General features: G+C 44.9%; 4 protein-coding genes across 6 annotated transcripts; 3 read left to right on the top strand and 1 right to left on the bottom strand.

The window, feature by feature from the left end:
* Positions 1–15416: 15416 nt before the first annotated feature.
* On the bottom strand, positions 15417–25086 carry LOC311134141 (myogenesis-regulating glycosidase-like). Of its 3 annotated transcripts, XM_084167736.1 has the most exons (4): positions 25009–25081; positions 24779–24927; positions 23046–23558; positions 15417–22670 (listed from the first exon to the last, which is right to left on the bottom strand). In XM_084167736.1, the coding sequence occupies exons 3-4, from the start codon at positions 23309–23311 to the stop codon at positions 20882–20884; spliced, it is 2055 nt and encodes a 684-aa protein (XP_084023862.1). In that variant the 5' UTR covers positions 23312–23558; positions 24779–24927; positions 25009–25081; the 3' UTR covers positions 15417–20881. The 3 variants fall into 3 exon arrangements, with proteins under 3 accessions (XP_084023862.1, XP_084023861.1, XP_084023863.1); XM_084167735.1 differs by lacking the exon at positions 24779–24927 and having other exon boundaries at positions 25009–25086; XM_084167737.1 differs by lacking the exon at positions 24779–24927 and having other exon boundaries at positions 23046–23554; positions 25009–25076.
* A 25454-nt stretch (positions 25087–50540) lies between these two features.
* LOC311134044 (cysteinyl leukotriene receptor 2-like) lies at positions 50541–52044 on the top strand (the record flags this gene model as incomplete). Its single annotated transcript, XM_084167649.1, has 3 exons — positions 50541–50583; positions 50704–51094; positions 51225–52044. 3 exons carry the CDS (start codon positions 50541–50543, stop codon positions 52042–52044), a joined length of 1254 nt encoding a protein of 417 aa, XP_084023775.1.
* Positions 52045–83277: 31233 nt separating this feature from the next.
* LOC311134043 (citron rho-interacting kinase) lies at positions 83278–97918 on the top strand (the record flags this gene model as incomplete). Its single annotated transcript, XM_084167648.1, is given in 10 exon segments — positions 83278–83307; positions 83383–83433; positions 83437–83524; positions 83661–83878; positions 85942–85959; positions 85963–86091; positions 86093–86133; positions 86407–86500; positions 97327–97330; positions 97725–97918. Coding segments are annotated over 10 exon segments (867 nt in total).
* A 2807-nt stretch (positions 97919–100725) lies between these two features.
* On the top strand, positions 100726–140756 carry LOC311133099 (citron Rho-interacting kinase-like; the record flags this gene model as incomplete). Its single annotated transcript, XM_084166531.1, has 38 exons — positions 100726–100869; positions 101145–101264; positions 106624–106794; positions 107229–107282; positions 107539–107592; positions 108016–108156; positions 108288–108413; positions 108938–109033; positions 109301–109417; positions 110630–110739; positions 110915–111089; positions 111515–111712; positions 111940–111993; positions 112129–112326; positions 112614–112807; positions 113134–113269; positions 117958–118062; positions 118285–118425; positions 118736–118843; positions 119207–119405; positions 120090–120239; positions 120370–120393; positions 125683–125820; positions 131198–131378; positions 131616–131707; positions 131883–131987; positions 132247–132416; positions 132795–132839; positions 133398–133478; positions 133738–133873; positions 134142–134281; positions 134530–134731; positions 134895–135023; positions 135227–135307; positions 135442–135520; positions 135616–135786; positions 139851–140241; positions 140617–140756. 38 exons carry the CDS (start codon positions 100726–100728, stop codon positions 140638–140640), a joined length of 4980 nt encoding a protein of 1659 aa, XP_084022657.1. The 3' UTR covers positions 140641–140756.
* Positions 140757–144179: the final 3423 nt, after the last annotated feature.

The raw sequence follows: 144179 nt of genomic DNA, 5'->3' as shown, positions 1-144179 counted from the left end.
ATGCCCGTCTGAAGTTTGCCAATGAACATCTGAATGATTCAGAGGAGAACTGGGTGAAAGTGTTGTGGTCAGATGAGACCAAAATGGAGCTCTTTGGCATCAACTCAACTCACCATGTTTGGAGGAGGAGGAATGCTGCCTATGACCCCAAGAACACCATCCCCACCGTCAAACATGGAGGTGGAAACATTATGCTTTGGGGGTGTTTTTCTGCTAAGGGGACAGGACAACTTCACCGCATCAAAGGGACGATGGACGGGTCCATGTACCGTCAAATCTTGGGTGAGAACCTCCTTCCCTCAGCCAGGGCATTGAAAATGGGTCGTGGATGGGTATTCCAGCATGACAATGACCCAAAACACACGGCCAAGGCAACAAAGGAGTGGCTCAAGAAGAAGCACATTAAGGTCCTGGAGTGGCCTAGCCAGTCTCCAGACCTTAATCCCATAGAAAGTCTGTGGAGGGAGCTGAAGGTTCGAGTTGCCAAACGTCAGCCTCGAAACCTTAATGACTTGGAGAAGATCTGCAAAGAGGAGTGGGACAAAATCCCTCCTGAGATGTGTGCAAACCTGGTGGCCAACTACAAGAAATGTCTGACCTCTGTGATTGCCAACAAGGGTTTTGCCACCAAGTACTAAGTCATGTTTTGCAGAGGGGTCAAATACTAATTTCCCTAATTAAAATGCAAATCAATTTATAACATTTTTGACATGCGTTTTTCTGGATTTTTTTTGTTGTTATTCTGTCTCTCACTGTTCAAATAAACCTACCATTAAAATTATAGACTGATAATTTCTTTGTCAGTGGGCAAACGTACAAAATCAGCAAGGGATCAAATACTTTTTTCCCTCACTGTATATACAGTATGTGTAGATATTGGGGGCATCCTGTGATGTGCTTTGTATGTTATTGCTGTAGGAGCGAGTTAGCTAACATGCTCTAATTGTAATGGTCGCATTAGCTCCCTGCTAATTCATAGTTATTTCCATGCTAACAGACGAATCACGAATCTACAGCCATCAACATATTGTAGTCCTGCAAATCTAATGTGCTTCCCTGTGTCTATCATCAGGTACTTACATTTATTGTATTTTGTAAATTTTTTGTCATTGTTATGATGTTTGGTTACAAAATGCCCATTCTGATATTAACATGCAAGCGACGAATCATGAATCTACAGCCATCAACATACTGTTGTCCTGCATATCTAATGTGCTTCCTTGTGTCTATGTTTACCCCGAGTGGCACAATGGTCTAAGGCACCGCATCGCAGTGCTAGCTGTGCCACTAGAGATCCTGGTTCGAATCCAGGCTCTGTCGTAGCCGACCGGGACACCCATAGGGCGGCGCACAATTGGTCCGGGGTAGGGGAGGGAATGGCCGGCAGGGATGTAGCTCAGTTGGTAGAGCATGGCGTTTGCAACGCCAGGGTTGTGGTTTTGATTCCCACAGGGGGCCAGTATGAATAAATAAATAATGTATGCACTCACTAATTGTAAGTCGCTCTGGATAAGAGTGTCTGCTAAATGACTTAAATCTATCATCACAGTAAACACCAATCAACTGGGATCGATGGCTGGACATTCCTTTCTTTAAAAACACAACGCTAGAGAGTTACCAAGTACGATTACATCTGATACATATGGAGTGAGAAAACTTGGCTTTTAAACTATAAACATCTTCCTATTTACCAAACATTTCTGACCACAACATGCAATCAAGTAACTCTTCCTGACACACCCACCCCCTACTTTAGTCAAACCAGGAAATTACTATGGGTTTGGTTATGGTGTGACCGGGGCAGACCCCAAAGCTTATACAGATCTCAAGGAACCATGGAACCTTGTAGTTTACATGTCAAAGAACATAAGACGTTCCATAGAACAAGTGAGCGAACAAACAATTGAAAGTGAGAATGTGCCCTTAATTGGGAAGGACGGGCTCATAGTAATGGCTGGAACTGAATAAATGTAACAGTATCAAACACATCAAACACATGGTTTCCAGGTGTTTGATACTATTCCATTAATTCCTTTCCAGCCTTTATTCAGACCTGATTTTCCCTTTATGAAAAATGTATCAACCCCTACAAAAATGTCCATTAATTATAATCCACATAATAATTCAAATTTCCTGTTGCTGCAGGATTATTTTCCTACATCTGTGCTGCATAACACGGTGTGTGAAAGCCTGAACAAATATGTAAAATTGTCCTTGTGTATCTGCTTCTGCAAAGTACAGTAGCTCCAAAGCCCTTGTTAACCCTTTGGTTTTCTTCTGCCAAACCAGTTATGCAGCATAACATACTTTTACTCAAAGAAAAACATATTTGCCAAAGTGGATTGTATCCTAGTAAAAACCTATGCTGAACATTGCCATCATAATTTGCATTGGTTAATGTATGTATGATACATTTATATGAAGCATGGTTATGAGCAGATGTTTGATGGTTTCACAGGTCTAAAAAACAACGATTGGGCTGCCCATAGAATGCTGTAGTATTGATGGATGGTGGGCAGGTGGGGGCCTGGGAGCCACCCTCAAACGGGCTCTGTTTATTTATTCAGTCTGTCGTCTGCCCACATCGCCCAGCACCAGGCGGCATCCGTTAAATTTAGCGAGATCTAGAGAGACAAAGTATGCTAATGAGGCTCCTGACTGAGTCTGTTTGGGAGAAACAGAGAAACTGAGAAACTTAACACCATCCTCATGTGAACGTTCAGGTTTTTTCGCCCAGCTATTATCACCCTATGAATCCTCCTAGGTTCTCGCTCTGCACTAAAGTGAAGTATGAATACCAGGATAAATTAGATAAATAAATAGGAAGACCCGTGTAGCTCAGTTGGTAGAGCATGGTGCTTGCAATGCCAGGGTTGTGGGTTCGATTCCCACGGGGGGCCAGTATGAAAAATGTATGCACTCACTAACTGTAAGTCGCTCTGGATAAGAGTGTCTGCTAAATAACTAAAATGTCAAATATAGGGGTTGGGTTGTTACTTTACAATTACTGATCTTATGCTATCGCTCATCTTTGAGGCCCTACTGTACTACTTTTGCTTTGGTAACCCCAGTCTAGATCTGGTAGGGGTATGTATAGGTGTGGGACTATCTGGTAGGGGTATTTCTAGGAGTGGGACTATCTGGTAGGGGTATTTCTAGGTGTGGGAGGGACTACTCGGTATTCAGAGCTATAACCCTGGCCAGCCCTGTCTCCCCCATCGATCCCCAGGGTGAGAGAAGCATTGTCTCTGCATACATTAATCACAAATCAGAGTCTAGACCTCTTAAATGTACTCAGGGCGGCTTTAAAGGTGGATGGGTCACCATGGGAATGACAGTATCTGTGTAACCTCAAATGTATAATTCCTCAATACCACTGATTTAGTATTTTCATGGGACAAACTGACCACATCTCTGACCAATAGCCTTATAGTTGGTCGGGTCTCTCTACTATTAGGAATTGTGCTTTAACACCGTGGGGGATAAGATCAAAATATAATTGGTATCACTTCGTCTTGCCGACATTTGATTTTACATTTGACTTCTAAGCTATATTTTTAGCCTATTTCTTTATAGTATTGTATGTGTTGTATTAAATGTTTTCCAAATAAAATGCTGTAGTGCTCACAGAGAGGGAGTTGGAGTGGGAGACATTTGTATTTTGCCTGGAGGCTCCTGGCTGCCCACCGCTGTCCTTTTGAATGGGCTCCTAAAATCGCTAAGTCCATCGCTGACTGTGCCTCTGTTTCCAACTCGCCACTTTCCCCTGTTCCAATGGCTGTGTGAGAGCATCTCATCTGCAGATCAGTCAGCACAGGAAAGAACACAGCAGCATGCTAGTGTGATCTGGTTGCTTATTGGGCAAATAACATTATCCCTTCCTGTCTAGCAGCTATGTAGGCCTAGCTCAGCCATCCTAGGTTGATATCTCAAAAGTACAGTACCATCTGCAATGCATTTGCCATGGCCGCAGTTTAGGGTGCCATAACATCAACATTTGGGCTCAACTAGTGCTGATAGCAAATTCTCCAACTCATTTAAAAGGCATAATAAGGTATGCATAGATAGGGGTCCAGGGATTTTTCTCTCTGGTAATTATCCTCAGCTTCGCTCACTGGGAAACTCGTTAGGTTAGTTGTATCAGGCTCAGAACTGAAACTCTGGCTCACTTTGTCTCCGTTTCGGCTCAAATTAATTAGACTGAGCCAACACCAGAGCTCATGTGGAGGTGTATTCTGACAGTTGCTTTTTTTTCGGAGTATCATTATTTCCAGCTGTTGTCGTCACTTTAGTAATGCTCAGCACATCCCAGGGATTGAGGAATTGATCCACTCAGACCTTTCAAATAAACTCTGGATTAAATGTGCTTGTCTCCTCTTCCTGGTTGGTTTGTTGTTGTGAGGGAGGGAGGGTGGGGAGGGAGGGGGGATTCTGGGAATTTAATATGGATAAAGTAAATTTTGAGTGTTGAGTTCTCTCTCTATTTAGCTTGTTTGTCTTCCTAACCTATAGCCCTCAACACACCCATCAAGCACCTTCTAGAATCTAGTTACACACAAACATGGTCCTTTTTAGTTTTTATTGTCAGATAGTCATATTTAGTATTTAATATTGAGAATACCAAACTCTTTTAAGCCTAATATAACAAAGATATTTTAAATAATGCCTTAGGGGGAAAAATAGATTTATAACATTGCGGGTAATACCATTGCATCAAGAAATATAGATTTATCATGATGTTTTAAGAATAAACAATATACAATATTTCCCATTGTCCATCATTAAAGAAATACTAATGGAATGAACAATGTCATTGTTATGCGGTTTTCATCCGACATTGAGGGAGAGTATTTTATTGAACTCCTGGAAGTGATATGGAGCGAATGCCCGGTTCTAAGGTATGGGATTGGGGGGGTTTCTTTCTGAGATGGGGCAGGTCGGGGGAAAGGAGCGTCTTGGTGATATAAAACATTGATCAGCATTGATTTTGTGTGTCTGTGCGTGCTCCAGCCTCTCTGTCTCTCCTCCTCCCCCCTCCTCCCCCTCCTTCCATCTCACCCCCTCCTCCCCCTTCCACCTCTCCCCCTCTCCCCCTCCCCCTCTTCCTCCTCCTCCCCCCTCCAGTCCCTCACCATTCTGTTTACTCCTCTGTGTCTTTGTGGGTGGTGTTTTATTGGAGTGGAGGACGGTAAAAATCCATATGATAAATAAATATAAAAAATTAATGTAATAGTCTCAGTGTGAGGAAAAATTGGCTAGTATTAGAATAAAAAAGGTGATTGAAAGTAGGCCCTGAAGTCAACTGTAAATTATGCTTCCCCAGGATTGGTTGAAAAAGACACAACGAGGGTATACTTGGCTATAAATAGTCCTGTTTTCAGGGAACATTTGGCTGTTTACATTCAGAATCACTGCATGATTGTATTCTACTGTGAGTTTATGTCTGTCAAAAACTATTGGTGAACATGGTGAGCTGGAAGAGCTGGCAAGCAAACAAACTTTTCTCCAGGCACTACACTGAACAAAAATATAATCGCAACATGTAAAGTGTTGGTCCTGAAATAAAAGTTCGCAGAAATGTTCCATACACACAACAAGCTTATTTCTGTCAAATTTTGTGCACACATTTGTTTACATCCCTGTTAGTGAGCATTTCTCCTTTTCTCCTGGCAGTACACGGCCCCGTGTAGCTCAGTTGGTAGAGCATGGTGCTTTCAACGCCAGGGTTGTGGGTTCGATTCCCAAGGGGGGCCAGTATGAAATTTGTTTATAAAAAATAATAAAAATGTATGCACTCACTAACTGTAAGTCGATCTGGATAAGAGCGTCTGCTAAATGACTAAAATGTAAATCCAACCGGCCACCATGTGTATGATGTTGTGTGGGTGAGCGGTTTGCTGATGTCAATGTTGTGAACAAAGTGCCCCATGGGGTTATGGTATGGGCAGGCATAAGCTACGAACACAATTGCGTTTTATGGATGGCAATTTGAATGCACAGAGATACCGTGAAGAGATCCTGAGACCCATTGTCGTGCCATTCATCCGCCGCCATCACCTCATGTTTCAGCATGATAATGCACGGCTCCATGTTGCAAGGATCTGTCCACAATTCCTGGAAGTTGAAAATGTCCCAGTTTTTCCATGGTCTGCATACTCACCAGACATGTCACCCATTGAGCATGTTTGGGATGCAATTGATCGACTTGTATGACAGCGTGTTCGAGTTCCAGCCAATATCCAGAAACTGCCATTGAAGAGGAGTGGGACAACATTCCACAGGCCACAATCAACAGCCTGATCAACTCTATGCGAAGGAGATGTGTCGCGCTGCATGAGGCAAATGGTGGTCACACCAGATACTGACTGGTTTTTCTAATCCACGCCCTTACCTTTTTTTTAAGGTATCTGTAACCAACAAATGCATATCTGCATTCCCAGTCATGTGAAATCTATAGATTAGGGCCTAATTAATTTATTTCAATTGACTGATTTCCATATACAGTGGAGGAAAAAAGTATTTAGTCAGCCACCAATTGTGCAAGTTCTCCCACTTAAAAAGATGAGAGAGGCCTGTAATTTTCATCATAGGTACACGTCAACTATGACAGACAAATTGAGAGAAAAAAAATCCAGAAAATCACATTGTAGGATTTTTTATGAATTTATTTGCTAATTATGGTGGAAAATAAGTATTTGGTCACCTACAAACAAGCAAGATTTATGGCTCTCACAGACCTGTAAATTCTTCTTTAAGAGGCTCCTCTGTCCTCCACTCGTTACCTGTATTAATGGCACCTGTTTGAACTTGTTATCAGTATAAAAGACACCTGTCCACAACCTCAAACAGTCACACTCCAAACTCCACTATGGCCAAGACCAAAGAGCTGTCAAAGGACACCAGAAACAAAATTGTAGACCTGCACCAGGCTGGGAAGACTGAATCTGCAATAGGTAAGCAGCTTGGTTTGAAGAAATCAACTGTGGGAGCAATTATTAGGAAATGGAAGACATACAAGACCACTGATAATCTCCCTCGATCTGGGGCTCCACGCAAGATCTCACCCCGTGGGGTCAAAATGATCACAAGAACAGTGAGCAAAAATCCCAGAACCACACGGGGGGACCTAGTGAATGACCTGCAGAGAGCTGGGACCAAAGTAACAAAGCCTACCATCAGTAACACACTACGCCGCCAGGGACTCAAATCCTGCAGTGCCAGACGTGTCCCCCTGCTTAAGCCAGTACATGTCCAGGCCCGTCTGAAGTTTGCTAGAGTGCATTTGGATGATCCAGAAGAGGATTGGGAGAATGTCATATAGTCAGATGAAACCAAAATAGAACTTTTTGGTAAAAACTCAACTCGTCGTGTTTGGAGGACAAAGAATGCTGAGTTGCATCCAAAGAACACCATACCTACTGTGAAACATGGGGGTGGAAACATCATGCTTTGGGGCTGTTTTTCTGCAAAGGGACCAGGACGACTGATCCGTGTAAAGGAAAGAATGAATGGGGCCATGTATCGTGAGATTTTGAGTGAAAACCTCCTTCCATCAGCAAGGGCATTGAAGATGAAACGTGGCTGGGTCTTTCAGCATGACAATGATCCCAAACACACCGCCCGGGCAACGAAGGAGTGGCTTCGTAAGAAGCATTTCAAGGTCCTGGAGTGGCCTAGCCAGTCTCCAGATCTCAACCCCATAGAAAATCTTTGGAGGGAGTTGAAAGTCTGTGTTGCCCAGCGACAGCCCCAAAACATCACTGCTCTAGAGGAGATCTGCATGGAGGAATGGGCCAAAATACCAGCAACAGTGTGTGAAAACCTTGTAAAGACTTACAGAAAACGTTTGACCTGTGTCATTGCCAACAAAGGGTATATAACAAAGTATTGAGAAACTTTTGTTATTGACCAAATACTTATTTTCCACCATAATTTGCAAATAAATTCATAAAAAATCCTACAATGTGATTTTCTGGATTTTTTTTTCTCATTTTGTCTGTCATAGTTGACGTGTACCTATGATGAAAATTACAGGCCTCTCTCATCTTTTTAAGTGGGAGAACTTGCACAATTGGTGGCTGACTAAATCCTTTTTTCCCCCACTGTATGAACTGTAACTCAGTAAAATCTTTGAACTTGTTGCATGTTGCATTAATATTTTTGTTCAGTATACTAAAATAATTCTCCCATTAAGAAATGCTGACTTCAGTTGCTAAGTCGTCGTGTGTTGTACATGCTGGACGAAAAGGCTCATTCTCTCTCTCTCTCTCTCTCTCTCTCTTCCTCTCTCTCTCTCTCTCTCTCTCTCTCTATCTCTCTCTGTCTATCTCCACACACCATTAGCGTCTCTGAATAGCTAAGCCCCGTTCTACTTCAGATATCTCAGATAGAAGAGTCAGTTGGTGATTCGATGGGACTGTGAGCTGCCTTGCTGAGTATGTCACCCCTCCAGTGAGCAAACAGCACACGGCAGACCTGAGATCAGTGTGTGTCCCCAACAGGGGTGTGTGGATCTGAGTGTTTGCACAGGAAACGTCCCAAATGGCACTTTATTCCTTTTAATGGATAGGGGAGAGGGATATGTGATATAAAAAATGTATGCACTCACTAACTGTAAGTCGCTCTGGATAAGAGCCTCTGCTAAATGACTAAAATGTAATATAAAATGTAAGTAGTGCACTAATAAGGGAATAGGGTGGCATTTGGGACACAACTCCATCCACTGAGCAGAGCACAGCAGGTCTCAGGTCTGTGGGAAACTGTGGCTGAGTGTCTTTGCTGTGCCACGGCGGCAAGTGGCAGCTCTCCAGATGGCTGCTGGGGAGCGTGGAGGCCACAAGGCTGAAAATCCCATCAAGTCCCAGTTCCAGGCCCGTGCGTCGGAAAGATGAAGCGCACCAGCGCGCCATTGGACAGACACAGCAAAACCCTGACACGTCCTCTTCATGTCCCTCTTTCTTTCTTTCTAAATAATTTTCCCTCCTTCTTTTTCTTCCTTCCAGGAGAAAACTGCAAGCCCAACAAGCCAGAATACGTCACAGTGTTGGCCCAGGGTCTGTGCCCTCGCTTGTTAAATAAAGGAGTTGACTGGCTGATTGATAGACCCTCACCAGTCCCTGCCCCTCACACGTTTCCCAGTTCGCCTTAAATAAGAATCCTTTGTTGGGCAGCCTGGCTTGGGCGTTTGTTAAATGTAGAGTTTGATGGATGGCACCAATTTTACTCCAAACTCAGATGAGCCCCCTAAGCTCCTCCACAGGTAAACCCCCTGTGCGCGAGAGGACAGGAGTATTCCAAAACGGTGTCAATCACACCAAAGCCCACACCGCCGCAACACAATGTTTCAATTATTCCTTCTTGGAATCCAACATCCCCTCCTGCTCCTTGGTCCCCTAGTCAGAGGAGAGAGCCTCCAACCCTCTTATCACCGAAGCGCCCTCTTTATATTCCAAATACTTTTTTTGATTCACAGTTTTCTCCACTTCAATCACCCTGTCTAGTCTACAACACGATCCTCCCTTCCTTACCCCATTGTGCCACACGTCACACCAACCTCGGAGTGGACAGATGCTGCTGTCGTCCAAATAGGCCGTCTTCCACACCACGGCGCACGGCTGTATCTGAAAGGCATGGTTTGAGATCCGTAGAGGCCGGCCCGGCCGGGGCTTTGTCAGTCTGCTGCCGTGGTTAGGAGACAGACAGGCAGGCAGGTGGATAGAAGAGATAAACAGATGCGAGCCCACGGTCACCAGTGTGTCAGGTTCATTTGTTACCTGGAAGGACAGACATATTCCCCTCAGACGGGGCCACAGCAGCACCAGATGGGAGGTCAGTCCTGTGGCAGAAAAATAGACTTGGTTTAAGGATAAGGATTTTATTGGCTGTGGGCTTTTATTTCCCTTGTGGAGCGTCTGAAGCAGCCAATACACCTAAGCACTCACAAGACTTATCCAAGAACTGTTGCTCTTTTGAACTCTTCTCTCTGCCACTCCTCCTTTATGTCAGTTTTTCCACTGTCTTCTGTTTTCTTTTATGAAATTAGCAATATGTGATACTAACTCTCTTTTCACATGTAGTAAACAGTGATTATTTAACACAACATAGCAGTCATTTGATAGGCTACGATACATATTTCACTGACAGGACACAAGTCTTCCTTTAAGTCTTGAGCAATATTCTTCACTCTCAAGTGTCCTTTTCCTCTTAATTATTATAATTTTTTGTCATTTAGCAGACGCTCTTATCCAGAGCGACTTACAGTACTGAGTGCATACATTTTCTTTGTACTGGTCCCCTGTGGGATTCAAACACACAACCCTGGCGTTGCAAGTGCCATGCTCTGCCAACTGAGTCACAAGGGACCATGTAACTTATAGGGATGATGCATAAGGATCAACAGAAAAACTGACTATGAATACACACTGAATACGGACTACAAAAGCAACCAGATCAGAAACCCCTCTATGAAACCAGCTGGTTGCATCCCTCATGCATATCTAGTACCATGAACATCCACATTACTGGACAGAACTGGTTTGAACATCACAGGGAGCGTTCCATCATACTGAATGGCCCACTGAACCAAACGGCTCCACCATCAATGTAATTCATTAGGTGCATTTTAATATCACGCTATAGCCATCGCTATTGATTAGCAAAACTAGATTAGATCAATGAGTCTTGCATAAACCTCATATATACAGACCTGGGTTTAAATACTATTTAAAAACTTTTATATACAGTCGTGGTGAAAAGTTTTGAGAATGACACAAGTATTTGTCTTCACAAAGTTTGCTGCTTCAGTGTTTTTAGATATTTTTGTCAGATGTTACTATGGTATGCTGAAGTATAATTACAAGCATTCCATAAGTGTCAAAGGCTTTTATTGACAATTACATTAAGTTTATGCAAAGAGTCAATATTGCACTGTTGACCCTTCTTTTTCAAGACATTTACATTTACATTTTAGTCATTTAGCAGACGCGCTTATCCAGAGTGACTTACAAATTGGTGCATTCACCTTATGATAGCCAGTGGGACAACCACTTTACAATATATATATATACATATATATTTTTTGTGGGGGTGGGGTAGGGGGGGGTAGAAGGATTACTTTTATCCTATCCCAGGTATTCCTTAAAGAGGTGGGGTTTCAAGTGTCTCCGGAAAGTGGTGAGTGACTCCACTGTCCTGGCGTCGTGAGGGAGCTTGTTCCACCATTGACAGAGCAGCGAACAGTTTTGACTGGGCTGAGCGGGAACTGTGCTTCCGCAGAGGTAGGGGGGTCAGCAGGCCAGAGGTGGATGAACGCAATGCCCTCGTTTGGGTGTAGGGACTGATCAGAGCCTGAAGATATGGAGGTGCCGTTCCCCTCACAGCTCCGTAGGCAAGCACCATGGTCTTGTAGCAGATGCTAGCTTCAACTGGAAGCCAGTGGAGTGTGCGGAGGAGCGGGATGACGTGAGAGAACTTGGGAAGGTTGAACACCAGACGGGCTGCAGCATTCTGGATGAGTTGTAGGGGTTTAATGGCACAGGCAGGGAGTCCAGCCAACAGCGAGTTGCAGTAATCCAGATGTGAGATGACAAGTGCCTGGATTAGGACCTGTGCCGCTTCCTGTGTAAGGCAGGGTCGTACTCTGCGAATGTTGTAGAGCATGAACCTACAGGATCGGGTCACCACTTTGATGATAGCGGAGAACGACAGGGTGTTGTCCAGGGTCACGCCAAGGTTCTTTGCACTCTGGGAGGAGGACACAACGGAGTTGTCAACCGTGATGGCGAGATCATGGAGCGGGCAGTCCTTCCCCGGGAGGAAGAGCAGCTCTGTCTTGCCTAGGTTCAGCTTGAGGTGGTGATCTGTCATCCACACTGATATGTCTGCCAGACATGCAGAGATGCGATTCGCCACCTGGCAATGATTTCAAGACCTCTGCAATCTGCCCTGGCATGCTGTCAATTAACTTCTGGGCCACATCCTGACTGATGGCAGCCCATTCTTGCATAATCAATACTTGGAGTTTGTCAGAATTTGTGGGTTTTTGTTTGTCCACCCGCCTCTTGAGGATTGACCACAAGTTCTCAATGGGATTAAGGTCTGGGGAGTTTCCTGGCCATGGACCCAAAATGTCGATGTTTTGTTCCCCGAGCCACTTAGTTATCACTTTGGCCTTATGGCAAGGTGCTCCATCATGCTGGAAAAGGCATTGTTCGTCACCAAACTGTTCTTGGATGGTTGGGAGAAGTTGCTCTCGGAGGATGTGTTGGTACCATTCTTTATTCATGGCTGTGTTCTTAGGCAAAATTGTGAGTGAGCCCACTCCCTTGGCTGAGAAGCAACCCCACACATGAATGGTCTCAGGATGCTTTACTGTTGGCATGACACAGGACTGATGGTAGCGCTCACCTTGTCTTCTCCGGACAAGCTTTTGTCCGGATGCCCCAAACAATCGGAAAGGGGATTCATCAGAGAAAATGACTTTACCCCAGTCCTCAGCAGTCCAATCCCTGTACCTTTTGCAGAATATCAGTCTGTCCCTGATGTTTTTCCTGGAGAAAAGTGGCTTCCTCGCTGCCCTTCTTGAGACCAGGCCATCCTCCAAAAGTCTTCGCCTCACTGTGCGTGCAGATGCACTCACACCTGCCTGCTGCCATTCCTGAGCAAGCTCTGCACTGGTGGTGCCCCGATCCCACAGCTGAATCAACTTTAGGAGATGGTCCTGGCGCTTGCTGGACTTTCTTGGGTGCCCTGAAGCCTTCTTCACAACAATTGAACCTCTCTCCTTGAAGTTCTTGATTATCCGATAAATGGTTGATTTAGGTGCAATCTTACTAGCAGCAATATCCTTGCCTGTGAAGCCCTTTTTGTGCAAAGCAATGATGACGACACGTGTTTCCTTGCAGGTAACCATGGTTAACAGAGGAAGAACAATGATTTCAAGCACCACCCTCCTTTTAAAGCTTCCAGTCTGTTACTCTAACTCAATCAGCATGACAGAGTGATCTCCAGCCTTGTCCTTGTCAACACTCTCACCTGTGTTAACGAGAGAATCACTGACATGATGTCAGCTGGTCCTTTTGTGGCAGGGCTGAAATGCAGTGGAAATGTTTTTGGGGGGATTAAGTTCATTTTCATGGCAAAGAGGGACTTTGCAATTAATTGCAATTCATCTGATCACTCTTCATAACATGGAAGTATATGCAATATATGCAAATCATAAAAACTGAGGCAGCAGACTTTGTGAAAATTAATATTTGTGTAATTCTCAAAACTTTTGACCACGACTGTACTTTGAGCGTTTGCTTTAGCCTGCCTGGAGTGCCAGGTTGGACTGGGTTCACAATTTTCAGACTTTTCTATTGGTTCCATTGAAACAGGCAAGCTCAATCAAGCACAGCTAAAGTATTTGAAATATTTAAAATAGTATTTGAACACAGTTCTGGTTCTGCCTAGCCTCACTAACCCAACGACTCAGCCCAGCCGACATCACTACTTTAGGCTCTCTGCAATCACTCAAGGCACTAAATGCAGTGTGTTTTTCTGCTCTTGATTGAGATTAACTAAAGAATTAGCTATTCAGAAAATAAATATGGGAGTGTATGCCTCGTTACCCCTGGCTCTTTAGTCCGGGTTTAGAAAGCATGGCCCACTTGACTTTGATTTAAGCAAGTTTAGGGGTGCTCGCAGAAAAGTCATCAATCCCACACATTTGCATGTGTATCAACCTGAATTTTGTTGCTCTGTATGATGTCTCACGTGGTGAATTACATGCTGTTCCTTTCACATGAGTGCAAAAGCCACGGAGCCAAGATGACTACTGTTCAACCCACCCAAACTATTTCACATTGTGTTGTTATGGCTATGGGCCTCTTGGAGTGGGCCGGTCCGATAAAAGGCTTTTAACATGAAACCACGAGCAAACACAGCCTATGGGCAAGGGCCAATGTTATTCACAGTAGGACAGACAGACCCGAAAGGGGAGTTTGGTGGGGTGGTGCTTGAGTTGAGACACACTGGCCCACGATCAGAACAACTGGCACCTCTCCTCCGCAGATGGGCACACAGGTGGGGGAGGGAGGGTATGGGCCCTTGCCAGGTTTGTGTCCTCCGTGTTGCTCATTGTGTCTATGGATGTGTGTGTGTTCCAAGTGTTTTCTGTTGCCTTGTTGCTGGTCACATCTGAACTGTGGTCCACTCACTGTCTTCCTTTCTGAAGCTGTAATATGAATCTACACTGCACTCCAGTGGACAACACAGGTAGTGCCACATACTTAATGATTAATAAATAAATGCTGTGGGGTCTTTATCTTCTGTTTTGCCATGTTTGGTTTAGAAGACTACATTCTAACTAAGTTTTGAGTGAATGTTTAATATTTGTTTAAAATGCAGCAAATACAACAGTTGTTACACCTTGTGTTGCTACTTGTGGGAGAATTGGCTATATCCATCATTTATAATGTATTTATAGTGGTGTGTATCATGGTCCAGTTACTTTTTTATCCTGCTGGAGCATGGAGGCACAGGGTTATTATAAATCATAGAACAGATACCTGTATCAACACTTTTCAATCTGTAAGAAGTCTTTTCACCTATGATTGCCTTCATATTAAATATGGATATTCACCCATCCTTGTTACATAGGCCTCGAGGCCCTCTTTTAGATCAACATTTGGTCTTCCCCCGTCAACCTTCATCCAAAAGTAAAATTGCTTGTCTATCTTTTGTGCTATTAAAAAAATTAACAAAACAATCATTGCATAAAAGCAAACTTACAATAGTATTGATTTCCTGAAACATACAGACAGCAAATCGATGTCTGTGTCTCCTCAGCGCAGGCCATGACAAACGAAGTGGAGTCGCTCCATGGCACGTTCAGCGGTGTGGACTGTGGTGAATTCACCATCAAACCAGACCATTGCTGTCATAAATGGTCAGTATGTTTGTAAGTCTAAAGAGCAAATGTACAATCACCTCGCTTTCCCCAATTTGGGAAATAAAAGAATAGTTATCAATTAAATATAATTTGACATTTACCAGACGCTTTTGTATATCAAGTCATCCTGTTTATCTAAGATGTTCTCTTATTGTGGTTACCCTACCCATCCATCTTCACCATCCCCTCACTCCGTGGCCCTCCCCTCTAGTCCCAAACTACGAGATTATGTATTGATCCGAGGCAGCCTCCATGTAACCTGTAGAATTGTTTCATTGCTTTTCCATTATCAGCCCATGATGAGCTGGGTCACTGAAAGCTACAAAGGTGTCTCCCTAAGGGGATCTTATTCAACGGTGAACTGTGGACAAATCTGCTTCTTCTAATGGCCAATTCTTCTAAGGTTGCAGAAGGTTGGAGGTTTGATCATTCTGTTGGCGAATGGACACGTATTACTGTACCATTCAAATACAAAGGCAGATAATTGACAATCATTCATTTTAATATTATTTGCCACAAGGTAAACATAAGAGTAAAACAATTAACACAGTAAAAAAATTCCAGCAAATTAAAGATGATCATTGTACATTTTAGTCATATTAATTAACACAATCCAGGCTATGCATTGAAGACAAAAGGCAACATGACTTCCATCGTATTGTTCCTAGAAATACAGGGTTAATTGGAGTTGCTACTAATCACAAAAACTGAGTTAGTGTGACATGTCAACGTCACAATGAAAGGCAACTGTGGCAATACTGTACCACAGTCATCCTGTGAGGAGAACATCCCCTTGGCAACTACACTGAACAAAAATATAAACACAACTTGTAAAGTGTTGGTCCCATGTTTCATCAGCTGAAATAAAATATCCCAGAAATGTTCCATATGTACAAAAAGCTTATTTCTCTCAAATGTGTTTACACCCATGTTAGTGAGCTGAGGACTATTTCTGTCTGTAATAAAGCATTTTTTGGGGGAAAAACTCAGTCTGATTGGCTGGGCCTGGCTCCCCAGTGGGTGGGCCTGGCTGCCAATTGAGTGGGCCGATGCCCTAAGGCCCACCCATGGCTGCACCCCTGCCCAGTCATGTGAATTCCATAGATTGGGGCCTAATTAATGAATTTAAATTGACTAATTTCCTTATATGAACTGTGACTCAGTAAAATCTTTGAAATTGTTGCATGTTGCATTTATATTTTTGTTCAGTATATATTAAAACCTTCTCAATATGATAACATAAAAGCATTAGCATACTTTTGATTTATTTTTTAATTAAAGAATACAACCATGTCTGTAAGCATTTTCAACAAAGCTGCTGGTGGTCCTTGAAATGCAGCATTAGGATATATACACTGCTCAAAAAAATAAAGGGAACACTTAAACAACACAATGTAACTCCAAGTCAATCACACTTCTGTGAAATCAAACTGTCCACTTAGGAAGCAACACTGATTGACAATAAATTTCACATGCGGTTGTGCAAATGGAATAGACAACAGGTGGAAATTATAGGCAATTAGCAAGACACCCCCAATAAGGACTGTTTTTGCAGGTGGTGACCACAGACCACTTCTCAGTTCCTATGCTTCCTGGCTGATGTTTTGGTCACTTTTGAATGCTGGCGGTGCTTTCACTCTAGTGGTAGCATGAGACGGAGTCTACAACCCACACAAGTGGCTCAGGTAATGCAGCTCATCCAGGATGGCACATCAATGCGAGCTGTGGCAAGAAGGTTTGCTGTGTCTGTCAGCGTAGTGTCCAGAGCATGGAGGCGCTACCAGGAGACAGGCCAGTACATCAGGAGACGTGGAGGAGGCCGTAGGAGGGCAACAACCCAGCAGCAGGACTGCTACCTCCGCCTTTGTGCAAGGAGGAGCAGGAGGAGCACTGCCAGAGCCCTGCAAAATGACCTCCAGCAGGCCACAAATGTGCATGTGTCTGCTCAAACGGTCAGAAACAGACTCCATGAGGGTGGTATGAGGGCCCGACGTCCACAGGTGGGGGTTGTGCTTACAGCCCAACACCGTGCAGGACGTTTGGCATTTGCCAGAGAACACCAAGATTGGCAAATTCGCCACTGGCGCCCTGTGCTCTTCACAGATGAAAGCAGGTTCACACTGAGCACGTGACAGACGTGACAGAGTCTGGAGACGCCGTGGAGAACGTTCTGCTGCCTGCAACATCCTCCAGCATGACCGGTTTGGCGGTGGGACAGTCATGGTGTGGGGTGGCATTTCTTTGGGGGGCCGCACAGCCCTCCATGTGCTCGCCAGAGGTAGCCTGACTGCCATTAGGTACCGAGATGAGATCCTCAGACCCCTTGTGAGACCATATGCTGGTGCGGTTGGCCCTGGGTTCCTCCTAATGCAAGACAATGCTAGACCTCATGTGGCTGGAGTGTGTCTGCAGTTCCTGCAAGAGGAAGGCATTGATGCTATGGACTGGCCCGCCCGTTCCCCAGACCTGAATCCAATTGAGCACATCTGGGACATCATGTCTCGCTCCATCCACCAACGCCACGTTGCACCACAGACTGTCCAGGAGTTGGCGGATGCTTTAGTCCAGGTCTGGGAGGAGATTCCTCAGGAGACCATCCGCCACCTCATCAGGAGCATGCCCAGGCGTTGTAGGGAGGTCATACAGGCATGTGGAGGCCACACACACTACTGAGCCTCATTTTGACTTGTTTTAAGGACATTACATCAAAGTTGGATCAGCCTGTAGTGTGGTTTTCCACTTTAACTTTGAGGGTGACTCCAAATCCAGACCTCCATGGGTTGATAAATTTGATTTCCATTGATAATATTTGTGTGATTTTGTTGTCAGCACATTCAACTATGTAAAGAAAAAAGTATTTCATAAGATTATTTCATTCATTCAGATCTAGGATGTGTTATTTTAGTGTTCCCTTTATTTTTTTGAGCAGTGTATAACTTTAAAACAGTTCAGCAAGATACTGAATGACAAAATGTAAAAAAAAAAAACTACAAGATATTACCGAAGGTCCAAAGATGTCCTTACTTATGTAATTGAAACAAACTCACTGAAACTGAAACTCATGTTTCTGTAGCTTTACTGATTTGCATTATCTTTTGCCAAATTGGCAACAAGGGATGCAAAATAGTAGCCTAGGTACCCGTCTGTTTCTGCTTAGCTAACTTAATTGGCAGCATAGCACAGTTCAGTAGGCCTACCTCCACCAGCAATATGTAACCACATAACCACGTTTAATTACACAGTAGCTTTTTGTAGTTGTGTGTAGAAAGAAACCACTTCAAAGTGTTGTATATGCATGATTCTGGCTAAGAAAAAACCCAATGAAATTGATTGACATCATTTACTGAGAATATAAAAAAGGCATCTCCAAGGCTATCCTCCTACAGGAAAAGGAATTGAGTGTCACACAAATCTGTAAGAAGCAAAAAAAACAAAAACAAAATTCAAAAGTAGAGAAGTTTTCCCAATCCATCCTTTGTGGCCATGAGTCATACATTCATTGCTATATCAGTGTGTACCTATCTCTGACTAACCATACATTGATACTTTACTCCTTTTACTCTTTTGAAACGCACATTGTTATAAAACTAGCTTTATCATAGTCCTCACTGTTCACACCATCTCATGGAGAAGAACAATGTGATGCAAGCAAATAGAACTGCAAATCAGACTGCTTGACTATGGTGGTGGGAGACCCTCACAATAACTCTCCCACATACAACAATGTAATCTGTCACTCTAATACACATCTACCTGTTCCAGGTCACATAATGCTGAACGTGCATAGATAAGCCTTCGCCCTCTGGCATATTGTGGTTTTGGCCTGAATGCTGTTCACTAGAAAAAAATATCATAAAGGTACTTAATATGAAAATGAACCAAAGCAGTGGTTTCATCTGCAATGACAGTCCCTGCAAACTATGTTGCTATTTCACATGTTTTTGGCTCGCATACAACATCTCCTGTCATGGGTAAAGAGACTGTAATCTGAAATGTAAAGGGAAGTCTTTCAGCATCTTGAAGTTTTTGTTTTGTATGTACCAAAAGTGGAAAACACAGGCTAGTTCCAACAAGTCTTTCAGGAGACCATATATCTACTCTTGTAAGGTAATAGTGCTAGAAATAAATATATGATGACGGTCTAGACTAAAAGTTGATTTTAGAACTGCTAAAAATAAGCAGGGATGTTATGGAGAAGCTTCTGCCAGTAAAAGCACAATGACCCTAGGTGACCTAAGAGTTGACATTACCGCGACATGGTGAATCACATGTACACAGGTTCAATCTTTAAAGTCTCCAAGGACTGGCTAACAAAACAACAGTAAAAACATTTAGCAATATAACAATTACAAACAATAGTGACATTCAAATATCTGTCAGAAGTATAATTCATGCCGTCATAAGCCATGCTGAACATTTTTGCTTGTATTAGGATACAAAAACCTATAGTATTTGTTAAATGGCATTTAGGACAGTCTGGATGGATATTTGGCATATACTGTTACACACAGTGGTTCCAGTTCACAGTTCAGTTCACTCCGACCTCATAGCATCTTACATGTTGGATTATTTAATTATTGCCTGCTTAAACATAAATTGAATAGCACCTGTTTCAAGTCCTCTCAATGAAGCCTGAAATGTCAAGACTGTATTTAGCCAAAGGTCGAGGGTATAATATTACAAGAATGACACCAAAGTAAATGGATAGTTTGTCACTTAAGACTACAAGACTGAGAATAGTAATTAAGCTTCAAGCACTCAAAAATACATGTCTAATCACCTACTTCCATGTCAAGAAGTGTGTCCCAGTATGTCTGAGCGGCTTGTATGAGTGGAGGCTTGGAGATGCTAAACGTGTTTATGTTAATTAACGGTCAATTACCGTGAGACCAGCAGGCTTTTGCATGACAATAACCGGCTGACAAAATGTCATGACCGCCACAGTCCTAGTCCCAGATCTCACCCTATTCCCTATATAGTGCACTACTTTTGACCACTACATAGGGAATATTGATTGATAAAATGTGTTAGACCATTTTTTTTTAAATATATACATAAGGGCGCTGCAGCCGGTGGCGCCTCCACATACAATTTAAGAAAATCATCCAGGATAACACAATAAAGCTTAAAAGCTTATTTTCATTGTGGTCCTTTTGAGAGTGCCATTTGGGAAGCAGACAAGGTGAACACAACAGGGGAAATATGACATCCAACTTCCTCAGAAAACTCTTCAGGTGAAGAATCTCATGTGCAGCTTCTTTTGGTTTCAGAGTGGCGAGAACCTTAACAGAACAACCACTGATTGAACAATTACACACTATTGTTAAATGCATTGACACAGTAATAACAAAAACATCAGCAAAACAAAATTAGAAAAAAATCATTAACATACGTAAGTATACAAGGTATTTTCACGTCACAATATACATCTTCCCTTCTTAGTGTGTTGACTCATAAATAAGACATGAAAGCATTCAAATATCAGCCTTTAAAAATGTCAGCCGATGACTATTCTGTTAATAGTTGAGACTGTTATGTCATGCTGAATAAATTTTTGGGTTATATGTCTCTCATGATACATAATTTATCTACTTTCCAGAGGAGGCTGGTGGGAGGAACTATAGGAGGACAGGCTCAATGTAATGGCTGGAATGGCATAAATGGAACGGTAAACACATCAAAGACATGTTTGACTCCATTCCATTAATTCCATTCCAGCCATTACAATGAACCCATCCTCCTATAGCTCTTCCCACTAGCTTCTCTGCTACATTCCTGGTTTATTGCAAAGGCACATGTTTGAGCATGCAGGAAAGGTTTTTCTCCTTGATCATTCTTCAATAATAGTGATTCTAAATTTACAAGAACACAAATATGGTGTGACGCCTGACTTCAGAAAAAATACTATAAACAAATTCACGCAGCCCCTAACCTGTCCAGCCTTCTTCACTAAACCCAGACAAAATAAGCAATTTCATCAAGATCTACTGGGTAGTCTGTAAGGTGCAGAGGCTCCTTAATATCAAACCGTTCTCCCTTGTAGCTCCGCCAGTGTCCAGCCGGGAGATAGATGTCCCTCTCCTGCTTTCCAGGCTCCAGTACTGGCGCCACCATGAGGTCATCCCCTATCAGGAACTGGGAGTCAATCTTATAAGCGGTCTCGTCGCCAGTGGCGATCCACCACAGAGGCCGTATGATGGGGTCTCCCGTGTCCAGCACCTCCCCAGCCAGTTCCAGAACCCGTGGGGCCACTATGCTCTCATGGATAGCAGTGTACTTCCGGGCGATCTCCACCACCTCGTTATCGTACTCCCAGGGGGGGATGGAGAACTGCATGGAGGGCATAAAAGCAGACAGCTCCAGCCAGCGGATGTAGAGCTCACGGTCTGGTAAAGTGCGTTCGCCATCAGTGCGGTTCAGATATGCGTTGCCACCGATCATGTCCGGTAGGATGAACTGGTAGCCGAGAATGCTGATGGTAAGCACGGTGGGAATAAGGGACTTGAGGCCTAGCTCGTAGCCCCAAACAGAGTCCCGGTCAATGGGCCTGAAGAAGCAGGAGATGTTCTGGGACTGGTAGCCTGAACGCAGCTCGGCCCGCTCATTGTAAGGAATAGCCATCTCGGTGTAGCGACGGGTAAACGTGCTAGGGTCGCGAAGGGGTGTCTTTGTGCTGAATTGCCAGGGCAGGTAGTTTGTCTCGCCTGCGTCCAGCTTGAAGGAGGACACCCCGTACTTGGATCGTAAGGACCGCAGGTGTGAGGCGAACCAATCACGGGCCTCTGGGTTGGTAAAGTCTAGAATGCCCCCGATGCCGTTCCACCAGCTTACCAATGCCGGAAGACGACCTGTAGGTTCTCGGACAAAAAGCCCTCTTTCCACACAGGTGTGAAAATTCTCAGAGTCATAGTTGACAAAAGGGTGTGTCCAGAGAGAGACCAGAAAACCGTCTGCTTTGAGCTTCTGGAACATGGCCGTAGCGTTGGGAAACTTGGCCAAGTCGAAATCAAATTCCCCATAGCGGTTTGTGTAGCGATCGTCCAGCTCCAGGTGGCTACAGTTGAAGCCATGCTTGCGGATGTTGGCTGCAAACTTCAAAAGTTTATCTTGGTCTATGTCAGTCTTGTGTAGTGCCCACGTGGACCAGATCGGATGGCGGAACATGGCTTTGGAAGGCACCTTGTTGGGCTTGTTGAAGTATCTGCGCACCATGTACTTATGAATGGATGTGACGTCCAAGCCCACACAGACTCTGTAGCTGAGTTCAGCACAAGGTGCCTCACCAGGATTTGGCTTGTAGGGGGTGTCATGGTACCTTGCCTGGAAGTACATGGTCTTCTCTGTGTCGTTCCAGCCCAGATGAAAGGGCACAGAGTCGTTGATCTTAATGGCCGTGGCATTGGATGAGAGCCAGTAACGTTCCAAGATGCCCCCAAAGCCGTTTCGATTGGAGTAGATATCACTGGTGACAAAGGGTTTGGGTGCCTGCTGCCCGGAGATGGCGATAGGCCAATGCTGTATGGCAGTCTCGGCTCCACCATACCAGTGCGAGACGTTGTAGGTCATGGCGTGCTCCACGGGCAGGCTGGGAACCAATTCTTCCCAACGCACACGGTAGCATTGGACTGTATTGTCGAATACTGTCTGGATGAAAAACTTGAGTTTCCGATCACTGGTGCGCCCACAGCTCAGTATCTCCCCCTCCTTAGAACATGAGTCTAAGTCCAGGGTGCCAGACCTGTCATTCAACATTTAGAGAAGAATGATCAGTTACATCACATTTCTTTGCATTCAAGTCTCAGGCTATATTCATGTTAGAGCAGTTGACTTATGATTACATTTGGCACTTTAAAATGTAATTACTTGATTAAGCTTATAATTGTTTTTCAGATCAAATCATGACTAGTTTGATTCTTTTTAAAGGGGTACTGTACCAGATTAGGGGGCAAGCCTGCTTTCTATTCCCCAGTAGATGAATGTTTCTGAATTGGATACGGGTATATACTAGAATAAATTCTCAATCACAGCTAACACACTTTCCACAATGAGTAATAGTAACTGTTGGTTAATGAATACTGATTTATGCTGTCCTATTCTGAAGCAAATTACAAACCTGAAAGACATCCTGAAGACAATAGCCCCTGCCTGGTTGCGAATGATGTAGCCATCCTTGTTGAGGTCCAGAAGTTCTGTCTTGAGCAGTTCAGCCTTGCGCAGAGAACCAATGTAATAGCACCATGCGGTTACCGCAGCAATCACCAGCACCAAGCCTAAGACACTTGCTACAACTAAGGGCCGAGCGTCCCTTTTCAGTTTCTGTTTGATGGGTGTAGCGTTGGTAACTGTGCCCCCTGCACCTCCTGGTACCACTTGGTACATTGTGGTTATTGTTCAACAGTCCCCCAGTGAAATGGGTTGTAAGGAATCCCTTAAATTGGTGAAAGTGTCTTTAAAGTAAAGCAGGAGTCCCCTGATTGATACACCACAGTCACAACACACAGTTCTTCCTTCTATATGCAGAGACTTGTATGAGGCATGGCCTTGCAGACTGCTGAGGAAATTTGTCTTGGTTATTTCTTCAGTAGACGTTGCTCTCTTCCCCCACTCTTTTCATCTGTTTACCTGCCTGAATGAAAAGAAAGATAACCGGCTTTTAGATCAAACGTCTCAAGTCAAAGTTCACCCTAGCAGTTCTTCAGATCTAAAATCACAGAGGGGGAGGGAGGGAGAGAGTTTACTTGCTGCTGACCCCCTCTATAAATAAACCACTCACCCATTGTTTGAAATAAAAAAGAAAACGTAAAGAAGAGAATATATTCACTATCTCTACAATCACTATAGGAGTTTGCCCTGCAGCAATACCAAAATGTTTGTTTGGTTCAAACACAGACCTAATTTGTATGTAAGCAGGTAGATTTTGGAGTCGATGCAGGGCGAATTCAGGCCTACTCTGGGTCTTTTGTTCTAAAACCCCACCAAAGCCAATGAGAGGCACACATACAAAACATCCTGTCCCACTAAGTCAATATAATGGTAATCATGGAACCTTTGCCCACATTAGTGCAACTTAAGGGAAATGTGTAACCAAAGCAACAACTCCACTCAGCCATGGGGTAGGTGGGAATCATTATCAAACCAGGGGCTAAGAGCTTGGCAATGTGCCGACTCATATGTAAACACACAGAAGCTTCAAACAGACAAAACCTCAAGGGTCTTCCCAGGTAGGCCAAAACTAAGCAGACAGGGTGTTTCTGGGTAATTACATGGCTGATGTTAGAGAGGGAATGGTGGAGGGAGGGGGGAGGGAGGGAGGGGGGGAGGGAGGGAGGGGGGAGGGAGGGAGGGAGGGGGGAGGGAGGGAGGGAGGGGGGAGGGAGGGGGGGAGGGAGGGGGGAGGGGGGAGGGGGGGGGGTCGATAATTGTAGTTAATTAGCAATCGAATGGTCTAATTCTGTGTTCAACCAGCCTTGCTATAGATTTTAACCTCAACGGGAACACCAACCAATCTTGAAGGGTAAGCAATGGATTTAACATTAACAGGATGTGGCTGCCAGTCACAACATAGCATACAATTACATGTGCTAGCCAAGGTGATAACAAAAAAATGCATGAAGTAATGTTTTTTGGTCAATGGTCTGTGAAGGTTAGGCCTACTAGTTGTCATTTCAGCTGATTTGCTATCAGCTAGGCTTGTGCAAATGTCTGTGTGAAATAAACAAAGTGCTGACACGAAGCGCGAATGTTTCACAAGATATAACAGCAAGGAATTGTGTGTGTTTATTTTAGTAACCCAATACTAAATATAAAATGTCCATTTATTAATTGAGTGAAGAAAATGTATCTTACCATACAAACCTCAACCCAACTAGTCAACTTTGTAGTACCCATGATATATTTCTTTATCGCTCCAGCCAGGCATAAACCGTTACGCAACTTGAAGAGTTTGACACAGTACGCAGGGCAGTCATCGACAGTGCTAAGTAGCTATCTTACAACTAAAACAAACAAAAAATATCTGTATAATATCATTAATATAATGGGTGTTTGATAGGAAAATGCACTGCAATAATACTCACCGTTCTGGGTAGCGAAATATCCTCTTCCCAGCACACACAACTTGGCTGGCATAGTTCCCCATGCTCGGGAGGGGTATGGTTGTATCGCGTCTCTGGTCGAATTGCGTGCGCTCACAAAAACAAGGCTCCTCCCGAGCATGGGAAATGTAGTTTCAGTGGTGACATTTATGAACGACGTCTAAACGTGTACTAAACTGATTTAACCATTCATTCAAACGTCGGGTAATGGGCGAATTGTAACAGCGTTTGTGAAACACTGACATCAAAATGCTATCGAAGATATTGAATTCGCAGTGACTTGTATTCATGAATGCCAAGGGAAGCCAGGATCCCCTCCCCCCACATTAAAAAAAAAATCATTTAGGTTTTCGTCTCTCAATAGCTAAATTTCCATCCAATTGGCGACAGATTTTCATGCAAATATTCTAAAATCGGCATAAAAACAATATGGGCAAAAAACAAACCAAAATTCATTTGACTTCTTCTGTTAAAATCACAAAGTCCAATCAGATCCCTACACAAGCTCAGGAGCCTGGGAGGGTGGTACTTCTTCTGTCGCCAGTACCCCTTGCAGGTCTTCCACTGAGAATTATTTCAGGCGCAAGAACTTTTCTGCCGGTTCAATAGTTTGACAAACATTCACTAATATTTGGGCGTATCCACTACCATATCATCAACACTAGCGCCACAATTCTTTCGATTGCCCATAGGAGATTCTATAACCTGCCCTTACTTTTGCCACCTTGACCTCATTCACCCTTACAGGGCACTCCAAGAACTCTGGATCATGATCCTCACCACAGTTGCAACACTGACCTTCTTCACTCTGAGCTTCAATATACTCCTTCTTGTCTGCAAACATTTGCAACATGGCCAAATCCTTTACAGTTATTGCGTTGTAGTGGCTTGTGGACAAATGCTCTTACTGCATACTTTACATAACCTAACTTCACATGAGTGGGGATGTGCTCTTTATCAAAAAAACAAAAGAACCAATAGACTTGCTTCCTTTTCACCATGCGGTTCAGATGACGGGCACCAACCACATCTTGGATTCTCTTGAAGAATTCAATATCTACTTCCATTGACAACCGGCTATGACTCTTTTAACAGGTGCTCTACTCCGCAGTTCAAAGTATAATACTTCGGAATTTGACATTCTTGTGATTCCCAATGCCTTCTTCTTCTGCTCTTCAGTGACACAATTAACCAGCAGAAGCCCACTCCTGGTCACTCTGATTGATTCCACTTTTCCCAACACATGCTTCACCTTCTTCGATACCTCAAACGGGTTTCCCAGATATACATCCTTATTCAAAAAACGCAGCCCAACAAGAAACACATCCTTATCCAACCTACACTCATCATCCATTCCAATGTTTGACATGTGTTTCCATCAAATTGACTTGTTGGGGATAAAAGGCTATGCGTGATGACGTAAGACACATAAAAATATATTTTGCGGTTAAATTCCCATGTACCGAATAAAACATTCTAGTTAAATGGGTTTCCATCACATTAAACTCTACTGATGGTTTTCTCACAAAATGTGTTGTTGCGTTATATAGCGAGTGTGCCTACTCTGGTATTGGCACATGGTTCTAGCCAACAGCTCGCAGATACAGTGCGGGTATAGCCTATGTGATGAGATTATTATGGACAAAAGAGCGAGATTATTTCTGTCAAACGGCAGCCAAGAATCGGTGATCACGTCACCAGAATAAGACCCTCAATATTTATTGGAAAGGAGCATCAAGCTCCTCACGTTGCACTTTCACCACCCTGTGAAGTTCATCATAACTTTCATCTGAAGCCTAATAAAATGTATGCTTTCCCGATGAGTCATAGTGGGAGGACCACACAACATGTCATCGTGTGACTCCCAAATTTACTTCAATGTGATGGTTATTATATAAATATTTACCCATAAAAGTGTTTCCACTGATATTTCTCGCATAATAAATTGTACTGACACGAAAAGATCCCACCTTGTCTTGCGTATTTAGTTTTGTCAACATTTGGAAAGTTTCCCGACAAATGTTTTGTTTCCATCAGACCTGTCATTACATTTTTTTACTCTCATAAAAAGTTTGGATGGAAACCTGATTTGTGTTTAATAATTTTCCTTCAATTTGGTAAGAGGAGAAAGCATCCGAGCGAAACAGCGCCCCTCTGTCTCTGTATGTGTAGCCCATCTATCTAATGCTGTCTGGTCAAAAAGAGAATGATATTATTTCCGGTGGTAGCATTGAATGCAAGGGAAGCCAGTGAGCATTTGGCGTCCCTTGATAAAAAATAATAAAATAATAAGCAATCAGTTTGAGCTAAACTGAGTGAGCTCAACTGGCACACCCCAAAAAAGTGTAAAGGGAAGCCAGTTTGGATTTGTCTTCACACCAATCACATCACATCAAAGCCAAACATCAGTAACCAGGTTCCCATCCAACCTTTTTATGCAAGTGTCATGACAGGCCTGATGGAAATATACAATACCAGTCAAAAGTTTGGACACACCTACTCATTCAAGGGTTTTCTTTATTTTTACTATTTTCTACATGGTATACAGAAGATAGCCCTATTTGGTAAAAGACCAAATCATTATTATGACGAACAGCTCAAATAAGCAAACAGAAATGACAGTCCATCATTACTGTAAGACATGAAGGTTAGTCAATTCGGAACATTTCAAGAACATTGAACGTTTCTTCAAGTGCAGTCGCAAAAACCATCAAGCGCTATGATGAAACTGGCTCTCATGAGAACCGCCACAGGAATGGAAGACCCAGAGTAACCTCTGCTGCAGAGGATAAGTTCATTAGAGTTACCAGCCTCAAAAATTGCAGCCCAAATAAATGCTTTACGGAGTTCAAGTAACAGACACATCTCAACATCAACTGTTCAGAGGAGACTGTGTGAATCAGGCCTTCATGGTCGAATTAATGCAAAGAAACCACTACTAAAGGACACCAATAAGAAGAAGAGACCTGCTTGGGCCAAGAAACACGAGCAATAGCCATTAGACCGGTGGAAATTTGTCCTATGGTCTGGAGTCCAAATTTGAGAGTTTTGGTTCCAACCGCCGTTTCTTTGTGAGACGTGGTGTGGGTGAACGGATGATCTCCGCATGTGTAGTTCCAACCGTAAAGCATGGAGGAGGAGGTGTTATGGTGTGGGGGTGCTTTGCTGGTGACACTGTCTGTGATTTATTTAGAATTCAAGGCACACTTAACCAGCATGGCTACCACAGCATTCTGCAGCGATAAGCCATCCCATCTGGTTTAGGCGTGTGGGACTATCATTTCTTTTTCAACAGGACAATGACCCAACACACCTCCAGGCTGTGTAAGGGCTATTTTACCAAGAAGGAGAGTGATGGAGTGCTGCATCAGATGATCTGGCCTCCACAATCCCCCGACCTCAACCCAATTGAGATGGTTTGGGATGAGTCGGATGGCAGAGTGAAGGAAAAGCAGCCAACATGTGCTCAGCATATGTGGGAACTCCTTCAAGACTGTTGGAAAAGCATTCAAGGTGAAGCTGGTTGAGAGAATGCCAAGAGTGTGCAAAGCTGTCATCAAGGCAAAAGGTGGCTATTTGAAGAATCTCAAATATAAAATATATTTTGATTTGTTTAACACTTATTTGGTTACTACATGATTCCATATGTGTTATTTCATAGTTTTAATGTCTTCACTATTATTCTACAATGTAGAAAATAGTAAAAATAAAGAAAACCCTTGAATGAGTAGGTGTGTCCAAACTTTTGACTGGTACTCTATATACAGTGGGGAAAAAAAGTATTTAGTCAGCCACCAATTGTGCAAGTTCTCCCACTTAAAAAGATGAGAGAGGCCTGTAATTTTCATCATAGGTACACGTCAACTATGACAGACAAATTGAGAGAAAAAAAATCCAGAAAATCACATTGTAGGATTTTTTTATGAATTTATTTGCTAATTATGGTGGAAAATAAGTATTTGGTCACCTACAAACAAGCAAGATTTCTGGCTCTCACAGACCTGTAACTTCTTCTTTAAGAGGCTCCTCTGTCCTCCACTCGTTACCTGTATTAATGGCACCTGTTTGAACTTGTTATCAGTATAAAAGACACCTGTCCACAACCTCAAACAGTCACACTCCAAACTCCACTATGGCCAAGACCAAAGAGCTGTCAAAGGACACCAGAAACAACATTGTAGACCTGCACCAGGCTGGGAAGACTGAATCTGCAATAGGTAAGCAGCTTGGTTTGAAGAAATCAACTGTGGGAGCAATTATTAGGAAATGGAAGACATACAAGACCACTGATAATCTCCCTCGATCTGGGGCGCCACGCAAGATCTCACCCCGTGGGGTCAAAATGATCACAAGAACGGTGAGCAAAAATCCCAGAACCACACGGGGGGACCTAGTGAATGACCTGCAGAGAGCTGGGACCAAAGTAAGTGTTGTCCGCGTTCATCACCCATACTACCGGCACCACAATGCAGGAGGCCGGCAGTATGGGAGTGTTGTCGCTGGGCCTCTCCTCTGTGTCATACAGCCGGGACAGCGCGTCTGCCTTCACATTCTTCGTACCCAGGATGAATAATAGAGTGAAATCAAACCGGGTGAAGAATAGGGCCCACCTGGCCTGGCGAGGATTCAGCCTCCTCGCTGCCCGGATGTACTCCAGGTTACGATGGTCTGTCCAGACGAGGAAAGTGTGTTTTGCCCCCTCGAGCCAATGCCTCCACACGGTCAAAGCTCAGACAACAGCCAATAGCTCCCGATCACCAACGGCGTAGTTCTGCTACGCCGGGCTGAGTTTCTTCGAGAAGAACGCACAGGGGCGGAGCTTGGGTGGCGTACCCGAGCGTTGAGACAGGACAGCTCCTATCCCAACCTCGGACGTATCCACCTCCACTACGAACGGTAGTGATGAATCAGGATGGGCCAGTACTGGGGCTGAGGTGAACAGACCCGGATAAACCTCCGATAGTAGTTGGTAAAGCCAAGGAAGCGCTGCACCTCCTTAACCGTGGTTGGAGTCAGCCAATTACACACGGTTGAAATGCGATCTCCCTCCATCTCCACACCTGAGGTGGAAATGCGGTATTCAAGGAAGGAGACGGACTGCTGGAAAAAACATACACTTCTCTGCCTTGGCATAAAGGTCATTTTCCAACAGTCGGGCCAGCACCTTGCAAACCAGGGACACATGCTCGGCGCGTGTAGCGGAATACACCAGGATGTCATCGATGTAGACCACTACACCACGACCAAGCATGTCCCGAAACACCTCGTTCACAAAGGACTGGAAAACTGAGGGAGCTGTCTTCCACTCATCTCCCTCTCGGATACGCACCAGGTTGTACGCACTCCTGAGATCTAATTTGGTGAAGAAGCACGCCCCATGCATTGATTCAATCACTGAAGGAATGAGGGGGAGAGGATAAAACAATCTTATCGTCTCCCTGTTCAGTGGTCGATAATCAATGCACGGGCGCAGAACTCAGTCCTTCTACTTCACAAAGAAGAAACTCGAGGAGGTGGGTGAAGTGGAGCAGGAACTCAGTGACATTTGTTTCCATAGCCACCGTTTCAGCCTGTGACAGGGGGTATATATGACCTGCGAGGTACAGCGTCTACCCGGAGGTTTATCGCGCAATCCCCCACCCGATGAGGTGGTAATTTAGTCGCCTGCGTTTTAGAGAACGCTTGCACCAGATCGAGGTATTCAGGGGGAATGCGCACGGTGGAGGTACTGTCTGGATTTTCCACCGTGGGTTGCACCAACGGAAACACCTAGACGCCTACCCTGACACTCTCGCGACCACCCCGTGAGAACCCTCTGCGGCCATGAGAAGGTGGGGTTGTGGAGTGATAGCCAAGGGATACCTAATACCACAGGGAAAGCAGGAGACTCAATAATGGAAAAAGTAACCTGCTCACAATGAGTCTCCTGGGTAATCATGGTGACTGGTGCAGTAACTTCCTTAACCAACCCGGACCCTAATGGTCGACTATCAAGTGCTCTGATGGGGCGTGGTATAGATAGGGGACTCAATGGAATGCCTATACGGTGTGCCCTGTCCATAAAGTTCTCAGCTGCGCCTGAAGCGACTAGCGCCTTACACTGGGGAACTACCATGTGCTCAGGAAAGGAGATGTGTATTTTACAGTGCGCAGCAGAGGGCTCTGAACGAGTGTGGGTGTTCGATACCTGGGGTGATGCGAGAGTGCCCTGCCTGCCGCCTCCCGGCCCAAAATAACGTTGACTACGACGTGTGGTGTATTGTCCCTTCGTGCCACCAGAGTGGCACTGTCGCTGTCCTCCTCCGCTCTCTCGGCCGGCAGCTCCATCCAGCTCCATCGGCTCAGGATCCGAGTCGTCCGGGGTGGAAACGGGAAGACCCCTACCAGGACGTCCTCTGGCTGCCAGCAGGTTGTCTAAACGAATGGCCATGTCCACCAGTTTGTTGAAGGACACCATGGTGTCTCGGCAGGGTAGCTCCCGTCGGACGTCCTCCCGCAGATGGCACCGGAAATGGTCGATCAGGGCCCGCTCGTTCCACCCGGACCCCGCTGCCAGCGTCCAAAACTCCAATGCGAAGTCCTGCGCAGTCCTCGTCCCCTGCCTCAGGTGGACCAGCCGCTCGCCCGCCTCTCGACCCTCGGGCGGGTGATCGAAGACCGCCCGGAAGAGGCGAGCGAACTCCCCATAGTTCTCCAACGCGGCTCCTCCTTCATTCCACATCACGTTGGCCCACTCCAGGGCTTTCCCCGAGAGGCAGGAGACGAGGGCGGACACCTTCTCCCGCTCCGATGGAACCGGTTGGATGCTTGAGAAGTAGAGCTCCAGTTGGAGACGGAATCCTTGGCACAGCTCCGCTGTCCCGTCGAACTCCCGTGGTCGGGATATCTGGATCCCTCCGGGTGCTGGGGTGTAGGTGGCAGGATCCGGTTGACCAGCTGGTCTCGAAGGATCGGGCTCTCTCCTCTCCAGGCGTTGGACGACCTGAAGAAGCCGACCCATCGCTTCACCCAAGCTGGCTAGCATAGTTGAATGCTCCTGGACCCGTTCCACGACTCCAGGCATGACTCTCCCGCTGACTCCATAGCGGGTGGGTGATTCTGTGATGAGGTGGTGATGAAGGAGTCAGGCGCAGGAGGGTAAATCACAGAATTACAGGCTTTAATCCGCAAAATACAGGTTTACGCAGAAATGCGTCAAACACACTCCAGGGCACAAAACAGGCGCACTGGAAAATACAAGGCACACAGGAAAAATACTCCCATCGATACACAATACACGAGCTCCACCGAGTGCCTGAATCTACTAGCGCTGGGAAAGGACAGCACCTATCCCAGCCTCCGACGCGTCCACCTCAACCGTGAAAGCCAAGGAGGGATCCGGATGAGCCAGCACTGGAGCCGAGGTAAACAGGTTCTTCAGATGATTGAACGCCCTGTCTGCCTCAGCTGACCACCACAGACGCACCGGTCCCCCCTTCAGCAATGAGGTAATGGGAGCCACTACCTGACCAAAGCCCCGGATAAACCTCCGGTAGTAATTGGCAAATCCCAAAAATTGCTGCACCTCCTTCACCGTGGTTGGAGTCGGCCAATTACGCACGGCCGAAATGCGGTCACTCTCCATCTTCACCCCAGACATGTGGTACCCTAGGAAGGAGATGGACTCCTGAAAGAACAGGCATTTCTCCGCCTTGGCATACAGGTCATGCTTCAACAGTCATCCAAGTACTTTACGCACCAGGGACACATGCTCGGCCTGTGTAGCGGAGTATATGAGAATGTCATCAATATACACCACTACACCCTGTCCGTGCAGATCCCTGAAAATCTCATCGACAAAGGCTTGGAAGACTGATGGAGCATTCATCAACCCGTATGGCATGACGAGGTACTCATAGTGTCCTGAGGTGGTGCTGAAAGCCATCTTCCACTCATCTCCCTCCCGAATACGCACCAGATTGTACGCGCTCCTGAGATCCAATTTCGTGAAGAAGCGCGCCCCGTGCAGTGATTCCGTCATACATGCTATCAGAGGTAAGGGATAGCTGTACTTGACAGTGATCTGATTAAGCCCACGGTAATTAATGCATGGGCGTAACCCACCATCCTTCTTCATGAAAAAGAAACTTGAGGAAACATGTGAAGTGGAGGGCCGAATGTATCCCTGTCTCAGAGATTCGGAGACATATGTTTCCATAGCCGTCTTCTCCGCCTGTGACAGAGGATACACGTGACTCCAGGGAAGTGCAGCGCCTACCTGGAGATTTATCGCACAATCCCCCAGACGATGGGGTGGTAATATAGTCGCCCTCTTTTTACTGAAGGCGAGAGCCAAATCGGCATACTCGGAAGGAATGTGCACTGTGGAGACCTGGTTTCGACTCTCCACCGTAGTAGCCCCTAACGAAACCCCTACACACCTCCCTGAGCACTGACTGGACCATCCCTTGAGAGCCCTCTGTTGCCAGGATATAGTGGGATCATGAGTGGTTAACCAGGGAAGTCCCAACACCACAGGATACGCAGGAGAATCAATCAGATAGAGACTAATCCTCTCCTCATGATCCCCCTGCGTCCTCATTAAGAGTGGTGCGGGAACCTCCCTGATTAGACCTGACCCTAGCGGGCGACTATTTAATGCGTGGACAGGGAAGGGCACATCAACACGAACAGTAGGAATCCCTAAACTATGAGAATATTGACGATCAATAAAATTCCCAGCTGCGCCTGAATCTACTAGCGCCTTATGCTGGGAATGAGGAGAAAACTCCGGAAACACAACCTCTATACACAACTGACCAACAGGGAGCTCTGGGTGAGTGCTCTGCTTACTGCCTCTACTCCCTGGGGGCCCTCCCCAGCACCGACCCGCAGTGTGTCCTCTGCGGCCACAGTTGGGGCAGGGGACGGCCCCTCTCCTGGTCTCCCTAAGCGCAGCATCTCCGAGCTCCATGGTGGTTGGAATGAATGGGCCCTGATCAGAACGTCTGCGAGTCTCCAACAGGTTATCCAGCCTGATGGACATCTCCACCAGTTGGTCCAGGTTGAGATTGGTATCCCTGCAGGCCAGTTCCCGCCGAACGTCCTCCCTTAGGCTGCACCGATAGTGGTCGATCAGGGCCCTCTCATTCCATCCGGCACTGGCTGCCAAAGTCCTGAGCTCCAGCGCAAAATCCTGGGCGCTCCTCCTCTCCTGTCTTAGGTGGAACAGACGCTCGCCCGCCGCTCTCCCCTACGGTGGATGATCGAATACCGCCCGGAAGCGGCGGGTGAAATCCTCGTAGCGGACCAATGTAGCGTCAATTCCTCCCCACTCGGCGTTGGCCCACTCGAGCGCCTTCCCGACAGACAGGAGATGAGGGCGGACACGCTCTCGTATCCCGAGGGCGCCGGGTGAATGGTTGCCAGGTAAAGCTCTACCTGGAGAAGGAAACCCTGACACCCGGCTGGTGTACCGTCATATGCCCTCGGGAGCGAGAGCCGAATCCCACTGGGCCCAGGTGGCGAAGGGGTGTACTGTGGTATGGGTGGTAGAGTGGTTGGAGGAGGTGTAGAAAGGCCACCTCTCTCCCAACGGTCCATAGTCTTCATCACCCTCTCCATGGCGGTGCCGAGAGCCTGGATGATACTCTCCCGTCATTGAAGTCGTTCCTCCATCAATTCGGACTGACTGGCTGTACCTGCTGACTCCATAAATGGTGCGTGGTTCTGTCACGAGTGTCAGTGTAATGCGGTGGATCGAAGTCAGGCGCAGGACACAGAACTCTAAGAAACGTACTTTACTGAAATAAGTAAAGAATACAACACAGAATACCTCCACACAGGGAGGAACTAACCCGCTCACCAACGACACACGAAACGAAAAACAACCATGCACAAAACACATTGGGAGCCACTGGGTTAAATAGGGAAGGAGTGATCACAATAATGGGCAACAGGTGTGTAACAATAGACAACAGGTGCAACATAGAAATACAGAACATAGATCGGCAGCAGCTAGTATTCCGGTGACGACGAACGCCGAAGCCTGCCCGAGCAAGGAGGAGGGGCAGCCTTCGCAGAATCCGTGACATATACAGGTTGTAATAATTCCCATAGCCTTTAATGGTGACCCGTATGAAAAATAATCAGGAAAACAAATAAGAATATTTTATGGCAGAAGAGATTATTTGAATAATACAAAATTTAAAAAATAAGTAATCTAATTAGTATCTGGTAAGATTTTTTATATTTGAACTTATATGTCAGTAGTGTATTTGTACAGTATATGTGTTAACTTATATGCCTTATATGACAAACAATGAATGACATGATTGTGGTGAATTTCCTACATACTGTACACTGAAGAAAAATATAATGCAACATGCAACAATTTCAAATATTTTACTGAGTTACAGTTCATATAAGGAAATCAGTCAATTTAAATAAATTCATTAGGCCCTAATCTATGGATTTCACATGACTGGGAAATACAGATATACAACCCTAAATCCGTTAACATGGGCACCCTCATAGATATCGTCCTGACTAATTTACCCTCTAAATACACCTCTGCTGTCTTCAACCAGGATCTCAGCGATCACTGCCTCATTGCCTGCATCCGTAATGGGTCCGCGGTCAAACGACCACCCCTCATCACTGTCAAACGCTCCCTAAAACACTTCAGCGAGCAGTCCTTTCTAATTGACCTGGCCCGGGTATCCTGGATGGATATTGACCTCATTCCGTCAGTAGAGGATGCCTGGTTGTTCTTTAAAAGTGCTTTCCTCTCCATCTTAAATAAGCATGCCCCATTCAAAAAATTCAGAACTAAGAACAGATATAGCCCCTGGTTCACCCCAGACTTGACTGCCATTGACCAGCACAAAAACATCCTGTGGCGTACGGCATTGGCATCGAACAGCCCCCGCGATATGCAACTTTTCAGGGAAGTCAGGAACCAATATACACAATCAGTTAGGGAAGCAAAGGCTAACTTTTTCAAACAGAAATGTGCGTCCTGTAGCACTAACTCCAAAAAGTTTTGGAACACTGTAAAGTCCATGGAGAATAAGAGCACCTCCTCCCAGCTGCCCACTGCACTGAGGCTAGGAAACACTGTCACTACCGATAAATCTACGATAATCGAAAATTTCAACAAGCATTTTGCTACGGCTGGCCATGCTTTCCACCTGGCTACCCCTAGCCACCAGCTCTGCACCCTCCGCTGCAACTTGCCCATGCCACACCCCTCCCCCCCCCACCCCCCACCCCAGCTTCTCCTTTACCCAAATTCAGATAGCTGATGTTCTGAAAGAGCTGCAAAATCTGGACCCCTACAAATCAGCTGGGCTAGACAATCTGGACCCTTTCTTTCTAAAATTAGCCGCGGAAATTGTCGCAACCCCTATCACCAGCCTGTTCAACCTCTCTTTCGTATCATCTGAGATCCCCAGAGATTGGAAAGCTGCCGCGGTCATCCCCCTCTTCAAAGGGGGTGACACTCTAGATCCAAACTGTTACAGACCTATATCCATCCTGCCCTGCCTTTCGAAAGTATTTGAAAGCCAAGTTAACAAACAGATCCCCGACCATTTAGAATCCCACTGTACCTTCTCCGCTATGCAATCTGGTTTCCGAGCTGGTCATGGGTGTACCTCTGCCACGCTCAAGGTCCTAAACGATATAATAACCGCGATCGATAAAAGACAGTACTGTGCAGCCGTCTTTATTGACCTGGCCAAGGCTTTTGACTCTGTCAATCACCGCATTCTTATTGGCAGACTAAATAGCCTTGGTTTCTCCAATGACTGCCTCGCCTGGTTCACCAACTACTTCTCAGATAGAGTTCAATGTGTCAAATCGGAGGGCCTGTTGTCTGGACCTCTGGCAGTCTCTATGGGGGTGCCACAGGGTTCAATTATCGGGCCGACTCTATTCTCTGTGTATATCAATGATGTCGCTCTTGCTGCTGGTGACTCTCACATCCACCTCTACGCAGACAACACCATTTTGTATACATCTGGCCCTTCATTGGACACTGTGTTAACAAACCTCCAAACGAGCTTCAATGCCATACAACACTCCTTCCGTGGCCTCCAACTGCTCCTAAACGCTAGTAAAACCAAATGCATGTTCTTCAATCGAACGCTGCTTGCACCCGCCTGCCCGACTAGAATCACTACTCTCGGCGGGTCTGACTTAGAATATGTGGACAACTACAAATACCTAGGTGTCTGGTTAGACTGTAAACTCTCCTTCCAGACTCACATTAAGCATCTCCAATCCAAAGTTAAATCTAGAATCGGCTTCCTATTTCGCAACAAAGCCTCCTTCACTCATGCTGCTAAACATGCCCTCGTAAAACTGACTATCCTACCGATCCTTGACTTCAGCGATGTCATTTACAAAATAGCTTCCAACTCTCTACTCAGCAAATTGGAAGTAGTCTATCACAGTGCCATCCGTTTTGTCACCAAAGCCCCATATACTACCCACCATTGTGACCTGTACGCTCTCGTTGGCTGGCCCTCACTACATATTCGTCGCCAAACCCACTGGCTCCAGGTCATCTATAAATCCCTTCTAGGTAAATCCCCGCCTTATCTTAGCTCATTGGTCACCATAGCAACACCCACCCGTAGTATGCGTTTCAACAGGTATATATCACTGGTCATCCCCAAAGCCAACACCTCTCTGAAGCTGGAGACACTTATCTCCCTCACTATCTTTAAGCATCAGTTGTCAGAGCAGCTTACCGATCACTGCACCTGTACACAGCCCATCTGTAATTAGCCCACCCAACTACCTCATCCCCATATTGTTATTTACATTGTTATTTATTTTGCTCATTTGCACCCCAGTATCTCTATTTGCACATCATCTTCTGCACATCTATCACTCCAGTGTTAATACTAAATTATAATTGTAATTATTTTGCACTATGGCCTATTTATTGCCTTACCTCCATAACTTACTACATTTGCACACACTGTACATAGATTTTCTATTGTGTTATTGACTGTACGTTTTGTTTATTCCATATGTAACTATGTGTTGTTGTTGTTTTTTCCGCACTGCTTTGCTTTATCTTGGCCAGGTCACAGTTGTAAATGAGAACTTGTCACTGACTACTACCAATGTGCTATCTTGAGAGTGATTGTTGAGGGATCCCCACTTAATAATGAAATAGATTCACTTCTGCTATCGAAGTCATTCCTCCTCCTCCCCTCCCCCTCCTTCTTGCCCTCCTCCTCCTCCCCCTCATCCTCCCCTTCTTTTCCCCTCCTCCTCCTCTCCTCCCCCTCCTCCTCCTTCTCCTCGTCTCTTCATCCTCTTCCTTTCCTCCTTTCCTCCTCCTCCCCTCCTTCTGCTTTCCCCATTCCTCACCTGCTCCTCCTCCTCCTGTATCAAGAATGCTCCACCACCCCATGGACATCCAGCCAACTTGACACAACTGTGGGTAGCATTGGAGTCAACATGGGCCAGCATCCCTGTGGAACACTTTCAACACCTTGTAGAGTCTATGCCCCGATGAATTGAGGCTGTTCTGAGGGTGAAATGGGGTGCAATTCAATATTAGGAAGGTGGTCTGAATGTTTTGTACACACGGTGTGTGAGACCTTAGAAGGTTTAGCTTTGTCTCTTGTATGTTTTTTATACAATGCATGCAACATTTCCGTTTTGTCTAAATGTTACCCAGCCATATAAGTCAGATATTACAAGAACCTTCTATAAATCTTGTATATGTATTTGCTGTCATATGTATGTAAATTCCAGGTAGAACATACAGGAATCTTGTAAAATCCTTCTATATCTTTTCCATATGGGGTAATTTTCAATTACTTCAACATAATCGACTGCAATGTAGTTTTCTGTATAATTAATCAAGTCAATTAAATGGAAACCACAGAGCAGGTCTGATGGAACTCAACTCCAGCCCAAGTCAGTATTCTCTTGGTATGAGCTCACTACTACAATACTCTCTGTTTGCCACTTGGTGGTGGAACAGCACAGCAGAATCAGACTGCCTGTTGAAACATTCTGCCTTTATTTCCATTTCAATAACTTGAATTTCAGGATATTTTACTTTACTGTATACATGAGTCACGAATAATGCAATAAATGAATCAGCTGTCAAGATAAACACACATGGCAGAAGATGTCAGATAAATCTGTTTATTGAACATGTGGTTAAACACATTTCAGCGTAGGCACTCAGACACAAACTCTGGATGAATTATGTAGTATCCAGCCTGGTAAGGTTTCACCACGTTGAAACAGCTGTATCCACCACTGTAACATGAAAACTATACATCTGACATAATATGTGTCACGATCGTCGAACAGAGAGGACCAAGGCGCAGCGTTGCGGGTGAACATATTTATATTTAATGACTAGATCACACGATCAAAACAAAGAACGAAACGTGAAGTCCTTTGATACACAAACCAAAAGGAACAAGAAACCACAAAACACAAAGTGCAAGACAAACAGTTAAATATGGCTCCCAATCAGAGACACCCAGCTGACACTCGTTGCCTCTGATTGGGAGTCACTCAGCCCAACATAGAAAATTAAACATAGACTTACACACCCTGGCTCAACATAACATAGTCCCCAGAGCCAGGGCGTGACAGTACCCCCCCCCCAAAGGCGCGGACTCCGGCCGCGCCAAACAACCACAACAGGGGAGGGACCGGGTGGGCACTCCGCCTCGGCGGCGGATCCGGCTCCGGACATGACCCAGGCACGGGTTGTGCTGGACTGACGACGCACACCCCTGGCTTGATGCGTGGAGGAGGAACGGGCCGGACCGGGCTGACGAAGCGCACCCCTGACTTGGTGCGGGGAGCAGGAATGAGCCGGACCGGGCTGACGACGCGCACCACTGACCCGGTGCGGGGAGCTTGGACGGGCCGGACCGGGCTGGCGACGCGCACCACAGACTTGGTGCGGAGAGCAGGAACGGGCCGGACAGGGCTGACGACGCACACCACTGGCTTGGTGCGGGAAGCTTGGATGGGCCGGACTGGGCTGGCGACGCACACCACAGACTTGGTGCGGAGAGCAGGAACGGGCCGTGCCGGACTGACGACGCACACCACTGGCTTGGTGCGGGAAGCTTGGATGGGCCGGACTGGGCTGGCGACGCGCACCACAGACTTGGTGCGGAGAGCAGGAACGGGCCGGGCTGGGCTGTCGACGCACACCGTAGGCTTTGTGCGTGGAGCAGGGACAGGCCGGGCTGGGCTGTCGACGCACACCACTGACTTGGTGGGAATGGCAGGAACAGGCCGGGCTGGGCTGACGACGCGCACCACTGACTTGGTGGGAATGGCAGGAACAGGCCGGGCCGGGCTGACGACGCGCACCACTGACTTGGTGGGAATGGCAGGAACAGGCCGGGCTGGGCTGACGACGCGCACCACTGACTTGGTGGGAATGGCAGGAACAGGCCGGACCGTACTGGGGACACACACCACTGGCCCCACGCAGGGATCAGGAACGGGCCGGACCGGACTGGTAACACACCCCAGTACCTCTCGCCGTGCCTCCACACTTTCCCTCTCCTCTGTGCCCAGTGGCCCCCCTAACCTGGCGGCCTTCTCTGCCAACGCTTTGCACCGCTCTAACCCGTACACCTGCTGGCCCGACGTCGTGAGCCCCCCCCTAAACATTTCCTGGGGGTCTCTCCTCCCTCTTGCCAGACTCGCAATCATCTCCTCCCACGTCCATCCTCTCTCCTCGTCACGCTGCTTGATCCAGTCTAGGTTGCCACGGAGATCTGCCAGCGATGGCTCCTGAACACGCTGCTTGGTCTGGTTAAGGTGGTTTCTTCTGTCACGATCGTCGAACAGAGAGGACCAAGGCGCAGCGTTGCGGGTGAACATATTTATATTTAATGACTAGATCACACGATCAAAACAAAGAACGAAACGTGAAGTCCTTTGATACACAAACCAAAAGGAACAAGAAACCACAAAACACAAAGTGCAAGACAAACAGTTAAATATGGCTCCCAATCAGAGACACCCAGCTGACACTCGTTGCCTCTGATTGGGAGTCACTCAGCCCAACATAGAAAATTAAACATAGACTTACACACCCTGGCTCAACATAACATAGTCCCCAGAGCCAGGGCGTGACAATATGTGTGAACTGCAGCTGCAATGGCATGCAACTATTCACCATCTACCCCACCTGTAAACTTGGCTGCAGTATAACATGCCTCATTTGACACTGTATAAATGAAACTTTGGATAGTTCAATATCTTGAGATACAGTCTGTAGTGGGCTATCCAATATAGTGTTACTGAGAACCTGTACTGAGATGTACTGATAAGTAAGAGCATGTACTGTACCATGAATTCAGTGTAGTGTTTGAGTGGGACCTCCAATACTGCTGGGCCTGTGCGAGGAAAGGAAAACCTTGTCAGATGTACAACTAAATGCATTCAACTGAAATGTGTCTTCCGCATTTAACCCAACCCCTCTGAATCAGAGGTGCCTAACTCCCGGAGGCTGCCATTTTGAAGTCCCTTCAGATGTTCAGGGCCTGAGTTTTCTCATGTCAGACAGTTGGAATTTCCCAACAAACTAATGCGTATAAATTGGATATGCCCTATCGAATTAATGCTGAATGTACTGTATGGTGTACAAATTGATATTTTGTATCTGTCAAAAACTGATTGAGGCAATGTTTTTTCTATAGGTCTCATATGTTGACAAAGGCCATTCGTAATTTTTACACGTGTTCAAAGGTCAGACTCACACCTGAGTCCCTGTGATGAGTGTGGATGGAGGTCACCATGGTAACGCTGGATATCCGTCAGAGGGCCATCTGTCATTTGTGGTTTGTGTAGTCAGCCTGCAGAGGGCAGCACGTGTATTGTTATGGATGAGCTGAGGTGAGGCATGCGAGGTGGCTCTGTATCCACAGCACTTAGAGAGCCTGCACGTTTGCTATCTGGAGGAAGAAGAGCCACATAAGACACTGCACAACAAAATGCCCTATGTAGGCCTACATTAAATACAGACACACATTTTAAATACTTTATTTGAATCCACAAATCACATTACAGTTCAAGAAGGATTCAAATATTTCAAAGGTCATGTGGCCACTTATGGGTAAACAAAAGCACTTCCTTCAATGTCATACTGGTTTGGACCAGACAACATCAGATAGATGGCCTACACGTAGAGAGACAGAGGGGCGCTGTTTCGCTCGCTTGGATGCTTTCTTCTGTGAGATACATTCAGCCTCTTGCGAATTGAAGGAAAATTATGAAACACAGAGAGACAAAAGATAACTAATTGTACGTTTTTTAAAATTATTATTTGTTGTCAATTTTTTGGGGAAGCCTGGCTTCCCTTGGCATCCATGAATACACGCCACTGAGTTTTGCATACTAAGTCTTGCATAGTTCGTTTGGTTTCGGTATGTTGCATTGAAAGTGGCTAATATTGCATTGATTAGAACACAATTCCCACAGTAAAGGGAAACGTTGATAGTGTTAACTAACGGGGAAAACTCTAGAAGTTCAATGTCGTGCGCAGATATTTCTTCTGCGCCACAGTCCCGAGAGAGCTGCGTGTGCGCGCAGTTTAGAGGGAACATTGCTGCCCACACACCCACAGAGAGACAGACAGACACAGAACAAGGGGGAGATGATGAGAAGATGAAAAGTCTATGTTGAACTGGTAGAATGGAGCACAGACAGTTGTACCGGGGTTATGCTGAAAAGACAATTGCCGGACAGGAGAGAAGAGTGGGCATCCGTTGTTTACAGCAGCAGCTGACCCCTGGAACACTGACCTGGAGGCCCTGTGGCTCATCTGTAGTTTCCTGAGCAACAGAATGTCCTGTTTGGGCAGATGAGGAAAGAGAGGAAATAAGAAATCTGTCCCTCAACTCTGGGCACTGAAGATGGATGATTGGTTTGGTAGGCTCAGGTGAAGCATTGTGGATAATTATGGGAATACTAGTGTAAGAAGAAGATTTTGTAACACTTTACTTAAAGCCTGCAGGTATAATGCATTATAATGTAGTTATAATGCATTGTAAGATTTGTCAAAAGCATGTATGCCCTCCTTTTTTCTGTCATAATGATACTGGCTAAATAACAGCCATTTTGAGTCAGTTGAATGTCCTAGATTAGAGAGACATAACATATTATAATAAGACATTCTCAATGCTCATACATGCTTATAAAAAGTAAAAAAGCATTACACCTGCAGGATTTAAGACAATTTCTACAGATGCTTTTTGTGTATGTTCTGAGTGTCTCTACTGTCCTGGGCCAAAAACACATCCAGTACTACATCCGGTATCTATGTGTTACTGTAAACACACACTCATTAAGCATTATGTTGTGGGTCAGAAAGGTAAAGCTTGTGGTTCTGTTTACACGCCATCTCAGGAGCGGAGAGAGGGAATAATAGATGACATGCAGCTTTCTCCCTGGCCTGTAGAGATGTACATAAACAATGGCCCTCCAATTAGCATGAGATGACTTAGGCCTCATTCTGGGTTATGTAGAGATGGAGTCAAAGTATGGGGGACAAAGGAGGCAAGAGGAAAAAGTAGCAAACACACAGGCAGATTTGTTGTCATCCGCAACACCTCATCCAATCAATTAGTCCCGTTTTTTGAAAAGACTGATACAATTCAGACTAGAGATTGGAATCAAGCATGTGCAGTGCCATTCTCAGGGTGTTAACCAGGCAGATGTGAGTAGAATGTAGATAGTTGCTATTCAATCTGGGTATCACAGAGTATTTTAAGGGAGCCTACGTAAGGACTTCATAACACAACTCTCATAATCTGTGCATAATGCATTCATAAGCAGTACATCGACATTTCATAAAATACAGTGAAATATACCGGTTTATCAACTTTTAACACTTATGTCAACAACTGCAAGTTTATATTTTTATATTAGCATCCACTCTAACTGTACTACACTAATCCTAACCAGTCTATGTGGTTTGTCCATGGCTGTTACCGGTATATTACTGTACATCCTGGTTATTACCGGTCTGGGGTGGGGGTTGTTTCTACGGTGGGCTGAGGACGGCTTGGTAGAGCTGATTTCCCTCGTCCAGGCGAGCTAAACTCCTCTGTGTACGTGCTGAGGTTGAGCTGGGGATCTCCCCAAGAACCCCAGTTTCTACACAGTACCTCTCCTACACAGATCTGTGTCTCACTCTCCACCTCTCCTATCCCACCTTAACCTATACAGTGGCTTGCGAAAGTATTCACCCCCCTTGGCATTTTTCCTATTTTGTTGCCTTACAACCTGGAATTAAAATGGATTTTTGGGGGGTTTGTATCATTTGATTTACACAACATGCCTACCACTTTGAAGATGCTAAATATTTTTTCTTGTGAAACTAACAAGAAATAAGACAAGAAAACTGACAAATAACTATTCACCCCCCCTCCCAAAGTCAATACTTTGTAGAGCCACCTTTTGCAGCAATTACAGCTGCAAGTCTCTTGGGGTATGTCTCTATCAGCTTGGCACATCTAGCCACTGGGATTTTTGCCCATTCTTCAAGGCAAAACTGCTCCAGCTCCTTCAAGTTGGATGGGTTCCGCTGGTGTACAGCCATCTTTAAGTCATACCACAGATTCTCAATTGGATTGAGGTCTGGGCTTTGACTAGGCCATTCCAAGACATTTAAATGTTTCCCCTTAAACCACTCGAGTGTTGCTTTAGCAGTATGCTTAGGGTCATTGTCCTGCTGGAAGGTGAACCTCCGTCCCAGTCTCAAATCTCTGGAAGTTTCCCTCAAGAATTTCCCTGTATTTAGCGCCATCCATCATTCCTTCAATTCTGACCAGTTTCCCAGTCCCTGCCGATGAAAACCATCCCCACAGCATGTTGCTGCCACCACCATGCTTCACTGTGGGGATGGTGTTCTCGGGGTAATGAGAGGTGTTGGGTTTGCGCCAGACATAGCGTTTTCCTTGATGGCCAAAAAGCTCAATTTTAATCTCATCTCACCAGAGTACCTTCTTCCATATGTCTGGGGAGTCTCCCACATGCCTTTTGGTGAACACCAAACATGTTTGCTTATTTTTTTCTTTAAGCAATGGCTTTTTTCTGGCCACTCTTCCGTAAAGCCCAGCTCTGTGGAGTGTACGGCTTAAAGTGGTCCTATGGACAGATACTCCAATCTCCGCTGTGGAGCTTTGCAGCTCCTTCAGGGTTATCTTTGGTCTCTTTGCTGCCTCTCTGATTAATGCCTTCTTTGCCTTGTCCGTGAGTTTTGGTTGGCGGCCCTCTCTTGGCAGGTTTGTTGTGGTGTCATATTCTTTCAATTTTTTAATAATGGATTTAATGGTGCTCTGTGGGATGTTCAAAGTTTCTGATATTTTTTTATAACCCAACCCTGATCTGTACTTCTCCACAACTTTGTCCCTGACCTGTTTGGAGAGCTCCTTGGTCTTCATGGTGCCACTTGCTTGATGGTGCCCCTTGCTTAGTGGTGTTGCAGACTCTGGGGCCTTTCAGAACAGGTGTATATATACTGAGATCATGTGACAGATCATGTGACACTTAGATTGCACACAGGTGGACTTTATTTAACTAATTATGTGACTTCTGAAGGTAATTGGTTGCACCAGATCTTATTTAGGAGCTTCATAGCAAAGGGGGTGAATACATATGCACGCACCACTTTTCCGTTATTTATTTGTTAGAATTTTTTGAAACAAGTAATTTTTTTCATTTCACTTCACCAATTTGGACTATTTTGTGTATGTCCATTACATGAAATCCAAATAAAAATCCATTTAAATTACAGGTTGTAATGCAACAAAATAGGAAAAACGCCAAGGGGGATGAATACTTTTGCAAGGCACTGTAAGAGCCTAAGTCCTGTCTAAGCCGGGGGAGGGTGGGGGGTACTACTAAGCTATATGAAATTGTTTTAAGAAGGTCATACCAAGGATCATTTTGCTATTTGATTTTGAATTTTAAAACCACTTGAAGTATCAAAAAATATATCCCAAAAAATATTTGATGAAAAAATGTATTTGGCCTTAATGCTATTAGCCCATACAAACGCATTGAATAACAGATTCACTACATGGAACAACAGATAGTCCCCCCCACAAAAATCTAAAATAAGTTTGTTCTGAAGCATCTATCCTATATCTGAGAGATATAAGAAAGATCTGGAAACTTTATTTTAATTGTATTTTTTACATGTATTTAACCCCTTATTATTGTCACTAACAGTCTCCATAAGTCTTGTGAGGTCTGTGGGTGTCCTAGAGAAAAACAACCGACATGTACACTACTGTTCAAAAGTTTGGTGTCACTTAGAAATGTCCTTGTTTTCGAAAGAAAAGCAATTTTTTTGTCCATTAAAATAACATCAAATTGATCAGAAATACGGGGTAGACATTGTTAATGTTGTAAATGGCTACTGTAGCTGGAAACGGCTGATTTTTTATGGAATATCTACATAGGCGTACAGAGGCCCATTATCAGCAACCATCAGTCCTGTGTTCCAATGGCGCGTTGTGTTTGCTAATCCAAGTTTATCATTTTAAAAGGCTAATTGATCATTAGAAAACCCTTGATTAAATAGTACCTGCAAAACACCAGCCATATCTCAGACTGGCCAATAAAAAGCAAAGATTAAGATGTGCAGTCTGAGATATGGCTTTTTCTTTGCAACTATGCCTAGAAGGTCAGCATCCCGGAGTCACCTCTTCACTGTTGATGTTGAGACTGGTGTGTTGCAGGTACTATTTTATGAAGCTGCCAGTTGAGGACCTGTGAGGCGTCTGTTTCTCAAACTAGACACTCTAATGTATTTGTCCTCTTGCTCAGTTGTGCACCGGGGCCTCCCATTTACAACATTAACAATGTCTACACTGAATTTCTGATCAATTTGATGTTATTTTAATGGACAACAAAATTGCTTTTCTTTCGAAAACAAGGACATTTCAAAGTGACCCCAAACTTTTTAACGGTACTGTACGTGTTCTAGTGAGATTCACATTTTTCCATAGAGGGGTCATAGTTTGTAGACCAAACCGTTCGAACACTACAGACGATTTTGTGGGAAGACAGATTTCCGGGATGTCTCATGGTCTGACAAACACCGCTCTAGCTCTGTCACCTTTCACTGCAAATGCGGAAGTGTTACATAGATGGATGCGGTGGATTGAGACGCATCCAATGCAAGAAAAAAACAGATATCTCTAGCTTAAACTGACAGATTTTTATGGGGTTGTTTTTTTATGTTAGTTGGATTTCTGCGGGGGTGTGGACATCGACCTTAGGGGTATTAATCCTCCCTCTCGCTCTGTCACTCCTCCCTCCACCCCTCCCTCTCTTTCATTATTTCTTACAGTTACCCCTCTCTATCTCTCTCTCTCTCTAGCCCTCGTTTCATAGCCGTGGGAAGTAGTTAGGGGATAGGGGGCTGCAACCCTCAGCACCCCTACTTCCCACAGCTATGCCTCGTTTCATTTATCTTCAAGATATACTGTTGTAGTCTGCATTTATCATACTATCCTTTCAACTGTACTCAACGCTGAGATAATTTGCCACAGGACAATAGTGGGAAAGGTGCTATAGGCTAAGGTGAGGTGGTGGGGTTTGACATATTCTCTAGCAGATATATTTCGGTCATGTGTTGAATCCTTTAGCTCGACTCCAAGCACATGGTAGAGTTGGTGCCTCAAGGTCCCTAATATGTGGCAGTTGTGAGCGCCCTGGCCAGGAGGAACCAGAGCAGCTCTCCCTCGCTCTCTCTCTCTGCAATCTGAGCAGCCGTCCTTCAACAGGCTCTAATCTCTCACAGCTCACTGGCCTTGTCTGTCACCCAATGGCCCCTGTTTAGATCTCAACCCAGGTTTTCTTGTCATTGTGCTTCACATTCATCTATTATTCAGCCAGCGGCTGCAGGGTCTCTTTGTGTCCCCACTGTCCCACCACCCCCCCTGACAAGGTCTGGCCAGGCCAGCTTCCCCAGAGTGACAGGAGCGGGGCAGCCAATTAAAATCCAGTCAAAGCAGACACAATGATGCACAATGGTTCCGGAACCCTGCTGGAAGATGATCATGGTAAATCTGTTGGACCTTTATGATCTTATTTCAGCTCACTGTACCCTTTAAGGATCCACTCCAGTTCATATCTCAAGTGTAATGACCCCAAGATTCTGAAGCGATATACTGTAGTAGGCTACATATAGAGAGATGCACCCGCGTTCATTCATCCTCACTTGTATGGACCATTTGTCCTCGCGTGCACAGTCCCACTCACAAACTCCCGATCTCTTGCACTCTAGCACCCATCTCCCACTGGAGCCTACAAGTTTGGGGTCATAACCTCTGATATCTTGATCAACATCTCACCTAAGCCTATTACCCCTTATTGGTTGCCGGCTGCTCAATAACAACAACACAGGTCAAATAGTAAGCCCTTAGCCCAAGGTTTCACCTTCAATAAATACCAAAACACATCATTCCTTTCTAAAGAACGATGGCACATTTCCCACCAACCGGCCTGAGGCAGGAATGACAGTCAATACCAGTGAACTCTCTCTCTCGCTCTATCACTCTCTTCCTAACTGTGTACATTTGCATCTGACGTTTGCATATGACAAAAAAAGATCAGACAGTTTCTAATATGTTATCTTCATACTTGCTTATGTGGTGATGTAGATAAAGCCAGAAGAAAGGACGTACATGCCAGGCAGTGTCTGAGAAAGGCCTGAAAAATGGCCAAAGACTCCAGCCACCCGAGACAGACTGTTCTCCATGCTCCCGTCCAGCAGGTAGTACCAGTGCATCAAGGCTCAGACCAACAGACTCATAAACAGCTTCTATCCCCTGGCCATAAGACTATTAAACGGCTAACCACTACTGCTCCCCCTTACACTTACGCTGCTGCTAAAATTATTATTGATTAGATTTATTACTACCACTATGCTGCTGTTCATTGATTATTGTTTGCCATTATCATAGGTATTTATCTATTTATCCTGCTACTGGTCACTATTATTCCTGTTTACATGTATATATTACCATTAGTATATTACTATAAGTAGTTATATATTCCTGCTACCAGTCACTTTTCATCCCTGGTTACATTTACTGTATATCCGCCTATCACGCCTACACTGACACTCTTGCACACACACCCACCCACCACTTATGCTGCTGCCATACTATTATAATTATAATTATTTATCCTGCTACCAGTCACTTTCTCCTAATCCCTGCCTACATGTACATAGATACCTCAAATACTCCAGTATCCCTGCACATTGTAAATTGACCCTGTACAGTATATAGCTTCCTCTCTTATTTCTTGTGTTTATTTTGTGTCTTTTATTTTATTTTTGTTATTCGTTTTTATATTGAATACTGCACTGTTGGGTAAGGCTTGCAAGTTAAGCATTTCAATGTACTTGTGCATGTGACAAATAAATCTTGAAAATTGAAATAGAGAGAGGCGGGTCGTTGAGTTGGCATTCTGCCCAGTAGTCATACCATTTGTGTTCCATGGAACTCCACCACAAACTCCCCCCCCCCACACTTATAAACTGTATAAAGAGTGCACAAACTATTCAGACTCCAACAAACCGACTAACACGACACCTGACGTATCTAGCGAGAGGAGAGAAGAGGAAAGGAGAGGAGAAAAGAGAAGAGGAGAGGAGAGGGAGTTTTAATGAAGACACAGTTTAAACTATCGGGGTTGTCTTGACTGGACAGACTCAGAAGACTCCAGATGTGTATAGTTAGACGGAAGGGACTTCTAACAATAATCTACCAGTACTGTAGTATCTGATAACAAGACACGACAGGCAGACACTATTTGATGTTCCACGGACAATGTACAACAGAATGCAGGAGCACGCTCTGACAGAATGACAAGTGAGTGACTGCAGCTCCTTCACACACACATCTGTTGAAACAGTTAGTTCCATACAAGATGAGCACACTACATCCTGTGGTATAAAGGTCCAGACCTCTTGGCAGAGGTCATTGTACTCACATATAGGTTGTAGTATTTGTTTACAGCAGAATGCTGTTTGACTGTTGTACTGTATATATAGTGCGTTGTTGTTGTTGTTGTTAACATAGCCTTTGCCTCAGGCTGGCAGGTATAACTGATCATTTGCCTGTGGTTTGTAACATTTGCATCAGCGAACAGACCTACACAAACAGAACAACATAACTCGTGTTCACCTGAGGACACACTTCCTCATTCCAAAGTAACTGCCTAGTGCTATTTTGTCTATGGTGGCCCTGTTCATAAACAACCACACACCCTTAAACCCTAGGGCCTAGGCAGGTCTAAGCAACATGGTAATAGCGCCACCTTTCCCTAATAGTTAAATAACATTTACATTTACATTTACATTTACGTCATTTAGCAGACGCTCTTATCCAGAGCGACTTACATAATAGAAATGATTCTGCTGATGATGATAATGATGATGATGATGATGATTATGATTATGATTGAAAGGATGGTCAATGGTCATGATGCCAACGATGTCGAATATTGTGATAATGGTGATAGCGATGATGATAATGGGTGAGATAGTGGTGATGAAGATGGTAATAATAACGATGATGATGGTAATGATGATGAAGATGATTATGGTAATGATAGTGATAATTACGCCGATGATGATGCGTCTGTGTCTCTCTCCAGCTCCGTGGCTTGAAACGTCCCACTGGCTCGAATACACCCTTCCACCAGTGATCATTCACCATGGTAACCATACAACGACAGCATTGAATAGCAACCAGTCATGTAGTGGTGATGACGAGTTATTTAAGTACCGAGCCTATACTGTCACCTACCTACTGGTGTTCCCTATGGCGTTGCTTAGCAACAGTGGAGCGCTGTTCGTGTTCCTGCGACTGACGCCCAAATGGTCCGCGTCCTCCGTCCTCATGACCAACCTCGCCCTATCAGATGCATGCTTCTCCCTCACCCTGCCGCTGCGATTGGCCTACTACTTCAGGGGCGCTCGCTGGGACCTCCCTGATTGGCTGTGCCGACTGTGTGTGTTTTGCTTCTATCTCAACCTCTACACCAGGTACAGTATACACACGCACACACACACACAACCTAATTATCTGAAGGTGTTAGTGCTATCATGATGTGAGTTGACACAGGTTGCCCAGAAAGACACCTAACTAATAAACTTTAACTATTCTTTCCTACAGCGTTCTCTTCCTTACTGGACTGAGCGTGCTCCGTTGGCTGGCCGTGCTGAAGCCTCTCCGTCATCGAGCCTTTGCCACGCCCCTTCGTGCCTCATTGGCCTGCTTGGGCGTTTGGCTGTTTGTGGGCGGAGCTTCAGTCCCATTCCTGTTTTCGGGGACCTGGGTGAGGGCGGGACTAACACGCTGCTTCGAGCCCCGTAACCCTGCCTCCTGGAAGATGATCTTCATTCTCAACTACGTGGGCATGACATTCGGCTTCCTGATCCCATTCGTCACCATCCTCGGTTGCTACGGCAGCATCATCCACCGACTGACAGCTACGGCCTCGTCATTAGTAGGGTTGACTGGTAGCCTGAACAGGAACAAGAGGCAGAACCCGGGGAGACGTCGTCGCCGGCGCCGGTCTCTGCGTCTGGTCGCCATGGTGATCTGCACATTCCTGCTATGCTTCCTCCCATATCACGTGGCTCGCTCGCTGCACCTGCATGCGGTGGTGGACAGGTGGGGCTGTGTTGCTACGGTGACGCTGCAGCGGGTGTTGGTGGTGACGCTGTGTCTGGCGGCGGCCAACAGTGTAGTGAACCCTTTGTTGTACTACTGCTCCGGGGAGTCCTTCAGAACGGTCATACGCAATGCCTCATCACGACGACAGTCCTTCTCCTCCTCCTTCACTCAGGGCAGCCTGCTGCTATCTCGCAGGAAGAGGACTATTCCCACAATGCCTACAACACCAACAATGCCAGACACACCCTTCGCTCCACCCCAAACCCTTTCTGGGTCCCTACCAGACACACACAGCCCTGTGGAAGACAGTCTATAAAGGGTTCCAAACCTATTTGCCCTGTACCCCACCTCTACTTACAGACACTGAGACCTGAACCCCTAGCTACACTCTCCAGAATCAGAGACACTTTGCTGCACGTGCAAAATGGAGGCCTGAACCAGAACCACACACCCCCACACCGAAGACTGAACCCTCACATCCTCCAGGGCCATAAGACACTAACCCTTAGGTTTTTGAGGCACTGTGTGGGTGTGCTCTCTGTTGTTTCCATTCCCTCCACACCTCCCAAGAGGAGGAGGTGTGTACCACGTCATGGATTTACAATGTGTGTATATAAGCTAGTCTGTGTTTTCTTTGCTGCATTTCTTTTTGTTTGTATAGTTCACTCTTCCTTTCCTGCCATCTCCTCCCCACCCCCCTCCTTCTCCTCACCTAGCCTTGTCGAGAACCAGGCTTCCTGGGGGAGTCCATGGCACAAAATCAGCTAAAAAAGGGTTGGAACCTGGTGTAAATCAATGACGCCTCGCAACATTTACATTTTCGTCATTTAGCAGACGCTCTTATCCAGAGCGACTTACAAATTGGTGCATCCACCTTATGGTAGCCAGTGGGACAACCACTTTACAATATATATATATTTTTTTTTTTTTGGGGGGTGGGGTAAGGGGGGGTAGAAGGATTACTTTATCCTATCCCAGGTATTCCTTAAAGAGGTGGGGTTTCAAGTGTCTCCGGAAGGTGGTGAGTGACTCCGCTGTCCTGGCGTCGTGAGGGAGCTTGTTCCACCATTGGGGTGCCAGAGCAGCTAACAGTTTTGACTGGGCTGAGCGGGAACTGTGCTTCCGCAGAGGTAGGGGGGCCAGCAGGCCAGAGGTGGATGAACGAAATGCCCTCGTTTGGGTGTAGGGACTGATCAGAGCCTGAAGGTACGGAGGTGCCGTTCCCCTCACAGCTCCGTAGGCTAGCACCATGGTCTTGTAGCAGATGCGAGCTTCAACTGGAAGCCAGTGGAGTGTACAGAGGAGCGGGGTGACGTGAGAGAACTTGGGAAGGTTGAACACCAGACGGGCTGCGGCGTTCTGGATGAGTTGTAGGGGTTTAATGGCACAGGCAGGGAGCCCAGCCAACAGTGAGTTGCAGTAATCCAGACGGGAGATGACAAGTGCCTGGATTAGGACCTGTGCCGCTTCATGTGTAAGGCAGGGTCGTACTCTGTGAATGTTGTAGAGCATGAACCTACAGGATCGGGTCACCGCCTTGATGTTAGCGGAGAACGACAGGGTGTTGTCCAGGGTCACGCCAAGGCTCTTCGCACTCTGGGAGGAGGACACAACGGAGTTGTCAACCGTGATGGCGAGATCATGGAACGGGCAGTCCTTCCCCGGGAGGAAGAGCAGCTCCGTCTGCAGGTTCAGCTTGAGGTGGTGATCCGTCATCCATACTGATATGTCTGCCAGACATGCAGAGATGCGATTCGCCACCTGGTTATCAGAAGGGGGAAAGGAGAAGATGAGTTGTGTGTCGTCTGCGTAGCAATGATAGGAGAGGCCATGTGAGGATATGACAGAGCCAAGTGACTTGGTGTATAGCGAGAATAGGAGAGGGCCTAGAACTGAGCCCTGGGGGACACCAGTGGTGAGAGCACGTGGTGCGGAGACAGCTTCTCGCCACGCCACTTGGTAGGAGCGACCGGTCAGGTAGGACGCAATCCAAGAGTGAGCCGCGCCGGAGATGCCCAGCTCGGAGAGGGTGGAGAGGAGGATCTGATGGTTCACAGTATCAAAGGCAGCAGACAGGTCTAGAAGGACAAGAGCAGAGGAGAGAGAGTTAGCTTTAGCAGTGCGGAGAGCCTCCGTGACACAGAGAAGAGCAGTCTCAGTTGAATGACCAGTCTTGAAACCTGACTGGTTTGGATCAAGAAGGTCATTCTGAGAGAGATAGCAAGAGAGTTGGCTAAAGACGGCACACTCAATAGTTTTGGAGAGAAAAGAAAGAAGGGATACTGGTCTGTAGTTGTTGACATCAGAGGGATCGAGTGTTGGTTTTTTGAGAAGGGGTGCAACTCTCGCTCTCTTGAAGACGGAAGGGACATAGCCAGCGGTCAAGGATGAGTTGATGAGCGAGGTGAGGTAAGGGAGAAGGTCACCGGAGATGGTCTGGAGAAGAGAGGAGGGGATAGGGTCAAGCGGGCAGGTTGTTGGGCGGCCGGCCGTCACAAGTCGCAAGATTTTATCTGGAGAGAGAGGGGAGAAAGAAGTCAAAGCATAGGGTAGGGCAGTGTGAGCAGGACCAGCAGTGTCATTTGACTTAACAAACGAGGATCGGATGTCGTCAACCTTCTTTTCAAAATGGTTGACGAAGTCATCCACAGAGAGGGAGGATGGGGGGGAGGGGGAGGAGGATTCAGCAGGGAGGAGAAGGTGGCAAAGAGCTTCCTAGGGTTAGAGGCAGATGCTTGGAATTTAGAGTGGTAGAAAGTGGCCTTAGCAGCAGGAACAGATGAAGAAAATGTAGAGAGGAGGGAGTGAAAAGATGCCAGGTCCGCAGGGAGTCTAGTTTTCCTCCATTTCCGCTCGGCTGCCTGTTCTGTGAGCTCGCAATGAGTCATCAAGCCACGGAGCTGGAGGGGAGGACCGAGCCGGCCGGGAGGATAGGGAACATAGAGAGTCAAAGGATGCAGAAAGGGAGGAGAAGAGGGTTGAGGAGGCAGAATCAGGAGATTGGAGGGAGAAGGATTGAGCAGAGGGAAGAGATGATAGGATGGAAGAGGAGAGAGTAGCGGGAGAGAGAGAGCGAAGGTTGCGACGGCGCATCACCATCTGAGTAGGGGCAGAGTGAGTAGTGTTGGAGGAGAGCGAGAGAGAAAAGGATACAAAGTAGTGGTCGGAGACATGGAGGGGAGTTGCAGTGAGATTAGTAGAAGAACAGCATCTAGTAAAGATGAGGTCAAGCGTATTGCCTGCCTTGTGAGTAGGGGGGGATGGTGAGAGGGTGAGGTCAAAAGAGGAGAGGAGTGGAAAGTAGGAGGCAGAGAGAAATGAGTCAAAGGTAGACGTAGGGAGGTTGAAGTCACCCAGAACTGTGAGGGGAGAGCCATCCTCAGGAAAGGAACTTATCAAGGCGTCAAGCTCATTGATGAACTCTCCAAGGGAACCTGGAGGGCGATAGATGACAAGGATATTAAGATTAAATGGGCTAGTGACTGTGACAGCATGGAATTCAAATGAGGAGATAGACAGATGGGTCAGGGGAAAAATAGTGAATGTCCATTTGGGAGAGATGAGGATTCCTGTGCCACTACCCCGCTGACCAGATGCTCTCGGGGTATGCGAGAACCCATGGTCAGACGAGGAGAGAGCAGTAGGAGTAGCAGTGTTTTCAGTGGTAATCCATGTTTCCGTCAGCGCCAAGAAGTCGAGGGACTGGAGGGTAGCATAGGCTGAGATGAACTCTGCCTTGTTGGCAGCAGAACCGCAGTTCCAGAGGCTGCCTGAGACCTGGAACTCCACGTGGGTGGTGCGTGCAGGGACCACCAGGTTAGAGAGGCAGCAGCCACGCGGTGTGAGGCGTTTGTATAGCCTGTGCGGAGAGGAGAGAACAGGGATGGGCAGAGGCATAGTTGACAGGCTGCAGAAAATGGCTACAATAATGCAAAGGAGATCGGAATGAAATGAACTAAACATCTGGGAAAGGAGAGAGCGGGGCCTCCCTCACCACAACACCCAAATATAACTCTCCCAACTTCCACCTCAGAAACTATAATTGTTGTAAACTACAGCGGTTCAATGTTTCTAGGAATAGACTAACTTAGTTTATTCAGCTAGCTAACTAGGTACAGTATTCTTCTGTGAAAACCATCCAGGGCACCTAGTCATAAGACGCCACAGCCAGCTAGCATGCTGGACTCCAACAACACGGTTTAGCACCAATACTCGGCCAAAACAAACCACCAGTGTGTCAACACGCCAAGCAGATCATTCGTGTCCGTGTCTAACGTTGTGGGTTAGTCCCGACAGCTTGAGCGAGTCCGTCGTCAACTTATTCAGCCAGTTAGTTAGCTAGAATAGTTAGCATACTAGCTAGCCATTGCTTTCAGACAAAGAAGAAACCCCTCCTCCCACGGCACGAACACACAGAGAGAGCCAAGCTAACGTTAACTAGTCACCCATGTCCCGAATTCCCTTGAACGACTCTGGCTACCAGTATGTAAAAACAAAACACAAATGTAGGTTATAACTTACCCCTAGCAGCTACTGTTAGCTAGCCAAGTGCAAAGCTAGCCACTGAATTGACTCAGCCAGTTCGCGTCTGTTCGCTAGGTCGTTCAAGCTATTGTTTACTAGTAGCTATCCATGTAGCAACAAGCTAGCTAAATTTCAAGCACAGTAGCCACTTACTACCTAACGTTAACGCTTCAGACAATGAGGTTAGAAAAACAGCTGAATGGTAGGCATTATTGTATGTAATTATTGTAGGCAGCTAGCTGGCGTAATTACAGGTACTCTCAGGCGTGAAACAACTATCCACAGTTGCTAATAGTTACCAGTAGCTACCCGCTAGCTAGTCCAGATAGTGGGTTAGCTAGCTTCGTGCTTCACCGGGCTCAGCCGAATACAATACTAACCTACAATAATTACATACAACAACCCACGATAACTACCTACAATACCTAACTACAATCTAAATACATTGTTTAAGCTTTACTCGACAAAGCCCAAACTATGTATATAAGTCCCGACAGCTTGAGCGAGTCCGTCGTCAACTTATTCAGCCAGTTAGTTAGCTAGAATAGTTAGCATACTAGCTAGCCATTGCTTTCAGACAAAGAAGAAACCCCTCCTTCACGGCACGAACACACAGAGAGAGCAAAACTAACGTTAACTAGTCACCCATGTCCCGAATTCCTTGAACGACTCTAGCTACCAATATGTAAAAATAAAACACAAATGTAGGTTATGACTTACCCCTAGCAGCTACTGTTAGCTAGCCAAGTGCAAAGCTAGCCACTGAATTGACTCAGCCAGTTCGCGTCAGTTCGCGTCTGTCACGCCAAGGCTCTTTGCACTCTGGGAGGAGGACACAACGGAGTTGTCAACCGTGATGGCGAGATCATGGAACGGGCAGTCCTTCCCCGGGAGGAAGAGCAGCTCCGTCTTGCCGAGGTTCAGCTTGAGGTGATGATCCGTCATCCACACTGATATGTCTGCCAGACATGCAGAGATGCGATTCGCCACCTGGTTATCAGAAGGGGGAAAGGACCAGTCAATGCCTTGCTTGGGCGGAGGTGCTCACTAGATTAGTGTCATAGGAGCAACAGTGGGTGAGGATGGCCGTGAAATTGCGGATTAAAACCCCATCAAAATATGTTGATGTATGCCATGTTTGTGGTGAACCGTACGACTGTATCAGGAACAAACATAACCTTTTGCAAGGTAAATCGTCTTTATTGCAACCAGACTACATACTGGATTTAGAAGAGATAACGGGACCTGTCATGCTGTTTTGTGAAGGAAAGAGCAAATTCTAGGTAGAGCGTCTGATGAACCCCTGTTTCAGGGTCTCCGCCACATACTTCTCCATGGCCTCAGTCTCCGCCATGGAAAGGGGGTAAATTCGACTCTTCGGGGGGTGTTGTCCCTCCAGCAGGTCAATCGCGCAGTCCCAGGGCCTGTGAGGAGGGAGACACGTAGCCTTTAATGAAGAGAAGACATTGGAGAGAGCTGCGTACTCACGTAGAATGTTGGGCTGGAGGGCGGACTCCGGACTCTCCACTGATGTGGAACAACAAACCACCGGCAGGCAGGTCTTCCGGCATGAGGTAGACCAGGCTGTGATCCTCTTGGTGCTCCAATTGATGGTGGGGTTGTGCAGTCTGAGTCAGGGCAATCCCAAGACGATCCGGTGAAGGGGTGACGTGACGATGTGGAATGACAGCTCTTCGTGGTGCTCCGGTATTATGGGAATGGTGATGATGATGGGGAGAGTGACGTGCATAATGGTGCCTGATCCAAGGGGTTTATTGTCCAGTGAGGTGACGTGTAGCGGAGATGGCAGTGGCACGGTGGGCAACCTCTTTCGGAGACCAGCTCCCTATCTATAAGGTTCTCCGCTGATCCGGAATCTATCGTAGCAGTAGAAATGGAAGAGAAGGAATAACCAGAAACTGTTATTTGAACTAAAAAGAATGGTTTTGTGATAGGAGCTGACGTAACACTCATGGAGCGGCGACGGGAGTCATACCGCCTAGATAGGGAGCCGCCAGGAGATCTGTGGTCCGTGGTGGTGTAGGGGGTGCTGCCCACCTCCATGGGTGATGACTCGGAAGCAGGGCGGCTTCCATAGCACAGATGGGGTGAGCATCGAGGCTCCAGGGGGTGTTGGGAATGTCGTCTCTCTCTCAACATGTCGTCAAGATGGATGGACGTGGTGATGAGGGTATCAAGGTCCATCTCGTCGTCCCGACGTGCAAGTTCCATCTTGATGTCCTCCCGTAAGCCTCTCCTGAAGGCCGTGCGCAGAACACGCTCATTCCAGCCAGAAGACACCGCCACCGTGCGAAAGCTTAGAGCGTACTTGGACGCGGGCCCCTCTCTCTGTTGTAGATGGAGGAGACGCTCACCCCGTCCTTTCCCTCCGTGGGATGATCAAACACCGCCCTGAACCAAGCGAGGAAGGTGGGGTAGGGTAGTGCCACTGCCTCCTCTCCTTCCCAGATTGCCGTGGCCCAATCCAGCGCCTTTCCTTTAAGTAGTGAAATCACCAGCACTATCCTGGCTTGGTCAGATGGATATGCCCCAGGCTGACGCACCAGATAAAGGGAAACCTGTAGCAGGAAGCAGCTACATTAAGTAGTTTTTCCCTCATAGCGCTCCGGTAGGGTGAGGGTTCCCGCAGAAGTGGGTGATAGCACGGGAACAGGTGGATTGGGGGTACTCGCCGCTCCCTGGGGTGGAACCGGAGCGCTGGGCAGATTATGCAGAGTTTGGAGCACTTACTGCATGGCGGCGTTCAACTGGGCAAGCTGCTGCTGGTGCTGGTCGAGGCACTGGGAAACTCCTGCTGCATCCATTTTCGTTTGGTGTGTGATTCTGTGACGAGTACTGAGTATACGAAGAGGCAGGACGCAGACGCAGGAATTAACAAGTTCAAGGTTTACTTAACAATGACAAGGAGAAATATCAAAGATAGAGTAAACGACACGAAGCGAAACAATCACACACAACATATTACAGAACAGTCCAGGGCTAAATAGGGGTGCTGATGAGATGATGAGGTGCAGGTGTGCTGGAGGTGATTAGGGTGCGTTGGGTTTCCATTCCGGTGTTGCCGAGGTGGTGCACTCAGACCGGTGGCTCAGTAGACCGGCGAATCAAAGCGCCGGAGGGGAGCAGCGACGTGACATTTAATAATATCTTCAGTTGATCATAGTGACAATTGTAGCCTAGATAATTTATACATAGTTCGTTTTTTCCTTGACATTGAAGTAACTGATAACTGTATTTGATGCAAGAGATGCGAACACCATGTGCGCCTCACAAAAGACCTCATCCAACATCAAGAGGCCCTAGTCCAGTTTGACATTGCACAGAAAGTCAGCAGGACCATTGGAGAGCAGGCAGACCTCATGCAGCGATTTGATGAAGACTGTGAGCTGAAGCCAGAGTCTGGAAAGCACTCAAACTCAAATACATCTGAGGACATAAACCATATAGTAAGTGGGCTTCTTGATTAGAAGGTGTTTACTTTGACACCTGGCAGGTTTAACCAAAGCTTCCATAACATCCAAATAAACCTGTTGCACAAATTGGACATGAGGAACTAGTGTTGTGGATCAGCAACCACAAACTGAAATTACACCGTGAGAAGAACAAACTGTCTGCTCGTTTGGCACGCAGACAGACACACAAACGTTGACAGTTGATTTCAGCTGTAGTGCTGAGACCCTAGAATGGAAATTGTTATCTTAAATGCCACAGCTACGGAAGTAATGTAAGAAAGAGGAAAGAATAAGTTGTACTGAAACCAATGACAATGTAGACTCACAAAACATGTGTATTTACTTTTATAACATTCAGTGGCGTGTATTCATGGATGCCAAGGGAAGCCAGGCTTCCCCCAAAAAATGTACCAAGAAAAAAATAAATTAAATTATTAATTTTTTGTCTCTCCGTGTTTCATAATTTTCCTTCAATTCACAAGAAGCTGTATGTATCTCACCTGAGAAATCATCCGAGCAAGCAAAACAGCGCCCCTCTGTCTTTGTATGTTTAGGCCATCTATCTGATGCTGTCTGGTCAAAAAGAGTATGACATTGTTGCCGCCCATTGCATTTAATGCAAGGGAAGCCAACGAACATTTGGCCTCCTTTGATTTAAAAAAAGTATAAAATAATAGCCAATCAGCGTTGAGCTAAACTGAGTGAGCTCAACTGTGAATGGTCCTGGCGCACCAAAAGAACGTGTCAAGGGAAGCCAGTTTGGATTTGGCTTCACTCCAATCACATCACATCGAGAGCAAACGTAATTGACAGAAAAAAAACTTGAATTGTTGCATCTCGTTGTGTTGTCGTCCTCCGGTGGCTAGCTAGCTAAAATTGGTCCTTTCCTAAATTAGCCACGGATGGAGACAGGGATTTTGACTTTTTTAATTCTCCGTACAGGCCAATGATTATAACACGATTCTGATCCAACCATAAATTCATACATTGTGCCCCTGGCATGAGAGGATGGAAGTTCAATATGTAGCTAGATGTAGTAGGCTAATGTTAACTAGCTGGCATGGCGCATTGTTGCCCATGAAAGGAAGTTAGGCTAGCAAGCAAGCATTTTAGCTAGATAGCCTAGGACAACAAAAAATTTAAGCGTGTACTGTATGACGTTTTATCCCGAGACAGAAGAGTCATTTTCCTGTGCGTTTTTGCTGCCAACTTTACTTTATTTTCCTTTTTTCCATCGCAACTTTTTTCCCTCATTCAACTTTTTCACTCCGGACGCTTTATCTGGACATGGTTCGTCAACATCTTCAACAGCCGAAGCTAAGTAGTAACATTAACATGATGTCTTCTAATTGCAGTCGCTGTACTCATAATATACAGGAGAACGGGCTACAAGCCCAGCTTCAGACGCAATCGTTAGGCAAGGGTAATTTCAGTGTAGGAAAGGAAGAAACAGCGTCTGTGCCACCAGTAAGTACAGATAGTAACGTTAGTATAAATCCCCCCGCACAGTCCCCGCAGCCGGACAACTTTCTCATGGCTTCTGGAGGGAAATACCGTTGGAATGCTCAACCGGTGTCGCTCATTCAGCCGACAGAAACTTTCAACCGGTTTTCCCCATTATGTAGCGAGTCGGAGTCTGAGTCTGAGTCTTCTCTTGTCTCTACTCCTCCCGTTACGGGGTCTGAGACGCCGAAGGCTCCCACCATTAGCTCGGACAAATTGAAAACCCTAGTCATTGGCGACTCCATTACCCGCAGTATTAGACTTAAAACGAATCACCCAGCGATCATACACTGTTTACCAGGGGGCAGGGCTACCGACGTTAAGGCTAATCTAAAGATGGTGCTGGCTAAAGCTAAAACTGGCGAGTGTAGAGAGTATAGAGATATTGTTATCCACGTCGGCACCAACGATGTTAGGATGAAACAGTCAGAGGTCACCAAGTGCAACATAGCTTCAGCGTGTAAATCAGCTAGAAAGATGTGTCGGCATCGAGTAATTGTCTCTGGCCCCCTCCCAGTTAGGGGGAGTGACGAGCTCTACAGCAGAGTCTCAGCACTCAATCGCTGGTTGAAAACTGTTTTCTGCCCCTCCCAAAAGATAGAATTTGTAGATAATTGGCCCTCTTTCTGGGACTCACCCACAAACAGGACCAAGCCTGACCTGCTAAGGAGTGACGGACTCCATCCTAGCTGGAGGGGTGCTCTCATCTTATCTACCAACATAGATAGGGCTCTAACTCCTCTAGCCCAACAGTGAAATAGGGTGCAGGCCAGGCAGCAGGCTGTTAGCCAACCTGCCAGCTTAGTGGAGTCTGCCAATAGCACAGTCAGTGTAGTCAGCTCAGCCATACCCATTGAGACTGTGTCTGTGCCTCGACCTAGGTTGGGCAAAACTAAACATGACGGTGTTCGCCCTAGCAATCTTATTAGGATAAAGACCTCCTCCATTCCTGCCATTATTGAAAGAGATCGTGATACCTCACATCTCAAAATAGGGTTACTTAATGTTAGATCCCTCACTTCAAAGGCAGTCATAGACAATGAACTAATCACTGATCATAATCTTGATGTGATTGGCCTGACTGAAACATGGCTTAAGCCTGATGAATTTGCTGTGTTAAATGAGGCCTCACCTCCTGGTTACACTAGTGACCATATTCCCCGTGCATCCCGCAAAGGCGGAGGTGTTGCTAACATTTACGATAGCAAATTTCAATTTACAAAAAAAAAAATGGCGTTTTCGTCTTTTGAGCTTCTAGTCATGAAATCTTTCTCCTATAGAGGGCTTTCTCCTATAGATCTCCATTTTTATGGAACAGTCTGCCTACCCATGTGAGAGACGCAGACTCAGTCTCAACCTTTAAGTCTTTACTGAAGACTTATCTCTTCAGTAGGTCATATGATTGAGTGTAGTCTGGCCCAGGAGTGTGAAGGTGAACGGAAAGGCTGGAGCAACGAACAGCCCTTGCTGTCTCTGCCAGGCCGGTTCCCCTCTCCACTGGGGTTCTCTGCCTCTAACCCTGTTGCAGGGGCTGAGTCACTGGCTTGCTGGTGCTCTTTCATGCCGTCCCTGGGAGGGGTGCGTCACTTGAGTGGGTTGAGTTACTGACGTGATCTTCCTGTCTGGGTTGGCGCCCCCCCCTTGGTTTGTGCTGTGGTGGAGACCTCTGTGGGCTATACTCGGCCTTGTCTCAGGATTGTAAGTTGGTGGTTGGGGATATCCCTCTAGTGGTGCGGGGGCTGTGCTTTGGCGGAGTGGGTGGGGTTATATCCTTCCTGTTTGGCCCTGTCCGGGGGTTTCTTCGGATGGGGCCACAGTGTCTCCGGACCGCTCCTGTCTCAGCCTCCAGTATTTATGCTGCAGTAGTTTATGTGTCGGGGGGCTGGGGTTAGTTGGTTATACCTGGAGTACTTCTCCTGTCTTATCCAGTGTCCTGTGTGAATTTAAGTATGCTCTCTCTAATTCTCTCGTTCTCTCTTTCTCTCTGAGAACCTGAGCCCTAGGACCATACGTCAGGACTACCGGGCATGATGACACCTTGCTGTCCCCAGTCCGCCTGGCCTTGCTGCTATTCCAGTTTCAACTGTTCTGCCTGCGGCTACGAAACCCCTACCTGTCCCAGACCTGCTGTTTTCAACTCTTAATGATCGGCTATGAAAAGCCAACTGAGAGACCTGAGCCCTAGGACCATACGTCGGGACTACCGGCCGTGGTGACTCCTTGCTGTCCCCAGTCCGCCTGGCCTTGCTGCTATTCCAGTTTAAACTGTTCTGCCTGCGGTTATGGAACCCCTACCTGTCCCAGACCTGCTGTTTTCAAACTCTTAATGATCGGCTATGAAAAGCCAACTGAGATTTATTCCTGATTATTATTTGACCATGCTTGTCACTTATGAACATTTTTGAACATCTTGGCATGGTTCTGTTATAATCTCCACCCGGCACAGCCAGAAGAGGACTGGCCACCCCTCATAGCCTGGTTCCTCTCTAGGTTTCTTCCTAGGTTTTCGCCTTTCTAGGGAGTTTTTCCTAGCCACCGTGCTTCTACACCTGCATTACTAGCTGTTTGGGGTTTTAGGCTGGGTTTCTGTACAGCACTTCGAGATATTAGCTGATGTAAGAAGGGCTATATAAAATAAAATTGATTGATTGATTGATTGAAATCTATGCAGCCTACTCAATCACTTTTTATAGCTACTGTTTACAGGCCTCCTGGGCCATATACAGCATTCCTCTCTGAGTTTCCTGAATTCCTATCAGACCTTGTAGTCATAGCAGATCATATTCTAATTTTTGGTGATTTTAATATTCACATGGAGAAGTCCACAGACCCACTCCAAAAGTCTTTCGGAGCCATCATCGACTCAGTGGGTTTTGTCCAACATGTCTCTGGACCTACTCACTGCCACAGTCATACTCTGGACCTAGTTTTGTCCCATGGAATAAATGTTGTAGATCTTAATGTTTTTCCACAAAATCCTGGACTATCGGACCACCATTTTATTACGTTTGCAATCGCAACAAATAATCTGCTCAGACCCCAACCAAGGAGCATCAAAAGTCGTGCTATAAATTCTCAGACAACACAAAAATTCCTTGATGCCCTTCCAGACTCCTTCTGCCTACCCAAGGACGTCAGAGGACAAAAATCAGTTAACCACTTAACTGAGGAACTCAATTTAACCTTGCGCAATACCCTAGATGCAGTTGCACCCCTAAAAACGAAAAACATTTGTCATAAGAAACTAGCTCCCTGGTATACAGAAAATACCCGAGCTTTGAAGCAAGCTTCCAGGAAATTGGAACGGAAATGGCGCCACACCAAACTGGAAGTCTTCCGACTAGCTTGGAAAGACAGTACCGTGCAGTACCGAAGAGCCCTCACTGCTGCTCGATCATCCTACTTTTCCAACTTAATCGAGGAAAATAAGAACAATCCAAAATTTCTTTTTGATACTGTTGCAAAGCTAACTAAAAAGCAGCATTCCCCAAGAGAGGATGGCTTTCACTTCAGCAGTAATAAATTCATGAACTTCTTTGAGGAAAAGATCATGACCATTAGAAAGCAAATTACGGACTCCTCTTTGAATCTGCGTATTCCTCCAGGGCTTAGCTGTCCTGGATCTGCACAGCTCTGCGAGGGCCTGGGATCAGGAGAGACACTTAAGTGTTTTAGTACTATATCTCTTGACACAATGATGAAAATAATCATGGCCTCTAAACCTTCAAGCTGCATACTGGATCCTATTCCTACTAAACTGCTGAAGGAGCTGCTTCCTGTGCTTGGCCCTCCTATGTTGAACATAATAAACAGCTCTCTATCCACCGGATGTGTACCAAACTCACTAAAAGTGGCAGTGATAAAGCCTCTCTTGAAAAAGCCAAACCTTGACCCGGAAAATATAAAAAACTATCGGCCTATATCGAATCTTCCATTCCTCTCAAAAATTTTAGAAAAAGCTGTTGCGCAGCAACTCACTGCCTTTCTGAAGACAAACAATGTATACGAAATGCTTCAGTCTGGTTTTAGACCCCATCATAGCACTGAGACTGCACTTGTGAAGGTGGTAAATGACCTTTTAATGGCGTCAGACCGAGGCTCTGCATCTGTCCTCGTGCTACTAGACCTTAGTGCTGCCTTTGACACCATCGATCACCACATTCTTTTGGAGAGACTGGAAACCCAAATTGGTCTACACGGACAAGTTCTGGCCTGGTTTAGATCTTACCTGTCGGAAAGATATCAGTTTGTCTCTGTGAATGGTCTGTCCTCCGACAAATCAACTGTACATTTCGGTGTTCCTCAAGGTTCCGTTTTAGGACCACTATTGTTTTCACTATATATTTTACCTCTTGGGGATGTTATTCGAAAACATAATGTTAACTTTCACTGCTATGCGGATGACACACAGCTGTACATTTCAATGAAACATGGTGAAGCCCCAAAATTGCCCTCGCTAGAAGCCTGTGTTTCAGACATAAGGAAGTGGATGGCTGAAAACTTTCTACTTTTAAACTCGGACAAAACAGAGATGCTTGTTCTAGGTCCCAAGAAACAAAGAGATCTTCTGTTAAATCTGACAATTCATCTTGATGGTTGTAAAGTCGTCTCAAATAAAACTGTGAAGGACCTCGGCGTTACTCTTGACCCTGATCTCTCTTTTGACGAACATATCAAGACTGTTTCAAGGACAGCTTTTTTCCATCTACGTAACATTGCAAAAATCAGAAATTTTCTGTCCAAAAATGATGCAGAAAAATTAATCCATGCATTTGTTACTTCTAGGTTAGACTACTGCAATGCTCTACTTTCCGGCTACCCGGATAAAGCACTAAATAAACTTCAGTTAGTGCTAAATACGGCTGCTAGAATCCTGACTAGAACCAAGAAATTTGATCATATTACTCCAGTGCTAGCTTCCCTACACTGGCTTCCTGTTAAGGCAAGGGCTGATTTCAAGGTTTTACTGTTAACCTATAAAGCGTTACATGGGCTTGCTCCTACCTATCTTTCCGAGTTGGTCCTGCCGTACATACCAATACGTACGCTACGGTCACAAGACGCAGGCCTCCTAATTGTCCCTAGAATTTCTAAGCAAACAGCGGGAGGCAGGGCTTTCTCCTATAGATCTCCATTTTTATGGAACAGTTTGCCTACCCATGTGAGAGACGCAGACTCTGTCTCAACCTTTAAGTCTTTACTGAAGACTTATCTCTTCAGTAGGTCTTATGATTGAGTGTAGTCTGGCCCAGGAGTGTGAAGGTGAACGGAAAGGCTCTGGAGCAACGAACAGCCCTTGCTGTCTCTGCCAGGCCGGTTCCCCTCTCTCCACTGGGGTTCTCTGCCTCTAACCCTGTTACAGGGGCTGAGTCACTGGCTTGCTGGTGCTCTTTCATGCCGTCCCTAGGAGGGGTGCGTCACTTGAGTGGGTTGAGTTACTGACGTGATCTTCCTGTCTGGGTTGGCGCCCCCCCTTGGTTTGTGCTGTGGTGGAGACCTCTGTGGGCTATACTCGGCCTTGTCTCAGGATTGTAAGTTGGTGGTTGAGGATATCCCTCTAGTGGTGCGGGGGCTGTGCTTTGGCAGAGTGGGTGGGGTTATATCCTTCCTGTTTGGCCCTGTCCGGGGGTTTCTTCGGATGGGGCCACAGTGTCTCCGGACCGCTCCTGTCTCAGCCTCCAGTATTTATGCTGCAGTAGTTTATGTGTCGGGGGGCTGGGGTTAGTTGGTTATACCTGGAGTACTTCTCCTGTCTTATCCAGTGTCCTGTGTGAATTTAAGTATGCTCTCTCTAATTCTCTCGTTCTCTCTTTCTCTCTGAGAACCTGAGCCCTAGGACCATACGTCAGGACTACCGGGCATGCTGACACCTTGCTGTCCCCAGTCCGCCTGGCCTTGCTGCTATTCCAGTTTCAACTGTTCTGCCTGCGGTTACGAAACCCCTACCTGTCCCAGACCTGCTGTTTTCAACTCTTAATGATCGGCTATGAAAAGCCAACTGAGAGACCTGAGCCCTAGGACCATACGTCGGGACTACCGGCCGTGGTGACTCCTTGCTGTCCCCAGTCCGCCTGGCCTTGCTGCTATTCCAGTTTCAACTGTTCTGCCTGCGGTTATGGAACCCCTACCTGTCCCAGACCTGCTGTTTTCAACTCTTAATGATCGGCTATGAAAAGCCAACTGAGATTTATTCCTGATTATTATTTGACCATGCTTGTCACTTATGAACATTTTTGAACATCTTAGCATGGTTCTGTTATAATCTCCACCCGGCACAGCCAGAAGAGGACTGGCCACCCCTCATAGCCTGGTTCCTCTCTAGGTTTCTTCCTAGGTTTTGGCCTTTCTAGGGAGTTTTTCCTAGCCACCGTGCTTCTACACCTGCATTACTAGCTGTTTGGGGTTTTAGGCTGGGTTTCTGTACAGCACTTCGAGATATCAGCTGATGTACGAAGGGCTATATAAAATAAAATTGATTGATTGATTGATTGATGACAGAGTCATAGACCGTTTCGTCAACATGAAAGAGAGGAGGATGGCATTGGCGTTTCTCTACAAGTAGAGTCAACATGTTTTTTCTAGTTGCACGAATGCACGCACGCACAGAGAAGTCAGAACCATGGACAGTCACATCATATTTAGCTCACGTTGTTTGAACTGTCTTTTAGTTGTTACTGTATTAGACTAAGCATAGGTGATTTGATGTTGTTGAAGTTGAAATGGTGCTGGAATAGTGGAGGCAGCTCCTGTTTTCTTTCTGACTTGCGGTAACTCTCTGTGGTTCTAAATCAATAGTCATTTAGTAGTCCAAAAATGTCGGAAACATTAACTTGCTTGACCATGCTGTAGGTCATGGAACTGTTTGCTTTGTGGACTTCACCGGACAGAGACTCCTCTCCAGTTTTGTGATGAAACAAAGGTGTGGTTGAATTTATTCTTATTATTGTCTTGGCCTTAGGCCTATATATCACGGTTGCAAGGCATTTGAACTAACAGGTTATAGAGCAAACAACGCAATTATCAAAACACAGGTTGTAATATGGCTTTTTTTTTCTGGCTTGGCTTCCGCAGTGATTTCACCCACGCACCGCTACTAATAACGTTACATTCTTTGTTGCATTGTTTTGTGTAATTATTTTAACTGAAAATATTCTAATGTACCTTTTTTGTACCATTTATTTGTGTAATTACTTTGTTATGTACTGTTAATATTCTTCCTGTTGTTGCTGTCTGAAACTGTATACGTTTTATGGGCTGTGACGTGTACACCGTGCAAGAGCAGTAACACAACTGCTATAGCCTAGGATTTTCCCAATTCTCTGGGCCAACACTGAGGGGAAAGCCCACACATTTTCTACTTTGAAAGTTTATTGTAGTACACTTTGTTACTTATTTCATCCAAAAAGGCAATTACAAGTTCATTTGCAATAAAGTCATATAATCCACTGAGCGTTGATGTTTCCAAATCTGAATTATTTATTGAAGTGAAGTGAAGGAGAAAACTGAAAGAAAAAAAAACGCACTTTATGAACAAGTAACTATGGGTGACCGGTCACAACTTGGCCCTCTCTATACTTTAGATCAGGGTTTCCCAAACTCGGTCCTGGGCCCCCCCCCCTGGGTGCGCGTTTTGGTTTTTACCCTAGCACTACACAGCTGATTCAAATAATCAAAGCTTAATGATGAGTTGGTTATTTGAATCAGCTGTGTAGTGATAGGGCTAAAACCAAAACGTCTACCCAGGGGGGCCCCAGGACCGAGTTTGGGAAACCCTGCTTTAGATAACTCAAAATGAGTATTAGAACAAATCTTTAAGCTAAATTATTTATTTACAGTGCGTGTATGGCATACATTCTACTATTCCATACAGCTCAATGGTAAAAGGGCCGGTTTTCACAACAATAATATCCTAGACTACATACCTACAGTATGTAGCTCAGTTGGTAGAGCATGGCGCTTGCAACGTCAAGGTTGTGGGTTCGTTTCCCACGGGGGGCCAGTATGAAAAAATGTATGCACTCACTAACTGTAAGTCGCTCTGGATAAGAGCGTCTGCTAAAATGACAAAAATATTAATCAACACAGGATGTACAAGTCCTCATGTATACACACTACACAGTCATGTTTACAAAAGCCCCAAGTTGTCCCAACTCTGAATCATCATCATAATCATCATCACTCAAGTGTTCATCATCCCACAAAACCTCAGTGATTATAGACAGTAGGGCTATTTCTAAGCAAACAGCTGGAGGCAGGGCTTTCTCCTATAGAGCTCCATTTTTATGGAATGATCTGCCTATCCATGTGAGAGACGCAGACTCTGTCCCAAACTTTGAGTCTTTACTGAAGACTCATCTCTTCAGTAGGTCCTATGATTGAGTGTAGTCTGGCCCAGGGGTGCCAAGGTGAACGGAAAGGCACTGGAGCGACAAACCGCCCTTGCTGTCTCTCCATTGGGATTCTCTGCCTCTGACCCTATTACGGAGGCTGAGTCACTGGCTTACTGGTGCTTTCCATGCCATCCCTAGGAGGGGTGTGTCACTTGAGTGGGTTGAGTCACTGACAAGATCTTCCTGTCCGGTTTGTCGCCCCCTCGCGCTCGTGCAGTGGAGGAGATCTTCGTGGACTATACTCAGCCTTGTCTCAGGGTAGTAGGTTGGTTGTCTGTTGATATCCCTCTGGTGGTGTGGGGCCTGTGCTTTGGCAAAGTGGGTGGGGTTATATCCTGCCTGGTTGGCCCTGTCCTGGGGTTTCGTCGGACGGGGGGCCACAGTGTCTCCCGACCCCCCCTGTCTCAGCCTCCAGTATCTATGCTGCAATAGTCTATGTGCCGGGGGGATAGGGTCAGTCTGTTATATATGGTGTTATTCTCCTGTCTTATCCGGTGTCCTGTGTGAATTTAAGTATGCTCCCTCTACCATGAACACCTGTGTGCACCATCTCAAGTGCAAGGTCATGTCATTTCTCTCTCAGGTACTGCCTATGCCCTTCACTGACCAATGTATGTCTTGGTTGTAATTGTTGTCCTGCATGCCTCTCCTTGCAGTTGCATGAGGTAGCACAATTGTCACAGCAGTCATGTTTGGGTGATATTGATTGCGTGACCTCATCATCAAAGAGCTGTAACAGTTTCACCCGGCTGCAGCTGGTACTGTTTGACACATACAGTCTCATCTTATCTGAAACTCCAACAAGGTGCCTTCCATGGTACAGGATAAGTGAATGTGAGCTTGTGCCGTCCCTCCCCGCTCTTCTATATGCCTGCATGTAGGACGGAAGGTCTTGAAGTGGCCCATAGTTGACTACATTATGAACACCCTTAAAGTCTACCCCCATTCCCAGTGCTGAAGTAGCCATCACAACTCTGCGATTAGATTACTCATCTTTCAAGGCTGCAATGAAGTGCAGTTTTATGTGCCCTGGTGTCTCTGAGTGGTACATGTGAAAAAGCAAGTGTTTTCCAGTGTGTCCTCTGCTCCTGCTGGATGTACAGATTTCTCCCCATTCCGCTCCAGTCATTACCAAGAGCCCGTTCTCCCAAATTAAGGTGCCACCAACCTCCTGTGCTCCCCACATAACCGTACCTCCATCCCCCCTCTTCTCTCTCCCGATATCTCTCAGACAGTTTTAGTCAATAAGTGCATCGATGACGTCGTCCCCACAGTGACCGTACGTACATACCCCAACCAGAAGCCATGGATTACAGGCAACATCCGCACTGAGCTAAAGGGTAGAGCTTTCAAGGAGCGGGACTCTAACCCAGACACTTATAAGAAATCCCGCTATGCCCTCCGACAAACCATCAAACAGGCAAAGAGTAAATACAGGACTATGATTGAATCGAAATACACCGGCTCCGATGCTCGTCGGACGTGGCAGGGCTTGAAAACTACTACAAAGGGAAGCACAGCCGCAAGCTGCCCAGTGACACAAGCCTACCAGACGAGCTAAATCATTTCTATGCTCGCTTCGAGGCAAGCAACATTGAAGCATGCATGAGAGCATCAGCTGTTCCGGATGACTATGTGATCACGCTCTCCATAGCCGATGTCAGTAAGAACTTTAAGCAGGTCAACATTCACAAGGCCGCAGGGCCAGACGGATTACCAGGACCCGTATTCCGAGCCTGCGCTGACCAACAGGCAAGTGTCTTCACTGACATTCTCAACATGTCCCTGACTGAGTCTGTAATACCAACATGTTTCAAGCAGACCACCATAGTCCCTGTGCCCAAGAACACTAAGATAACCTGCCTAAATGACTACCGACCCGTAGCACTCACATCTGTAGTCATGAAGTGTTTGAAAGGCTGGTCATGTCTCACATCAACATCATTATCCCAGAAACCCTAGACCCACTCCAATTTGCATACCGCCCTAACAAATCCACAGATGAAACAATCTCTATTGCACTCCAAACTGCCCTTTCCCACCTGGACAAGAGGAACACCTACTTGAGAATGCTATTCATTGACTACAGCTCAGAGTTCAACACCATAGTGCCTTCAAAGCTCATCACTAAGCTAAGGACCCTGGGACTAAACACCTCCCTCTGCAACTGGATCCTGGACTTCCTGACGGGCTGCCCCCAGGTGGTAAGGGTGGGTAACAATACATATGCTACGCTGATCCTCAACACGGGGGCCCCTCAGGGGTGCGTGCTCAGTCCCCTCATGTACTCCCTGTTCACCCATGACTGCATGGCCAGGCACGACTCCAACACCATCATTACGTTTGCAGACGACACAACAGTGGTAGGCCTGATCACCGACAATGATGAGACAGCCTATAGGGAGGAGGTCAGAGACCTGGCCGTGTGGTGCCAGGATAACAACCTCTCCCTCAACGTGATCAAGACAAAGGAGATGATTATGGACTACTGGAAAAAAAATTGGACTGAGCACGCCCCCATTCTCATCGACAGGGCTGTAGTGGAACAGGTTGAAAGCTTCAAGTTCCTTGGTGTCCACATCACTAACAAACTAACATGGTCCAAACACACCAAGACAGTCATGAAGAGGGCACGACAAAGTCTATTCCCCCTCAGGAGACTGAAAAGATTTGGCATGGGTCCTCAGATCCTCAAAAAGTTCTACAGCTGCACCATCGAGAGCATCCTGACTGGTTGCATCACTGCCTGGTATGCTCGGCCTCCGAACGCAAGGCACTACAGAGGGTAGTGCGTATAGCCCAGTACATCACTGGGGACAAGCTTCCTTCTATCCAGGACCTCTATACCAGGCGGTGTCAGAGGAAGGCCCTAAGAATTGTCAAAGACTCCAGCCAACCTAGTCATAGACTGTTCTCTCTGCTACCGCACGGCAATCGGTACCGGAGCGCCAAGTCTAGGTCCAAAAGGCTTCTTAACAGCTTCTACCCCCCAAGCCATAAGACACCTGAACAGCTAATCATGGCTACCCGGACTATTTGCATTGTCCCCCCACCCCACCCCACCCCACCCCCTCTTTTACGCTGCTGCTACTCTCTGTTTATTATCTATGCATAGTCACTACCTCGACTAACCTGTGCCCCCGCACATTGACTCTCGACCGGTACCCCCTGTATATAGCCTCCCTACTGATATTTTATTTTACTGCTGCTCTTTAATTATTTTTATTTTTTATTTTTTACTTAATACTTATTTTTTCTTAAAACTGCATTGTTGGTTAAGGGCTTGTAAGTAAGCATTTCACTGTAAGGTCTACACCTGTTGTATTCGGCGCATGTGGCAAATACAATTTGATTTGAACTTTGCCATATTCCTGCTGAGTTATACAGCGGGCTGCCATTCGACCACGCACTTCACACAAAGCAGGAATATGGTGAGGCTTGGACAAAAGTTGGATTCAGACGTTTATTTGGTAGCGAGGGACACGTTTCACTTTACATCTGGTAGGTAGCGCTCCTAGAGATTATACAGATTCCATTCTTGACAGGAAACGTTTTTCGGTGAAGCCGGCTATATTGTGGTAGGGTTATTTTCTGCCGCCAGTCAACAGAACGATGCACAACTCAGAGTCCAACCAATACACAGACTCCCGATGTTGTGTCGGAAGTCAATACACAGCCCCCCGTGTAGCTCAGTTGGTAGAGCATGGCATTTGCAACGCCAGGGTTGTGGGTTCGATTCCAACGGGGGGCCAGTATGAAAATGTATGCACTCACTAACTGTAAGTCGCTCTGTGTCTGCTAATTGACTAAAATGTGTCCCAAAGCTATTTGACTCGCGTATGCGGTGGTGATTCCTTGAGAATTCAGAACACGAACCTGATTATCAGAGGAGAATCTACTACTACCATTGATTTATCCACTTTTAATTTCAATAAATCGCAGACTGTCGGCCACACTTGATACACTAAACTTTTACCATAGCCTATAGGTGAACACACCAAAATTTATATTTTATTTTGTAGAGTGTTCAATCAGAGTTGTAATGCCTTCATCGACTTAATTTTATGTATTTTATGTAGTGCACACTTCTGGCAAAACACAATTACATTTTTTCCTCCATCTTTTCTTCAACTAGCTAGCATACGGAACAAGTTTCTACAAAATGTGGCCTACCCGGTCGGTAAACAGTGACGAACATAACACGTACCACCCCCTTCAACGGGCATGTGGGGGGAGGGTTCTTGAAATGTAACATCCAATCAAAATCTTGCCGCTGGGAGTCAGTGGACCATTCAAACCATTTTTGCAATACAGACCTCCAAGGGAGTGTGACAACGACGTGATTTTGGAGTTTTGGCAATGCGAGACAACTACTCCCCTAGCTCTCATCATTTGTATTTATGGAGACTAACTTGTGTATTTACTGTACTGAAATAAAACCTATAAATTGAATCCAGCTGGTCTCTGTCTTTAATGTCAGAAATCATTCTGGATGAGTTGGAAATAAAAACTTTGGCATCACAATAGCCGAAGAGAGAATGTGGAGAAAAGAAGGGATTTTACACTGTGTGTTTGGACCTCAACAGACCGCACAACCCTGTGGTGGAAGGAAGAGGGAGCAGCAGTCAGTCACTAAGGTGCAGTGAAACTAACAAGTTACCCCTAACCACTGACTGACACAGGGTCAGATATTCTTTATACCTTCCTGATGATGAGGATAAGGTAGGGGGTAGGCCAGTACATGATCCTAGATCTGTGTGGATGGGGAAACTGTCTACTTAGAGCATGAAACTGAGCAAGGTGCGATGATAATGGGCAATATAGGCTGACTCAGGGGGCTGAGAGACAGGCAATGACATAAGAGTTATGGTGGGTTCATTGACAAGGCCACTAATACTTCACTGTTTACAGAAGCACAGAGAGGCGTGGGGTAGCCAGCACGCAGCAACACTGCATGTCCCTCTCTGTTCCCGTGAGAGAAACACACAGAGAAGATCCATCCACTGTCACAACAAACCCCAGGAGGCCCTATGCATCATTCAGAACATTGTTTTGCTCTCAGACTATGTAGGCCTGGTTTAAGTAGTCTTAACAGTTTAATGCACATTGCAAAACAACTGTAACTGTTAAAGGGGAAATCTGGGATTTGAAAAACAACAAAGCAGACCCCCCTCCACAGCTGAGGGATTGGGCTGAAGAAATGTAATCACTCTCAAATTCATAGACAGCGCTATGGGGATGCACTGACCATCCATAAAATTATAGTGTTTTATGTTTTGAAGTTAAAACAGTGTTATAATAATAGTGGCACAGTGTTTTATTGAACAGGTCACCTGGGGTACTGCGAATGTGCTTCCTGAAATGCAGAGCCTGTTCATGGAGTATTTTTGAAATATAAAATTATACTTGTGTTGCTTTGTTTACTAACTGGCTAGCTTTATTGACCACACCACCATTGAAAATGTAGCTAACGATAGCTAGCTAACCAGCCAATGTAACCCTTTCCTCCAAATTTGTGGGAGCTAGGCTGAACATGCCCTGAATATAACCCCCTCTAAGATCTAATAATGAAAGAGAAGGATTACTGTTTTGAATTTGGTCAAGTCAGTTTGGGAGATGTGGAAAAACTATTGTTATCCATCAATAATTATAAGTCACCAGGTGTAGACAACCTTGATGGGAAACTCTTGACTCTTGAGAAGGGTAGCAGAATGCATTGCCACCCCTATTTGCTATATCTTTAACCAAAGCCTAAAGGAGTGTGTGTCCACAGACATGGAAAGAAGCTAACGTAATTCCACTGCCTAAAAATAGTAAAGCACCGTTTGCTGGCTCTAACAGCCGCCCAATCAGTTTGCTGCCTGTTAGTAAAAAATTAATGAATAATAAGACGATAGTTGGAGCTGTATTGTTAGATTTTAGTGCAGCCTTTGATGTTATTGATAATTATTATTATTTATTGTGTGTCCCTTCCGGGAAATTTGTCTTGCATCTCAACAAACAGCACAGCATCACCAAATAGATGCATAAATACATACATACAAGTGCATTCGGAAAGTATTCAGACCCCTTGAATCTTTCAACATTTTGTTACTTTACAGCCTTATTCTAAAATTGATTAAATCATTTTTTCCATCATCAATCTACACACAATACCCCATAATGACAAAGCAAAAACTGGTTTTTAGACATTTTTGCAAATGTATAAAAAATTAAAAACTGAATTATTACATTTACATACGTTTTCAGACCCTTTACTCAGTACTTTGTTGAAGCACCTTTGGCAGCGATAACAGCCTCGAGTCTTCTTGGGTATGACACTACAAGCTTTGCACACCTGTATTTGGGGAGTTTCTCCCATTCTTCTCTGCAGATCCTCTCAAGCTCTGTCAGGTTGAATGGGGAGCGTCACTGCACAGCTATTTTCATGTCTCTCCAGAGATGTTCGATCGGGTTCAAGTCCGGGCTCTGGCTGGGCCACTCAAGGACATTCAGAGACTTGTCCCGAAGCCACTCCTGCGTTGTCTTGGCTGTGTGCTTAGGGTCGTTGTCCTGTTGGAAGGTGAACCTTCACCCCAGTCTGAGGTCCTGAGCGCTCTGCAGCAGGTTTTCATCAAGGATCTCTCCTGACTAGTCTCCCAGTCCCTGCCACTGAAAAACATCCCCACAGCATGACGCTGCCACCACCATGCTTCACCGTATGGATGGTGCCAGGTTTCCTCCAGACATGACGCTTTGCATTCAGGCCGAAGAGTTCAATCTTGGTTTCATCAGACCAGAGAATCTTGTTTCTCATCAAATCAAATCAAAATCAAATTTTATTGGTCACATACACGTGTTTAGCATATGTTATAGCGGGTGTAGCGAAATGCTGGTGCTTCTAGCTTCGACAGTGCAGTAATTTCTAACAAGTAATATCTAACAATTTCACAACATATACCCAATACACACAAAAGCTAGTAAGGAATGGAATTTAAGAATATATACATATGACAGAGCGGCATGGACTAAGATACAGTAGAATATTATAGAATATAATACAGTATATACATATGAGATGAGTAGTGCAAGATATGTAAACATTATTAAAGTGACTAGTGTTCCATTTCTTAAAGTGGCCAGTGATTTCAATAGGCAGCAGCAGCCTCTAATGTGCTAGTGATGGCTATTTAACAGTCTGTTGGCCTTGAGATAGAAGCTGTTTTTCATTCTCTCGGTCCCAGCTTTGATGCACCTGTACTGACCTCGCCTTCTGGATGATAGCGGGGTGAACAGGCAGTGGCTCGGGTGGTTGATGTCCTTGATTATCTTTTTGGCCTTCCTGTGACATCGGGTGCTGTATGTGTCTTGGAGGGCAGGTAGTTCAAATCAAATCACATTTTATTTGCCAAATGCGCAGAATACAACATTACCATGAAATGCTTACTTACAGCCCTTAACCAACAATGCTTTTTTTTTTATAAAAAAGTAAAATAAAACAACAACAACAAAAAAGTGTTGAGAAAAAAAGAGCAGAAGTAAAATATAATAACAGTAGGGAGGCTATATACAGGGGGGTACCGGTGCAGAGTCAATGTGCGGGGGGCACCGGCCAGTTGAGGTAGTTGAGGTAATGGTAATGCGTTCGGCAGACCGCACCACCCAATAAAGTGAGTATTGTGGTGGCAGCATCATGTTATGGGTTTGCTTGTTTACCGGCAGGGGCTGGGGAGTATGTTAGGATCAAAATAAATACGAAAGGATGCCAAAGACACACCCAAATGGCTTTCCAAGTGGTGTTGAGTGTTCCTGAATGGTCTAGTAGTCTCAGTCCTGACCTAAATCTGCTTGAAAATCAGTGACAAGTATTGAATATTGTTGTCCATCAATGATTCCCAAACAAATTTACTGAGCTTGAGTAATTTTGAGAAAAACAATGGATATGTTGCCCTATGAGTTGTGCAAGGTTAGTAGAATATTTTTCAAAATGATTCACAGCTGTAATTGCTGCCAAAGGTGTTTCCACCAAGTATTAACTCTGGGGTGTGAGGACATACGCAATATTTTTTTTTTTTTATGAATTAGGAAAATATTCTATAATTTTTCTTTCACTTCGAAAGTAATCCCTTTTTAGATTTAATTTTAAGGCAGTAAATGTGAAGACTGTGCAAGGGGTGTGTAGACTTTCACTAGCAACTGTATGTAGGAGCATGCAAATGTAATCCCGCCCCCATAAAAGGTAATTATCATATACATTTTTATATCAAAAATGCAATTATCAATATCCACATTTCGAATAATAATTACATTTTTTTATAAAAAATGCTTTTTTTTATTGCTTTTGTTACATGAGCACTACCGACTTCAGTGGGCAAATGCTCACCTTCGATGGCCACTGGCACGCTGGAGAAGTGCACCTTGAATCACCGACGAATCCCGGTTTCAACTGTACCGGGCAGAATGCAGACAGCATGTATGGCATCGTGTGGGCGAGTGATTTGCTGATGTCAACGTTGTGAACAGAGTGCTCCAGAGGGGGCGGAGGGGTCATGGTATGGGCAGGCATAACCCACGGACAACAAACACAATTGCAATTTATCTATGGCAATTTGAATGCACAGAGATACCGTAGTGAGATCCTGAGGCCCATTGTCGTGCCATTCATCCTCCACCATCACCTCATGTTTCAGCATGATAATGCACAGCCTCATGTCGCAAGGATCTGTGCACAATTCCTGGAAGGTGAAAATGTCCCAGTTCTTCCATGGCCTGCATACTCACCAGACATTTCACCCATTGAGCATGTTTGGGATGCTCTGGATTGAAGTGTACGACAGCGTGTTCCAGTTCCTGCTGTCATGACGTGACTTACTTTAATGTATGACTGTTATTTATCAAATCACCTATCTATGTTTAATTGTCACTCGATTAAATTAATCATATAACAATTAACTCATTAGGAATTTGGGGCACCACGGAAGAAGTTGTTTAATTCAAATCTCTCTTTAAGAGGTGTCTCCCACACTATCTCTGGAGGTAGTGTGGGAGACATCTCTGAGTGGTACAGTGTAAAGACAACGGCTTTCCCACACCACATGTTTCTGCAAGAATTACCTTAATACCAGTAGACAGCATTTTTGCTCGGTTAGCCAAATAGAAAATTCTATGCTTTTCAAATATCCACACATTTGTGAATCATTATATTATTCAAGTGTGCAACACTATATGCAATGTGATTTAGATGAAAAGCTGCTGTATAGTTAAATGTTCGACATACTTCTTCTTCTTCTTCTTCTTCTTCTTCTTCTTCTTTAACACTCAACTCCTCTTACAAACTTTAACATGTGTAGAGTGGTGTGGTTTGTAACATTAGATTTACACAACATGCCTACCACTTTGAAGATGCCACATATTTTTTATTGTGAAACAAACAAGAAATAAGACAAAAAAACTGAAAACTTGAGCGTGCATAACTATTCACCCCCCCCAAAGTCAATACTTTGTAGAGCCACCTTTTGCAGCAATTACAGCTGCAAGTCTCTTGGGGTATGTCTCTATAAGCTTGGCACATCTAGCCACTGGGATTTTTGCCCATTCTTCAAGGTAAAACTGCTCCAGCTCCTTCAAATTGGATGGGTTCCGCTGGTGTACAGCAATCTTTAAGTCATACCACAGATTCTCAATTGGATTGAGGTCTGGGCTTTGACTAGGCCATTCCAAGACATTTAAATGTTTTACATTTTAGTCATTTAGCAGACGCTCTTATCCAGAGCGTTGTGGGTGAGCTTGTTCCACCATTGGGGTGCCAGAGCAGCAAATAGCTTTGACTGGGCTGAGCGGGAAATGTGCTTCCGTAGAGGTAGGGGGGCTAGCAGGCCAGAGGTGGATGAACGTAGTGCCCTCGTTTGGGTGTAGGGTCTGATCAGAGCCTGAAGGTACGGAGATGCCGTTCCCCTCACAGCTCCGTAGGCAAGCACCATGGTTTTGTAGTAGATGTGAGCTTAAACTGGAAGCCAGTGGAGTGTGCGGAGGAGCGGGGTGACATGAGAGAACTTGGGAAGTTTTAACACCAGACGGGCTGCAGCGTTCTGGATAAATTGTAGGGGTTTAATGGCACAGGCGGGGAGCCCAGCCAACAGTGAGTTGCAGTAATCCAGACGGGAGATGACAAGTGCCTGGATTAGGACCTGTGCCGCTTTCTGTGTAAGGTAGGGTCGTACTCTGTGAATGTTGTAGAGCATGAACCTGCAGGATTGGGTCACCGCTTTGATGTTAGCGGAGAACAACAGGGTGTTGTCCAGGGTCACACCAAGGTTCTTTGCACTCTGGGAGGAGGACACAATGGAGTTGTCAACCGTGATGGCGAGATCATGGAGCGGGCAGTCCTTCCCCGGGAGGAAGAGCAGCTCCGTCTTGCCGAGGTTCAGCTTGAGGTGGTGATCCGACATCCACACTGATATGTCTGCCAGACATGCAGAGATGTGATTCGCCACCTGGTTATCAGAAGGGGGAAACCCATCCAACTTGAAGGAGCTGGAGCAGTTTTGCCTTGAAGAATGGGGAAAAATTAATTGTGTGTCGTCTGCGTAGCAATGATAGGAGAGACCATGTGAGGATATGACAGAGCCAAGTGACTTGGTGTATAGAGAGAATAGGAGAGGGCCTAGAACTGAGCCCTGGGGGACACCAGTGGAGAGCACGAGGTGCAGAGACAGATTCTCGCCACGCCACCTGGTAGGAGCGACCGGTCAGGTAGGACACAATCCAAGAGTGAGCAGCGCCGGAGATGCCCAACTCGGAGAGGGTGGAGAGGAGGATCTGATGGTTCACAGTATCAAAGGCAGCAGATAGGTCTAGAAGGATAAGAGCAGAGGAGAGAGAGTTAGCTTTAGCAGTGCGGAGAGCCTCCGTGACACAGAAAAGAGCAGTCTCAGTTGAATGACCAGTCTTGAAACCTGATTGGTTTTGGATCAAGAAGGTCATTCTGAGAGAGATAGCAGGAGAGTTGGCTAGAGACGGCACGCTCAAGAGTATTGGAGAGAAAAGAAAGAAGGGATACTGGTCTGTAGTTGTTGACATCGGAGGGATCGAGTGTAGGTTTTTTGAGGAGGGGTGCAACTCTCGCTCTCTTGAAGACAGAAGGGACATAGCCAGCGGTCAAGGATGAGTTGATGAGCGAGGTGAGGTAAGGGAGAAGGTCTCCGGAAATGGTCTGGAGAAGAGAGGAGGGGATAGGCTCAAGCGGGCAGGTTGTTGGGCGGCCGACCGTCACAAGTCGCAAGATTTCATCTGGAGAGAGAGGAGAGAAAGCCACTTGAGTGTTGCTTTAGCAGTATGCTTAGGGTAATTGTCCCGCTGGAAGGTGAACCTCCGTCCCAGTCTAATCTCTGGAAGACTGAAACAGGTTTCCCTCAAGAATTTCCCTGTATTTAGCGCCATCCGTCATTCCTTCAATTCTGACCAGTTTCCCAGTCTCTGCCGATTAAAAACATCCCCACAGCATGATGCTGCCACCACCATGCTTCACTGTGGGGATGGTGTTCTCGGGGTGATGAGAGGTGTTGGGTTTGCACCAGACATAGCGTTTTTCTTGATGGCCAAAAAGCTAAATTTTAGTCTCATCTGACCAGAGTACCTTCTTCCATATGTTTGGGGAGTCTCCCACATGCCTTTTGGCGAACAGCAAACATGTTTGCTTTTTCTTTTCTTGAAGCAATGGCTTTTTTCTGGCCACTCTTCCGTAAAGCCCAGCTCTGTGGAGTGTACGGCTTAAAGTGGTCCTATGGACAGATACTCCAATCTCCGCTGTGGAGCTTTGCATCTCCTTCAGGGTTATCTTTGGTCTCTTTGCTGCCTCTCTGATTAATGCCCTCCTTGCCTGGTCCGTGAGCTTTGGTGGGCGGCCCTCTCTTGGTAGGTTTGTTGTGGTGCCATATTCTTTAATTGTGCTCCGTGGGATGTTCAACGTTTCGGATATTTTTTTAACCCAACCCTGATCTGTACTTCTCCACAACTTTGTCCCTGACCTGTTTGGAGAGCTCCTTGGTCTTCATGGTTCCGCTTGCTTGGTGGTGCCCCTTGCTTACTGGTGTTGCAGACTCTGGGGCCTTTCAGAACAGGTGTCTATATACTGAGATCATGTGACAGATCATGTGACACTTAAATAAAGTCCACCTGTGTGCAATCTAACTAATTATGTGACTTCTGAAGGTAATTGGTTGCACCAGATCTTATTTAGGGGCTTCATAGCAAAGGGGATGAATACATATGCACGCATCACTTTTCCGTAATGTTTTTTTAGAATTTTTTTAAACAAGTAATTTTTTTTATTTCACTTCACCAATTTGGACTATTTTGTGTATGTCCATTACATGAAATCCAAATAAAAATCCATTTAAATTACAGGTTGTAATGCAACAAAATAGGAAAAACACCAAGCGCAATGAATACTTTTGGAAGACACTACTTCTCTGCTATTCAAATCTGTTCACAGAACAAATATATCTGCTACGGATTTAACGATACAGCTGTTTTAGTAACTGTATTAACACATTTTTTCCAAACTTTTTCCAAACAACTGCCATTTTGACCACTCCCCCAACAAGTCAGACAAAAATCTTCCTCTACTTCTCTGCTTTTCAGATCAAAAATCCTAATAGAAATATTTTCTACCAATAAAAAGTTACAGCTGTTTGTCAGAGTTTAGTGTAAAGTAGGTAGCTAACATCAGCTAACAGCTCGGTCTCGTCATGGAGCAGCCCAAATGGAGCCGTTGCTATGGATACTCACAGACACAGAGGAGCACATGGCAGTGTAGGATAAAATGATGATGAGGGTGAAGAGTGACCACAATTACTGACCACAACCACACAACTACTGACCACAACTAATGACCACAACCACTGACCACAACACAACTACTGCCCAAAATTCTAATTATCGATAAATAATTTTTGGATATAAAAAAATTGAATTATTTTTTGTTTTTTTAAATTAAATGAATATATGTTAAAATGGCTTTCCATATGTTGGCAGCTTCATTTTAGCAGGTTGCCTTAAAGTGATTGTAATGACAGTCCCAACATACCCCAGTCTCCTGATTAGCAAGGGGTGGACGTGTTTAATTTCACCAAGTAGTAAAAATGCAGTTTAACATCAAACCTAATGGTTATTGAATTATCCAGGGCAAGCTAACCTAGCTAACGTTATTGCTGCTCATATATCCCTTGATATTGAAGTTCAAATATCAAGGGAACGTGAAGGATCTGGAGTCTCTGGATCCCATCACCATTCACTGCTGCAGGTGGATATTGCTGCCTGATGTAACTAACTAGGTAGTTGATGTACTGGGGTGTATTCATTACGCCGATTCTGCAACAGAAACCGTTTACTCCAAACAGAAAACATTTTGCAATGAAAATGAGAGTTTCTATTGGACAAATTCAAGTAGGTCCCTCCCAGTTTCGTTCTATTTGCTCTGTTTTCTTCTGTTTGGTTCTTAAAACAGTAAACGGCTTCGTTGCAAGACGTAGCCTAATGAATACACCCCTGCCGTCATAGATGGGCTAGTAAGAGATAATAATGAAAACAACATTAGAAATACTTACTCTTAATCATTTGGCTATAAACTAGCTAGCTACTTTGTTTACTACAGATCAAGGTTCAACAAGTTCTGAGTCGATGGTGGGTGCCAGGCTAGCTCTGGTCCAGGTGGGTCGTTAGTGCGCTTCATTTAGTTGATAAGAATGACCCATGTATGCCCCTGTTGCTTTATATTCACTCCAGGGAAAGATCCACATCCATGGCCAACAGGGAGGGGCTAGTGTGTCACGGGAGTAGCTGATGGATGCGCTGCTCCTTCTCTACCAGGAGTGCTCGTCCCCAGACCTGATGAACATAGAATATGTGGCCAACTTTGTCAACAAGTGTAAGTATTTGATTTGCAGCTACCCTTTTTTACTACAGTATGCTTGCAGTAAATTTTGAATTTTATTCCACTCCTATTTAAGTGTGTGTGTGTGTGTGTGTGTGTGTGGGTGTGTGTGTGTGTGTTTGACACTCAATCTCTGACGTGGTGTCAGAGTTACATGAGTTGCAGCCACGGTTGTGGGACTTTGAGAAGCGCAGGGTGGTGGGGCGCGGCTGCTTCGCTGAAGTACAGGTGGGCCGAGAGAGATCCACAGTAGATGTGTGTGCCTTGAAGGTCATGGAGAAGGCTGGCCTACGCTCCCAAGAAAATGTAAGATACATTGATTTTCATTCTGTCCCAAAGTTATTCATTGTGGGGCCAAATCCTAAATTCCACTGAAGTCATAATTTTTCACTTAGTCATGTATCGATGTCAAAGAGACTGCATGGAAATTCGACTTAAAGGTGCAATCTGCAGTTGCTACATACATTTTTGGACTTATAAATTAATTAATGTACCCATTGATTCTTGAAGAATATAACTTAGAAATTCCTCATCAGCTTAGTTCAACTGTCTTATCCCATCAGAACCCAAAATATACACTTGTTTTACTCCAATGTTTGTAAACAAAGTAAATGTAAACAAACACCATATAGTCTCAAAACATGGTTAAACTATCATTTTGATATCATGTCCTTGCATCCATAGCTGTCTATAATTTTGAGAGTGCTTACATTTCTCCAGCCCCATCCCTCAGCTTTTTACCGAAACAAGGGCAGGGAGGGCGCTTTGTTTTTGTTTCAACTGCTGATTGCTGCTTTAAATGGAAGCAAGGATTCACCTTTGACTGACTAGTCAATCTTTGAAAATTGTACCATGTTTGCAAAATATCTATATACATGTATATATACAGTACCAGTCAAAAGTTTGGACACACCTACTCATTCAAGGGTTTTTCTTTATTTTAACTATTTTCTACATTGTAGAATAATAGTGAAGACATCAAAATTATGAAATAACATATATGGAATCATGTAGTAACCAAAAAAAGTGTTAAACAAATCAAAATATATTTTATATTTGAGATTCTTCAAAGTAGCCACCCTTTGCCTTGATGACAGCTTTTCGCACTCTTAGCATTCTCTCAACCAGCTTCATGAGGTAGTTTAATGTAATGTTTCATTGCATTGAGCTTTGTCAGTCCAGAGAGCCCGGGTTTCTGTGCAATTTGCCTATCTAGGCTGTCCATTGTAATACATCATATGACCAATAGATGGCGCCATGCACCATCTGTTTCAGGCTGATTCCCCAAAGATACACAGTACAGTACTATAGATTTTCATAACATGTTATTGATGAATAGTGTTTGCAGGGTATGCATGCTGCCAGGCCTTCCTTTTGATAACAAAAACAAGTATATAGACAGAATGAATGCATGAATAGCATCTATAGACCGCAGTAAAGTTTGTTTTGTCCAAGCACTGTTCATTGTTTTGATCTTCGTTCCTTCGCAGCCTTTTTTGAGCCAGAGGGCTGAACATTGTGAAAAAGCAATCTTTATCGGGGTCAATTCTCCCTTTGGCACAGTAATAGAAATCGAAAGGCATTGCAGTCACATGTAGATTTCCATGTGTATCAACATAAATAGAAATGCCTTCCACATTAGGCCTACTCATACAGGGTTATGGACTGTCATTCAATTTCTAAAGCCCAAATGTGGCCCTTGAAATTGCCAGTTGACATGTTTTTCCCCACTTTACCTCATCACTACTATTGTGTGTTTTCCTCTCTGTACTCCGTCTGTAGCTGGAACGCTCTGTCCAATTGTTCCTGGGAATTTAGTGGTAGTAAAATATCCAATACAAATGCCAAATGAGAAATGCATTGCTGCTCGGAACTACAGCCTAATAGATATTCTGTCAGGGAGCTGAGCGGTTCAAATTATAAATAAATTATTTTCCATGTCTGCTTCAGCTCAGTCAGCCCCCGCCCCCAGCTCTACTCTGCCTACACTTCCATACTGAGCCCAGTGAAAATACAAAGAATCCATCTCTACCCAAGTGTCAGACTGCTCCAAAGTGTCTCTCAGTACCGTTGCTAGGTAACGTCTTTAGAATGCTGCTGTTCATTCAGACTCCCCGACCATTCATGCGTTGCTGTATGCTTCTCGTCACATAACTTTTATTAACATCCCGACTGGTAGCTGCTGCCTTCATTGCTTCCTGTTTATATTTAGAATTCATGGACCAACCACTGCACTGCTAGAATACAAGAGACATTGTTGCTTTACAGACACATTTTGGAGCTTTTGGTGGTTTAATATATGACCAATGACCATAGAAACTGTGTGGTCTGGGTGTGGTGGTAATGCTTGTCTTTTTGCTTGGTTTGAAATAAACACAAAATACACCAAGCCATTTGGCCACACAAGGCAGGTTCCAGTCTGTCTGATATGATTGTCACGGTACTATGCATATGTGTGTTTAATTTCCGTGTATTTGGGTGGAGACCTGATGGCCCTGATGAACAGACATGAGGAGCAGTTTGATGAGGCCATGGCCCAGTTTTACCTGGCCGAATTAGTGGGCAGCCATCCACGCTGTGCATCAGAAGGGCTTTGTCCACAGGTGAATTCCAAATTCCACACTTTTAATACGCTCAGATGTGCTGCACACCTGTGTACTGCTTATGTGAATCCCAGAATAACAGTGTGACTGGTAGGGTCAAGGTTCAAATAAGGTTACTACAAGTATAAGAGCAAAATCATACTCACTCTTTGTAAGATCTCTCACCTGGGTTGAGGTCAAATTGTTTGGTCTGGTTTCGACTCCTCCTTGTCCTTCCATTACCATTTGCTTTCTCCTGCATTCTCTCACATCCTCACTTCTTTCCTGTTGCAGAGATGTCAAACCAGATAATGTTCTCATTGATCGCACAGGACACATCAAGCTAGCAGACTTTGGTTCAGCTGCCAAGCTCACTGCTAATAAAAAGGTAAAAGATTTACTTTGAATGATCACACATCAGACAGTGACACAATTGTAAATACCAAAGGTAATGAATATACTAAAGAGGATTCCTTATTTTTCACTTTGAATGTGTGGAGAATAAAAAAAAAACACAAATGGAATGCAATGGAAAATCGTTAACTACTCCAGCCACAGGAGCCATAGACTGCTCTCTCTGCTTCCACATGGCAAGCAGTACCAACGCATCAGGTCTGACACCAACAGGCTCCTGAACAGCTTCTATCCCCAAGCCATAAGACTGCTAAATAGCTAACAGAATGGCTACAGGGACTGAGTTGATCCTTGTATTTTATTTTTTATTTTTGCACCGTCTCTATGCCCATTCACAGAACTCTACACACACACTGCACACTGACACTCCAACATGCACATAACACGCACACACACTCACATATAATCATCATTTATTCTGCTACTGTTTATCATATATCCTGATGCCTAGTCACCTTACCCCTATACAGTGGGTGAAAAAAGTATTTAGTCAGCCACCAATTGTGCAAGTTCTCCCACTTAAAAAGATGAGAGAGGCCTGTAATTTTCATCATAGGTACACGTCAACTATGACAGACAAATTGAGGGAAAAAAATCCAGAAAACCACATTGTAGGATTTTTTATGAATTTATTTGCAAATTATGGTGGAAAATAAGTATTTGGTCACCTACAAACAAGCAAGATTTCTGGCTCTCACAGACCTGTAACTTCTTCTTTAAGAGGCTCCTCTGTCCTCCACTCGTTACCTGTATTAATGGCACCTGTTTGAACTTGTTATCAGTATAAAAGACACCTGTCCACAACCTCAAACAGTCACACTCCAAACTCCACTATGGCCAAGACCAAAGAGCTGTCAAAGGACACCAGAAACAAAATTGTAGACCTGCACCAGGCTGGGAAGACTGCATCTGCAATAGGTAAGCAGCTTGGTTTGAAGAAATCAACTGTGGGAGCAATTATTAGGAAATGGAAGACATACAAGACCACTGATAATCTCCCTCGATCTGGGGCTCCACGCAAGATCTCACCCCGTGGGGTCAAAATGATCACAAGAACGGTGAGCAAAAATCCTAGAACCACACGGGGGGACCTAGTGAATGACCTGCAGAGAGCTGGGACCAAAGTAACAAAGCCTACCATCAGTAACACACTACGCCGCCAGGGACTCAAATCCTGCAGTGCCAGACGTGTCCCCCTGCTTAAACCAGTACATGTCCAGGCCCGTCTGAAGTTTGCTAGAGTGCATTTGGATGATCCAGAAGAGGATTGGGAGAATGTCATATGGTCAGATGAAACCAAAATATAACTTTTTGGTAAAAACTCAACTCGTCGTGTTTGGAGGACAAAGAATGCTGAGTTGCATCCAAAGAACACCATACCTACTGTGAAGCATGGGGGTGGAAACATCATGCTTTGGGGCTGTTTTTCTGCAAAGGGACCAGGACGACTGATCCGTGTAAAGGAAAGAATGAATGGGGCCATGTATCATGAGATTTTGAGTGAGAACCTCCTTCCATCAGCAAGGGCATTGAAGATGAAACGTGGCTGGGTCTTTCAGCATGACAATGATCCCAAACACACCGCCCGGGCAATGAAGGAGTGGCTTCGTAAGAAGCATTTCAAGGTCCTGGAGTGGCCTAGCCAGTCTCCAGATCTCAACCCCATAGAGAATCTTTGGAGGGAGTTGAAAGTCCGTGTTGCCCAGCGACAGCCCCAAAACATCACTGCTCTAGAGGAGATCTGCATGGAGGAATGGGCCAAAATACCAGCAACAGTGTGTGAAAACCTTGTGAAGATTTAAAGAAAACGTTTGACCTGTGTCATTGCCAACAAAGGGTATATAACAAAGTATTGAGAAACTTTTGTTATTGACCAAATACTTATTTTCCACCATAATTTGCAAATAAATTCATAAAAAATCCTACAATGTGATTTTCTGGATATTATTTTCTCATTTTGTCTGTCATAGTTGACGTGTACCTATGATGAAAATTACAGGCCTCTCTCATCTTTTTAAGTGGGAGAACTTGCACAATTGGTGGCTGACTAAATACTTTTTTCCCCCACTGTACATATCTACCTCTATCACTCCAGTATCCCTGCACATTGTAAATATGGTATTGGAACTAGGGCTGTTACGGTGACCATATTACTGCCACACTGGTCACAAGTCATGAAGGCAGTCAAATTCCACTTCGACTGTTTAATGCTCTAATGCTGCTGATGGTCTTTAGTAGCCTACCAAACGTGCTAACTTTCTGGTACTCAGCACTCTATTGTCCCTCTAATCACTCTGACATCAATGCAAATGTAATCGAAAATCTAATCAAACACTTCATGAGAGCCCATGAGCTCATGTTGCGTAACATTTCTATAGGCTGTGCAATTGCGTGAGAAAACCGAGTGATGGCCTCTATTAAATAGAGGATACCATCAGCTTTCTATAGGCTTACAATATTGACTTCTCAACTTTCCTAATATTAAGCACATTGCTTCTCTTTACAACAGGAGTATAGCCTACCTGGCTGGCATGAAAATTAACCACGGTAAAAGCTTCCTCCATTCGCTATTTAAGTGCATAGATGGCATGTATTTTTCCCCCTGCCCCTGTTTCGAGACAGGTGCATGATAATGGTACAGTTGAAGTCGGAAGTTTACATACACCTTAGCCAAATACATTTAAACTCAGTTTTTCACAATTCCTGACATTTAATCCTAGTAAAAATTCCCTGTTTTAGGTCAGTTAGTATCACAACTTTATTTTAAGAATGTGAAATGTCAGAATAATAGTAGAGAGAATGATTTCTTTCAGCTTTTATTTCTTTCATCACATTCCCAGTGGGTCAGAAGTTTATATACACTCAATTATTATTTGGTAGCGTAGCCTTTAAATTGTTTAACTTGGGTCAAACGTTTCGTGTAGCCTTCCACAAGCTTCCCACAATAAGTTGGGTGAATTTTGGCCCATTCCTCCTGACAGAGCTGGTGTAACTGAGTCAGGTTTGTAGACCTCCTTGCTCGCACACGCTTTTTCAGTTCTGCCCACACATTTTCTATAGGATTGAGGTCAGGGCTTTGTGATGGCCACTCCAATACCTTGACTTTGTTGTCCTTAAGCCATTTTGCCACAACTTTGGACATATGCTTGGGGTCATTGTCCATTTGGAAGACCCATTTGCGACCAAGCTTTAACTTCCTGACTGATGTCTTGAGATGTTGCTTTAATATATCCACATAATTTTCCTTCCTCATGATGCCATCTATTTTGTGAAGTGCACCAGTCCCTCCTGCAGCAAAGCACCCCCACAGCATGATGCTGCCACCCCCGTGCTTCACGGTTGGGAAGGTGTTCTTCGGCTTGCAAGCAACCCCCTTTTTCCTCCAAACATAACGATGGTCATAATGGCCAAACAGTTCTATTTTTGTTTCATCAGACCAGAGGACATTTCTCCAAAAAGTATGATCTTTGTCCCCATGTGCAGTTGCAAACCGTAGTCTGGCTTTTTTATGGCGGTTTTGGAGCAGTGGCTTCTTCCTTGCTGTGCGGCCTTTCAGGTTATGTCGATAGGACTTGTTTTACTGTGGATATAGATACTTTTGTACCTGTTTCCTCCAGCATCTTCACAAGGTCCTTTGCTGTTGTTCTGGGATTGATTTGCACTTTTCGTTCAAAGTAGGTTCATCTCCATCTTCCTGAGCGGTATGACGGCTGCGTGGTCCCATGGTGTTTATACTTGCGTACTATTGTATGTACAGATGAACGTGGTACCTTCAGGCGTTTGGAAAGTGCTCCAAAGGATGAACCAGGAGGTCTACAATTATCTTTCTGAGGTCTTGGCTGATTTCTTTTGATTTTCTCATGATGTCAAGCAAAGAGGCACTGTGTTTGAAGGTAGGCCTTGAAATACATCCACAGGTACACCTCCAATTGACTCAAATGACGTCAATTAGCCTATCAGAAGCTTCTAAAGCCATGACATCATTTTTTGGAATTTTCCAAGCTGTTTAAAGGCACAGTCAACTTAGTGTATGTAAACTTCTGACCCACTGGAATTGTGATACAGTGAATTATAAGTGAAATAATCTGTCTGTAAACAATTGTTGGAAAAATTACTTGTGTCATGCACTAAGTAGATGTCCTAACCGACTTGCCAAAACTATAGTTTGTTAACAAGAAATTTGTGGAGCATTAAAATGCACCTTTTATAATAAGAGCATTACAGTGGCTTGCGAAATTATTCACCCACCTTGGCATTTTTCCTATTTTTTTGGCTTACAACCTGGAATTAAAATAGATTTTTGGGGGGTTTGTATCATTTGATTTACACAACATGCCTACCACTTTTTTTTATTGTGAAACAAACAAGAAATAAGACCAAAAAAACAGAAAACTTGAGCGTGCATAACTATTCACCCCCCCCCCCAAAGTCAAAATTTGGTAGAGCCACCTTTTGCAGCAATTACAGCTGCAAGTCTCTTGGGGTATGTCTCTATAAGCTTGGCACATCTAGCTACTGGGATTTTTCCCCATTCTTCAAGGCAAAACTGCTCCAGCTCCTTCAAGTTGGATGGGTTTCCCCCTTCTGATAACCAGGTGGCTAATCGCATCTCTGCATGTCTGGCAGACATATCAGTGTGGATGACGGATCACCACCTCAAGCTGAACCTCGGCAAGACGGAGCTGCTCTTCCTCCCGGGGAAGGACTGCCCGTTCCATGATCTCGCCATCACGGTTGACAACTCTGTTGTGTCCTCCTCCCAGAGTGCAAAGAGCCTTGGCGTGACCCTGGACAACACCCTGTCGTTCTCCGCTAACATCAAGGCGGTGACCCGGTCCTGTAGGTTCATGCTCTACAACATTCGCAGAGTACGACCCTGCCTTACACAGGAAGCGGCACAGGTCCTAATCCAGGCACTTGTCATCTCCCGTCTGGATTACTGCAACTCGCTGTTGGCTGGGCTCCCTGCCTGTGCCATTAAACCCCTACAACTCATCCAGAACGCTGCAGCCCGTCTGGTGTTCAACCTTCCCAAGTTCTCTCACGTCCCCCCGCTCCTCCGCACACTCCACTGGCTTCCAGTTGAAGCTCGCATCTGCTACAAGACCATGGTGCTTGCCTACGGAGCTGTGAGGGGAACGGCACCTCTGTACCTTCAGGCTCTGATCAGTCCCTACACCCAAACGAGGGCATTGCGGTCATCCACCTCTGGCCTGCTGGCCCCCCTACCTCTGCGGAAGCACAGTTCCCGCTCAGCCCAGTCAAAACTGTTCGCTGCTCTGGCACCCCAATGGTGGAACAAGCTCCCTCACGACGCCAGGACAGCGGAGTCACTCACCACCTTCCCGAGACACTTGAAACCCCACCTCTTTAAGGAATACCTGGGATAGGATAAAGTAATCCTTCTACCCCCCCTTACCCCACCCCCCAAAAAAAGAACCAAAAAAAATAAAATAAAAAATTATCTTTGTAAAGTGGTTGTTCCACTGGCTATCATAAGTTGAATGCACCAATTTGTAAGTCGCTCTGGATAAGAGCGTCTGCTAAATGACGAAAATGTAAAATGTAAATGGGTTCCGCTGGTGTACAGCAATCTTTAAATCATACCACAGATTCTCAATTGGATTGAGGTCTGGGCTTTGACTAGGCCATTCCAAGACCCTTAAGTGTTTTCCCTTAAACCACTTGAGTGTTGCTTTAGCAGTATGCTAAGGGTCATTGTCCTGCTGGAAGCTGAACCTCCGTCCCAGTCTCAAATCTCTGGAAGACTGAAACAGGTTTCCCTCAAGAATTCCCTATATTTAGCGCCATCCATCATTCCTTCAATTCTGACCAGTTTCCCAGTCCCTACTGATGAAAAACATCCCCACAGCATGATGCTGCCACCACCATGCTTCACTGTGGGGATGGTGTTCTCGGGGTGATGAGAGGTGTTGGGTTTGCGCCAGACATAGCGTTTTCCTTGATGGCCAAAAAGCTCAATTTTAGTCTCATCTGACCAGAGTACTTTCTTCCATATGTTTGGGGAGTCTCCCACATGCCTTTTGGCGAACACCAAACGTGTTTGCTTATTTCTTTCTTTAAGCAATGGCTTTTTTCTGGCCACTCTTCCATAAAGCCCACCTCTGTGGAGTGTACTGCTTAAAGTGGTCCTATGGACAGATACTCCAATCTCCGCTGTGGAGCTTTGCAGCTCCTTCAGTGTTATCTTTGGTCTCTTTGTTGCCTCTCTGATTAATGCCCTCCTTGCCTGGTCTGTGAGTTTTGGTGGGCGGCCCTCTCTTGGCAGGTTTGTTGTGGTGCCATATTCTTTCCATTTTTTAAATAATGGTTTTAATGGTGCTCCGTGGGATGTTCAAAGTTTCTGATCTTTTTTTATAACCCAACCCTGATCTGTACTTCTCCACATGTACTTCTCCTTGGTCTTCATGGTGCCGCTTGCTTGGTGGTGCCCCTTGCTTAGTGGTGTTGCAGACTCTGGGGCCTTTCAGAACAGGTGTATATATACTGAGATCATGTGACAGATCATGTGACACTTAGATTGCACACAGGTGGACTTAATTTAACTAATTATGTGACTTCTGAAGGTAATTGGTTGCACCAGATCTTATTTAGGGGCTTCATAGCAAAGGGGGTGAATACATATGCACGCACCACTTTTCCGTTATGTATTGTTTCACATTTTTTTAAACAAGTTATTTTTTTCATTTCACTTCACCAATTTTGACTATTTTGTGTATGTCTATTACATGAAATCCAAATAAAAATCCATTTAAATTACAGGTTGTGTAATGCAACAAAATAGGAAAAACGCCAAGGGGGATAAATACTTTTGCAAGGCACTGTATATGCATAATCGCATTTGCGGTCACTTTTGATAATGGTGTTTTCCGCTAATGGAACATTTGGCTTATAGCCTACTGCAGTGTGTGCATTGCAGCATTTATAAAGTGAAGAAATAGCCTAATAGTCTATTAACATTTTAAGCTAAACGTTCTGATCTGTTGCATCAGCCTCATTGCATAAAAAAGGTTTTTTGAAGCTAGTGGTTGTATTAATTTGGGATCTATCGCATCTCACAACTGTACCAGACTATGTTTGGAATATTTATTTCTCGCACAGAATAGGTCAACATTTGTACTATGGGGGATAGTAGATTGACATAGGCTAGTGCTTTTGCTGTTTGTTAGGCCTACTCATCTTGTTGGCTGACGAAAAGTAAATGTGGACAGTTCTTCCAATATCTTCAATATGCACCTCAGAATTGGATAAGGATACGCGCAGTTGCGTCTCCGATGTGTCTGTCTTCACTTGTAGCCTGTGAGAAAGACCTGATCACATGACGGAGAGCCATGTGAGTGAGAGGTGCTTCGGAGCACACAGCATGCAGGGAGAAGGGAATTATAATTATTATATTCAGCCCAAGGGCACAACGGCCACTGGCCGCAAATGGCATGGATTTATTTAGGGGACATTAAGGCCACACAAATGGGATGCCGCTGGGAAATTCAAGGCATTATCAAGTGCTTGTCAAATTGTGAATGAGAGACTGATGAAGTGTGTACAGCCAGCGCAAAAAAAACAAAGCAGAGCTCATGCCTTTCTTGAGACTTTTTTCAAATCATCATTAGAGTCGCATCATGCAGCCTTAGAATGTATTAAAAATCTAAACATATAGCCCAACGATTGTATCACAACTAAAGTTTCATAAATAACTCTAAATGAAGCATATAGGAGAACCTGTTCCTTTGTTAACCGCTCAACACTGGAAAATATCCTTTCTATTTTATTCAGCTTTGTTCAATTGTATTCTTCATTACTTTCACCTTTGACTCATTTCTCTCTGCCTCCTTCTTTCCACTCCTCTCCTCTTTTGACCTCACCCTCTCACCGTCCCCCCCTACTCACAAGGCAGGCAATACGCTTGACCTCATCTTTACTAGATGCTGTTCTTCTACTAATCTCACAGCAACTCCCCTCCATGTCTCCGACCACTACTTTGTATCCTTTTCTCTCTCGCTCTCCTCCAACACTACTCACTCTGCCCCTACTCAGATGGTAATGCGCTGTCGCAACCTTCGCTCTCTCTCTCCCGCTACTCTCTCCTCTTCCATCCTATCATCTCTTCCCTCTGCTCAATCCTTCTCCCTCCAATCTCCTGATTCTGCCTCCTCAACCCTCCTCTCCTCCCTTTCTGCATCCTTTGACTCTCTATGTCCCCTATCCTCCCGGCCGGCTCGGTCCTCCCCTCCAGCTCCGTGGCTTGATGACTCATTGCGAGCTCACAGAACAGGGCTCCGGGCAGCCGAGCGGAAAACTAGACTCCCTGCGGACCTGGCATCTTTTCACTCCCTCCTCTCTACATTTTCTTCATCTGTTTCTGCTGCTAAGGCCACTTTCTACCACTCTAAATTCCAAACATCTGCCTCTAACCCTAGGAAGCTCTTTGCCACCTTCTCCTCCCTGCTGAATCCTCCTCCCCCTCCCCACCTCCTCCCTCTCTGTGGATGACTTCGTCAACCATTTTGAAAAGAAGGTTGACGACATCCGATCCTCGTTTGTTAAGTCAAATGACACTGCTGGTCCTGCTCACACTGCCCTACCCTATGCTTTGACTTCTTTCTCCCCTCTCTCTCCAGATAAAATCTTGCGACTTGTGACGGCCAGCCGCCCAACAACCTGCCCGCTTGACCCTATCCCCTCCTCTCTTCTCCAGACCATGTCCGGTGACCTTCTCCCTTACCTCACCTCGCTCATCAACTCATCCTTGAGTTGTAAATAATAATTGTAAAGTGGTTATCCCACTGGCTATAAGGTGAATGCACCAATTTGTAAGACGCAATGGATAAGAGCGTCTGCTAAATGACGTAAATGTAAATGTAATTACTATAAAATAATATAAAATAATGCCACGGAATTCTAAGCAAATCTTGTCTGCAAAATGAACTAGTGTAGCCCACAGCCATATGGCATAGCCAGATCAGGACCTAACATAAGGACAACTCAGAGTATTGTTCAGTTGCGTCAATTCAAATCTGGTATAGGAACAAAAAGAGGTCAATACATGTCTTCTAAAATAGACTAGTATTTTAATTAATGCAAACACTTGAATGGTAAAAAGATGTTCGTATATACGGGCCCACTGAAAAATCACGCAGGGAAGTCAGACAACTGAGCCATTGTTATAAGTTCTTCTTTAAATACTCTGACAGAGATAGTTCCCGCTCCCTGCTGGGCCTGTCAGAGTAGAGGCTGGGTGTGGTTTAAACTTACCCAACCTATCGATGGCGCACAGGCTGGTCCCAGCCCCTTGGCGCTTCACTGATGCCAGGCATTAGTTGTTATCTTTACAACTTGTCTCGAGTCAGCAACCTCAGACATAGTTTGTCCTTCTTTGTAGCAGAACACATGTCCTTGAGCGGTTTAACAAAGAGGCTGTGTGAGTCACAAGCCTGTCTCAGCCTACCCCCTAACGGTTCCTCACATTAGTAACAGCTTGTTATGTTAAACAATCTATATCAGTACAGCACAAACCTATTATGTTTAATCATTAATGTATTCTTTCTAAGCTAGGCATCACATCTAGTTGTAAGAAAATAGATCCCCACAGTATGCTATTCTGTTCTTCTGAAATAGACGACATTTTCTTCATATCATGTTTCTTTAGACCTGTCTAAAATAGATAATGGATTTATTGGGAAAGTGTAGGCTATATTACATGGATTTATTATACTTTTTTTTATGTAGATGTTGCAAAGGTCTGAATCAGTGGCTTGTAGGCTATGTGTGGAAGTCAGGAGATGCTAAATGTGTTTCTGTTAATTAATGGTCAATTACCATGAGACCGGCAGTATTTGCTTGACAATCACCAGCCGACGAAATTTTATGACCGCCACAGCCCTAATTGGAACTGACCCTGTATATATCTGCTTACTTTCTCATGTTCTTCTTATTTTTAGTGTGTTTTTGTTCTACCTTATGTTATTTGTAGTGCTACAGAAGCTCTTATACAGAGTGACTTACAGTAGTGATTGCATACCTTTTCATACTTTATTTTTTCCCCATACTGGTCCCCTTGTGGGAATCGAACCCACATCCCTGGCGTTGCAAGCGCCATGCGGCACCAACTGAGCCACACGGGACTATAGATAGACAGGATGGTGAGAACAGATCACTGTGTGTGGGATCCTCAGGCGTGCTGGCAAAAGGCTGTATATATACTCTTATGTATAGCCTATTCATTACACTAGGATGAGGGAACATATTCATGAGAGAAAAGCTTGTGTGGTAGAGCTCAGAATCACTGAGAGGCACTGAGATTTTTGAGAGATGTGATAAGAAGATGGCAAGAGCCTTTAATTGACCAGATATGGCACATTTCCTCATTGATGGTCACTATTTACAATTGTTGTCAGCGTAAATAGACGAACCTGTGAAATTATAATTACTGTGAGCAATTCTATTTTTATAAGAGGATCTACTGGAATGTCTTTCCTTCCCATAACCATGATGTGTTGACCCTGATGGAAAGAAAATTGTAGCTAAATTCAGTTGTGAGTGTCGCCTGTCCCGGCACTTGATCATAGAGCTATTAGGATCCTTTGTTCCATTGACATGTTCTGTTAATTGTCTGTCATATCAGATGTGACCTGGGTGGCTGTTCACCCGCCCAGATTAATGAGCTATTTGTCAAATATGCTATTATCAAAGAAACGTTAGTGAATTCAAATACTGCGTAGGGATAAAATGCTGTTAAAGATTATCATAAAATTGTGTAATTGCTGTGTGTCTGAAATGCAGAATTGTGTGTGGGTGTGTGTGATTGGTTTGTGTTTGTGTGTTGTGCTAATTTATGGGGCTGTGTTTGTTGACGGTTGAGTGAGTACAGAGCAGAGCAGATAGCGCGCTAGGCTATAGGGCTGTGCTTTGGCGGCTGTGGCTCCAGCTGATTAGCCGGAGCTGCTGCAGTGAAAGAGAGAGAGGGAGACACTACAGTGTAAGTATTAATGGGAGAGAGGGAGGGAGGCAGAGGAAATCGTGTGTGTGTGTGTGCACGTGTGCACGCGAGTTGCTGCGCTACATCCCCTCTCTTGCCTCACTCTTCTATCACTTCCCCCGTTTAAAAAAAAATCTGTTGCCTCTTTCACGGCTTATCTCTCTCCCTCATTCGTTCTTTTCTCCCTCCCCTTCTCCCGCAGCCCTCCCTCCCTTCGTGCCGACGCTCCGCGCCGAAGATGATAACTCCAATTTCGAGGAGCCTCTGGAGAAGCCTCGGTCCCGGCGAGCGGATGCTCAGCGAGACCCCCTGCGGCCGGGCTTCCAGGGCCAGGACCTGCCCTGTCTAGGCTGGTTCTTCAGCAGGGCGTTGACAGCGCTGGCCAAGTCTGAGTAAGTACTGTACCTTGAGCTGCGTCAGTCAGCCGAACCCCTCTCCTCTCCCCTTGATAAGTGTCAGTCACAGGTGGTGGCAGGTTTGCCTAGTGGGTTGATATTGAGCATCTCCACGGCAACACTCTCCAGGTGTCCTCCAACCACGTCTTTCTATATGCTGCCTGGGTCTATAGTCTGCAGTGGCAGTGCTTGGCTGGTGGCTTTATAATGGGTTTAGTGGCGATGTGCTGTCAGACAATGAGGGGATTCCCCCCCTCTCTCCTGTCTCCTTGGAGACAAACCCCTATTTCATGCTTTCTAACTGACTGTTTTTACCATTGAAACACAGCTGTCTGATTGAGAAATGAATGTTGGGATTGAGAATGAGACGAGTGCCAGTGGTTTGTTGGCATCTGTCTACCTCTTCAACTGCTGTGGAGATCAGACCGATCAGAGCTGTGTGGTAGGATAATGTAGCTTGCTGCTATTATTGAACTATCAGAGCTGGTTGGTATTCCGGTGAGTGTTTCGATGTCGTGCACTGCTGTGAGGTAGAGGAGACAACCCTCCTCCCCGCAGTTGTGTGCATGTTAAGGGGCTCTGTCTTTGTTATTGCCGCGCGGTGTATAGCTGCTTTGCCAGTTTAAAAGCAGGGTGGTTTGGTTGGTAATTGACTCAACTAGTTAGTGGCTTGCTAAATGCTAATTCCCTAATAATCCCCCAGCTGCATTTCTAGCACTGACTGTTCCTTGTGGCAGGTTAATTGCAGAAGCTGCTAGTGAAGATACAGAGGAGCAGGAGGAAGAAAAGGCATAAAAAAAAGATCAAGCAAAAAGCCAGATTCGGCTAGTCAGAGAAAGGAGGGATGCAGATTGGTGAAGAGAATGTATTTCTATGGAAACCAGGATGTTATTTGTCCCCACCCCCACTGTTCTCTCTCTCTTTCTCTCTCCACCTCTCTCTTCCCTGTTTTTACATTCACATCTTTTTCTTCTTCTCTCCCACAGTGCTGTAGATCTCTTAACAAACAGTGATCTGTTCTTGGTTTTCTTTTTTGTACTGCTTTTAATGATAACAAACAAGCAGCTCAATCAAGACAGAAGTTGCTTGTGTTACATATGCAGCATTTATTAAAATGTTCATTAAGCCCAATGAGGGGAAAATGTAGCTCAGTTGGTAGAGCATGGCGCTTGCAACGCCAGGGTTGTGGGTTTGATTCCCACGGGGGGCCAGTATGAAAAATGTATGCACTTACTAACTGTAAGTCGCTCTGGATAAGAGCGTCTGCTAAATGACTAAAATGTAAATGTTTCAATCTGTGTTGGTGGTCCTGATCACTCACTCAATCTGTGTTTACACAGCAGATTTCTATAGTTTAGCGTTTTACAATTTTCTCATGGTCACAATTTGACGGACCATATGTCGTTGTGTAAACAAGATTCTCTGTGATAGATATTGGTGAAAGTGGAATCTATATTGTATGCATATGCAAATATTCATTCATGTCATTCACGTTTTCCATCCGAGCGGGCCAGAAAACTAAATGGATCAATATCCCAGTGCATTTCATCCCTGTGAGATTTACGCTTACACATAGCACTTAATTTCTATGATATACTGTATCTGTAGTGGTGAAGGAATGACACAGAGCAAGATTAGCCTTCATTTAGCCTTCAAAAAACATAACTTGAAGAGTTAGGCCTAGACGTCATTTGTTTACTCCTATGACAACAAAAACATAGGCTTCATTGTTTTGGGGGTTATGATAAAATAAGAGACTTTCTTCACTTGTATTTTAAGTCGATAGTTCCGTCCTCCAACATCAAGCGGTCGATTTATTGTACCTTCCCTTTCATATCTTAATCATCTCAATTAGTCATTTAATTACCACAAATGAACTTTCTAAGCATTAGAAGCATTAGAGGATTGACTTCAAATTCAATGTCTGCCGAGTCTATCTTGACTTTTCAGTTTGACTCAACATAGTCTAGAATAGATGGACGTTGTACCAAATTATATTGAGGAGAAATAGGCCTAGTTGTTTTGAAGCGAAGCTAAATGAAATGGTATTATAAATGCATTATTGTTGAGCTTGAATGGCAGTCATGAAATACGCTAGGCTAGTCGATGGCCTAGAATCTGTATAGAATAAGCTATTGAGTGCCAGTAGATATTTGTCAAACTCAAGGAGCATAAGCCTTTGCGTTCAATTAAAAATGTTATTTTTTTTGTTGCAAAGAATGGTGTATTAAATGTGTTCTCCCCTATGTCTTGCCTAGGGCAGTGGCTTCATGCCTCAACTCTCCTGCCAAAACCAACTCCATGGAGAAAAAGCTTCATATTAAAAGCAAATAACTAGTTGAAACTCAAGACAAATGTCACAAGGTAATGTGCAGCTTTAGTTTTTTAGCTTTTTCCCTGGAAATGGGCCACATGTTAATGAGTATTTTATCTTTATTTTAATAACTAATTGAAATCAGAGAGAAATTAGGAGGTTGTAGTGGAGTTAGAATGTAGATGCTGCGCAGCATAGCATACATGGCAGACTCTCTAGCTGGGTATTGATTTCAGTGCAACTATAACCAATATAATCATATCTAGAATCAGCTTTTAACCCAATCAGTAACAGTTAATTAATTATGTATTGATTACCAGATGGGGCAGGAGATATCTCGTGACATTTACAGTGATATAGGGCAAACTTTAACGTCAAGCTCCTTTTTTAGTGATAATATCGCTTTTCCTTTGACAAAATGTATATAACTCTGAGAAACCTTTGAGTGACAGTACAATATTCAGATTTGGTGTCTCTTGTGGCTTACTCTCTAGATGGAGCAGGAGATCTCTAGGTTTCAGCTCAAGATGACTGACCTGGAGTCAGTTCTGCACCAAAAGGATGTGGAGCTTAAGGCCTCTGAGACCCAGAGGACCATCCTGGAGCAGGACCTGGCCACCTACATCACAGAGTGCAGCGTGAGTACCTTATTAGAGTGCATGATCCCAAAATATGTCAGTGTGTTGGTTTCTTATCTACACCTATACGTACAGTAACTATATCAGAGTTCAGTTCAGTGTGAGTACCTTATAGCATGTATACTATTACATCCATGTTGCAGTAAAATAAATGTTGAGGTGATATATTTTTATGCATTCTGATTTAATTACAAAGTAACACGTGTGCATGTGTTTTGTGTGTGTTTTTTGTGCATGCATGTATGTGTGTGTTATTTGTGCATGTGTTTCCACAGAGCTTAAAGCACAGCCTGGAGGCAGCCCGTGTGGAGGTGTCTCAGGAGGATGACAAGGCTCTGCAGCTGTTGCATGACATCAGAGAGCAGAGCAACAAGATGCAGGAGATCAAGGAACAGGTACACTCCCTTACCGGTGAACAGCATGCTTACTTAATTCACACCAAGGGTCGTATGTATCAAGCATCTCAGAGTCTGAGTTCTGATCTAGGATCAGGCCCCCCTGTCCATCCATCTTAGCCTATCCTGATGATGTAAAAGGCCAAACTGATCCTAAATCAGCACCTACTCTGAGACACTGATACATACGGCACCAAACCTACTAACTAACCCTCTGCCTTGCTGAGTTGTAACACAAACACTAACTAAGACTGTGTCCCAAACTCAAGACATCTCCCCTTGTTAGATGTTCTTCTAAGGGAAACACCAGTTTGTAGACTTTCCCAAAATCTAGAACAAATAAAATGCACTCTAGTAAGAACCAATGATGTATATCTATGATCAGGACTCCTGAAATCACTGAATGGTCAGTGATAACCTTATAGGGATCATCAGGCTTAGCAAGCCTCTCTTTGTCTGTGATTCATCATCATATACTGTCCAGCAGCAGAAAGGCTCATTCTACTGCTGTTAGTACAACAAGCCTTTCAACCCCACCGTCTCAATGAGAGGCTCATTCTACTGCTGTTAGTACAAGCCGTTTAACCCCACCATCTCAAGTATGAAAATAAATAAAATAAATGTATGCACTCACTAACTGTAAGTCGCTCTGGATAAGAGCGTCTGCTAAATGACTAAAATGTAAATGTAAAATGTCTCAATGAGCGGCTCATTCTACTGCTGTTAGTAAAACAAACCAGCCCTAGTCGGATATTATCAATTAGAAATGGGTTTGTGACTCATAAAGGAAAAAATGACTTTTTATTGACGATATGATGATTGTAAGGAAGATGTTTGCCATCCTGAAGGGTGGATGTCATTATAGCAGGGGTCTCCAGCAGGTCGATCACGAGCTGCGAGCAGCTCACAGCCCACCTATGATAAGCTCACCAAACAATTCTGAAAGTGTATGTATTTTTCACGTGTTCCATCGCAAAATGTAATAAACAAATCTCACAAGTATAAGACACCTCAAGCTCCCGGCTACTATCCAATCAAATCCACATTGACATTATCCCACCCCTAGTCAGAAACAATTGGCTTAAAAAGTTAAAGGTAACACAATATCTCCCAATTAATTTCCAGCATCATTGCCCCTGTATGTCTGTGGTGCCGCATATTTGTCTATCATTCACTTCGTGTAGCCAGTTAGAGATAAAGATTTTTCAGCCCTCTAAAATGGTTTTCCATTTGTGATTTAAGCATGGACATGGACTCAGAACATCCAATTTCATTGTTTCTCTATGAATAATTGTAATTTTGAGAGTGAAAAACGGAAAAATCCCAAACCAGGAAAAATAAAACAGAGAAAACAGAATTCCGAAAAATACAAAGAGAGCCTATTTGAAAGCTAGGGGGAAATGTATGAGTAGCTCGCGATGTTTAATTATTAAAAATTAGCTCTCCCGCTATAAAAGTTTGGAGACCCCTGCATTTATCCAAAATGACTTAGTCATGCATGCATACATATTGATGTATAGGAGGCCCCAGCGGGAATCTAACACACGACCATTGGCATTGCTAGCACCATGCTCTACTGACTGAGCCACACAGGACAACTTATATTATTATATATGATATACAGTGCATTCGGAAAGTATTCAGACCCCTTTTTCCACATTTTGTTACCTTACAGCCTTGGATTAAAATATATTAAATTAATTATTTTCCTCATCAATCTACACACAATACCCCATAATGACAAAGCAAAAACTGGTTTTTAGAAATATTTGCAAATGTATTAAAAGTAAACTGAAATATCACATTTAAATAAGTATTCAGACCATTTACTCAGCACTTTGTTAAAGCACCTTTGACAGCAATTACAGCCTCAAGTCTTCTTGGGTTTGACGCTACAAGTTTGGCACACCTGTATTTGGGGAGTTTCTTCCATTCTTCTCTGCAGATCCTCTCAAGCCCTGTCAGGTTGGATGGGGAACGTCGCTGCACAGTTATTTTCAGGTCTCTCCAGAGATGTTCGATCGGGTTCAAGTCTGGGCCCTGGCTGGGCCACTCAAGGACATTCAGAGACTTGTCCCGAAGCCACTACTGCGTTGTCTTGGCTGTGTGCCTAGGGTTGTTGTCCTGTTGGAAAGTGAGGTCCTGAGCGCTCTGGAGCAGGTTTTCATCAAGGATCTCTCTGTACTTTAATCAGTTCATCTTTCCCTTGATCCTGACTAGTCTCCCAGTACCTGCTGCTGATAAACATCCCCACAGCATGATGCTGCCACCACCATGCTTCACCGTAGGGATGGTGCCAGTTTTCCTCCAGATGTGACACTTGGCATTCAGGCCAAAGAGTTTAATCTTGGTTTCATCAGACCAGAGAATCTTGTTTCTCATGGTCTGAGAGTCCTTTACGTGCCTTTTGGCAAACTCCAAGCGGGCTGTCATGTGCCTTTTACTGAGGAGTGGCTTCCATCTAGCCACTCTACCATAAAGGCCTGATTGGTGGAGTGCTGCAGAGATGGTTGTCCTTCTGGAAGGTTCTCCCATCTCCACAGAGGACCTCTGGAGCTCTGTCAGAGTGACCATCGCGTTCTTGGTCACCTCCCTGACCAAGGCCCTTCTCCCCCTGATTGCTCAGTTTTGCCGGGCAGCCAGCTCTAGGAAGAGTCTTGGTAGTTCCAAACTTCTTCCATTGAAGAATGATGGAGGCCACTGTGTTCTTGGGGACCTTCAATGCTGCAGAAATGTTTTTGGTTCTCTTCATCCTCAGATCTGTGCCTTGACACAATCCTGTCTCGGAGCTCTACGGACAATTATTTTGACCTCGTGGCTTGGTTTTTGCTCTGACATACACTGTCAACTATGGGACCTTTATATAGACAGGCGTGTGCCTTTCCAAATCATGTCCGATCAATTGAATTTACCACAGGTGGACTCCAATCAAGTTGTAGAAACATCACACGGATGATCTATGGAAACAGGATGCACCGGAGCTAAATTTCAAGTCTCATAGCAAAGCGTCTGAATACTTATGTAAATAAGGTATTTCTGTTTTTAATTTAGTATCAATTTGCAAAAAAATCTAAAAATCTGTTTTCGCTTTGTCATTATGGGGTATTGTGTGTAATTTGATTAGATTTTTTTTTATTGAATCCATTTTAGAATAAGGCTGTAACGTAACAAAATGTGGAAAAAGTCAAGGGGTCTGAATACTTTCCGAATGCACATATTCAGTGTCTCGGTCTTGTCTAGTGTCAGATACATTTCTACTCGGTCTCCGACAGTGAGGACTTGTAATTTCTTGCCGAGACCAGCGGAGTAAAGAACATAATTATCAGCTTCTATTCAGTCAGCGCAGAAAAGCGCTTCGCCAGGCCAAATATACACACTCCTTTCTTGAAAAATGTATATATTTTCACCTATTGAAACCTGGGATTCCTACTTTACTGGTAACATTACTGTCCTTTACTTTCATTGAAAAATATCCTATAACTTTGTCCGAATTTACTTGACTTGCTGATAGGGAAGAGTGGGGGAAATTGTTGGAACGTTGCATGCTCACTATTAGTCTGGGGAGACAGGGGGAAATTGTAACATAAGTCTTTATATGTATTATAGACATGTTTGCGCAGTGGCGAACCTATTGGCCATAGGCCTTCAGTGTGTGACAGGTTTGTGATGCTGAAAGGACAGCAACGGTAATACCAGCAATCATGTAGGAGAGTGCACGTTTTGTAAAACACAAAGGGCTAGTGGTGTAGTGGAGGATATACGCAGGTATACGCCCTATACCCACTATTTGTTTTTCAGAGGGCATTGCCTATTCGCACTTCTTAATACGTTCTGTTGTGTATCAAAGTAGTGTAGTGGAGGTATACAACTTATTAATGATGAAGGACAATAGAGAAATCATGCACAAAGTAGCCTACACATTCGCAAAGCACGTAAAATATATTCACATGCGCGCAGCACACATAGTCTAGTTTCAGCAGAATATCATCTGCAGGCAGCAAGAGCGTGCAGCTCTCAACTGGTTGTCACATGGAGCAGCTCACAGAAGAATGACATCGTTATCCAGTAGGTAGGAAAGACGTTTCAACTTATGATACACTACATGACCAAAAGTATGTGGACACCTGCTCCTCGAACATCTCATTTCAAAATCATGGGCATTAATATGGAGTTGGTCCCCCTTTTGCTGCTATAACAGCCTCCACTCTTCTGGGAAGGCTTTCCACTAGATGTTGTAACATTGCTGTGGGGACTTGCTTCCATTCAGCCACAAGCATTAGTGAGGTCGGGCACTGATGTTGGGCGATTAGGCCTGGCTCGCTGTCGGTGTTCCAATTCATCCCAAAGGTGTTGGATGAGGTTAAGGTCAGGACTCTGTGCAGGCCAGTCAAGTTCTTCCACACCGATCTCGACAAACCATTTATGTATGGACCTCGCTTTGTGCACAGAGGCATTGTCATGCTGAAACAGGAAAGAGCCTTCCTCAAACTGTTGCCACAAAGTTGTAAGCACAGAATCGTCTAGAATGTCATTGTATGCTGTAGTGTTAAGATGTCCCTTCACTGGTACTAAGGGGCCTAGCCCGAACCATGAAAAACAGCCCCAGACCATTATTCCTCCTCCACCAAACATTACAGCTGGCGCTATGCATTGGGGCAGGTAGCGTTCTCCTGGCATCCGCCAAACCCAGATTCGTCTGTCGGACTGCCAGATGTTGAAGCGTGATTCATCACTCCAGAGAACGCGTTTCCACTGCTCCAGAGTCCAATGGCAGCGAGCTTTACACCACTCCATCCGACGCTTGGCATTGCGCATGGTGATCTTAGGCTTGTTTGCGGCTGCTCAGCCATGGAAACCCATTTCATAAAGCTCCCGACGAACAGTTATTGTGCTGATGTTGCTTCCAGAGGTAGTTTGGAACTCGGAATTGAGGACAGACGATTTTTACTTGCTTCAGCACTCGGCGGTCCCGTTCTGTGAGCTTGTGTGGCCTACCACTTCGCGGCTGAGCCGTTGTTGCTCCTAGACGTTTCCACTTCACAATAACAGCACTTACAGTTGACCGGGGCAGCTTTAGCACGAACTGACTTGTTGGAAAGGTGGCATCCTATGACGGTGCCACATTGAAAGTCACTGAGCTCTTCAGTAAGGCGATTCTACTGCCAATGTTTGTCTATGGAGATTGCATGGCTGTGTGCTCAATTTTATACACCTGTCAGCAACGGGTGTGGCTGAAATAGCCGAATCCACTAATTTGAAGGTGTGTCCACATACTTTTGTATATATAGTGTATCTACCAGTAAGGTGGTCTCGAACACAACACTGTATATTATGTCTCTTCCTTTGCCTTCTGCTCCAGGAGTACCATGCCCAGCTGGAGGAGATGCAGGTCACTATCAGGCAGCTGGAAGAGGACCTGTCGGCCGCCCGGCGCCGTAGTGACCTGTACGAGTCAGAGCTTCGAGACTCCCGGAACACCAGCGAGGAACTCAAGAGGAAGGCTGTGGACTACCAGCAGAGAATCCAGAAGGTGTTTGTGTGTGTTTGTGTGTTTGTGTGTGTGTGTGTTTGTGTGTGTGTGTGTGTGTGTGTGTGTGTGTGTGTGTGTGTGTGTGTGTGTGTGTGTGTGTGTGTGTGTGTGTGCGTGCGTGCGTGCGTGCGTGCGTGCGTGCGTGCGTGCGTGCGTGCGTGCGTGCGTGCGTGCGTGCGTGAGAGAAACTGAGTAGGCCAGAAGAGTGGAGGTTTTCCCTGTGTTGCCACTAAAAGTAATCTACAGTTGTTGTGAACTGTGAATGCTAACATGTCTGTGGTCCTCTGTAGCTCAATTGGTAGAGCACGGCGCTTGTAACGCCAGGGTAGTGGGTTCGATCCCCGGGACCACCCATACGTAAAAATGTATGCGCACATGACTGTAAGTCGCTTTGGATAAAAGCGTCTGCTAAATGGCATATTTCTGTTCTCAAGGCGAAGGAGCAAGGGAAAGCAGAGGTAGAGGAGCTTCTTTCCAAACTGGAGAAGGTATGTCGTAATGAACTGTATTGCTGAGGAGATAATAGACAATGTGCTCACCCATACTCTTCAAAAATGGTTGGGTTCTGAATCCTAATTTTACCATAGAGAATTAAATGGATAATATCAAAAATGTATGTATAGCCTTGCACTGATGCGTTTTGGCCTCCGCCTTCTTCAGCGTGCAGAGATTAGGTCCCATTATTGATAGATCAATTTCACACATTGACATTACAGTCAGTTAATCTTTCATACTGTTTTTCAGACCAATGCTGAACAGCAAGTGAAAATCCAGGAACTCCAAGACAAACTTTCCAAGGTACATTTTCTATTGTTTTCTTCTGACGACACACACACTCACACGCACACACACACACTATGGGGAATTGCTTTAACTAATAATTTGACATTTGTTAGACATTTTGGCAATTAAGCCCTTAATTGCCAAAAAGGTCGACCTATCCCTTTAATGGACCCAAATGAATAGTTAGTCATCAGCTGTTATCACTGTGGTCCAATAGGTACATAGCTCTGAATAGTTTTAATGTAATGAGTCATAGACATTCACAGTTCACACAAGTCGTGAGAAACAACTATTCTTGGCTAAATGCCAGTGCCATTTATGTGTATTGTGTCATGCCCTTTGCTCCCTCGGTGTTGGAAAACTTGGCATTAAAAAGTAATGAAACCTAAGGGGCTTTGTTGTCTCCATACGGTGTCTCATTTGACCCTTGACCCCCAGGCAGTGAAAGCCAGCACAGAAGCCACAGAGCTGTTGCAGAACATCCGGCATGCTAAAGAACGTCTGGAGCGGGAGCTGGAGCGCCTGCGAGGCAAGGCCGACCCCAGCGACACCCTCCGACGACGTCTAAGAGAGACCGAGGTACAGACTATACAGTCATATTTGTGTTTGTTTGTTTTATTGTTTGTATTGTAATATAATGTATTTCAGTGTTGTTGACTGTCCTGTGGGAATTATTATGAACTTGAACTTGAACGTTGTGTGTCCTGCAGGAGGGTAAGAAGACCCTGGAGAACCAGGTGAAGCGTCTGGAGATGGTGGAGCGGAGGGAGAACAAGCTGAAGGACGATATCCAGACCAAATCCCAGCAGATCCAGCAGATGGCTGATAAGATCCTGGTGAGAGATGAGGGATAAGGCTCCTCTTAATACAGTGACCCCCCACCACTCCTCTATCCCTCTCTGCCTTACCCCCTTATCCCAGAACACAGGGTAGAGTGGGCACATACACGCACAGTCGTATAGAATGCACAGTCGCATGCGCACACACACACACACACACACACACTCACACAGGAAATACCCTGCATGCTGCCCCATTGCATGCACACGCACACATTTTTATCACTTGGGATGTCCCGCCTGCTGTCACAAGCCACAACAGATCCACCGCTCACACAGGGGACGTCTTTCCTTACACATTCACGCTGGCTGGGCTGCACGCCAGCATGAAAGGCCACCACTACCACTGTGTCATGGACAAACAGCTCTTCCAAGCAAGTTTCTCTGTAATGGACTTAGTGACAGTGTGGATAGTGCTTTCATTATCCATATTGTGTTTCCTTTTCTGTTCATTTAGTAGTTTCTTCTTGTTACGTTGTGTACTTGTGGATATTAATGGCTGTGTGTGTTTGCTGGTACAGGAGCTGGAGGAGAACCTGAGGGAGACCCAGTCCACAGCCCAGCGGATGGAGTCTCACCTGGTGCAGAAGGAGAGGCTCTACGAGGACAAAATGAAGGTGGAGTGGACTTTCAGTCATCCTTGCGACCTGCATGATGAACAGGCTGTTTTTATATATTGAAAAGTGTGGCCAAAGTCAGCTACCTGGTCACCTGGCTTTGTTGATCCCCTTGAACCAGGGGTCATGTTCAATACGGCAGACCGTAGCAAAATAATTTTTGCAACTGAAATACTGAAATTTGTGTTCTTATTGGACAAGGTCCGGTAGTACCTCCACATTTCACTCAGTTTCAACCAGTTTTTCTCCCTACTGAACACTACCCAGATCCTTGAGGCCCAGATGAAGGTGGACCTGGCAGAGAAGGAGAGCTTGGAGTCCAAACGGGCCCAGCACCAGGAAGAGGCCCGGGAGAAGTGCAAGCTCCTCAGTGAACAGAAAGCAGTAAGGACCATTTTCACAGAGATGTACATTGTGTTCTACTTCTGTTTCTCTGCCAACCTCATCAATTCTGCTCCAGCCTTATTTCTCCTGTTCAATTCAGTGATCAAACAGTGCTAAGAAACCAACATGAAACAAGGCGCAGCTGAAAAAGTTTTAACTAGCGTACTCGCTTTGCACTTTTTAACTGACTGCACTTCGATTCTAGTTATTTAAAAATGTTCCTCACAAAGCTGTGTTGATTGTCCATACAGTACGTGCAGGGCTGTAAAGTGCAACAGTGCTTGCATTTTGGAGATAAAAATTCTGTGCAAAGTGAACATTAATGTGAATTAAATCGCTTGTGTGTAAGTCGGTCAGTCGCGAGACTGTAGCTAAAAGTGGAGATGAGAACATTGAATGAAGCACATCATAAGCTGCATGTTATAGAACAGGAGCAAGCCAATTAAGCGAGCAAGCTGAATAAAAGGGACCACGTAGGCAGGAGCCTCAGAGACTTCTGCTACAGCTTGTGTTTGTTTGAGGACAGATTCTCTGACATGTTTATGGGCTAAGTTCTGTTTGTTTTCTTTGGCGCTACGCTCAATTTGTCAATGGGAATCTTGTGGAGGTTAAAGGCTGAGATAATTCAGAGTATTCCGTTACACCGGGTTGCTCTGCAAAGTCCTGGATTAAGTCTGTAATCTGGTTAATGTGATAGACTTGAGTAATTCCTGCTAATAGGCTTTAGGACCAGAGCCAGACGACATTTGACATTGACAGAAAGGGATTCTGGCCTACACCTAAATGTAGCCTTAGCCTATGTATTCAATTCTTTTAGCGTTTCAATACAGTAGCTACAATCAGAGCCATATGTTTAATTTATATGGCTTTTATATTTAGTCCCAGTCTGAATATATGGGTCTGGCTACAATCTTCTACCATTTCTTCAACAATTTCAGATGTCTGTGTTTTCATGGGAGTGATGAACAATGAACACATTATTTTGTGTGTGATGTAAACCTTCGGCTTCATAAATAGATAGGATCACTTTGCATCCACGTCTCAAATATTGTGATACAGTGCTGCCTCGTGAAATTTTGTCACACCCGCCCTGGCACAGTTTTCACATTATGTTCCCTTAAATTGAAATGTAGAAATGCATTACATTTGGGTTTTATTTCACATATTATTTCACATATTTACATCAAAGTGTGATGCACTTTTTTTTTTCAGACCATCAACGCTATGGACTCCAAGATGAAGAATCTGGAACAACGGATCGACGAACTCTCCGAGGCCAACAAGCTAGCCACTAACAGTAGCATCTATACCCAGAAAAACATGTGAGTGTTGTGGCCTTCAACTGGGACTCCACACCCAACTAAACCCTCATGCCATCCCCTCAGAGAACCAAAGTTGCATACGTTACCGAACAAGTTTACTATTATTCCCCAAACAATGCATTTTTGGGTTGAAACCTCAATGGTCTCTCTCTCTGTCTGGCTGTGGTTGTGGCAGGAAAGCCCAGGAGGAGATGATCTCGGAGCTGAGGCAGCAGAAGTTCTACCTTGAGTCCCAGGCGGGGAAGCTGGAGGCCCAGAACGCCAAGCTGGAGGAGCACCTTGAGAAGATGAACCAGCAGGAGCAGAGCAAGAGGAGCCGTCTGCTGGAGATGGAGACCATGCTCCGAGAGGTGAGAGTTGAAGTGAATAAACTTTATTGATCCCCAGAGGGGAAATTGGATAAATGGGAGAGGATCCAGAGGAAAGGGCCACCTGTATGGTGCAACAATAAGACTTTATTGGCTGGTTTCCTAGACACTGAATAAGCCTAGTCCTGGACTAAAAAGCATGCTCAGTGGAAAATCTCCATTGAAAGTGATTTCTAGGCCAGGACCAGGCTTAATCAATATCTGGGAAACCAGCCCTAAAAGTGTTGACTTTGGCTGGTATTTGCACAAAGCTACTTGCATGCAGTTTCAAGTGATACATCACCTCAAGCAACTTTACTGTTCCAAAAAAACAATCCATACCTTAGAAACCCACACCCATGTATTATAAAATCCAAAGCAAAGCGATGACCCTTTAACCTCTGACCCTTTAACCTTTGGTGTTCTAGATGGGCCTGGAGCACGAGGAGCAGAAGCTGGAGATCAAGCGTCAGGTGACGGAGCTGACATTGTCGCTGCAGGAGCGGGAGTCCCAGATCAGCGGGCTGCAGGCGGCACGCCACGCCCTGGAGAGCCAGCTGCAGCAGGCCAAGACAGAGCTGGAGGACACCACCGCCGAGGCCGAGGAGGAGATCACTGCCCTCAGGGTAGGACAGGATATGAGAGGACGTTGGCAGGACAACCAGACAAGTCAACACACATATACACAACCAACCTGACTTATGTAAATCACACTGAGGTCAAGAATAATAATGTATAATAATATATGCCATTTAGCAGATGCTTTTATCCAAAGCGACTTAGTCATTCGTGCGTACATTTTAGTTGTCGGTGGGCCCGGGAATCGAACCCATAATTATTTTGTTTTTTTCAGGCTCACAGAGATGAAATCCAACGCAAGTTTGACGCCCTGAGAGACAGTTGCTCAGTAAGTAGAAATTGTCGGCATTCCAAACACAGGAAATGGCGGTATAGCATGTTGACTTTTTGTGCGTTCAAGCAAAGCAATGAAACATGTACTTATTGAATTCTGTTCGTTTGTATGTGTTTCCACCCCCATCAGGTGATCACAGACCTGGAGGAGCAGCTGACCCAGCTGAGCCAGGAGAACGCCGAGCTGAACAGACAGAACTTTTACCTATCCAAGCAGCTGGATGAGGCCTCGGACGAGACGGACGACCGCCTGCAGCTGGGACAGGACGTGGACAGCCTCCGCCGCGAGGTGGCCGACCGAGAGATGCACCTCAACAACCAGAAACAGGTGACAGACGTCTGCTCATCATTTGTTCCCTTTAACTTCCTGAATGTTTGTTGAATGTTTGTGATACGTTCAATGACTGCTTGTAGAACATAGAGACGCTGAAGATCAACTGGACCTAGAGATGTATACAGACTCAGCATAGGAAGCGACAAGTGTATCAGGTCGTTATTGCAAAAGAGAATGTGTTCTCAATGACTTACCTGGTTACATAAAGGCATACCTAGTTACATAAAGGCATACCTAGTTACATAAAGACAAAATGAAACAAGTGACTGGTGTGCCTGTAGAACATTGAGACTCTGAAGACAACGTGCAGCATGCTGGAGGAACAGGTTGTGGAGCTGGAGAGCATGAATGATGAGCTGCTGGAGAAAGAGAGACAGTGGGAGGCCTGGAGGGGAGCCCTGGAGGACGAGAAGAACCAGGCCGAGAGGAGGACCCGAGACATGCAGCGCCTGATGGACAACGAGAAGCAGAACAGGCAAATACACACACACACACACACACACACGCCGGGTATCATACACACACGTAACATGAGCAGGTGATATACACACACGCACAAGCGTTAATATGTACACACATTCACACGTGTCATACACACCCACACCATCATACATAAACACACATCAAACACCCATACACACTACATAGTATATACACATGTGCTCATCTCATATTGACATTCGCAAAGGCCTGCACACAAAACACACACTGGTATCACACATACTAATCATGCAAGCATCGTTTCCTACCAACACACAGCTGTGCACACACAGTGAATGTTATGTTTCCATGTGTGCATAGGCTGCGTGCGGACCAGCGCAGTACCCAGTCTCGCCAGGCGGTGGAGCTAGCAGTCAGGGAGCACAAGGCGGAGATCTCGTCTCTGCAGCAAGCTCTGAAAGAACAGAGACTGAAGGCTGAGAGTCTCTCTGATATGGTGAGTCTTGTGTAGAGCGTGACACTAGCAACGTCAGGTTTGTGGGTTTGATTCCTGTTGGGGTCAAATATACTAAGAAAATATGCACTGTAAGGCGCTTGGATAAAAGTGTCTGCTAAATGGCATGTTATATTTAAGCAATAAGGCCCGGGGGGTGTTTTAGATGGCCAATATACCACGGCTAAGGGCTGTTCTTAGGCACGACGCACCCCCGAGGTACCTTATTGCTATTATAAACTGGTTACCAACGTAATTAGAGCAGTCAAAAAATGTGTTTTGTCATACCCGTGGTATACGGTCTGCGGTCTGATATACCACATTTACATTTTACATTTACGTCATTTAGCAGACGCTCTTATCCAGAGCGACTTACAAATTGGTGCATTCACCTTATAGCCAGAGGGATAACCACTTTACAATGGTTTTTTTTTATTTATTTTTTATTTGGGGGGTGGGGTAAGGGGGGGTAGAAGGATTACTTTATCCTATCCCAGGTATTCCTTAAAGAGGTGGGGTTTCAAGTGTCTCCGGAAGGTGGTGAGTGACTCCGCTGTCCTGGCGTCGTGAGGGAGCTGGTTCCACCATTGGGGTGCCAGAGCAGCGAACAGTTTTGACTGGGCTGAGCGGGAACTGTGATTCCGCAGAGGTAGGGGGGCCAGCAGGCCAGAGGTGGATGAACGCAATGCCCTCGTTTGGGTGTAGGGACTGATCAGAGCCTGAAGGTACGGAGGTGCCGTTCCCCTCACAGCTCCGTAGACAAGCACCATGGTCTTGTAGCAGATGCGAGCTTCAACTGGAAGCCAGTGGAGTGTGCGGAGGAGCGGGGTGACATGAAAGACCTTGGGAAGGTTGAACACCAGACGGGCTGCGGCATTCTGGATGAGTTGTAGGGGTTTAATGGCACAGGCAGGTAGCGAGTTGCAGTAATCCAGACGGGAGATGACAAGTGCCTGGATTAGGACCTGTGCCGCTTCCTGTGTAAGGCAGGGTCGTACTCTCCGAATGTTGTAGAGCATGAACCTACAGGATCGGGTCACCGCCTTGATGTTAGCGGAGAACGACAGGGTGTTGTCCAGGGTCACGCCAAGGCTCTTCGCACTCTGGGAGGAGGACACAACGGAGTTGTCAACCGTGATGGCGAGATCATGGAACGGGCAGTCCTTCCCCGGGAGGAAGAGCAGCTTCGTCTTGCCGAGGTTCAGCTTGAGGTGGTGATCCGTCATCCACACTGATATGTCTTCCAGACATGCAGAGATGCGATTCGCCACCTGGTTATCAGAAGGGGGAAAGGAGAAGATGAGTTGTGTGTCGTCTGCGTAGCAATGATAGGAGAGGCCATGTGAGGATATGACAGAGCCAAGTGACTTGGTGTATAGCGAGAATAGGAGAGGGCCTAGAACTGAGCCCTGGGGGACACCAGTGGTGAGAGCACGTGGTGCGGAGACAGATTCTCGCCACGCCACTTGGTAGAAGCGACCGGTCAGGTAGGACGCAATCCAAAAGTGAGCCGCGCCGAAGATGCCCAGCTCGGAGAGGGTGGAGAGGAGGATCTGATGGTTCACAGTATCAAAGGCAGCAGACAGGTCTAGAAGGACAAGAGCAGAGGAGAGAGAGTTAGCTTTAGCAGTGCGGAGAGCCTCCGTGACACAGAGAAGAGCAGTCTCAGTTGAATGACCAGTCTTGAAACCTGACTGGTTTGGATCAAGAAGGTCATTCTGAGAGAGATAGCAAGAGAGTTGGCTAAAGACGGCACGCTCAAGAGTTTTGGAGAGAAAAGAAAGAAGGGATACTGGTCTGTAGTTGTTGACATCAGAGGGATCGATTGTTGGTTTTTTGAGAAGGGGTGCAACTCTCGCTCTTTTGAAGACGGAAGGGACATAGCCAGCGGTCAAGGATGAGTTGATGAGCGAGGTGAGGTAAGGGAGAAGGTCACCGGAGATGGTCTGGAGAAGAGAGGAGGGGATAGGGTCAAGCGGGCAGGTTGTTGGGCGGCCGGCCATCACAAGTCGCAAGATTTTATCTGGAGAGAGAGGGGAGAAAGAAGTCAAAGCATAGGGTAGGGCAGTGTGAGCAGGACCAGCAGTGTCATTTGACTTAACAAACGAGGATTGGATGTCGTCAACCTTCTTTTCAAAATGGTTGACGAAGTCATCCACATAGAGGGAGGGGGAGGGGGGGGGGATTCAGCAGGGAGGAGAAGGTGGCAAAGAGCTTCCTAGGGTTAGAGGCAGATGCTTGGAATTTAGAGTGGTAGAAAGTGGCCTTAGCAGCAGAAACAGATGAAGAAAATGTAGAGAGGAGGGAGTGAAAAGATGCCAGGTCCGCAGGGAGTCTAGTTTTCTACCATTTCCGCTCGGCTGCCCGGAGCCCTGTTCTGTGAGCTCGCAATGAGTCATCAAGCCACGGAGCAGGAGGGGAGGACCGAGCCGGCCGGGAGGATAGGGGACATAGAGAGTCAAAGGATGCAGAAAGGGAGGAGAGGAGGGTTGAGGAGGCAGAATCAGGAGATTGGAGGGAGAAGGATTGAGCAGAGGGAAGAGATGATAGGATGGAAGAGGAGAGAGTAGCTGGAGAGAGAGAGCGAAGGTTGCGACGGCGCATTACCATCTGAGTAGGGGCAGAGTGAGTAGTTTTGGAGGAGAGCGAGAGAGAAAAGGATACAAAGTAGTGGTCCGAGTCATGCAGGGGAGTTGCAGTGAGATTAGTAGAAGAACAGCATCTAGTAAAGATGAGGTCAAGCGTATTGCCTGCCTTGTGAGTAGGGGGGGACGGTGAGAGGGTGAGGTCAAAAGAGGAGAGGAGTGGAAAGAAGGAGGCAGAGAGAAATGAGTCAAAGGTAGACGTAGGGAGGTTGAAGTCACCCAGAACTGTGAGGGGTGAGCCATCCTCAGGAAAGGAACTTATCAAGGCGTCAAGCTCATTGATGAACTCTCCAAGGGAACCTGGAGGGCGATAAATGACAAGGATGTTAAGCTTGAATGGGCTAGTGACTATGACAGCATGGAATTCAAATGAGGAGATAGACAGATGGGTCAGGGGAAAAAGAGAGAATGTCCACTTGGGAGAGATGAGGATTCCTGTGCCACCACCCCGCTGACCAGATGCTCTTGGGGTATGCGAGAACACATGGTCAGACGAGGAGAGAGCAGTAGGAGTAGCAGTGTTTTCAGTGGTAATCCATATTTCCGTCAGCACCAAGAATTCGAGGGACTGGAGGGTAGCATAGGCTGAGATGAACTCTGCCTTGTTGGCCGCAGAACGGCAGTTCCAGAGGCTGCCGGAGACCTGGAACTCCACGTGGGTCGTGCGTGCAGGGACCACCAGGTTAGAGTGGCAGCAGCCACGCGGTGTGAGGCGTTTGTATAGCCTGTGCGGAGAGGAGAGAACAGGGATAGACAGAGGCATAGTTGACAGGCTACAGAAAATGGCTACAATAATGCAAAGGAGATAGGAATGAAATGAACTAAACATCTGGGAAAGCGAGAGAGCGGGGCCTCCCTCACTTACGTTTCACTGAAACACCCAAATATAACTCTCCCAACTTCCACCTCAGAAACTATAATTGTTGTAAACTACAGTGGTTCAATGTTTTCTAGGAATAGACTAACTTAGTTTATTCAGCTAGTTAACTTGGTACAGTATTCTTCCGTGAAAACTGTCCAGGGCACCTAGTCATAAGACGCCACAACCAACTAGCATGCCGGGCTCCAACAACACGGTTTAGCACCAATACTCGGCCACAACAAACCACCAGTGTGTCAACACGCCAAGCAGATCATTCGTGTCCGTGTCTAACGTTGTGGGTTAGTCCCGACAGCTTGAGCGAGTCCGTCGTCAACTTATTCAGCCAGTTAGTTAGCTAGAATAGTTAGCATACTAGCTAGCCATTGCTTTCAGACAAAGAAGAAACCCCTCCTCCCACGGCACGAACACACAGAGAGAGCCAAGCTAACGTTAACTAGTCACCCATGTCCCGAATTCCCTTGAACGACTCTGGCTACCAGTATGTAAAAACAAAACACAAATGTAGGTTATAACTTACCCCTAGCAGCTACTGTTAGCTAGCCAAGTGCAAAGCTAGCCACTGAATTGACTCAGCCAGTTCGCGTCTGTTCGCTAGGTCGTTCAAGCTATTGTTTACTAGTAGCTATCCATGTAGCAACAAGCTAGCTAAATTTCAAGCACAGTAGCCACTTACTACCTAACGTTAACGCTTCAGACAATGAGGTTAGAAAAACAGCTGAATGGTAGGCATTATTGTATGTAATTATTGTAGGCAGCTAGCTGGCGTAATTACAGGTACTCTCAGGCGTGAAACAACTATCCACAGTTGCTAATAGTTACCAGTAGCTACCCGCTAGCTAGTCCAGATAGTGGGTTAGCTAGCTTCGTGCTTCACCGGGCTCAGCCGAATACAATACTAACCTACAATAATTACATACAACAACCCACGATAACTACCTACAATACCTAACTACAATCTAAATACATTGTTTAAGCTTTACTCGACAAAGCCCAAACTATGTATATAAGCCATATAAGCCAAGCTTACCTCCCGCCAGAGAGAGACACAACCTCACCCGACGATGACGACGACGGCTGTCAGCCAATAAGCATTCAGGGCTCGAACCACCTAGTTCATAATATTATGATTATTTTACACACATTTTTTATCTGTGTGTTGTCAGCTGAATGACCTGGAGAAGAAGCACACCATGCTGGAGATGAACGCCCGCACCCTGCAGCAGAAACTGGAGACAGAGAGGGAGCTGAAGCAGAGGCTGATGGATGAGGTAGAAAGTACCTCACAGTGCTGATCTAGGATCAGTTTTGCCTTTTAAATAATAATGAATAAGATAACATGGACATAGGGGGGCTGATCCTAGATCAGCACTTCACCTCTGAAACTTTTTGTGAAGACGAGCCCAAGTGAGATAGAACTGTAAAGAGTTAACAAAATAGCTTTAGCTTGTCTTGGAATGATGTGTGTTTGTGTGGTGACCTCCCCACCACAGCAAGGCAAGCTGCAGCAGCAGATGGACCTACAGAAGAGCCACATCTTCCGTCTGACCCAGGGCCTGCAGGATGCTCTGGACCAGACTGACCTGCTGAAGACTGAGAGGACCGACCTGGAGTACCAGCTGGAGAACATTCAGGTGACATTACACTCACTCCCACTTAGACTGTTATTACACTGCTGAGCTGAGCTGTACGGGCCTGGGAGGTATTCATTAGGCACCAAACGGACTGAAACAGGGAGGGACTACGTGGTCTTGTCCAATAAGAAACGCTAATTTTCGCTTTGAAAAGTTTTCTGTTGCGTTCCCTAATGAATACGACCCATACATCCGCCATAGTTGCTGGAACACAGCTGCTACAGCTAGTTCAATTTGAGATGTTAGCTGGTACTCTTATATTGAGGCTGATTCTGAGATGTTGCTCCTCTTCTTCTCCCACCACACTCAGGCTGTCTATTCTCATGAGAAAGTCAAGATGGAGGGCACCATTTCTCAGCAGACCAAACTGATTGACTTCCTACAGGCCAAAATGGACCAGCCCACCAAGAAGAAGAAGGTGAGAGAACTCAGTGATGGAAATCTGGTAAATCGCACAGTCTGCATAGGAGCAGATGTTTATTGTTCTTCGAGAGGACACTCACTACACACACACACACAGATTTTTCATTTATCGTGGTCCCGTGTAGCTCAGTTGGTAGAGCATGGCACTTGCAACGCCAGGGTTGTGGGTTTGACTCCCATTGGGGACCAGTACGAACAAATATGAAAAGGTATGCACTCACTACTGTAGGTCACTCTGGTTAAGAGCGTCTGCTAAATGACTAAAATGTAAATGTTATCTCAACGAGAATGAAAACACACACAGAGACATTATAATGTCACTGTATGTGAGAGAAGCACCCTCTCTTTCTCCTGCCAGGGTATCTTTGGCCGTCGCCGTGAGGAGCTGGGGTCCAATGGGAACGGTGCTGGGGGATCCGGGGCCCAGGCTCAGCCGGCGCTGCCCATGCAGTACAGTGACATGAAGGTGGCCCTGGAGAAGGAGAGGACACGCTGCTCAGACCTGGAGGAGGCCCTGCAGAAGATGAGGATAGAGCTGAGATCACTAAGAGAAGAGGGTAAGAGGGTGGGTGGTGTTGGCAACAACCTCTTACAGGATCTAGGCCCATATTCATAAAGCCTCTGAGAGCAGGAGTGCTAATCTAGGATCAGGTGCCCCCCTGTCCATGCAATATTATTAATTATGATCTAAAAGGCAAAACTGAGTTGTTTGTGAATATATGCCCTGATGGTTGTCATAGTGTCTGGTTCAAATCCTGGACTGTATCCTGTCCTTTCCTTGAACTTCTCACTGATCTGACATAATATTGGGGAGAGCTGTCCAGTGGAATGCTGTCTTTATTCAGGGGAGTGAGGATACGTTTTTGAAGTATTTGAACACGGTCATTGTATATTGATGATGGGGACATGAAGCAACGTTTCTGGTGTGTCGAAGTGTGCCAGATGTACCCAAAGGCTAACGTTTCCCCTGCCTTCCTCCCCGGGGGTGGCAGGTAGCCTGGCGGGTAGGAGTGTTGGGCCAGTAACCGAAAGGTTGCTGGATTGAATCCCTGAGCTGTCAAAAGGTAAAAATGTGTCATTCTGCCCCTGAGCAAGGCAGTTAACCCACTGTTCACCGGGCGCCAAAGACATGGATGTCGATTAAGGCAGCCCTCTGCACTTCTCTGATTCAGAAGGGTTGGGTTAAATGCGGAAGACACATTTTAGTTAAATGCATTCAGTTGTACAACTTTCCCCCCCAGCGGCCCATTTCAAAGCCTCAGAGCATGCCCCGGCCATGCCTGCCTCTGCCCGCCAGCAGATCCTCATGTCGGCCATCGTCAAGTCCCCTGAGCTCCAGCCCAACCCCAGCAGCCTCCTTGCCCGCTGCAAGGAGAGCTCCACTCCAGAGGGTAAGTCCCACAGCCCCTGCTCTCTGTCTTTTGTCGCTCTCTCTCTCATTTTCTCTCTCGCCTTGCTATCTTCTGCTGTCACCTAGCCACTTTTAGAACTCTTTTTTTCTCTCTCTTATTCTGCTCACAGAGAAGCGAAGAGTAACTTTTGAAAGTAAGTGTATTCCCAGTTTGAAACTGTTTTTGTGCTTGTTGTGTTCATCTCTTCGCTGTAACTGGTTCATGGGGCACATTTACAATGCTTGTCTGCATCTGAGGTGCATGTGATGCAGGGTTTCCATTAGCCGGTAAATGCTATCTTTTGGCAATTTTTTGTTTTTTTTAAGCAGATAAATCAAATTGTTGCCAGCCAAATTGTCCTGGGGAAAAAAATCCATTGCAAAATAATGCTATTTTTTTTGTTTGTTTAAAAAAACATTTTAAATACCAGTCGATGTGCTCCAACTTCAAAGGCAAATAAATCCTCAAGCTGCTTGGAAATTTACTTGACAAAGCAAAATAGGTCCTCATAAGGGACTTCAGCTAAGTGTACCCCGACTGGCAAAATTGACGAAGATTGTGTTGATTATCCCAGTTTCTAGTGTGAGGGGATTCTTTCTCCAAAACAGAGTAAAGAGTGCCTCAAGATCACACCTTCTCGAGGACAAAGTAACGAGGCTGATGCGCATCGCAAGCTGCTCCAAGGAGTTGGACAGTTTTGACTTCCCAACAGCAGTGGCTCACTTTGAGCAGGCCATCGTCTGCCGCAAACACAAGTAAATTAGAGGCAAATTCTTGTGTTCGTCAGGCCCGGTCCTAGAAGTTCTGCTGCCGCCCTAGGCAAGATCAATATATGCCACCTCTGTGTCATGTAGTATAGACGCCAGCAATGCATGTTAATAGTATGAAGATTGGAATAGATTGATAGACTAAAGTAATGATGTGTATCATGCGCAATTGGTGCATTTTAGTTGAGCTTATTCAGGAGTATTTGGAAACGAAACATCGTTGCCAACTATTCACATTGGAGAGTTGTACTCACTAGGCACAGAGTTGTTATCAATAAGCCACGTATATCACACATTACACAAGTCACGACCCCACTATAATTCAAATTACAATAAACATAACATTTATTAACATCATCCAGTAGAACTGTAAAAAGAGTGAGATATAATTTGATCTTTGGAAACCAGTGCTTTCATAAATGCATGGCACGGGCCTCGTTTCACAGGAGAATTGTAAAATAAGCTTTCTCTCAATGAACCAGCCTTAACCAATTTTGTTTATTTACATATCGAATTTGATTGTCCAACATCAGTTTGATAATTTCTTCATTTTGTGGCCGCCTAGAGTGTCCTCTTTCCACTGCTGTGGTGCTACGGGCCGACCCGGTCATGGCTAGAAGGGTCCAGCTTTTGTCAAACAAATGTCAAAAGTTATTAATTTTTTGTGCATTTTAGCAAACCCCAACCCTTTTCTTAACCTTAACCTAATTATCCTAACCTGCTACATTAATTCTCCTAAACTGCTGCGTAAATTCTCCTAACCTGCTTCAAAAAGACAAATCTGATATGAATTTGACAAAAGCTGTATTCCTTCTCGCCATGACCTGCTGGCCCTGGTGTTCGTAGACGGACATATTTTGTTATTTATTAGGGCTAAATCAAATTAGAGAGTCCTAGATTGTATTTGAAAACCGCTGTTTATTTATTAATTACAATTTTCATACAAATAGCCTATAGGGTCGTTCGCAAATTATATTATACAAATATAATATTTAGAAGTTGGGTTTTATTACTGTTGTTTTTTTAAATATTCATTTATGATTTATTACAGGGATGAAGATGCAATGGGCAATGTTTTGCTTTTCAATAAAACCTGTCATGTTAGTATAAGAACATAATTCTCCTTTATTTTATTAAAACTTTACAGGCTAATTTCTATTCTGGTAAGATTAATTACAATAATCAAAATGTGATTTTGAGCACCTTGGGTGGATGCCCTAATGCGTTAAGCACCCAATGCATATATAGATGTCCGGTACATTTCTCAAATGTCCTGTATATTGAAATCTTGCCGGTCACATTGTTCGGCGCCAAAGTTTCCTAACAGAAACCATGATGTGATGCTGGCAGGGTTATTGGCTGAAGGAACAAGTGTCTAGAGTATCAGTAGGCAAAAATAGCGAGTGATTCAGAATGCAATCAGGAAATGCTCCAGCAGTTGGTAAACAAGATGGGGGTGGGTCTTGGCAAATGTAACCGCCACTGAGTTATATTAAATTCTGTGCCAAACGCCCTCAAACGCAAAGAAGAGGGTAAGGTTCAGGACTTCTGGTTTACAGTTCGCTGCATTTGTTGATAACGAAATCTGAAAATACTCTGGATACATTCAGTAACATAAGAATATTCCTGGAAAATGTGGTGTAGGTGCAACATAAGACAAAACAATTCCAAGGGTTTGAGTGAGAGGACTAACTGGTGTCTCCAATGGCCACACACCTCTCCAAGGTGTGCAGGGTTCCTAAGTCATTTCAATGCACTTTCAGAACAGTCTCCTAGCTGTGCCATTGAGGAACTAGGTTAAGCACACTTGTAGTAGTTTTTTTTGGAACCCCATCACACGCCATCCAAAAACGTCCCATTATAAATGGGCCTCCTGTAGCTCAGTTGGTAGAGCATGGCGCTTGCAACGCCAGGGTTGTGGGTTCGATTCCCACGGGGGCCAGTATGAAAAATGTATGCACTCACTAACTGTAAGTCGCTCTGGATAAGAACGTCTGCTAAATTACTAAAATGTAAAATGTAAATAAATCGCAATCTGGGTCAGGTGGACATCATTTTAAAGCTTGTTATATTGCCAACATGACTAGCTAAGTTATAAAATACGATCTTACAGTGTTAGGCTTTCACAGGGCAATTCAGAGAAAATATATAAATTTTTGTGCTCGTAGAAAGGAGTCGTGTTCATTCAGGTGCGTGCATTCAGATGCGTGTTGCGCGGAAAATTATCTTCACAATAGACAAACAGGCTCATTCTGTTCAGAACAACCCAGGGTATGACAACATGTCATCTTGTAACTGTACATCAAACATAGTGATCATAAACATTGACACTGTATATGACATGAGTTTTATGATATGGAAATGTGAAGTGCACATTTGGACTCACGGTTGTTTGGCTTGCTTGTATGACATCAAAGCGGTATTTATTATAATCCTCAACATCTCATCTTCGAAATATACTGAGTCATCTTAATTTACAGCAAATCACTCACTCAGACAACAAAAAATGTGCAGAAATTCCCCAATTAGCGGGAGGGATTATGGGGGCAACGTCTTGTCGTGTGCGGTGCTCAAGTTTAGAAAGGCTGTCAGTCAAAACCCATACAGAGCTGTGAAGCGGTGAGCTCTGACGTCATTTATAGCATGTTACCATACAGCCACTGTGTTCCAATTTAGGTGCTTATCACTGCCCAAATCTGCCATTTTCAACCCGTATACAGGGATGAGTGTAAAGGGTTAACCAGCCTTTCTTTTTGCAAAGCTAAGTAGATCTTAAACCATTACATCTTTTATAAATACCTACAGACATTGTCATCTGCATGATCCAACTCATAGTCATGGTTATGTCACTAGAACAGAGAACATGCAAGTGCAGAGAATTTTTTGGGTATACTATGCCTCGTATACCACTTGCTTAGTCTTGCTGTCAAAAAACTGCTGCTTTTTCATGTCAGGAACTTTTAAGTGACACAAACAATATAAAGTGCATTCGGAAAGTATTCAGACCCCTTGACTTTTTCCACATTTTGTTAAGTTACAGCCTTATTCTAAAATGGATTAAATCAACATTTTCCTCATCAATCTACACACAATACCCCATAATGACAAAGCGAAAACTGGTTTTTAGAAATGTTAGAACATTTATTACAAATAAAAACAGAAATACCTAATTTACATAAGTATTCAGACCCTTTGGTATGAGACCCAAAATTGAGCTCAGGTGCATCCTGTTTCCATTGATCATCCTTGAGATGTTTCTACAACTTGATTGGAGTCCAACTGTGATAAATTCAATTGATTGGACATGATTTGGAAAGGCACACCTGTTTATATAAGGTCCCACAGTTGACAGTGCGTGTCAGAGCAAAAACCAAGCCATGAGGTCGAAGGAATTCTCCGTAGAGCTCCGAGACTGGATTGTGTCGAGGCCCAGATCTGGGGAAGGGTACCAACAACTTTCTGCAGCATTGAAGGTCCCCAAGAACACAGTGGCCTCTGTCATTCTTAAATGGAAGAAGTTTGGAACCACCAAGACTCTTCCTAGAGCTGGCTGCACAGCCAAACTGAGCAATTGGGGGAGAAGGGCCTTGGTCAGGGAGGTTACCAAGGACCTGATGGTCACTCTGACAGAGCTCCAGAGTTCCTCTGTGGAAATGGGAGAACCTTCCAGAAGGACAACCATCTCTGCAGCACTCCACCAATCAGGCCTTTATGGTAGAGTGGCCAGACGAAAGCCACTCCACAACAAAAGGCACATGACAGCCCGCTTGGAGTTTGCCAAAAGGCACCTAAAGGACTCTCAGACCATGAGAAACAAGATCCTCTGGTCTAATGAAACCAAGATTGAACTCTTTGGCCTGAATGCCAAACGTCACATCTGGAGGAAACCTGGCACCATCCCTACGGTGAAGCATGGTGGTGGCAGCATCATGCTGTGGGAATGTTTTTCAGCGGCAGGGACTTGGAGACTAGTCAGGATCGAGAGAAAGATGAATGGATCAAAGTACAGAGAGATCCTTGATGAAAACCTTCTCCAGAGCGCTCAGGACCTCAGAATGGGGCGAAGGTTCACCTTCCAACAGGACAACAACCCTTAGCACACAGTCAAGACAACGCAGGAGTGGCTTCGGGACAAGTCTCGGAATGTCCTTGAGTGGCCCAGCCAGAGCCCGGACATGAACCCAATCGAACATCTCTGGAGAGACCTGAAAATAGCTGTGCAGCAACGCTCCCCATCCAACCTGACAGAGCTTGAGAGCATCTGCAGAGAAGAATGGGAGAAACTCCACAAATACAGGTGTGCCAAGCTTGCAGCGTCATACCCAAGAAGACTTGAGGCTGCAATCGCTGCCAAAGGTGCTTCAACAAAGTACTGAGTAAAGGGTCTGAATACTTATGTAAATGTGATGTATAATTTTTTAATGTTTTTATACATTTGCAAAAATTTCAAAAAACCTGTTTTTGCTTTGTCATTACGGGGTATTGACTGTAGATTGATAAGGGAAAAAAATTATTTAATCAATTTTAGAATAAGGATGTAACGTAACAAAATGTGAAAAAGTCAAGGGGTCTGAATACTTTACGAATGCACTGTATGTGCAAGACCACTGCAAACTCACTCATTCTAGTTTTCACTCATTTTCACTGTCTCTTTTCCTCCCTCAATCTTGTTGTAGAGTATGGGCGTCGTGTGAAGGAGAGGATGCACCACAACATCCCCCATCGTTTCACCGTAGGACTCAACATGAGGGCCACCAAGTGTGCTGTCTGCCTGGACACCGTGCACTTTGGACGCCAGGCCGCCACCTGCCTAGGTTAGTAGGTCCTACTGTACTGCACTGCCTTTCTTCCTCGTCATCACTGTTGTGGTAGCACTGCTGTTGAGCTCATGAGCAATGTCCCAGACCACTGCATTATGTTCATTACCAGGGCTCCAGACTGCGTCTACCTGCCCTTACAGTGGCTTGCGAAAGTATTCACTCCCCTTGGCATTTTTCATATTTTGTTGCCTTACAACCTGGAATTAAAATATATTTTTGGGGGGGTTTGTATCATTTGATTTACACAACATGCCTACCACTTTGAAGATGCAAAATATTTTTTATTGTGAAACAAACAAGAAATAAGACAAAAAAAACAGAAAACTTGAGCGTGCATAACTATTCACCCCCCCAAAGTCAATACTTTGTAGAGCCACCTTTTGCAGCAATTACAGCTGCAAGTCTCTTGGGGTATGTTGGCACATCTAGCCACTGGGATTTTTGCCCATTCTTCAAGGCAAAACTGCTCCAGCTCCTTCAAGTTGGATGGGTTCCGCTGGTGTACAGCAATCTTTAAGTCATACCACAGATTCTCAATTGGATTGAGGTCTGGGCTTTGACTAGGCCATTCCAAGACATTTAAATGTTTCCCCTTAAACCACTTGAGTGTTGCTTTAGCAGTATGCTTAGGGTCATTGTCCCGCTGGAAGGTGAACCTCCGTCCCAGTCTCAAATCTCTGGAAGACTGAAACAGGTTTCCTTCAAGAATTTCCCTGTATTTAGCGCCATCCATCATTCCTTCAATTCTGACCAGTTTCCCAGTCCCTGCCGATGAAAAACATCCCCACAGCATGATGCTGCCACCACCATGCTTCGCTGTGGGGATGGTGTTCTCGGGGTGATGAGAGGTGTTGGGTTTGCGCCAGACATAGCATTTTGCTTGTTGGCAAAAAAGCTAAATTTTAGTCTCATCTGACCAGAGTACCTTCTTCTATATGTTTGGGGAGTCTCCCACATGGCTTTTGGCGAACACTTATTTTTTTCTTGAAGCAATGGCTTTTTTCTGGCCACTCTTCCGTAAAGCCCAGCTCTGTGGAGTGTACGGCTTAAAGTGGTCCTATGGACAGATACTCCAATATCCGCTATGGAGCTTTGCAGCTCCTTCATGGTTATCTTTGGTCTCTTAGTTGCCTCTCTGATTAATGCCCTCCTTGCCTGGTCCGTGAGTTTTGGTGGGCGGCCCTCTCATGGCAGGTTTGTTGTGGTGCCATATTCTTTCCATTTTTTAATAATGAATTTAATGGTGCTCTGTGGGATGTCCAAAGTTTCTGATATTTTTTTATAACCCAACCCTGATCTGTAGTTCTCCACAACTTTGTCCCTGACCTGTTTGGTGAGCTCCTTGGTCTTCATGGTGCCGCTTGCTTGGTGGTGCCCCTTGCTTAGTGGTGTTGCAGACTCTGGGGCCTTTCAGAACAGGTGTATATATACTGAGATCATGTGACACTTAGATTGCACACAGCTGGACTTAATTTAACTAATTATGTGACTTCTGAAGGTAATTGGTTGCACCAGATCTTATTTAGGGACTTCATAGCAAAGGGGGTGAATACATACAGTTGAAGTCGGAATTTACATACACTTAGGTTTTTCAACCACTCCACAAATTTCTTGTTAACAAACTATAGTTTTGGCAAGTCGGTTAGGACATCTACTTTGTGCATGACACAAGTAATTTTTCCAACAATTGTTTACAGACAGATTATTTCACTTATAATTCACTGTATCACATTTCCAGTGGGTCAGAAGTTTACATACACTAAGTTGACTGTGCCATTTAAACAGCTTGGAAAATTCCAGAAAATGATGTCATGGCTTTAGAAGCTTCTGATAGGCTAATTGACATCATTTGAGTCAATTGGAGGTGTACCTGTGGATGTATTTCAAGGCCTACCTTCAAACTCAGTGCCTCTTTTCTTGACATCATGGGAAAATCAAAAGAAATCAGCCAAGACCTCAGACAAATAATTGTAGACCTCCACAAGTCTGGTTCATCCTTGGGAGCAATTTCCAAACGCCTGAAGGTATCATGTTCATCTGTACAAACAATAGTACGCAAGTATAAACACCATGGGACCACGCAGCCGTCATACCGCTCAGGAAGGAGACGCGTTCTGTCTCCTAGAGATGAACGTACTTTGGTGCGAAAAGTGCAAATCAATCCCAGAACAACAGCAAAGGACCTTGTGAAGATGCTGGAGGAAACAGGTACAAAAGTATCTATATCCACAGTAAAACAAGTCCTATATCGACATAACCTGAAAGGCCGCTCAGCAAGGAAGAAGCCACTGCTCCAAAACCGCCATAAAAAAGCCAGACTACGGTTTGCAACTGCACATGGGGACAAAGATCGTACTTTTTGGAGAAATGTCCTCTGGTCTGATTAAACAAAAATAGAACTGTTCGGCCATAATGACCATCATTATGTTTGGAGGAAAAAGGGGGACGCTTGCAAGCCGAAGAACACCATCCCGACCGTGAAGCACGGGGGTGGCAGCATCATGCTGTGGGGGTGCTTTGCTGCAGGAGGGACTGGTGCACTTCACAAAATAGATGGCATCATGAGGAAGGAAAATTATGTGGATATATTGAAGCAACATCTCAAGACATCAGTCAGGAAGTTAAAGCTTGGTCGCAAATGGGTCTTCCAAATGGACAATGACCCCAAGCATTCTTCCAATGTTGTGGCAAAATGGCTTAAGGACAACAAAGACAAGGTATTGGAGTGGCCATCACAAAGCCCTGACCACAATCCTATAGAAAAAGCGTGTGCGAGCAAGGAGGCCTACAAACCTGACTCAGTTACACCAGCTCTGTCATGAGGAATGGGCCAAAATTCACCCAACTTATTGTGGGAAGCTTGTGGAAGGCTACCCGAAACGTTTGACCCAAGTTAAACAATTTAAATGCAATGCTACCAAATACTAATTGAGTGTATGTAAACTTCTGAACCACTGGGAATGTGATGAAAGGAATAAAAGCTAAAATAAATCATTCTCTCTACTATTATTTTGACATTTCACATTCTTAAAATAAAGTGGTGATCCTAACTGACCTAAGACAGGGAATTTTTACTAGGATTAAATGACAGGAACTGTGAAAAACTGAGTTTAAATGTATTTGGCGGTGTAAACTTCCGACTTCATCTGTATGCACGCACCACTTTATCGTTATTAATGTTTTAGATTTTTTGAAACAAGTTATTTTTTTCATTTCACTTCACCAATTTGGACTATTTTGTGTATGTCCATTACATGAAATCCAAATAAAAATCCATTTAAATTACAGGTTCTAATGCTTTTGCAAGGCACTGTATACCTCTTTTGCTGAGGCCTGCTGCTGTTTTGATCGAGCCACTCTCTCTCTCCTTTCTCGGGGAAAGAAATGCTCCCAGAGAAAGAAAGGTGTTCTGATTTGTATAACATTTAAAAATCCAAATGCAGGTAAAATACCGCTATCATGTTTTCACAGCTGAAGAGAGGTTTTCAGCTTTCTGTAGCTATGATTTCTGTTTTTTAACTCTCAAATTTGTGCTAATTAGCAACTATTTTACAACCGAAATATTTAATATACAGTACCAGTCAAAAGTTTAGATACAGCTACTCATTCCAGCGTTTTTCTTTATTTTTACTATTTTCTACCTTGTAGAATAATATTGAAGACATCAAAACTATGAAAGAACAGATATGGAATCATATAGTAAACAAATCAAAATATATTTTATATTTGAGATTCTTTAAAGTAGCCACCCTTTGCCTTGATGACAGCTTTGCACACTCTTGGTATTCTCTCAACCAGCTTCATGAGGTAGTCACCTGGAATGCATTTAAATTAACAAGTGTGCCTTGTTAAAAGTTAATTTGTGGAATTTCTTTCCTTCTTAATGCGTTTGAGCCAATCAGTTGTGTTGTGACAAGTTAGTGGTGGTATACATAAGGTAGCCCTATCTGGTAAAATACCAAGTCCATATTATGGCAAGAACAGCTCAAATAAGCAAAGAGAAACGACAGTCCATCATTACTTTAAGACATGAAGGTCAGTCAATCCGGAAAATTTCAAGAACTTTGAACGTTTCTTCAAGTGTAGTCGCATAAACCATCAAGCGCTATGATGAAACTGGCTCTCATGAGGACCGCCACAGGAAAGGAAGACCCAGAGTTACCTCTGCTGCAAAGGATAAGTTCATTAGAGTTAACTGCACCTCAGATTGCAGCCCAAATAAATGCTTCACAGAGTTCAAGTAACAGACACATCTCAACATCAACTGTTCAGAGGAGACTGCGTGAATCAGGCCTTCATGGTCGAATTGCTGCAAAGAAACGACTACTAAAGGACACCAATAAGAAGAAGAGACTTGCTTCGGCCAAGAAACACGAGCAATGGACAATAGACTGGTGGAAATCTGTCCTTTGGTCTGATGAGTCCAAATTTGAGATTTTTGGTTCCAACCGGCGTGTCTTTGTGAGACGCAGAGTAGGTGAATGGATGATCTCCGCATGTGTGGTTCCCACCGTGAAGCATGGAGGAGGAGGTGTGATGGTGTGGGGGTGCTTTGCTGGTGACACTGTCTGTGATTTATTTAGAATTCAAGGCACACTTAACCAGCATGGCTAACATAGCATTCTGCAGCGATACGCCATCCCATCTGGTAAGGTGCTTAGTGGGACTATCATTTGTTTTTCAACAGGACAATGACCCAAAACACACCTCCAGGCTGTGTAAGGGCTATTTGACCAAGAAGGAGAGTGATGGAGTGCTGCATCAGATGACCTGGCCTCCACAATCCCCCGACCTCAACCCAATTGAGATGGTTTGGGATGAGTCGGACCGCAGAGTGAAGGAAAAGCAGCCAACAAGTGGGAACTCCTTCAGAAAAAGCAAGAAAAGCATTCCTCATGAAGCTGGTTGAGAGAATGCCAAGAGTGTGCAAAGCTGTCATCAAGGCAATGGGTGACTATTTGAAGAATCTCATTTGTTTAACACTTTTTTGGTTACTACATAATTCCATATATTTAAACTTTTTCTTGAAATCAAATTTTCCTAGTTTGTAGTCATTATTTTCTATAATAAGTTTTTGAATGATTCCTGACACTCGTATGCAGGTATGAAGATAAAATAGATTGACAACACAACTTCTCAGAGTACTGTGGTCCTCTGTAGCTCAATTGGTAGAGCATGGTGCTTGTAACGCCAGGGTAGTGGGTTCGGTCCCCGGGACCACCCATACATAAAAATGTATGCGCACATGACTATAAGTCGCTTTGGATCTGCTAAATGGCATATTATTACTTGTTTTCAGCCACCATAACTCTAAAATCACTCCTCCAGAATTAATGCCTTTCCTTCTGTCTCTCTTCCTGGTCTACTGTAGAGTGCCACACCATGTGCCACCCCAAGTGCTCGCCCAGCCTTCCTGCCACGTGCGGCCTGCCGGCGGAGTATGCTACCCACTTCTCAGAGGCGTTGTGTCGGGAGAAGGCCAACTCCCCTGCCCTTCAGCTCAAAGAGGCCACTGGCCACGTACGCCTGGAGGGCTGGATGAAACAACCCAGGTCTGTGTTCTCATAGTAACCCCTTTATTATGGACATTCTTCTGTTTACCTGCCTTACCTTGCTTTATGTAGAGCACTTAGATCATCTTTTGTAAAGCCCTTTTTAAACTGAACGTATTTTTCCTTCCTTCCTCCTCCTCTTTCTTGGGAATGAGCTCTGGGTAGGGCCCTTTACAGGGAAAATGTAACACCTGTGAATGTTCTGGTTCATAATGTAAGGTGTGTGCGTCTCTGCAGGAACTCCAGGCGAGGTCAGCAAGGCTGGGAGAGGAAGTACGTGGTGCTGGATGGGACCAAGGTGTCCATCTATGATTCTGAACCCAGAGAAGGTACTGCTCCTTGACTTGACTCCCCTGTAGTGTTTATTCACCAGTGTTTTGGCAGTGTTTTCATGACCATGGTCTCCTGGGACTTATCCAATAGGAAATGGTAATTCTTTGTTTAGCGTTGTAAAACATTTTACTACGGTTTGCTCTAATGAATATGACCCTGGTGTGTTTCCAGACTCTCTGAAGCCAGAGGAGGAGTTTGAGCTGTGTCTCCCTGACGGAGAGGTGACCATCCATGGAGCTGTGGGAGCCTCGGAGCTCATCAACACGGCTAAGTCAGGTACGGTTACATTGCGCCTGTCTAATGCACTCATACTGTGCACAAGTAGATGAGGGTCCACCTGTCTCAACTTCTGATTTTCTGCAAAAATCCACCATCCGGAACAAGCGAAGTTAATGGTCCCTGCATTAAACCTAACAAAAGTTCTAGATGACTCCTCCAGCTTTTACTCATTTAAGTAGCTTAATCAGATGTGGGTGTGTGATCAAGTCATGCTTCTTCAATCTGTCATCTTGATGTTTTGGTGCGCTGTGTGCAGACATCCCATACATCCTAAAGCTGGAGTCTCACCCCCACACCACCTGTTGGCCCGGCCAGTCCCTATACTTCATGGCTCCCAGCTTCCCAGACAAGCAGCGCTGGGTAGCTGTCCTGGAGTCAGTCGTAGCTGGCAGCAGGGGCTCCAAGGACAAGGTGGAGGCTGACACGGTGAGTGTGTGTGTACGTGTGTGCGTGTGTGTGTGTGTATCTAGAGAGCAGTCTTCAATCTCTAGTCAGTTGATATTTGAAATATTGTTGTAACTTTCAAGGTCTGCATCTGAGTTATCCTACTAGTGCATTAAAGTTTATAGATGAACCACACTCAAACATGAGAGAGCAAGACTTGCTTGGTTTTTGCTGGAGAGTAGGGTCAGGTGTATTCCCACTCAATAGTCTTTTCTCTCCCCTTCCCTCTCTCTTTGTCTGCATGTTGTCCCTCTACTGTCTGTGTTTGTTGTCAATGATTTGATGTATGAATACATATTTTACACATATATTTTACACTGAATGTGTAAATACACTGGGGTGTTGTTGACCACACTGTAGACAGCTGTTCCTAAAAGACAGAAGAACCTCTCCCCATTGGTCCAGGTAAAGATCTGCATGAGCCTGCCTTATGCTTGGGCCGACAGAGCATGCAGTACACACACTTACTGTACAGACATACCCAAGCACACAAACTACACATCTCAATCACACATACAGTAAATGCAAACATACACTCTCACGCCCTGAAAGGCAGCCACATACCCACCCACACATGCAGCACTCATGCAGCGCCTGTATGTGAGATGGCACTGCTGTGCAGCTTCGTCCCCTGGCTTCATGCATGCACTTCCATGTTAATGGTCATGTACTCTACGCCCCACCAATGCAGCCCAAAGATTGATTGATTGATCAATTGGTTTGGTCTATTGTTTAGGGATTGATAGTTTCACCATCCATTGCTATGTCTTTATAGTTGTTTCAAGTGTCTGTTGTTCATTTTGATTTTATGATATTTTTTTCCCCAAGTGTCCATACCTAGCAGCTCACAGTCATGTCTGTGTCGTCACCTGCTCTGTCCTGCTACCCTCTTGCCTCTTGTCACAGCCATTGTGCATATAACCTGCTGACTTGTGTTGCTTTCCCTCTCCTATATGATGACAGAAACTTCTAGGGAATTCTCTGCTGAAGCTGGAGGGAGACGACCGGCTGGACATTAACTGCACCCTGCCCCTCACTGACCAGGTAGGTCCTGCAACTAAACCATATGTGGAAGTAGGTCAACAATTGGTATCAATTGTTACATACAGTAAATGATATGGCCTTGAGATATACCTTTATCATGGATGGAATAATACTTGGCTATCTAAATAGATCATTCACAAGAATGTGAAAGAAACATGGCTTTATTTGCTCAATTCTCAACAGCAAAATATGTATGCGGATGGGTCATGTTGCTATTTTCCCATTCTAACTGTGTGGGCTTCTCTCTCCCTCTCCATAGATAGTGTTGGTTGGCTCTGAGGAGGGCCTGTATGCCCTGAACGTCATTAAGAACAGCCTGACTCACATCCCCGGGCTGGCCTCCGTCTTCCAGATCCGGATCCTCAAGGAGCACGACAAGCTGCTCATAATTACTGGTCAGTGTTGGGCACAAACTGTGTCCAGGTAAGGTTGCTGTAGCACGTGAGCGTAGTTCACCGAACAGTATAGTAGTACCAAGATTATGAAGAATCTTAATACAGTGTAGTATCTGTTTATTATCCCAACTGTGTTATTGTGTGTGGGATGGAGTATGCAGTTGGTACTGTAGGTGTTTGTGCTTACTGTAAAAGCACTTTGTGACAACTGCTGATGTAAAAAGGGCTTTATTAATGAGTGATTATGTCTATACCATGTCTGGTCCAGGAGAGGAGCGGGCCCTGTGTCTGGTGGAGATCAAGAAGGTGAAGCAGTCTCTGTCTCAGTCCCACCTCCCGGCCCAGCCAGATCTCAGCCCATACATCTTTGAGACGGTCAAGGGATGCCACCTCTTCTCCTCTGGCAAGGTGTGAGCCACCAATTTGCGTTTCTCTTCGTGGCTTTTTTTCATCTTATCGAAATAGAATGAAACAATGTTTTCTGGTATAAAAATGAGTCTCAGTCATAGGCATAGCGCATAGCAAATTATTCACATACCTTTTGATGATGCATCAAGTTGTCTGTTACATTCCTTGAAACTGTAGACACAACTGATTACGCTATATCTCTGGAGTGATTGTTGTCCGACTGTTTTTTGTTTTTGTCCCTTGTGCAGATTGAGAATGGCACGTGTATATGTGCCGCTATGCCCAACAAGATCACCATCCTGCGCTACAACGACAGCCTCAAGAAGTTCTGCATCAAGAAGGAGATTGAGACGTCAGAGCCCTGCAGCTGTATCCACTTCACAGGCTACAGCATCATCATCGGCACCAACAGGTTCTACGAGATCGAGATGAAGCAGTACATACTGGAAGGTAGATCAACGACTCCTCACACAGGATGCAAGTTAATGGTAGACGCTGTTATCTCGGGTTAAACGGACTGAAACAGGGAGGGACTACCTGGACTTGTCCAAAAATAAACTGTTATTTTTCTATAGTTGGTTGATTGATTGGTGTGGGGACCTCTCTCTTGCAGAGTTCCTGGATAAGAACGATGTGACGTTAGCCTCGGCCGTCTTTGCGGCCTCCTCCCACAGTTTCCCCATCTCCATCATCCAGGTCACCCAGGCACCGCAGAAAGACGAGTACCTGCTCTGCTTCCACGGTCAGACACATGTTTCATACACACTTCTATAGGCTGTGTGTGTGGTTGTGTGTGTGGTTGTGTGTGTGGTTGTGTGTGTGTGTGTGTGAGAGAGGGAGAGTGTCTGCTGTCATTATGATTAGTGAAAGTGCTACTATCAATTTCCACACAGTTTACCTGCAAGAATTATTGCTAATTTCTGCTTGTGGTGATTCCCTGTCCAGAGTTTGGGGTGTTTGTGGACGAGTACGGCCGCAGGAGTCGAAGTGAGGACATCAAATGGAGCCGTCTGCCGCTCTCATTTGGTAAGTCAAAATAATGTTTTACCGCTATAAGGATCATCTCCGAAGGATTGGAGCATTGCAATCTAGAAAAGTGTTATAAGACATTATAAGTGCTCATACATGCTTATAACACAGAGTGCTCCTCTCCATTTCAGCCTACAGAGAACCCTACCTGTTTGTGACCTATTTCAACTCGTTGGATGTGATTGAGGTCCAGGGCCACTCTGCTCTAGGGTAAGACCACCTCAATGATCCTTTAGTTTACTGAAACCCTGAATGAGTTAGCATAACATTGTAAGATGTCAATAGGGGTATTGTGTCTTGTTCAGGGCCCACTCGTACGCTCACCTAGACATCCCCAACCCGCGCTACCTGGGCCCAGCCATCTCCTCTGGGGCCATTTACCTGGCTTCGTCCTACCAGAACAAGCTACGGGTCATCTGCTGTAAGGGGAACCTGGGACAGGAGGGGGAGCTGCAGAGGAATGGCTCTGGACACAGGTTATCTGGATCTTTCTTTTTCGATTTATTTATTTCTCTCTCTTTCACTCACTCACCCTACACTCACTCATTTCTCACTAGTGCTAAGTGATTAGCCGAAATGTGGGTTTTTCTTTTCGGTTTTTAAACAACTAATTGATGGACCTTGGCTCAATTATTTGAATTCCATCTCCTTCGGTTTTTTTCTGTGAGCTTAATGCGCACATTGCTTAGTTTCTCTAGAGATAAATCAGATCAAGCCCAAACTGTGCGATGTAGTAAGGAGTTGTAGTTTCCAACAGGACAAAATTCTACATATTTCAGCGCAGTAAACATGGTAATTAACTACAATGGCCGAAATCCATTGCGCGCCGGTATGTTTCTTTTACGCCTGCTACATAAGGTTAGTGTCGGGCAGACAAGAGAGAAGAATGCTGATCGAGAGGGATAGAAAGCAGTTGCTTGATGAGGTACAGTATCTGTACCTGAAAATTCATGATTGATAGTTTGTATTCAGCGGTCATAAAAGTATGCCTTATTTACTTTGAAGAACTACTAAAATAGTGATTTTGTCAGACAGCATAGGCAGCAGCTCTATAGAGATGAGATGATGACTTGGAATTAAATAATAAAGTCATCAAATAAAGCAAATGTAATATACACAACAACTGAAATATTTTATTAAAGTAATGTGACTTAATGATGGTAAGTGATAAGCAGTAATGGGCAGTCACTACCATCATGGGACTTTTATGAATTGTTTTATTCTGTGTTACATCATTCAACCCACATAATGCATAGTTGTCACGATCGTTTATAGACTGGTCAGACCAGGGCGCAGCGTGATAAGCATACATGTTTATTTAAACGAACGAACACGCGACAAAACAACAGTCCAAGGTAACACACAAAGATACCATAACTGGAACAAGATCCCACAACTAACTAGAGCCAATAGGCTACCTAAGTATGGTCCCCAATCAGAGACAACGAGCTACAGCTGCCTCTGATTGGGAACCACACCGGCCAACATAGATCTACACATACCAGATCTAAACATAGAAAATCAACATAGCAAAACACAACACAGAAAATACACACCCTCACTCAACAAATACGAGTCCCTTGAGTCAGGGCGTGACAATAGTGCATTTAATGTCAAAAATATATATCAAAATAGAAAACTGTGATTATTTATTCATAATCAAACTGAAACCAAACCGACCAAAAAAGCACTAATCGCTCAGCACTAATTCTCACTCACTCTCTATCAATCACTCACTCACTCACTCCCTCTCTCTCTCACACACACATACACACACACACAGAAACACATACACACCACTTGGGTATGCATGCATAGAGATACTGTCCATCATTGGTTGTTTGGTGGTGGTACAATGGAACAATGGGAATTCTGGGAATTGGAGGAACAATGGGATTCTTCGTCACTGCACCTTCTGTTGGCTGGGCTAGTTAGTGGTTACACTGGTTAGTGGAGGCAGAATTGGGCCAGTCGTGGTTACAATAGGAATTCATTATGACTTCTCCTCGCTCTAGGATTCATTTAGCTATTGTTTAATTTCCACCAGTAATCACTGAAGTGCACGATGGTGGTGTGGACTGGAGCCTCTCATGGGTGGCACTGGTTGGCATTCAGGTGGCATAATATGGAGCGATTTCAGTGCCAACAGAAATTGAATTTGAATTCCCATCATCTGAATTTGAATTAGGATATTGAATTTGAATTTAATGTTTTCTAATTTGTAATGCACAAATTGAATTATTGAATTCATAAATTGAACTTGTATTTCATGAGTTAAAACTGAATTGAGGGGAACAGAAGACACGTCCATGTTCCAGAGAGTCTTAGCTTTCAGGAATGGGGTCATAATAGCTTATAGCCAAAACGGTTCAAACACTAAAGCCAAATTCAAAGGAAGAAAATAAATTCAACATGTCACATTGGCTTCAGAAACCGGCAGAAGCTTCGGTTTACCACAGAGAGTATTTGATTCTATCTGTTCTCCTTTACCTCTCCTGGCTGGAAAAGTACCAGGATGTTGTCTCTGGTTTTGAATCTGAATTTAGAGAACTGAATTTGAAAACTGAATCTGAATGCGTCTGAGAAGTTGAATATATGAAACTTTGGTAAACTTTAAATTATAGTTGGTAAACTTGATACACTTGAACCTTGAACCTTCTTGCCACAGCTCACATTGATGTGCCATCCTGGATGAGCTGCACTACCTGAGCCACTTGTGTGGGTTGTAGACTCCGTCTCATGCTACCACTAGAGTGAAAGCACCGCCAGCATTCAAAAGTGACCAAAACATCAGCCAGGAAGCATAGGAACTGAGAAGTGGTCTGTGGTCACCACCTGCAGAACCACTTCTTTATTGGGGGTGTCTTGCTAATTGCCTATCATTTCCACCTGTTGTCTATTCCATTTGCACAACAGCATGTGAAATGTATTGTCAATCAGTGTTGCTTCCTAAGTGGACAGTTTGATTTCACAGAAGTGTGATTGACTTGGAGTTACATTGTGTTGTTTAAGTGTTCCCTTTATTTTTTTGAGCAGTGTATAAATATTGAATTTTAATATTCAGTTAAATTGAAATTGATTTTTAAAACTGAATGCAATATTCATTCAATTCAGTTTCAAATAATGAAATACAGGTTCAGTTTATTAATTCAGTTATTTAATTTGTGCATTACAAATGTAAAAATATTAAATTCAATATCCTAATACAAAAAGGCAAAATTATGGAATTCAAATACAATTTCTGTTGGCACTGAATCGCTCCATAGCATTAATTGGCATACACGTGGCATAGTCTGTCATACTCGTGGCACCTGTCTGCATACGGGTGACATAGGTTGGCATACATAACTTGTGAGCTTTCTGGTAATGGTATTCTTCCATCTGATACACCATGCATATCTGAGACCTGGATTAATGAGATCTGGATTAATGAGACCTGGATTAATGAGACCTGGATTAATGCTGGTGTTTATTCTTTGCAGGAGGAAGTGTGCCTTTTTAATTTGTAACAAAGCCTAAGTAAGGCCATGTTTATTTAAAAGGTCAAATAAATTATGGTAAATAAAGTATGGTTACTACTTGTATTTTCTGAGACTCCCTGTATCTACCAATCAAACAGCTGCATTAATGTGACTGTTCGTTTAGAGTCACTTTTCTAACCACCCTCCCATACAGTGCTTTTTTAACCACCCTCCCATACAGTGCTTTTGACCTTGTGGGTTTCATGATGTTTAAAGAAGCGAATAGATGGTTGAAGAGTGGCATAGGGTTTAATTTTTTTCATCTTCACCAAAAATATGTTTTACTATAAATAAATAAATAAATAAGAGTACAAAGACAGAATTTGAGAAGTCCCTCCAAAATGTAATTTGTCAACCCTCATTCAGCCGTTACCATACATCGTACTCTTTCTGTGCAATTTATGTCTGGAAAATTGATGTTTGTTAAAGTGCTAGGAAAAAGACCAGCTGGAGTTGTCATATCATTGAATCCATAATCCTCAGTGTAATATAAAATGGGAAATTTTACTTCTGGAGCTAACATGGTGACGATATGACGAAATGTCTTTGGCTCTCCAATCCATCGATGGATACAAATGTGCAGTGACAGAATCAACCATATCTCCTTTTTGTCCTTTACACTTGCTAATTTTTTGTCTCCTACTGCGACAGTGGCTAACCCATTATCTTCAGGGATTTCAATGAGAATTGCTTTCTCGACATCCAAAGCCATTGCTTGCTACTGTACTGTCTTGATTTAATTTTACATAGCTATTGAGAGTATTACACTAGCCATAGTTATGATTGACATTAGCTTAATATAAATATATATTTAATGGACCACTTTGTACCAAGATCACTTCTTCAAGCTGAATGCATAAGTTGCTGTTTCAGTAACTTCATCCTGATACTCCCCCTCACATCACGCCAGCAGTACACTATGTAATGCTGTTTATCCTGTGATCTTTGTCCTGTGGCGCCGTGCCCTGCCCTTTCCATCTCCACAATGGGTCTCTCCAACACTTCCTCTTCATCCACAGCCCCAACAAGCGTGGGCCGCCCTCCTACAACGAGCACATCACCAAGCGCCTGGCGGCCAGCCCCGCGTTGCACGGTGACCCGGGCACGCCACACCGCTACCGCGAGGCCCGCACCGAGTTCCGCCGCGACAAGTCGCCCGGCCGCCGGCCACACTCGGTGGAGAGGGAAAAGTCTCCCAGTGGCAGGATGATGATGGACCCCCGTCTGGCCAGGTCTCCAGGGAGAGCCTTGGGGGGGGACCCACGCCTCGGTCGCTCCCCAGGGAGGTTCATGGACCGGGACGTGAGGAGGGCGAGGTCGCCGGGACAGGGGTTTGAGGAGCAGCAGCATGGAGTTCGCCAGAGACTCCACACCAGCTCCGGTCGCACACCCCTCACCACGGTCAACAAGGTTAGAGAGTAGACTATGTATGCCTCCCAAATAGCCCCAACACCCTATTCACTGATTCATACTTTCCCTTGCCCGAATTACAGGACATAACATGAGTGGTATTGGGTGACTTGTGAACCGTATTCCCTATTTAGTGCACTACTTTTGACCAGAGCCCTATGGCCCCAAGCTCTGTCTTTTTCAATGTGGCATAGTTTTCTTTGGATATGCTGAATTACTTGAAAATGTATTTTCCTATAATACTTTCCTATTCCAGTGATCAATGTGCTCTGTTGATGTAGCCTTAATGATACCAGGTAATGTAAGTTCCTCTGCCTAACTTCTGTGTTAGTGCCCTATCGCCTGACCCTATCTGTCTCTGATCTTTCTGTACAGGTGTGGGATCAATCATCTGTTTGAGTGACAGCAATGTCACACCAGTCAGAAGAGTGACATCCCCAGCACAGCACAGGACTCAGTTCTTCCCCGGGTTAGGGAATAGGAGGTGGATCAGAATACTGCATCACCCAGAGAGCCCAATAGGAAAAGCAGCTAAAGCGTTGAAGACCCACTGTCAATGCTGAATGTCATAACTATGGGATTTTACTAGAATAAATCATGGTTAATGCAATGTTGATATACAGTAACAAATCATTTTTTATATCCAACATGTGAAGTCTGCAAGGACCAAAACAACTTAAACAACATTTGTCACAAACACTGAGATAAACACTTGGAATATCTGCTAAATTAAATCCAGGAAATTTACAGATGAGTCTCAGAGTTTAGAAACACAACTAAACATTCTCCTGGATTTTCTCTCACCCCTGTGCATATCAGCTAGATCAGTGGTGGGCATCTCCGGTCCTAGAGGGACACACTGTGTGTGCAGGCTTTTGTTACAGCTCAGCACTAATACGCCTCATTCAAATCATCAACTAAACAAAGTCTTCAATTTAGATCAAGTGTAATTAGGTGTGTTTGTTAGAGTTTATCTGGAATAAAGTCTAAACACACACTGCAGTCTTCTAGGATAGGTCCATCCCTGAGCTAGATGACTACACTAAAACACACTAAAACTGCTCTACCCACAATCCCCAGCACCAGCTGACTCTTGGAACAGGACCTTTATAAATAATCATAATGCTATTTGACACTGTAAATAGGCAGACTTATGTTTAGTCCGAAATGGCACACTACTCCCTATACACTGCACTACTTTTGACCAGGACCCACAGGGATCTGGTCAAAAGTAGTACACTATATAGGGAGTAGGGTACCATTTCAGACAGAGCCTTGCTTTTTATAGATACTGAAAGGGAACCTCAAGGCTGGAAAAGCCACGTCTATTTTTGTTAAAGAGAAAAGTGATTGTTACATGTATGTCTTCTTGAATGTCAAATTAATATTATTGTTTTAAAACGTCCTCCCGAGTGGCGCAGTGGTCTAAGGCTGTGCCACTAGAGATCCTGGTTCGAATCCAGGCTCTGTCGTAGCCGGCCGCGACCGGGAGACCCATGGGGTGGCGCACAATTGGCCCAGCGTCATCCAGGGTAGGGGAGGGAATGGCCGGCAGGGATGTAGCTCAGTTGGTAGAGCATGGCGTTTGCAACGCCAGGGTTGTGGGTTCGATTTCCACAGGGGGCCAGTATAAAAAATAAAATAATGTATGCACTCACTAACTGTAAGTCGCTCTGGATAAGAGCGTCTGCTAAAATGACTAAAATGTTTTGCCTTGGACCCATCTTGTGTAATGCAAAAGCAAACATGCGGCTTGAGAAATCATTAAGCTACAACATACTACTTCAATATTCCTTTTTTACCACAATCTCCCTTACCCTCTTGTATATACCCCCCAAATTGTTGTTTATGATTGATTGATGAAGATTTGTTTTTACTTTGACTGATTTGTTAAAGGCATGTATGTACAAAAACGAAAATCGAAAAGAAATATCCTATGATCTTCAGCATCAACTTCATTTCAGTGAAATATGAAGGCGATTCGACACTGGAGCATGTGAGCGATAGAAAACATTTATATTTATACATGTTTTAGTTTGCGTTCAATTTGAATTTTCCTTCAAATTCTCCTGAACTATTATGGGTGACATTTTCCTACTGCTAAAACCTCACGCAGCAAGAACATATGGTATTTTTAGTCACATAAGCCAACTCTTTATACTTTAATATACCAACTTACTTTTGATGTACTTATTATTTATATTTGCCTAACATCAGTCCCCCCCCCCCCCCCCCCCCCCATCACAACCAAAATTCAGTGTAGCAGTGAAAGGTCACGTAGCAAATTCTTGTAGAACAGGTTAGCCTACATGTGCAATAATAAACATTTTGCTCACATCATCTATATGCATATTTTACTCAGCATCTGGGCGGGAGTGTACAGGGTTGTAAATTGACTTCATTTCATACGTGCCTATCAATTTACCATCTGCTACCTAAGTCCAGCCCTCCACTTTTTCACTTTTTGGAAACTTTGCGAGCAGCAAAATACCAATGTGAGATCTGTGCATTTTGCTGATGCCGTTTAGATGAGAAACATGTTCTCGATATGATGATGATGATGTTGATGTCTTACAAATGATTTACTAGCTTTCCCTGTAGATTTTTGTCACACAATATTAAACATAACCAATGTCTTTATTTCCTGTCATATCCTGTTGTTTTGATGTTTTTTTTTACAATTTTTTATTGTTTTTGATAGGACAGATGTAAGTACCTGCAGTGGGGAGACAGACATAGAGAGGGGTACAGAAAGAGGTTAAGGGCACAGACAGTCGGCCGAGGCAGGGCTCATACCTCTGTCACCGAGGGGGCATATGTGGTCTGGAGTCGGGAGGTTAGACTGCTACACCAGACTCCGGCACGTATCCTGTTGTTTTGTGTGTGTCTGATGAATAAATCGTGTGTGTGTGGCCGATGTGGAATTGTGTGTGAGAGACACTGAGTGAGAGAGAAAGAAAGATTTTGTGTGCGTGTGACTTATCCATGTCCAGAGTGTTGGGATAACAATGCACATTGGGTATTTATAGTAGTCTGATGATTCCACTAGCCTGCTAATTCACTAACGGCCCAAGCCTCACTGAGACAATGCCATCCCATTCTAGAGCCACTGGCATGCAGAGCTGCAGCAGCTATTTGTGTCTTTAAACTGCGAATAACTCTCAGCTGCCTGCCCAATAACAATTGTCAGAGGGGCTGGGTGAGTGAGTGGCAGACGAACTCTTCATACATGTTGCTTTAACGTTTAGATGCAGACAGCTGTAATAAAGATGCGACTTTTCGACCTCAAATAAATAAGTTACTAGAGACTCCTTCCCATGCTGTGAAGGGACAAATATGATAGCAGAAGTGACATATGCCATTGACTGACATATGCCAGAAGTGACATATGCCATTGACTGACATATGCCAGAAGTGACATATGCCAAAGTGAGAAGGATGGCAATGACGAGGTGAAGAATGATTTTAGCATGTCAGACTCAGTACCTTTATATAGATCTGCCACCCACCCAGACTCTGTTTGGAGTTCATCCCCCTGCCCCTAACACCCTATTCACTGATTGGCACTTTAGCACTTTCCCTTGCCAGCATGACAGGAGTGGTATTGGGTAACTTGTGAACTCTGTAAATATAATTAGCACATTTTAAGGTGCTGTTCTCTGTGTCACCAGGGTCATACTTGAGTATGTGGGACCTAGCTAATATTCTACTGCTGAGTTTGGAACGTGGAACTCTGGGTGCAAATGATTTTGAACAGCTTCCTTTCCTGGTCTCCTTTCGGTTAAAGATGACAGCTTGAATAGATTGAGTGCCCTGTAAATGGGTGATATGTATGGAAGCATGTGAGAGAAGTGACTGGGCTTGATCCACCGTTAACCCAGCCTGCCAGACACACACTCCTCTGACAGCAGCAGGGCAATAAATAATGGCTTAATAAG

Source organism: Coregonus lavaretus (genome assembly GCF_964263955.1).
Source record: "Coregonus lavaretus genome assembly, chromosome: 8".
Lineage (NCBI taxonomy): Eukaryota > Metazoa > Chordata > Actinopteri > Salmoniformes > Salmonidae > Coregonus > Coregonus lavaretus.
Note: the sequence above shows the minus strand (reverse complement) of the source record. Positions and strands in the feature narration are given on the sequence as shown.

Coding starts and splice junctions, on each gene's coding strand:
- LOC311134141 (XM_084167735.1), bottom strand. CDS start 23,311: ATGTACCAAGTGGTACCAGGAGGTGCAGGGGGCACAGTTACCAACGCT. Junction 22,671..23,045: donor GTCTTCAGGATGTCTTTCAG/GTTTGTAATTTG, acceptor GTTGAATGACAG/GTCTGGCACCCTGGACTTAG.